The sequence below is a fragment of the Malaclemys terrapin genome, chromosome 23, assembly GCF_027887155.1.
Source record: "Malaclemys terrapin pileata isolate rMalTer1 chromosome 23, rMalTer1.hap1, whole genome shotgun sequence".
NCBI lineage: Eukaryota > Metazoa > Chordata > Testudines > Emydidae > Malaclemys > Malaclemys terrapin.
In genome coordinates, this window is record NC_071527.1 from 2,370,693 (window position 1) to 2,486,759 (window position 116,067).

Consider the following 116,067-nt stretch of genomic DNA (forward strand, 5'->3'; position numbering starts at 1 on the left):
TCCCCGAACAATTCTCTGGCACTGCTGCCCCAGGCCGAGCCTGGGGATTACAGCCGGTAATCCCCTCCCCTGCCCCCTGCTCCTGCCAATCGTGGCTCCTTTCCGCTGCCCCCTGGGAGGAGCTGGGGCTCTGGGCTGAGCCCGCGGGGCAGCAGGACCCCCCTCTGCCCCCCGTTTCATGGTGGGGGATCCCTTCCCTCGGCTATCTCTGCCCCCTCCCCTGGCACAAACCACGGCCAAGGTGCTGGGTCCAGCACAGTGGGAGGAAGGGGAGACGCGGGTGCGAATGGCAGGCGGGGCCCAGAGCTGAGCTGGGGGTCACAGCTCCTCCCCCAGGGTCCCACAGGGGACGCTGCCCATGCCCGCTCCCTAGCTCGGGGGCTTGTCTTGGGCCCCAGCCCTCTAAGACAGGCTGGGGCAGGGGCAGGAGATCTCAGCGTGCCCAGAGCAGCTGCTGCGTGGGCCCCGATCCCTGGGGGGAAAGGGGCTAGCCCACGACTCAAGTTTTGCCCGCACGGCCTCACCCCGTGGGTCCCCACCCTCAGCCGCAGGGGAAAGAAGCTGCCCTGTTTAACAGGGGAAACTGAGGCATGGGGTGGGCATAGCCCCACCGAGGGTGTGGAACTGGGGGGGAGCTGGTTTGGGTGACACCCAGGGCCCCCCCATGGATTTATGCTCCAGGGCAGTGGAGCCAGACTCGCTCCCTGTGGGAGGGTGGGGGTGTGAAGGGGACATTGCATCCCCCCATCTCCCCACCACGTGCCAGGCCTGGACACCCCTCTTCCCTGCACCCCCCAAAGCTGCTTGGCCTGGCCCCTCCCTTCTTCCCCCCTCCCCCCCGCTTGGCCTGGTTCATGGAGCTGTGCCGTGAGCCCCGACCCCTGCTGGGCACCCAGCCAGGTCGGCTCGTTAATAATAATCTACGGAGAAACCCACTTCATGGGACTGGGGGGGGACATAGCTCGCCGGTGTCCGCGGGCCTCAAGCCAACCCTTAATCAAGCTGTGACGGGGGACCTGCCACCTGGACTTTTCCATCAACCCCTGCTTAGCCGGCAGGCCTGGGCCCAGGGCCAGAGCCGGGCAGCCCCCGCCTGGCCCAGGCGCTTCCATTTACTCAGGGTAATTTCCACGTGCTAATTAACCCACCCAGCTCCTCGGGGGCGGAGGGAGCACACGAAGATGCAGCCACCTCTGGGGTGGGCCACAGCAGCTGCTTAGACATTGCTGCACCCAGCCCTGGCTAACTGAAGCTGGCAACGCTTCATAGCAGCGGAGGAGAGGCAGCAAATCGTCGGCTGAATTGAAACTCGGGGGGAGAGGGCACCTCCCAAAAGCCCCCCCCCCAAACATTACTGGCCACAAGGAGCCCGCACACAGGGGTTTATCTGAATTCTGGCACCGCCCCTAGGCATGGGGGGAGGGGTCAGAGGCGAGAGCGTCCCCCCCCTCCCAGCTCCACGTTGGGGTCACAGCCACCCCAGCACTGTAGCCTGCAGCTCCCTGTGCATCACCCAGCCATGTATGGTGCCCTCTGCCCAGCTCTCAGCCCATGACCAACAGAGCAGCCCCGCCCTTTGGGGGGGGCTAGGGAGGCACTGTGGCCTAGTGCTGAGAGTGGAGCCCGGAGACCTGGGCTCTATTCCCGTGCTGGGGTGGGGCTAGCAGCTGGCTGGGGGAGGCAACCTCAGGGGACCTGGGTTCCAGTAGCCCTGGGGTCTAGTATGGGGCGGGGATGGGGAGGCTGGGACTCAGGACTCCTGGGTCCCCAGCCCAGCGCTGCAGCTGGGGCCCGGTGCCTTTTGAGCAGAGGAAAGGGCCTTGCCAGGTGCCCACGGGGCCCAGCCCTCAACTCCACCATCCCCTGCGTTCATGCACCTCCAAGCCCCCCGTGCTTGGGGGCGGGGGAGATTTCCTCTGACGGGGGGGGCACCGTGCCGGGGCCCTGGCCTGGCTCCCCCTTGAGCTCGCCTCTAAGAAAAGCCCTGGAGCTGGAGGGGGGCGGGGGGGGAGCTGTCACTTCTGACAATGAATGATGCTCCCATTTGTGGCCCCCCCGTTCCAACCCCCCCCCCCCCCCGCCCTTATGGAGCACTGCTCCAGCCTGACGTCACCCCAGGCTATTTAAGCCGGGCCGGGCAGGGCCAGCCCCAGGCTGGGACTTCACCACAGCCCCGCAGCCTCGTCTGCCAGCCCCACTCGCCCGGGCACGTGCCGCCGGGCCCAGCCGCCATGCCCCCCAAGAAGGAGCTGCCCGTGAAGAAGCCGGTGGCCGCGCCGGCCAAACCGGCCCCCAAACCGGCCGTAGCCAAGCCGGCTGCTGCAGCTGCTAAGCCCAAAGCCCCAGAACCGGCCCCGGCCCCGGCCCCGGCCCCGGCCCCGGCCCCGGAGAAACCCAAGGAGCCGCCGATTGACCTCTCTAAAGTGGTGGTATGTGGGGGCTGTGCAATGGAGGGCAGAGAGAGCAGTGTGGGGGGGTGCATGGGGCCAGGACTGCGGCTGGGGGGCATCCCCCACCCCCATGTGGCAGCAACACCGCAAGGTTTAAAGCTGCCATGCGAGTGGCCAGGGAGCCCGGTGGCCGGACGGCACAGAGACGTGGACAGACAAGGGGCCCCAGTGCCCCCGGCCTGCCCCGCCCCACTGCACCCAGTTTGCCACGGGCAGGCCAGATAAGAAAATGCCCTCCCCCAGACCAACCCCCCTCCCCCGCTTCCTTGTGGCCCAAATACTGACCAGCCCCAGCGCCTGCATTTGCAGGGAGTGGGGTGGGCCCCCCACAAACACCTAGTGTGCCCCCCCTGAAAGGGGCATGAGCTGGCCTCCAGAGGAGTCGTGGGGGGCAGAGGGATCCCCCAGGGACACAGCAGCTACCCCGCCCCCAGGGGGGAAGGGCCAGTATTAGCCCCTTTACAGATGGGGAAACTGAGGACTTGCCCAATATAAGTCAGTGGCAGAGCTGGGGACCCCCCCCCCCCGATCTAACCACTTCCCCGCCCCCAGCGCTGTCCCTCCAAGGGGTGCTCAGCAGTGGGGCTGAGGTGGGAAGTCAATGGAGCAGGGGACTGTAGTTGGGGGACTTGCTTCATCTAACTGGGGCCGATCTAAGCAGCCAGAGACCAGCTCCTGGGTTCTAGCCATGGGGCCAGGAAGGGAGGGGGGAATCTGGTGGGTTGGAGCAGGGGGGCTGGGAGCCAGGACGCCTGGGTTCTCTCCCTGGCTCTGGGAGGGGAGTGGGGGCTGGTGGGTTGGAGCAGGGGGGCTGGGAGCCAGGACGCCTGGGTTCTATCCCTAGCTTGTTACTAGCTCTCTCTCCTACAATGGCCAGAGACTCCACTCAGGAAGGGGGGGGGGGGGCTGTTAGACAGTCACAGCTGGGGGGGGGCGAGCTCAGGTCATTGGGGCAGATAAATTTAGGCGGTGAGCAGGACCCTGTTATTTTAATGACAGGCTGGAATGGGGGTGGGGGCGAGCGCTTGGCATGGGCCTGCATTCCCAGGCAGCCGGCTCGGGGACAGGTGGCTGCGGCCGGGGGATTAGCACCCGCGTCTCCAGCCCCAGCGCTGGGCACCGCTTTGCCAGGCTGCGCTACAGGGGTTGAGTTGCGGCGGGGGGTGGGGGGCCCAACCGGGCGCGCCTCTGTGCGGGGGGGGGGGGGGGGCAGAATGCAGGAAATTCCTGCGGCAGTGAGGTAGGGCCCCGATAAAGAGTGTGACCGGGGAGGGGGCGATCAGCCCTTATATGAACTCAGCTGCATGCGTGTCCCAGAGCCCCCTGCTGGGTGAGTCTGGGGCGGGCAAAACTGCCCCCCACCCCACAGCCAGGGCCCCTGCCCTGCGCCCCACAGCGCCCCCTGCTGGCAGAGCCTGGGGCAGTCAAAACTGGGCCGCCCCCCACAGACAGGGCCCCCGCCCTGCGCCCCACAGCGCCCCCTGCTGGCAGAGCCTGGGGCAGTCAAAACTGGGCCGCCCCCCACAGACAGGGCCCCCGCCCTGCGCCCCACAGCGCCCCCTGCTGGCAGAGACTGGGGCAGTCAAAACAGGGCCGCCCCCCCACAGACAGGGCCCCCGCCCTGTGCCCCACAGCGCCCCCTGCTGGCAGAGACTGGGGCTGGTGAAACTGCCTCCCCCCACACACAGCCGGGGCCCCTGCCCTGCGCCCCACAGCGCCCCCTGCTGGCAGAGCCCGGGGCTGGTGAAACTGCCCCCCCCCCCACAGCCAGGGCCCCCTCCCTGCTCCCCACAGCGCCCCCTGCTGGCAGAGCCCGGGGCTGGTGAAACTGCCCCCCCCACAGCCAGGGCCCCCGTCCTGCACCCCACAGTGCCCCCTGCTGGCAGAGCCCAGGGCTGGTGAAACTGGGCCTCCCCCTCCACAGCCAAGGCCCCCTCCCTGCACCCCACAGCGCCCCCTGCTGGCAGAGACGGGGCTGGTGAAACTGCCCCCCCCCACAGCCAGGGCCCCCTCCCTGCACCCCACAGCGCCCTCTGCTGGCCGAGGCCTGGGCGGGAGCCGACTCAGCCCTCACCTTATATTGAGCAAAACTCACAGGCCCTTTCACCGCAACCGAGGCAGCTTCCTCTTTGCACCCAGGTTTCAGGTCCTGTAAGGCACCCCCGCCCCCCCTTCGCCTCCAACTGAGCTCAGCCCCCAGGGCTCCCTGCCCCCCAACTCCATGGGAGACAGATGCAAAGGGGGGGCTCTCAGCAGCCCCCCACCCCCCACTCGCCCCAGGCAGGTATAAATTCAGGCCAGTTGGCTGCTGCTTTCTCTCCCCCCCCCCCCCACAACAAAATGTCTGCCAGCCCCACAGAGCCTGAGGTCAGACCGGTGAGGACCAAGGCTCCCCCGCGAGGCGTTTAGTGGGGTCGGGCTGGAGGGGCCCCTGGGGGCCGAGCTTGGCCCCTGGAGCAGAGAGCTGGGGGGTGACACCCCACTGCACCCCCAGGCTTGTCGGCACAGTAACAGACTTTGTGCAGCTCCCCCCATCTCTGTTAATGTCCCTGTTTCTGTCACTTCCTCTTTGCAGATTGAGTTTAGCAAGGACCAGCTGGAGGGTAAGTTGATGGGCCTTGTGTCTGTGTAGCTGGGGGGCGAGGGGGGCGTCGCTCTTCCGCCAGCCTTCACCCAGCGCTGGCCCCGCTAAATCCAGCTCCTTCCCCCACTTACACGGTTCCTGCCTTGGGCCTCTGTCCCCAAGAAGCGCTTGTCAGTTCCTAACCCATCCCCGGGGGGCAGAAACCCTGGTTAGGTGGCATCTTCCATTACCCGGCCTGCCATGGGGCATGGCTGGGCCCCCAACCTCTGCCCAGGGGGATCTCTCAATGTGGAGGTCTCGGATTAAGATACAAGCACCTGGCTGGCAGCTCCTGGTCTCTGAACGAGCCGGGCTCCTCCTGAAACTCATCCCAACACGATTCCGGCAGGGAGGCGGAGGAGCTGGGATTAGAACTCCTGGCCTCTAGCTCCAAGACCACCGTCCTGGCCAGGTGAGCTAAAGGATCTGTCCCTCAACTTGCAGCAGTAGCCGGTCTCTGCCACTTGTGGGCGCCCTGTCGCATACAAACCAAGGCAGCAGGTTTTGGTGCCCTCATGTGGTTAAGAGAGATCCCACCGCGACTCCGGGTGAGGTGTTAACCCCCATGTCCAGCGTCACAATTGTGCATTAATTCAGCTAACCCCCCCCCCCCGGTTTCAATCCAACGCAGGCGTGGGTGCTTCACTTCCTGTCCTAAACCGTCCTGTGGTGTTGCTAAGCAACTGCCAGGTTCCACCCCAGAGGTGGCTGCATTTCAGTGGTGCGTGAGCTGAATCGGCAGTGGCCAGGTTCCACCCCAGAGGTGGCTGTGTCTCAGCGATGCGCCCTGTGTGTAATCTCAGATTTCGATGGGATCTGGGGGCGATACAAGCGTGAGCAGCACGTCACGCCCAGGGCGGGATGCTGCCCCTTGGGACGGGGATGGGGGTCTCTGGAGCTCTGTCTCTGGTTCCTGCTGGGGTTGGTGATCTCTGGGTTTTGCTGGATGCTGGCAGGAAGGGCGGTCCGGACGGGGCTGGGCCCCCCTCCCTGGCATGAAGCAGGTGGGTTAGACTGGCAGAGGATGTCCGGTTCCAGCCCCTCTGACCTGCTCTGCTCCCCGCCCCAGATTACAAGGAGGCTTTCCAGCTCTTCGACCGGGTCGGGGACGGCAAGATTCAGCTAAGCCAGTGCGGGGATGTGCTGCGGGCCCTGGGCCAGAACCCCACCAACGCCGAGGTCATGAAGGTGCTGGGCCACCCCAAGCCCGATGGTGAGCGAGCGGCCTCAGCAGCTGCGGGGCCGGGGTGGAGGGTGGGATGTGGCTCGGGCGCTATCAGCCTGTGGCCAAAGCCCCAGCTGCTGGAGTCACGTGACATTGCAGCCCCAGCTTGCACTGTGAAAAGGGAAGAATCTGGAATCCAGTGGAACGGCGTCTGCCTGAGTCTGCAGAGAGCCTGAAACAGTTGCTCCAAAGGGAGAAAGGAATTGCCCCACGCGTCTCGGAGGGGTGTTACTTCCAGCCCCCCCTGCTGTGGGGGTCTACCACCAGCCCCACCCTAGCTGTGGATTGTTTGTGTGGTGGGAGTGGGTCTGGACCCCTAGCCTTTCAGAGACCCCCTTACTAGGGTTAGCAATGGGGGTCCTCCTTTGGGATTTGGTTGGGCTATGTGATGGGGGGGCATCAGGGGCCCCATGCGGTGCCAGGGGGGCCAGACTACCCTCCCCCAGCCACATGGGGGGGCTGCATGGCTGGGCCCCGGGGTCTTGGCCTGGCCTCAGTTTCCCCCTCCCGCGGCAGAGCTGCACTCCAGGCGGGTGGAGTTCGAGCAGTTCCTGCCCATGCTGCAGACCATCGCCAAGAACAAGGACCAGGGCACCTTCGAGGACTACGTGGAGGGGCTGCGGGTCTTTGACAAGGAGGGGAACGGCACCGTCATGGGGGCCGAGCTGCGCCATGTGCTCTCCACGCTGGGTGAGCGCCACCTGCTGCTGGCAGAGGCCCCCCCCCCACAGGGCAGCCCCCGAGACAGGGGCCCCCGAGGCTGACGAGGCTCAGCAAGTCTGGGGCAGGGACCCACGGGTACGGTGCCAGGTCAGGGGCGCCCCACCCCGGTGTCCTGCCCGGCGCCAAGCACTGGCTGTGCTGAGGGTCAGCGTCCCTGCCGGGCTGGGCAAGGCCTGTGGGCAGGGACGGGGCAGGGGGCAGCTTGCTCTGCGGCTACCCAGGCTGGGCCCTTTCGGGGGTGGGCATGGCTGTTGGTCAGGCACTGGGCAGGACCCCCCCGGGGTGGGGTCCCCCCAGGGGCAGGCACTGGGGGGGGGCAGGACAGGGCCCGTCAGGGCTGTCGGTCTGGCACTGGGTGGGGGGGCAGGGCCCCCCAGAGTGAGCATCGGGCCGGGGGGAGGGAATGGAATCCCCCGGGGCTGTCGGTCTGGTACCGGGCAAGGCCAGCCCCCCCCAGGCTGTTGGACGGGCACCAGGCAGCGTCAGGCGGGCACCGGGCAGGAACAGGCCCCCCTGGGGATGTTGGTCTGGCACCAGATGGGGGGGGCAGGGCTCCCCAGAGTGATCGGGGGGGAAACAGGGCCCCCCCAGGGCTGTGGGTCTGGCACCCAGCAGGGACAGGGACCGGCCCCCCCGGGCTGTTGGGTGGGCACCAGGCCGGGGGGGAACATCTCCCCAGCACTAACGCGCTGCCCCCTCCGGCTGCAGGCGAGAAGCTGACGGAGGAGGAGGTGGACGCCCTTCTGTCCGGGCACGAGGACTCCAACGGCTGCATCAACTACGAAGGTGAGAGCCTGGAGTCGGGGACCCTCCAGCCGCAGGGCTGGGAAAGGGGGGGGGGTTCCCAAGGGAGGGGCCATCCAGGTGCCTCTGGGGGACCAGTTCCACTGCCTAAAGCCTCTCTCCTCCCCCCACAGCCTTCGTCAAGCACATCCTGTCTGGCTGAGCGGGTGCCGTCGGGTAGGTGCCCCCCCCGGGGACTTTACTTTTCGGACTCTGTTTTGGGGGGTGGCCGCTCCTTTCTCCCCTCGGACCCGGGTGGACCGTCTCTGTGCCCGGCGGATAATCTCTAATGTGTGTGTGTCAAATCCCTCTGCCCTGGAAGAGGCTTGTGTTTTCGGGGTGCTGCCACCACCCCCAGCACCTCCCAGCAGCCGACCTCCGAGGGCAGGAGCCTGAGCCCCGTTCTGCAGAGGGGGAAACTGAGGCACAGGGACTTGCTCCGCTGCCAGCTGAGGTCCAATGCCATCAGACGGGCACAAGTCATTCACCTTCTCCCCCCGCTCCTCTCTGCAGCGCTGCGTCCCTCACGGGGAACCAAGCCCGTCCCAGCCTGAGCGAACCAAACACCTGTTGGGGGGCCCTGGGGGCTCTGGCCAGGGCACTGGCATGGATGGGCCCCATGCAAAGGGGGCAGCGTGGCTTTGCTTTCATCGCTCGGGATAGGGCATCAGAACGCCTGGGCCCTACGCCCAGCTCTGCCCTGGCCTCAGGCAAGGCCTTCCCTGTGCCTCGGTTTCCCCACCCGTGAACATACTCGCCTTGCAGGGCTGCTGAGAGCTCTAACTCCCCGAAACCATCCCGACTCCAAGCGCCTCTGCTAGGCCAGCGTCGAGCGGGCACAGCCGGTGCCCTGAGTCACAGCCGCCGGCCCAGCCGTGCCGGGAGCGCGATTCCCTCCAGCCTCTGCTCCAGGGGACAGAGATTCAGAACAAACCTGAGCTCCAGGCCTGGAACCTTCTCTCCCCACCATGGGATCCCAGCTCCCCAACCTGGAGCCTGCCTCCAAAGGCCACGCGGCATTTCACTGTCTCCTCTTCTCTCCCCAGGCCGGGCAGGATGCGCCGAAGCAACTAATGCCTCCTCAGCCCATTGCTCTATGGGGGGGGCCTGTTCCCTGCCCTCTTTATCTCTCTCTCTAACCCGCCCCCCACCACCCAGCAGCTGCTGCGAAGGACTTCTACCACTGCCCAAGGAGAGCCCAAGACCTCAGGACACCAGCGGCTGGGGATCCAGCCAGGGGGGGATGCAGGCTCCCCCGAGAGCAGCGGCCCAGCCCAGGGGTGCCCACCCAGCCGAGCCGCGGTCCCGATCCTGGGCGGGAAGGGACCCGATCCTCCTTGCGTTTGGACAATAAAAGCCCTTTGTTTGCAGAACCTTCTGGCCCCTTGGATCTTGGCCACAGGGGCCGTGTCAGCATCCCTGGCTCTTTCTCGAGACCCTGGGCACCGGGCGACGGGGGCTGGGCTTGGGTTGCGAGTGCTGCATCCGCTTTCACTGAGGGACTGGGAGGTGGAAGAGCCAAGCACAGGCTGGAAAAGGCCCAGGGGCTGGCCCTGCAGGGCCCCGGGGGTGTCCTTGCGCCCGGCCCAATGCAGAAAGCAAGAGTTGGGAAATCAACCCTGTTCCCCCCTCGAAGGCTCAGCTACGGGGCAGGACGGAGGCAGGAGCCACCCGCGCCAGCCAAGGCGTGAATTGCAAGCGAGACAATTTATAGCAGGCGTTATGCCATGGCAGGGTACGGTCACGCTGGGTGCTGGCAGAACACGCTGGGTAGACAAGATGCTCTCGGGTGCCCACAGCCAGGGCATGGCAGGAGGGCCCCGGAGGATTTCAGGGAATACAGCTGCCATTTCCTGTTTGTTAGGGGGTGAAAGGTTGGGACTGGCGCAGCGGGGATCTGCCCCAGCAGCCAACCCGCCTGCCCCGCGCCCCGCAGCGACCCCTGCTGGGGGTGAGAATTCCTACCCATCTCGGGCTGTTTCCCCGCACTCAGACTTCACTGGGCCTTCGCGGCCCAGCGCGGTGGGGCAGGTTTCCGGCGGGCAGCAGAGAACTCCAGACGCAGCACAGGGCCCCGGAGAGCAGCTGGCTGTGGGGTGGTGCTTCGGCCGAGGGGCCCATAGCTCAAGAGGGGAGTAAATCAAGGTGACCCGACCCAGTCCTGGCATGGGATCCCGCCCTCACCTGTCCGGCTGGGTTAATTCTCAGGGGGCCGGGAGGGAGGTTTGTGCCCCCGGCATCGTCTCGCTGCTCAGCAGGTGGGTGGGGTGGGGGGAGACGGGCTGGCCCAGGCACCCCGGGCGTTACTGATGCCGTGTTTGCAGCGTGGGGGCTCCTGGCTCTTCCTCCATGTCACCCGCTTTATAGATGCGGAGACGAGGCCGGTGGGACAGGGACGGTGTCGACTGCGGGTGTGGGGGGGTGTCGCCCACTGAGACGTGAGAGCCTGCGGGGTTCGCAATCTCCGGCTGGGAGAACGAGTGCTGTTAAAACGCCCAGGAACGCACTGCCCGTTCCCAGCCCCTGCAGACGGGTTCTCAGTCTGTGGAATGAAACCCTCCCCATGCACCCCAACCCCCGCTGGGACCCCCCTGCTCCCCCAACCCCCGCTGGGACCCCCCTGCTCCCCATGCGCCCCCAACCCCCGCTGGGAAGCCCCTGCTCCCCCAACCCCCGCTGGGACCCCCTGCTCTCCATGTGCCCCCAACCCCCGCTGGGACCCCCCTGCTCCCCCAACCCCCGCTGGGACCCCCTGCTCTCCATGTGCCCCCAACCCCCACTGGGACCCCCTGCTCCCCATGCACCCCCAACCCCCGCTGGGATCCCCTGCTCCCCGTGTGCTCCAACCCCTGCTGGGACCCCCCTGTTCCCCATGTGCCCCCAACCCCCATTGGGACCCCCCTGCTCCCCATGCACCCCAACCCCCGCTGGGACCCCCCTGCTCCCCCAACCCCCGCTGGGACCCCCCCCTGCTCCCCATGTGCCCCCAACCCCCACTGGGACCCCCCCCTGCTCCCCATGTGCCCCCAACCCCCGCTGGGACCCCCCCTGCTCCCCATGCACCCCAACCCCCGCTGGGACCCCCTGCTCCCCAACCCCCGCTGGGACCCCCCCCTGCTCCCCATGCGCCCCCAACCCCCGCTGGGACCCCCCCCTGCTCCCCATGTGCCCCCAACCCCCGCTGGGACCCCCCCTGCTCCCCATGCGCCCCCAACCCCCGCTGGGACCCCCCCTGCTCCCCATGCACCCCAACCCCCGCTGGGACCCCCCCTGCTCCCCATGCACCCCAACCCCCGCTGGGACCCCCCTGCTCCCCAACCCCCGCTGGGACCCCCCCTGCTCCCCCAACCCCCGCTGGGACCCCCCTGCTCCCCATGCGCCCCCAACCCCCGCTGGGACCCCCCTGCTCCCCAACCCCCGCTGGGACCCCCCTGCTCCCCATGCACCCCAACCCCCGCTGGGACCCCCCTGCTCCCCCAACCCCCGCTGGGACCCCCCTGCTCCCCATGCGCCCCCAACCCCCGCTGGGACCCCCCTGCTCCCCCAACCCCCGCTGGGACCCCCCTGCTCCCCATGCACCCCAACCCCCGCTGGGACCCCCCCTGCTCCCCAACCCCCGCTGGGACCCCCCTGCTCCCCATGCACCCCAACCCCCGCTGGGACCCCCCCTGCTCCCCATGCGCCCCCAACCCCCGCTGGGACCCCCCTGCTCCTCCAACCCCCGCTGGGACCCCCCTGCTCCCCATGCGCCCCCAACCCCCGCTGGGACCCCCCCTGCTCCCCAACCCCCGCTGGGACCCCCCTGCTCCCCATGCACCCCAACCCCCGCTGGGACCCCCCTGCTCCCCCAACCCCCGCTGGGACCCCCCTGCTCTCCATGTGCCCCCAACCCCCGCTGGGACCCCCCTGCTCCCCATGCGCCCCCAACCCCCGCTGGGACCCCCTGCTCCCCCAACCCCCGCTGGGACCCCCCTGCTCCCCATGTGCCCCCAACCCCCGCTGGGACCCCCCTGCTCTCCAACCCCCGCTGGGACCCCCCTGCTCCCCAAACCCCCGCTGGGACCCCCCCTGCTCCCCATGAGCCCCCAACCCCCGCTGGGACCCCCTGCTCCCCATGCACCCCAACCCCCGCTGGGACCCCCCTGCTCCCCAACCCCCGCTGGGACCCCCCTGCTCCCCATGCACCCCAACCCCCGCTGGGACCCCCCTGCTCCTCCAACCCCCACTGGGACCCCCCTGCTCCCCAAACCCCCGCTGGGACCCCCCTGCTCCTCCAACCCCCGCTGGGACCCCCCTGCTCCCCATGCACCCCAACCCCCCGCTGGGACCCCCCTGCTCCCCCAACCCCCGCTGGGACCCCCCCTGCTCCCCATGCACCCCAACCCCCGCTGGGACCCCCTGCTCCCCAACCCCCGCTGGGACCCCCTGCTCCCCAACCCCCGCTGGGACCCCCCCCTGCTCCCCATGTGCCCCCAACCCCCACTGGGACCCCCCCTGCTCCCCATGTGCCCCCAACCCCCGCTGGGACCCCCCCTGCTCCCCATGCACCCCAACCCCCGCTGGACCCCCTGCTCCCCAACCCCCGCTGGGACCCCCCCCTGCTCCCCATGCGCCCCCAACCCCCGCTGGGACCCCCCCCCTGCTCCCCATGTGCCCCCAACCCCCGCTGGGACCCCCCCTGCTCCCCATGCGCCCCCAACCCCCGCTGGGACCCCCCCCTGCTCCCCATGCACCCCAACCCCCGCTGGGACCCCCTGCTCCCCAACCCCCGCTGGGACCCCCCCCCTGCTCCCCATGCACCCCAACCCCCGCTGGGACCCCCTGCTCCCCAACCCCCGCTGGACCCCTGCCCCCCCTGCTCCCCAATCCCCGCTGGGACCCCCCTGCTCCCCATGCGCCCCCAACCCCCGCTGGGACCCCCCTGCTCCCCAACCCCCGCTGGGACCCCCCTGCTCCCCATGCACCCCAACCCCCGCTGGGACCCCCCTGCTCCCCCAACCCCCGCTGGACCCCCCCTGCTCCCCATGCGCCCCCAACCCCCGCTGGGACCCCCCTGCTCCCCATGCACCCCAACCCCCGCTGGGACCCCCCTGCTCCCCAACCCCCGCTGGGACCCCCCCTGCTCCCCATGCACCCCAACCCCCGCTGGGACCCCCCTGCTCCTCCAACCCCCGCTGGGACCCCCCTGCTCCCCATGCGCCCCCAACCCCCGCTGGGACCCCCCTGCTCCTCCAACCCCCGCTGGGACCCCCCTGCTCCCCATGCGCCCCCAACCCCCGCTGGGACCCCCCTGCTCCCCAACCCCCGCTGTGACCCCCCTGCTCCCCATGCACCCCAACCCCGCTGGGACCCCCCCTGCTCCCCCAACCCCCGCTGGGACCCCCCTGCTCTCCATGTGCCCCCAACCCCCGCTGGGACCCCCCTGCTCCCCATGCGCCCCCAACCCCCGCTGGGACCCTCTGCTCCCCCAACCCCCGCTGGGACCCCCCTGCTCCCCATGCGCCCCCAACCCCCGCTGGGACCCCCCTGCTCCTCCAACCCCCGCTGGGACCCCCCTGCTCCCCAAACCCCCCGCTGGGACCCCCCCTGCTCCCCATGCGCCCCCCAACCCCCGCTGGGACCCCCCTGCTCCCCATGCACCCCAACCCCCGCTGGGACCCCCCTGCTCCCCAACCCCCGCTGGGACCCCCCTGCTCCCCATGCGCCCCCAACCCCCGCTGGGACCCCCCCCTGCTCCCCAACCCCCGCTGGGACCCCCCTGCTCCCCATGCACCCCAACCCCCGCTGGGACCCCCCCTGCTCCCCCAACCCCCGCTGGGACCCCCCTGCTCTCCATGTGCCCCCAACCCCCGCTGGGACCCCCCTGCTCCCCATGCGCCCCCAACCCCCGCTGGGACCCTCTGCTCCCCCAACCCCCGCTGGGACCCCCCTGCTCCCCATGCGCCCCCAACCCCCGCTGGGACCCCCCTTCAACCCCCGCTGGGACCCCCCCTGCTCCCCATGCGCCCCCAACCCCCGCTGGGACCCCCCCTGCTCCCCATGCGCCCCAACCCCCGCTGGGACCCCCCTGCTCCCCCCAACCCCCGCTGGGACCCCCCCCTGCTCCCCAACCCCCGCTGGGACCCCCCCTGCTCCCCATGCGCCCCCAACCCCCGCTGGGACCCCCCTGCTCCCCCAACCCCCGCTGGGACCCCCCTGCTCCCCATGCGCCCCCCAACCCCCGCTGGGACCCCCCTGCTCCCCCAACCCCCCGCTGGGACCCCCCTGCTCCCCATGCGCCCCCAACCCCGCTGGGACCCTCTGCTCCCCCAACCCCCGCTGGGACCCCCCTGCTCCCCCAACCCCCGCTGGGACCCCCCTGCTCCCCATGCACCCCAACCCCCGCTGGGACCCCCCCTGCTCCCCAACCCCCGCTGTGACCCCCCCTGCTCCCCATGCACCCCCAACCCCCGCTGGGACCCCCCCCTGCTCCCCCAACCCCCGCTGGGACCCCCCCTGCTCTCCATGTGCCCCCAACCCCCGCTGGGACCCCCCTGCTCCCCATGCGCCCCCAACCCCCGCTGGGACCCTCTGCTCCCCCAACCCCCGCTGGGACCCCCCCTGCTCCCCCATGCGCCCCCAACCCCCGCTGGGACCCCCCTGCTCCTCCAACCCCCGCTGGGACCCCCCTGCTCCCCATGCGCCCCCAACCCCCGCTGGGACCCCCCTGCTCCCCCATGCACCCCAACCCCCGCTGGGACCCCCCTGCTCCCCAACCCCCGCTGGGACCCCCCCTGCTCCCCAAACCCCCGCTGGGACCCCCCCTGCTCCCCATGCGCCCCCCAACCCCCGCTGGGACCCCCCTGCTCCCCAACCCCCGCTGGGACCCCCCCTGCTCCCCATGCACCCCCAACCCCCGCTGGGACCCCCCCTGCTCCCCCAACCCCCGCTGGGACCCCCCCTGCTCTCCATGTGCCCCCAACCCCCGCTGGGACCCCCCCTGCTCCCCATGCGCCCCCAACCCCCGCTGGGACCCTCTGCTCCCCCAACCCCCGCTGGGACCCCCCTGCTCCCCATGCGCCCCCAACCCCCGCTGGGACCCCCGACCCCCTGCTCCCCCAACCCCCGCTGGGACCCCCCTGCTCCTCCAACCCCCGCTGGGACCCCCCCTGCTCCCCATGCGCCCCCAACCCCCGCTGGGACCCCCCTGCTCCCCATGCACCCCAACCCCCGCTGGGACCCCCCTGCTCCCCCAACCCCCGCTGGGACCCCCCTGCTCCCCATGCTCCCCAACCCCCGCTGGGACCCCCCCTGCTCCCCCCAACCCCCGCTGGGACCCCCCCTGCTCCCCATGCGCCCCAACCCCCGCTGGGACCCCCCTGCTCCTCCAACCCCCGCTGGGACCCCCCTGCTCCCCATGCGCCCCAACCCCCGCTGGGACCCCCCCTGCTCCCCCAACCCCCGCTGGGACCCCCCTGCTCCCCATGCGCCCCCAACCCCCGCTGGGACCCCCCTGCTCCCCCAACCCCCGCTGGGACCCCCCTGCTCCCCATGCGCCCCCAACCCCCGCTGGGACCCCCTGCTCCCCCAACCCCGCTGGGACCCCCTGCTCCCCCAACCCCCGCTGGGACCCCCCGGCTCCATCTCCATGACTATCTATAGGCAAAGCCGGGCTGGCTGCGAGCGACTCAGCCCCGCCCCTTCGCGGGACCCTCATGAATAACGCATCATCTAATTAGCATAACGAGTGACGCAGCCAATGGCGCCCGGATGCCGGGGCGGTGACGTCAGAGCCAGTAGAAAGGGGCTGGCGGAGGCGAGTCCGCGCAGGGGCCATTGCAGGGACCGAGCGGCTGCAGCCATGGTGGGGCGAGCTCCGGGCGGGGGGGGCTGGAAAGGGGGCGAGCTCCGGGCGGGGGGGGCTGGAAAGGGGGCGAGCTCGGGGCGGTGCACGGGGCCGGTGCCTGGGGGCGAGCTCGGGGCGGTGCACGGGGCTGGAGGGGGGCACGGGTAGATTCCAGCCGCCCGAAGCCAGGGACATTCCCGGGGCCTGACTCCACCCCCCCCCCCCCCGAGAGGGAGCCCGGTGACAGCGCTTGTGGGGGTGCGGAGCTCGCGGGGAAGGGGGGGCCGGGCAGCCCCGCTGACGGCGCCCCCTCACCCCTGTGCTTGCCTTGCAGTGCGATTTCTCCGAGGATCAGACGGCCGGTAAGTGCCCGCCCCCCTTGCGCGACCTCCGCCCTTGCGCGCTATTTTCATTTCGGGGGCGAATCCCTTGCGCGTCCCGCCGCCGCGGATGCACTTACCGCTTCTCTCCCTCCCTTGTAGACCTTCCTCCTCCTCTGTCCCTAGCCTCCACTCTCCTCCTGTAGCCTCTTTCTAGCCGGCCGGTAAGTGGGGCGGGGCCTGGGTCTGCTCCCCCCTCCCCAGTAACACCGGGCCCCTCGCTTCTGGGGCGCGGGGGGGGGAATCTCTCCGGGCTACCTTCGGCTCTTGCTGCTGTGGGGTCCCTGGGCCCCCCTAACCTGGGTCTGGGGGTGGCTCACCCCCCCCCCCCGCGCATGGCTCACTTAGGAGCCGTTCCGGCGGGACCCGCCCAGCCCGCGAGCCTCCCTGCCGCGTTCCCCCAGCCAGGCCGGATGGGCGGTAGGGCTGGTTTTAGGGGCGCTGCGCGGCCCCCCTCGCTTGTGGGTGGGGGGGGGGCGGGGTGTGGCAGGCTGCGGGCAGGGTGTGATTGCACAGGGGAAAATGGCTGCAGAGCTCCGCGCTCTGCGCAAGTTGTGGCAAACTCCCAGCTGAGCCGGCTCCCGCCCTGGGTGCCCCCCAGCCCCCGCCGCTTGGGGGGGGGCACACCCGGAGCGGGGGGGCACACCCGGAGCGGGGGGGGGGGGGCTGCCCCGCGGGTCGCGGCTGGAATGTTGTGTGTTGGAGGCGCAGCGCAATCCCTGCGCGCTGCCTTGCGCTGACTTCCTTATATGGGCACAAAACCCCGGCTGAGCGCAGGCTGCGCCTCCCTGCGCGGGGAGTGGCGGGCGGGGGACAGCCGTTCCTGGCAGGGCTCGGCCAGCCCGGGAGTGGGGGGAATGTGGGTCTCTGCGAACCCACCGGCCAGACCCTCGCTGGGTCCCTTTGCTGGTGTTTGCTTTAGCTAAAGCAGGAAGTGAGCCCGGACTCCTGGGTTCTTTCCCTGGCTCTGGCAGGGGAGTGGGGTCTATGGGGTCAGAGCCTGGCGGGGCTGGGAGCCAGGACTCCTGGGTTCTTTCCCTGGCTCTGGGAGGGGAGTGGGGTCTATGGGGTCAGAGCCTGGCGGGGCTGGGAGCCAGGACTCCTGGGTTCTTTCCCTGGCTCTGGGAGGGGAGTGGGTTATGCCTCTGTTCCATTCCCATCTCTGCAGCTGGCTCTGGGCCCGGGTTCTCCTGTCACCTCTGTAAACCCTGCCTTGCTCCCATGAGGCCGGCGGTGGCTGTAACGCCTGTGGAGGGGCTGGGACAGAGGTGTCCCTACGGCTGCTGCCCCTGGTCAAGTCCCTGATACGAAGCCCACCGGGGCTGGCCCGTGGGGCCTTGCTGTGAGCCGATCCCCGCCAGGGTGAAGCCGGCCCTGGGACTGAGAGGCTAGCCGGGGTGGATCCGCCCCCCGGCTCAGCCGCGCGCCTGTGGGTTTTGCCCCTGAGATGGGGCTGGTGCAGAGAGACCAAGCGACTCGTCCCTGTGAATGTGGGGCCGAGCCGGGAATCGGAGCCGTATCCCTGAGGCCAGGCGGCCCGTCGAGCGCAGGCGGCTGCGGCAGGCAGGAGACTGGACGTCTGGGGCCCGATCCAGTGCGGGGAATCCTGGCCGACACTGTTGGGACCCCCGATGGGGGGATTATCGAGGGCTCTTGTCTCTTATTGTGTTGAAGTGCCTGCTTTCCTATGGGCCCCCAGCTGCCCCTAGGCCCCCCCCAGTGCAGGGGGCTTGAACCTGGGGGGGGCTTGGGCTGAGGCTGCTGCTGCCCCTGGCGTGTGCTCATGGGGGTGTAGTTTGGCTGGAGCCGGCTGGGTACCAGGCAGATCAGGGCTGGCCAAGGGGGGTTTGTTGTTTGAGGGGTGCAGGGCCCCCGCAGATGGGATCAGCACCTGGAGCCACAGTGACACCCTCCCCCTCTCCCCCCCCCAGAGTTCAAGGAGGCTTTCCAGCTCTTCGACCGAACCGGGGATGGCAAGATCTTGTACAGCCAGTGCGGGGACGTGATGAGGGCCCTGGGCCAGAACCCCACCAACGCCGAGGTCATGAAGGTGCTGGGGAACCCCAAGAGCGATGGTGAGCGACGGGCAGCAACCCCAGCGCCGGGGGGCAAACGGGCTGTGGGCCTCACCCGTCTCCCGCATCCCTGAGCTAGCGGTGGGTGGGAACGGGCCGTCTTCTCCCCGCCCCATTGGCTGGAGGGAGCCTATGGCACAATGGGGCTCAGACTGGCTTAAACTCGGGGGCTGGGGGGAGCTGCAGGGAGGCCCCCCCCCGCCTCTCTGGGGCTGGCTCTGTTGCTCAGAACGAGGAGGTTGATCTTGGGTCTGGGCCTTGGTTTTGTCCCAATGTAGAATGAGAGTTTTTTTCCAAATCTCAAATTTCTCACCCAACTTTATGGTCAACGCGGCACCCACCTGCGCTGAGCCCTGTGCCCCTGCACCACTTTCCCCCTTGCTCCCATGAGGCCGGCGGTGGCTGTAACGCCTGTGGAGGGGCTGGGACAGAGGTGTCCCTACGGTCAAGTCCCTGATACGAAGCCCACCGGGGCTGGCCCGTGGGGCCTTGCAGTGAGCCGATCCCCGGCCAGGGTGAAGCCGGCCCTGGGACTGAGAGGCGCTAACCCCTCAAATCCCTGCAGACTGTCTGGTGCCTCGGGCGCCTGCCCCATCTCTGGGGGCCTGGAGCCGGGAGGCACCGTGCTCGCTGGGTCCTGGCTCAGGAGGGATTTGATGCTGTGTTGGGTGAGCCGTCCCCTGGGCGTTGTGCCTGGCCTGGCAGGCGGCTGCCCAGAGAGCTGGTCTCAGCTGCGCCCCCTTATCTCGCCAGAGATGAACATGAAGACGCTGAGTTTTGAGCAGTTCCTGCCCATGATGCAGACCATCGCCAAGAACAAGGACCAGGGCTGCTTCGAGGACTACGTGGAGGGCCTGCGGGTCTTCGACAAGGAGGGGAACGGCACCGTCATGGGGGCTGAGATTCGCCACGTCCTCGTAACCCTGGGTGAGGGGGCTGCTGCGGCTGGGGGAGGAGGGTAGCTGAAGGCCTCTGGCTCGGTCTCCCCCGGGGATGTCTGGGTCAGGGAGAAGTGTCCTCGTGGCTAGCCAGTTGGCACCATTGCTCTGGGGGGCTTGAGCCCCGCACCTGAGATAGGATCTCCCCACCCCCCCGCCGTCTTCCTGCTTTGTCTCCGATTGATTTGTCCATCTGAATGATTGAGGAAACCCCTCTGGGTTTGCATGGGGAGGCAGGAAGCCGATTCTGTTCTCACTGCCACCCCATAAATTGGGGATCCAAACCCCACCTCAAGAATGGCGCCTCCCCCATGGCGAAGGGGTGTCGTTCCACTGCAGCGCAAAGCAGGTTGAACGGTGGGAACAGAACCCAGGAGTCCTGGCACCCGGCCCCCTGCTCCAGTCGTCGCTTGGCGGATGCGGGGCAGCGACAAGGAGGACGGCCCGTGTGTCTGGTCAGGGAGGGTCATGGAGGGGGCCTGTAGTGAAATCCCATCTGCCCCATGCAGGGGAGAAGATGACGGAGGAAGAGGTGGAGATCCTGGTGGCTGGGCACGAAGACAGCAACGGCTGCATTAACTACGAAGGTGAGGGCTCGGGGCGGGCAGCGGTGTCTTGGGATCAGCAGCCCCGGGTTTATCTCCAGAGGTCGCTTAACCCTGTAGCACTGGGTGGCTTTGGCTCTCCTGCCGTGCTGGGGGGAGGTGGGGAGGAGATTCCAACCTGGGGTGGGGCGGCGAGTTGTCTGTCCCACGGCCAGGATTTGTTTTGGGACTAGCCCAGCGCCTCTGGCTCATTCCCCCCCCCCCCCCCCCAACTAAGGACGCTGCAGCCCCTCGGGGTGTCTCCCACCCAAGGAACGAAGAGCCGGATCGTTGGGGGCTGTACTTGGAAACACCAGCCCCTGACTGTGCCCCTGGGGGCGACGCCAGCTCCCCTCCCCGGGGCGCAGATGCTGGGCCCGGCGGGTTGGGAGCTGGAGGCAGCCGGGTGCCGGCATGTCCCCGGGGACCCCCTTGCACTTTTTGGCTCCGTGTGTCCGGTGCGTTTGCTTGATGTTGTCTGTTCCTTCCAACAGCGTTTGTGAGGCACATCTTGTCAGGGTGAAGCCGAGCGGGGTACGCCTCTTCCTGACCCCCTTCACTTACCTCCCTCTGCCCCCCCTTTCCTTTTTGTTTTAAAGGAAGTCTGGTTTGTGCTCCCCATCCAGCGTACCCCCCCTCGGCATGTCTCTGCATGTAGCTGACTCTCTCTAGTGGGGGCGAGGGGGAGGAGAAGGCGGCTCTGCTGGGGCCGTGCACCAATTTTAAAGCAAGACTGTGTCACCTGCGTGGGGGCGGGCGGGGGGGAAGTGGGGTGGGGCAGGTTCAGATGCAGCCTGGGCTGCTTGTGTCCTGTCCGGGGGGTGCTGCGTGCGCCTCTATCCCAGGGGGGCGGCCGCACCCACGGCTGAGCCTGGGCCCGCTGGGCGGAAGGTGAGGATCTTCGCTTCCAGGGACGAGTGCTGGCCGCTGCCTGGGCCCGTGGGCCGTAGGTTAACCCGACAGTCTTTCTTTAGGGAGCGGTGTAGTGGCTGCCTGCCTGGCCCCTTCTCTCTGTGCGATCCTCCTCGAATGGCCCGGCCCCCGCTGGCCCTTCTCTGCTGTAGATAAAGCCAAGCTCTCTCCTCGCGCGGGGCAGGAAGCCGCACGGCTTGTAGGCCCCCGGTGCTTGGCAGTAGCAGTAGAAACCGTGCTGCCCTCTTTCTCCCTCCCCCCCCCGCCCCTTCTGCCATTGCGGGTTCGAGTGCTACTCTCGGAGGACGGGCTGCTGCGGAGGGAAGAAAGCGTCCTGGGGCCAGGGGCTGTGGGGTGAAGGGTAGGGCCTGGCATGCAGTTGGGGGATGTGGGCTTCCCAGCCAGGAGTGCGAGAACGGAGCCCATGCTGCAGGCAGACCCAGTTATTACCATCTTTAGAGTAAGGGGCCTGAGCATGGTCCCTGGGCTGGGAGGCTGGGAGGCCGTACAGCTCTGGAGGGCTGGGGGCCAGGGCTCTTTATGGGGGGGGGGGGGGTGTTAAAGGTAGGCACTAGAGCACAGTTGCTGAACACTCTCCTTAGTGGACTTTTTCCCCCTATTGCAAACCCTGGCAGAACCTGCCCGGAAGCCCCAAGCCCTGGTCGGCTTAGCCCCGAGGACCCTTTCTCCCCCAGCTACCAAGGCGCCTCTCCCGCTGTGGGGCAGCCGCCCGGTCTCATGCACACCCTTCTCTCCACAGAGCTGGTCCGGATGGTGTTGAGCGGATGAAGAGTCCAGCAGATCTCCTCTCTTCCCCACCCCACCCCCCCGAGGCCTTGGCTCGCGGCCGGGCGCTCAGGTTTATTCTGTTCTGTGCCTTTTCTGCACCCTCTGTAAACTTTTCCTGCCTGTGTGGACCACAAGGAGACTTCCCGTGCTGCAGGGGTCTGTCCCAGGGGTGCTCCTGGGTGCTGGGGGGGGGAGGAAGAGTGATCCCTGTTTTCTTTCTGGGGTTCCCCCCACCCCCTTCTAACCCCTGTAGCTGGGCGAAGTTGTTTCTCCTTCCAGCAGCTTTCACTTAATAAACGGTTTGAAAAGTGGTGGCTCTTGGGCCTGTTTGGAAAGTGGGGGGTGAACACAGCGCCTGGATGGGGGGGGGGGGAGAAAGGAGCCAGAGACGGGTTATGGGAAAACGCAGCTGGCTGTTACGTGCCGAGGTGGTCCAGGCCAGAAGCTCACAGCCCGGGATGCCCGCAGGTGCAACTTCTGGAGGTGGGATAGTGTGAATCTCCTCCTGGGGCCAGGGCTCTATTCCCCTGCCCCAGACCGACGGGCACCTTCTACCTTTGGCAGCTGGACCTGGTCTCTAGAGGGATGGGGTGTGCCAGCCCCGCCCCTTCCATGGGGAATGACAGCGCAGCAGGGGCTAGAGACCCCCGTGTGCTCTGAGCAGGAGGCCGTGGCCTGAAGGACCAAGGGGGGTGCTGGGGGGAAGGAGTAGGGGCTGGGGCTGGGTGGAGGTGGCGAGGACACCCCTGGACCCTGCCTCTAGTAAGATTGGCTCTTAGAGCCCTTTACAATGGTGTGGGGAAACTGAGGCACAAAGGGGGGGGGTTCCCAGCAGGTCAGTAGCAGAGGTGGGACAAGCAGGGGGCTGCTGAGTGGCAGGGGTGGGTTCTGCCCTCCAGGTCCCACATAGGTGCGTAAAAGAGCTGGGGTGGCCATTACCCCCAATCCCACCCCTGCCTGGCACAGGAATCCTGCCACACCCCAAACCCGCTGGCTGGCGATGGAATTAAAATGGCTGGTGTCCGCTGATGAGGGGCAGGGCTGAGCGTGACCCACAGCTGGGGGGGAGGTAGTTACCTGGCTCCAGTGACCTGCTGCACATGGGGGGCAGGCACACACTGCCCCTGGCAGGCAGCGAGGGAGGCTATTAAATAGGGGGCTGAGGGGGGAGGCACTCCCACCCCCAAAAATAATCCTGCCGCTCGCCAGGCTGCTGCAGTGCCGTGGGGCTCCTGCCCCCCTTCGGTGTGTGTCACTGCTCTGCACTGTACCACTATCCGCTTGTCCGCACCGGCACCACGGGGGGGACACTATTACCCCCCCCCTCGGCATCTTACAACAGGGAAACTGAGGCACGGGCACAAAGCACCTTGCCCAGCTGCTGGCCCCAATCAGCCCCCGGCTGCCACACCTTAGCCCAGGCCTGCCGCTCTGACTCTTCCCAGCGGTGTCTATTTTTAGCCTGGCCGTCGTTGGGAGCGTCCCAGCCGCCAGGTCCTTACATGGAAGGAAACGCACATTCCCAGCATCCTGCCCCCACAGCAGGGTGGGGGCTGCAGCCCCTCATAAAGCCAACAGTGCCACGTGCCCCCAGGGCTGCCCCGGGTTAACGCGTGGGGCAGAGGCTGAGGGAGGAACTGAAGCAGGAAGCCGGCCACTCTCTCGGCAGCCCTGCGGGCTCAGAGCCACCTGGGTCTGGCCCTGCCTGGCACACGCCCGGTCTGGGCCCACCTCAGCCACAGGCTGCGCCCCAGGGAGCTGCTGCTCGTTGGTACTCGGGAGCAGCGCCCGCCCCGCAGCAGGGGTCCTGCCCAGGCTGCCCACGGGTACGAATGCCTTCGAGCACCGGGGGGGCACCGCGTTGGCTTCCAGCAGGACGAGCATCCCCCACCCCTGTAACGCCCAGCTGGGCCTTCCTGGAGCCTCCACCTCCCTGGGACCACTCGGCCCAGGACCAGGCTCCCTCTCCCCCGCCTCCCAGACATGTGAGTCTGGGCGCTTGAAGCGGCCCCATGGGAGACGGGCTCACCGGGGCTCATGGGTAGCCCTGGAGCCCCTGTCCTCAAATGCACCTGGCCCCTCCTTCAGAGCTCCAGCCCCCATCCCACACGCCCTGTCATATCCCCCCCCACCCCGCCAGGCAGAGGGAGGTGAGAAATGCCCTGTAGGGCTCCTCCCGTTAAACCAGCACGTGGCCTGGTCGGCGAGAGGCGCTGTCTCCCCTGCCCCCCGTCCAGGGCACCCCCAGCCCTGTTTGCTTCCCAGCCCAAGGTGAGAAGTGCCTGTCTGGCTCCCGCGTCTGCCAAGCCAGAGAACGACCTGCAGCCCCCAACTCCTGGGGAGCTTTTTGAGGACCCCTCCCACCTCCAGGGAAAACCGCCAAGCACCAGTGAGTGCAGCCTGGCCCCCAACAAGCCAGTCCCACGGGCAGTGCCCCTCCCTGTTCACCACAGCACCTCCTCGCTAGCTGCACTGTGTCTGACTTCCGCTTGCCGCCTGTGGGCCTTGCTCTGCCAGCTGGAACGGCACCCGCTGCTGTCCAGCCCTGGGCCCCGGGGCTCCTTGCAGACTGGGATTCACGCACCTCTTGCCCTTCTCTTAGCCAAACCAGATCAACCTGCTTCAGCCTCCCCCAGACGCCATTTCCCAGCCCGCAGCTCTGTTCTGCCCTCCCCTTCTACACTCCAGCAGCGTCGTCCTCCTCGGGCGAGGAGCTGGCGGGGCAGCCGGTACCACTGGCCAAACGTGCCCAGCGAGGCCTAGGACGGCTCGGTGCCCCTGCCGTCCAGCACCTAGTGCCCCCTGCGCCACTCCCACAGCCAGTGCCAAAGTGAGAGGGGACATGGCCATGGAAACCCCCCCCCACGGCCACACTGAGAGCCTGGAGCCCCCCCCACTGCACCGAGGGGGGAGCCTGGCCAACGTGAGCCCCATGCCCTTAGCAAGGGATGCCCAGGGCCAGCAGGGTACACGGCCCTTGTACCAGGGAGGGGAGAGAGGCTCAGATCTTGGCCTTCGCTTTATCTGTGGCTTTGCAGAGCCTCGGGGAAGCTCTAAAATACAAGCCGGCGCCTAAACCCAGCACTTAGGGGTCGCAGTGACAGAGAGCGAACAGCAGGGGGAGCACTGACTTTTTTTTCCAGTGGGTCACAGCTCAGAATCAGCGGGGTAGCTGTGTTCGTCTGTATCCACCAAAGCGACGAGAAGTCCGGCGGCACCTTAAACGCTAACAGATTTATTTGGGCATAAGCTTCCATGGGTAAAAACCCCGTGCTTGAGCTTTGTGACTTTGTCCTCACCCACAACCATTTCAGATTTGGGACAATGGTCCCCGCACGGCCCCACAGTATGCCAACATTGTTATGGCTGACTTAGAACAACGCTTCCTCAGCTCTCGTCCCCTAGTGCCCCTCTATCAGGCATTCTTAAAACTACAATACCCACCTGGGGAAGTGAGGAAACAGACTGACAGAGCAAGACGGTATCCAGAAGTCACCTACCCCAGAACAGGCCCAACAAGGAAAACAACAGAACACCACTGGCCCCAGCTAAAACCTCTCCAGCACATCATCAACGATCTACAACCTATCCTGGAAAATGATCCCTCACTCTCACAGACCTTGGGAGGCAGGCCAGTCCTCGCTTACAGACAGCCCCCCAATCTGAAGCAAATACTCACCAGCAACTACACACCACACCACAGAAACACCAACCCAGGAACCAATCCCTGTAACAAACCCCGGTGCCAACTCTGTCCCCATATCTACTCTAGCGATACCATCAGAGGACCCAACCACATCAGCCACACCATCAGGGGCTCATTCACCTGCACGTCTACTAACGTGATATAGGCCATCCTGTGCCAGCAATGCCCCTCTGCCATGTACATTGGCCAAACCGGACAGTCCCTCCGCAAAAGAATAAATGGACACAAATTGGACATCAGGAATGGCAACATCCAAAAGCCAGTAGGAGAACACTTCAATCTCCCTGGACATTCTAGAACAGATTTAAAAGTAGCCATCCTTCAACAAAACAACTTCAGAAACAGACTTCAGAGAGAAACTGCAGAGCTACAATTCATTTGCAAATTTAACACCATCAATTCGGGCTTGAATAGGGACTGGGAGTGGCTGGCTCACTACAAGGGCAACTCACCCTCTCCTGGAATTGACACCTCCTCATCAGTTATTGGCAGTGGACCACATCCACCCTGACTGAATTGGCCTTGTCGACACTGGTTCTCCACTTGTAAGGTAACTCCCCTCTCTTCATGTGCCAGTATATTTATGCCTGTATCTGTAATTTTCACTTCATGCATCTGAAGAAGTGGGTTTTTTAACCCACGAAAGCTTATTCCCAAATAAATCTGTTAGTCTTTAAGATGCCACCGGACTCCTCGTTGTCTCTGTCAGCTCCGTGGCAGAGGGCAGACCTCTCCCAGTCCTCCCCTGATTGTTACGCTGGTTTAGGTCACCGAGACACCTCGAGTCCATAGAACTAGGATCCCCTGGGATAAAAGGCTCAGGAAGAATTATCAACAAAGAAGTCACCACGGTAGGAAGGTCACTGAGCACAAGTGGGTCCCATGACCTCCAACTCCAGGGGCACTGTCCCCTGCAGTCACGTTTGCTTTGGGAAAGGGGGTGGGAGCCTGGAGGCTGAATCCTGCTTTCCGCACGCCCAACAAACGGGGACACCATGAGCCACATGCCCCAAAGGGACACTGCAGGGAGGGGACAGCGGACTCCATCCCTCCCTCCCCGTCCCGGGCAGACAGATCCCCCACACGGTGCCGCTTCTTCCCACCCCGGGGAACTTGGAATTTTTATTTTATTTTTATTATTAAAAAAAAAAAAGAGAGAGAAGACACGAGAGCTTTAAATGCCCAGGAACCAGGTAAATTCAGAGCCTTCTATAAATAGCCGTCACCTCCGCCCCAACAGGCCTCTCAGCGCTGTCAGAGGTGGTTCTCAGCGCCTTTAAATAAAAGTCTCAGGACGATCGGATACAAAAAAAGCCCGGGGGTGGCAGCGAGGGGGCAGGACAGACAGACACAGCGGGACTGAGGGCTGAACACGTCGATTCCTTTTTAACCCCGTGATCAACGTGTTTTTTGAAACCAATGAAATCCCCACCCCCCTCCCGCATCCCAACCAATCCCAGGCAGGTTTTACAGGTTGCGAAGGTTTTTGTCCTGTCGGGTGACATCTCCGGGCGGTGGGCGGAGCAGCCTCACTGCGTGGGCGGGACCGGGGTGGCTGTGCTGGGTGCGATGGGGTCCGTCTGCAGAGGGGGGCCCTGGTCTGCGGGAGAGAATTGACAGGTTGCAGCGCCCCAACTCTGGATAGCAGAAGGGGAAGGGGGGGGGCGCAGCGGCCCTCCAGCCTGCATCCGGCGCATGTCACAAGGAGGGGATGGAGGTGAATAGCGAGGGATCCTCACCTCCCTTGCCAGCCAGCAGAACAGGTAGGGGCAGGCGGGCACAGAACTGGGCAGTGGCTTCCCCGCCCACAGCGCCCCCCGACCCTGCCCTGCAGAGGGAGCCACCGAACGGCCAAGGCCCGAGCCCAGCCAGGGGCAGACAGCGGCATCTACGAGGCCCCCCTGCCCTGCTGCGGAATCTCACCTGGTGCCAGGGCGGCGTTTGGAAGGAGACTGCCCTGCATGGCTGCCACAATGGCCGGGCTTTGGGCCGCGGCCGAGGCCGAGGCCAGTCCCGAGACAGGAGGCAAGGCGGGCGCGGCGAGCGGCGGTCCGTTGGTCGTCAGCATGCTAGGGTGCATCGCGCTAGACACGGTGACGGGCAGGTTAGGTGGGGCCAGGGCGCCCCCGGCCAGCATGCCGCACGGGAGATTACCATGCATTGGATGAGCGGGTGTGTTAGCGGGGAGGTTAATACTGATGGAGTCTGCTACGTTACTAGCCATGCTAAATGGGATGGATGGAGGCATTCCGAAAGGCAGAGCCGCCGGGAGATTACCGGGCACGCCGGGGTGAGAGCTCACTCCAACCGTCCCGGGGAGCATCTGAGAGGAGGGCTGCTGGCCGGGGAACGGAGGCTGGGCTGGAGAAAGAGAGAAACCAGCGACAGGGTTACACGTGGCAGCGCAGTCCTGGCCCTTTACAATCCTCCTCTGTGGCTGGACCCGGCCCCGCAAGGCAGACTCATCGTCAATCCCTCTTGCTGGGAGGCGGGGTGGGCGGGCGGCTTAGGGGCAGCAGGGAGTGTCTGCCATCTCCTGGCACCCCCAAGCCTCAGGGGTAACATCCTGTACCCACGTAGGCACCACTGCTCTATGGTTGGGATATAGGGGTTCTCAAACTTCACTGCACCGCCACCCCCTTCTGACAACAAACATTACTGCATGACCCCAGGACGGGGGACCAAAGGCTCGGGACAGGGGGGTGCAAAGCCCGAGCCCAACCACATCGGCCTGGGGGGGGGGAGGGGGGAACCACCTCCAAAGCCCAAGGGCTTCAGCCCCAGGCAGGGGGCCTGTAATCTGAGTCCCGATACCAGGGCTTCAGCCCTGGGCCCCAGCATGTCAAAATCAACCCTGGCGACCCCATTAAAATAGGGTCCCGCCCCACAGTTTGAGAACCACGGTGATATTTCATACAAAGGATGCCTTGTAAGGTATCCCATGAAAAATCAGGACTTGCTGAATCTCCTTGTTCCGTCGGAGGAAGAACATCCCCATTGCACAGGGAGTTATGAGATTTTGCTCCCTTCTTGTTGCTGTGGGTCTGGGAGACGCCCACAGCTGGTTCCCCAGTGGCAACAAGGCAGGTGGCCCACACCCAGATGGGTGTTAAGTGACCATCAGCAGCCACTGATGAGCAAAGGATTGGAAACAGATTTACAAATTTAACAGGGCGGATAAAAATCAATGATTTAAAAAAAAATCATATTTTTTTATTTAAATTGGATTTTGTTGATAAAATGCTTTTTGAGGGAAAAACCTGTCTAAAGATAGTTTTAATTAGGATACATTCTAGCTCAAAGATAGCACATCATGGAATAGGGATTCTAAATTCTAATTCTATAGTATGAGACAATATATTCATATAATGAATAAGAAAAGTTTTGTAAATGAGTCCCAACAGTTCATGGATTAGGGACCCGATCTTACGGGGCTTCAGGGGCTTCTGTATAGATTGAGGTTAATCTTTCGATCTACCCAATGGGACTCAGTGCTTAGTCTAGAAGATACCATCAGAGATGCTTAGTTTTGCAGTTCTCAAACTGTGGATTTGTGTCTCCAGAGGCAACATGCTTGTTAACAGCAAAAATGTTTTAAAATAAATAAATAATTATAGAGGTGAGAAATGGCAGACCTCAACTTTATTGTCCCTCTGCAAATTTGTGTACACAGAGTCAATCCCTTACCTCTCTAAAAGTGCAAAGTTTCAAAAAAGTTCAATGACTAGAAGATTGTTGGGGGTGGAATAGATCTGGACAAGGAGAAGAAGTCTGGAGATAAATGTGAGAAGCGAGGGACATATGCTTGTTTTGTTAAAATATTATATGTTTGCTGTTGAAGAAAAAAAAATCCAGAATTCTTAACGTTGTTGTTTTAGTTAAATAAAACAATTTCAATATCTGTCTGGTGATGTTCTTCTAATCCAGCATGGCAAGAAAACCATCCAATTATTAATGATTAACCTGATGAATTGGAGATTGTTCACCTCCCAGTGACTTCATAAATATCTGCTTCAATTACCTTTGGTAAATGAAATAACCAAACAATCATTCATTTCCTGATACAGCTGTAAAACTAACCTGAAAAGTTTTCAAAATAAATCACTGTTTAAAAATGGATAGTGTGCACCTTCTAAAAATGAAAGCTACGTCTAGCTTTGAGTTGCGAAGAATATGTATTAAGGTTATAACAACCAGCAAGAATGCACTTTTATTAAATCGGGTCTTCCTGACTAGTGATTTAAATCATGATTTAAATCAATTTGGTTTAAATCAAATCCACCCTGCAATTTAACAATAGACAACTGCTCAAGCGCCACACAATAGGGACCGTGCCATTATCTGCTGCAGCCAGGCACCTCATGACACCTGATGCTTGACTCCGTTTCCGAGCCAGTATCTTTCCAGCATGTGAACTGAGTGTATAAAAGAAGGGACCGTGGCATTGTGAGTTCACCTCCCTCCTCCCCCCCTACGCTGAAGGCAACGAGAACGGATGAGAGGGACCCTGAATCAGACAGTCAAAGGGGACACGGTGGTCCCACAGGCCAGCTTGTACCCCGGTTTCTGGATGGCTGGCGGGAGGCACTTACTGTGAGGGCCGGCAGGGGTCTGTCCCTGCTGAGCTGGTACTGTGTGCGGAGCCCCCGGCGCGGCCGGCACCGCCTGGCCGATCTGTTCCGTTTGAACCAGGCTGGGCTGGGGCACCAGGCTGGCCGTGGTCGGTGCCCCTGGGGCCTGGGCCATGGGCATGGAGTGGGCGGCTGGCGCTAAGGGAGCCCCGGAGGACGGGATGGGCTGGGAGCCGGGCGGGAGGGGCGGAGGCTGCTGCTGCTGCTGCTGGTGCATCTGCTGGAAGTGCTGCTGCCGGGCGCGCATCTCGGCGTATTTGAGCTGCTCCATGTGGAAGGCCTGTCGGTCTGCCAGGAGCTGCTGCCTCTGGTACTCCAGCTGCAGAGAGGGCACCCGCCGGTCACTCGGGCCAGGCTCATGTGGCACTGCCCCTGGACAGCCTCCCCGGCTACCCCCCTTGGCTGCATGCCCTGTATGGGTCCTTCTGTCATCGGCACCTCCCCCTTTACTCTGCCCAATCCAGGCTCCAAGCTCTCCCCAGCCCCCCACTTCCATGATCACTAGCCCCAGATTGGATCAGGCTGGCCGAGGCCTACACCCCAGACTCCGGAGTCACTTTGGCCATCACTAGGGCATAGGCAGAGGCTTGTACTGCAGTTGACAGGGTCAGATCCCTTCCCCAAGTCCCATCTGCTAGGACCTCCACTAAAAGTCCCTTCAACACGGATTCCTTCTTCACTTCCTAACCTGCAGTCTCATGCCACGCTGATGTGTGATTGGTTAAACAGCTGTCATGCCCCACCACAGAGGTGGCTGCATCTCAGCAGTGGGTGAGTGATCCTACACAAACAGTTATGCCCACCCCAGAGGTAGCTGCATCTCAGCAGTGGGTGAGTGATCCTACACATACAGCTATGCCCCACCCCAGAGGTGGCTGCATCTCAGCGCTAGGTGAAGCTAGTTCTGTGTGGGGTGGAGGGAGAAGCGATCCCAGGGTCGCACTCACTGCCTCGCGCTCCCGGTCCATGATGGTCTCCAGCTCCTCAAAGTGTCGCAGCTTGATCTCCAGCTTCTTCATCTGGGTCTCCACCAGCAGGGCCACCAGGGACTTGATCTTGCGCTCCTCCACTGCGGCCAGGTGCTGCACGGGGCGGAGCAGGGGAAGGACGGGGCGGGTTAGGGCTCTGGCACCACACAGCTCAGAACCTCCACTAGGGCAGCAGAGGAACGACCATGGGGCATTTCCAAGCCAGGGACAGGAAGGGAGGAAGCCACCGTGGCGGGGGGAGTCTGGGTGCTTTCTTGGTGCTCATCCGCCCCCCAGGATTCAAAGGGGGAGCAACTGGTTAAAGCAGGGTGGGCTGGGAGCCAGGACTCCTGGGTTCTCTCCCTGGCTCTGGGAGGGGAATGGGACCTGGTGGTTAGAGCAGGGGGGGCTGGGAGCCAGGACTCCTGGGTTCTCTCCCGGCTCTGGGAGGGGAGTGGGGGCTGGTGGTTATAGAAATGGGGTCCCGCTCAGCCTAGGTAGTTCCCGTCTCCAAGCCAATCCCTCCAGCTCAGCCCTGGCCATGGGGCGCTGGGATCAGAGCAGGGGCTTGGCTGCTCCAGGCTCCTCACCTTGGCCTTCACGGCAGCAGCAGCCAGGGCAGCGGCGGCCGCGGTGGACAGGTTCCCTTCACCAATGTCTCGCTCCACCTTGGTCTTCCTCTCACCTTCTGCCTCGGCCAGGTCCTTGGGCACCTCCTCCTGGCCGTCCTTCGGCTCCTTCTCCTTCTCGGCTGGAGGCCAGGGGAGAGAGACGGGTGGGGAATGAGGGCTGGGTGCTGCTGCCATTGCCCCCCCGGGTGAATGGGGCTGGGCCCGCTGGGGGGCGGGGAAGGGAAAAGTAGGTTTGGCCCTGGGGAAAATCAGGGAAGGGGCTGGCACCGCTGAGATGGGGGGAGGAAAGGGGGAAAACCCGCCTCACTGCCACAGCGGCCACATGCGAACTCCCCTCCCCCCGCTCTGCCAGTGCCCCTCAATCCCGACTCACAGCCCCCTCCCCCGGTCCTCCAGCACTGGCCTCTCCTGAGGTGAGGCTACTGGCTCGGCAGAACCCCCCCGGCGCTGGCGCGTTCGCCTCCTGCTCTCCCCGGCTGTGCGGCGCTCACCCATGCTGTCACCATCACCCTTCTCCGACTCCTTCTCGCTGTCCCCCTCTTTGCCTTTCTCCTCCTCTTTCTTGGGCGCTTCGCCCAGCTTCTCCTTCGCTTCCTCCTCCGCGCCTCCTTCCCGGGGCTCCTGGGAAAAAGAGTCCTCCGATCTGCCCCGCTGGAACGAGAGCTCCCCCTGCCCCAGCCCTCCTGGGTGCAGCCGCCCCCCGGCCAGACAGGACCAGCCCTGTACGGAGAGGCCACTGGGAATGAAGGGGTGCGGGGATCTGTTCCCCCGGTGATTCACTCTGCCCCGTCCCACACTCCCCCCAGCTCCATGCCCCCCAGGGCTCCCCCCAAAGGTGCAGGATGGGGTCATGCTTCTCCTCCCCTCCCTCTGTACCTTCAGCTCCTTCTTCTCGTCCGCCGGCTGAGGGTCGACCCGCGTCTCGTCAGCGCCGCTCTCCTCTGGGGTGTGGGGGGCGGACAGAGATGGCCAGGTCAGAGCGTGAACGCAGGGCTCCCCCCACCCCCCAGCAATGACAGTCACAACGATGGAGGGGGGAGGATGCGCTAAAGGGCACAGGGCCGCTGGGGGTGATGGCGCACAGCTCCAGGCTGCATGGACTGAGACCCAGCCAACTCATTTCACAGAGGCTGCCCCGCACCCCACAGCAGCTGGGCTCACGCCGGGGCTAAAACCAGCAGCGCAGACTCCACTCGGGCTCCCCAAACCCAGCGAGGGGACGGGGCTCACAGACCAAGCTCCGGCCGTGTGGGAACGTCGCCACTGCTGCTTGGAGCCCCGGAGCGCAAGCTGGAGTCAGGCGACTTGCTGACACAGACGGGGATGCTTCCAGCCACTCCCCCTCCTGGGCCAAGCTCACTGAGAGGGAAAAGGCCCCGTGCCAGCCAGTCCCCCATCCCGGGGGCAGATTGGAGCTGGCGCACCCTAGAGGGGAAAAGCCCCATGTCCCCATCCCCCGTGCCAACCAGTCTCCCGTCCCGGGGGCAGATTGGAGCTGGCGCCCCCTAGAGGGGAAAGGCCCCATGTCTCCATCCCCCGTGCCAGCCAGTCCCCCGTCCCGGGGGCAGATTGGAGCTGGCGCCCCCTAAGGGGGAAAAGCCCCATGGCCGGATCCTGACCCCGCCACTGGGTCCCGCTGGGGTTCTCGCGTGCACATGGGAGGGAGGCGGTGGTGACGACGGGGTCCCTTACCCTGAGCCAGCCGATTGAGGGTGAGCTCCAGACCGGAGGCCAGGCCAGGTCTGGTCTCCTGTGGCTCCTCCCCTCTTCGCTCATTACCCTTCCTACTCGCCGCGCCCGGAGCAGCGTCCGACGGAGGCGAGATGGCGGGCGCCTCACGGGCCAAGGCGCGGAAGGAGCCTCGCTCGCCCCCCTCACCTATTCTCTCCGGCTCGTCGGACGTGGTCCCCGCGATCCCGCTGCTCTCCAGCCCAAAGGCTGGGTCGGCCTTGCCCGTAACCTTGGCCGCTTCCTCCACCTTGCGGACGTGAGCTTCCACCAGCGCCGTGGGCACCTCCTCCTTCATCTTGGAGAACTCCTCTGCCGAGCACAGCCCCGGGTCAGATCACTGGAGCGGGATGGGCACTGGGGTCCGGGGAGGGGACGGGCAAAGGAGGATGTGCCCTGCCCGGTGGGCCGGGTGCCAGGATAATGGAATGGACATTCCCCCTGGCCCACCAGCGTCTCCTTGGGACTGGGACTGGGACAGCGTCTGCAGCACCGCCAGGAGCAGGAGACTGGGAAACTTGGGGGCAGGGCACAGCTCTGCTGGGCGCAGGCTGGTAAGCCCGCCAGGCCTGGGTCCGAGAGGGTGGCTCCAAGACTCTCACGTGATCAGACTGCCCGGGACTGGGTCATGTCGCCTGGCTAAGCGGGCCAGGCACTGGGGTTCTGAGCGGGGACGGGGCGTTACCGAGAGCGGACTTGGCCGCCGCGGAGGCCACGCGGGGGTCCACGACGGATGCCAGGAAGGCCACGGTGCTCATGACGGGGTTGCCCGACTGGCTGAAGGGGATGGGCTGGTAGGCCAGGGGCCCGAGCGACGCCTCCGAGTCCTCCAGGTAGGGGTCCTCGATGGGCAAGCGCAGGAAGTGGAGGATACACTCGTCCTGCGTGCGGCTGCCCACGTGCTCCGACACCTTATTCCAGTCGTCCTTGTACATCTCCAGGGCCTGCGGGGGGAGGGGGAGACAGGGAGCCAGAGGGGTGGCTGGGCTGGCGCCAGCCTAGCACTGTGGGGACCCCGCGAGAGCCCTCCCCTCTCACCTCCAGCAGCAGCAGCGTCTCCTGCTCCGTCCACTCCCGAGTGGCGCTGGCGGCGGCTTTGCTCTGCGGGGAGAGGAGATGGCGGGGGTGAGAGCGGGCGACGGTAGCGCGACGCCAGGCCCCGGGGGGGGGGGGGGGGGGCAGGAAGCCGCCCGCTGCCCGTGCCTACCTTGGAAGGGACGTTCTTTTTGGTGTACATGTCCGTGCGCAGGCCGAAGTTCTGCAGGTCCGTCGGCTTCTCCTTGCCCTTGTCGGGGAAGCTGAGCATCTGTTGGGAGGCCGAGGTCTGCTGCGGAGAGAGGAGGGGGCGGTGAGCCACTGCTGGCCCCCGACTCTCGCCTGGTGGCTGACTCCCGACGGCTCAGCCCATGGGCCCAGGCTCCCTGCCTCTGCCCCGTACTGCTGCTGCTCCCGGGGTCGGGGGCTCTGATCGAGGTTCCAGCTCTAGGCACTGGAAGATTTTGTCACAATCCCACCCCAGCAGCAGCCCAATGCTTTGGAGAGAGAGGCAAATATCCCCCGCCCATTTCCCCTGCTGGGCTGTCCAGGGGCAGAAATCCCTTCCTGACCCACTATCAGCTCAGCCCCTGAAGCCTGATGACCCCCCCTCCCCACCACCGTTAGCCTTCCGCTGAACTCCGCAGCCTCCTGCGGCGGGGAGTTCCACAGCTCTCCAGGACACAGCGAGGAATCCACACGCCTCCTGCCAGCTCCCCCACGGGGCCACTCGCCTTCTCCCCCCAGAGCAGGCTGCAGAGATGATTCCCGGGAGCCCACCTACCAGCTCGGGCTTCGCTTTCACCGCCTCCGGGACTAGGTCTTCGATTTCTTTGCTCTTGCGGCCGGCCTTTGCGTCGCTGTCGCTCTGGCGACCCTGAGGGGCCAGACAAGGTCGCGGTGAGCGCGCCCGCTCCCCAGCTCAGACAGGGACGGAGGGGCGAAGCGTATCCCACAGATCAACGCTCTCCTGCCCCAATGGGAGGCGCTCCCGCCCACGCGCAGAGGGGCCGGCCGGCTGCAGGCCCTGAGCAGAGCAAAGCAGCAGAACCAGACATGACGGGGTCAGCGCACGGGGCTCCCCGACCCCGGGGTGGGGGGGGCGGAAGGGATGAGCCGCCCCCCGCCAACAGGGGGAGAGATTCCAGGGGCAGGGTGCCCAGACCCCCCTGGCCGGGCTGATTTCACCCCGTTCGTTTTCTCGCCCCTACCTGGGGCGTCTTGGGCTGCAGCGGCACCAGTCCCGAAGGGGTGTCGGCCAGGACATGGAAATGCGATGTAGGGGGAGGTCCCATGGGGGTTGGCCGGCTCTCTGCGTCCACCTGGTAGTTGATCAGCCCCCACTGCTCCAGGAAGGCGTGGACCCTGCAGAGAGCAGCGGGTTAGACCCAGACCCACGGATCAGCCCCATGGCTGCGTTGTGCTGGTGGGAGAGACGGCCGTCTCGGAAGCCCGACTTCATCCAGGCCTCTCTTCACTGTGTGGCGGGGGCTGGGCCAGGCGGTCAGCCCTGGAGACCAGAGCTCGATCCGGGGCCAGCTCGCTACCCCCACCCCCACACCTCAGCCCTGGTGCGTGCTAGTCCCCACCCCGGTCTGGCGGTCGCTCTGCTGCCCAACCCACCGCATGATGGCGCAGACGTCCCCAGCCAGGTTCCGGCGGCAGGCGGTGGAGGTCAGGTACTCCTGGGGGTTCAGCCGGTAGGTGTCGATCATGAAGTTGCGATAAGCCAGGTATCTGGGGAGAGGGGAAGGTTAGCACAAGCTAACAGCATCGCTCTGCATTCAGAACCCATAGGGCTCAGTAACAGATTTCACACTGGCGGGGAGGGGGGTCTCAAACTCACACGCTTGGTCAGCATCACTATCCCCCCCACTCAACAGAGGGGGAAACTGAGGCACAAAGGCAAAGTGACTCAACCAAGGTCACTCCGTGAGTTAGTGACAAAGACTAGAACCCAGGAGTCCTGGCTCCCAGTCCTTCCCCCCGAGTAACAAACAGAACCCAGGAGTCCTGGCTCCTTAGCCCCACCCCCCACAGCTCTAACCAAGAGCCGGGAACAGAAGCAAGTCCCAGTTCTCTCCCCACAGCCGGCTGGTAAGTTTCACGCCGGCTGCACAGCTCAGATGCCTGGCGAGCGCCAGGGCCTGCGGCTTTCACAGGGCTCGGGGGGTCCCAGCCTGCAATGCTCCGTCCGGTGCCAGCACACTCAGCCCCTCGCTCCCACAGCCCTGGCCTGGGGCTACTCCCCTCTTCCCGCAATAGACCATCCCTCAGCATTGCTCTCTGGCAGCGCCACGCACAAAGCACCGGCGCGGGGGAGCTAACGGATGGGGCGAGGGGGAGCAGCCTTACATTTCGGGGGTCTTGGATTTGTTCTTGCCGTTGAAGAATTCGGGCAGGGCTCTGCGCTCGATGGCGTGGACGCTGCGGGAGAAGCACAGAGCGGGGGCGTTAGAGCCGCGTGTCTCGGAACAGGGGGTGGCGGGGCCCTCCCATGCCTAGGGCATGGGGGGGCCCCGGTACCTGGTACCCCCTCCCCCGGTACCTGTTGTAGTCGAACCAGGCGGCGTAGCTGGGGATGATAATATGGTGAGTCTGCTCCGTCACATTGTCCTCGTGCAGGTCCGGGTTCTTGGCCTGCTCCCCTTTGTTCCCCGCACTGTTTTCCTCCTCATCCTGGAATCAGACAGCCGCAGGTGGGCGGGCGGAGGGCGCCCCACATGCTTGCCCCCACCCTGCCGCCCGGGCAGCAACTCCACCAGGGCTAGCCCAGCGTGGTCCTCGGGCTCCGGGAGCGGAGCTCTCGCCTAGCAGGGCACCGGCAAAGGGACTTCGGAGACTCAGCCGAACCAGGCTCTCGCTCGGAGAGTCACAGAGCCTTGTGGGGTGCCTTGCGACCCAGGTGCCCCAGCAGGGACCCGGAGAGCCCCCAGTGCCACCGCTGGGGCGCAGGCAGATCCAGCATCGTCGCCTGGGGGCGAGGGGTGTTTCGAAGGGGGAGCAGGAGGCTGTTCCCAGGACAGGGGCTGGGGTGTTTGAAAACGGAGGAGGGGACGGGTGCTACAGCGTATGCCAGGGCCAAGCGTGGCCGGGATGGAGGAGGGCAGAAGGGGGCAGCAGAGAGGGTGAAGCTGCTGCCCCTGCCCGTCAGTCTCACCTTGCCGGCAGTCTCCATGCTCTCATCCTCCTGCTCGTCTGGAAGGGAAGGGCAGACAGAACAGCGATCAGGGGAGCCCGGGCCAAGCGGGGGAAAGAAACGTACCCACCCTGGACCACGGCCTCCCTCCTACGGCGCCCGGCTGGGGACAGACACAGCCAGGCCGCGGCATGGAGCTCATTCTGCCTGCCTCCACCGCCGGGGAAAATTAACCCCTCGGGGCAGGGAACGAGACAAGCCCAAAAGCGCCTGGGAGCGTCCCTCCGTGCTCACCGCAGGGCGTCTGCCAGGGGCTTCAGACGGAAGTGGCCCATCTCTAGCCGGGGCCCTGTCTCCTTGCTAATAAAGGTGAGGATGCTCGGGGGGTCCTTACCCAGGTCGGTCATGGTGCCCCCCTTCACGGGTGCAGACTCCGAGTCCTTCTTGGTGTTCACTGTCCCAGGGAGAAGGGGAAAAGCTTTATTGGGAGGCTCCAATCTTGGAGAGACACTCTGCTCACCCTCCCCAGCTCAGCAACTCGCCCTGGGCCCAGCCAGAAAACACTCCTGGCTAGTCCAGCCTCAGACTCTGCCAGCAGGGGGCACTACACAGCGTGACACAGGAGCCCTGGCTGTAGGTCCCAGCTATTCCAGCCTCAGCCAGCAGGGGGCACTGTGGGGCGCGGGGTGGGAATGGGGGCTGTGTGGGGCGCTCCCATTTATTCCAGTCCCATCCTCCCCCAAAGAGGGCACTGTAAGGGGCGAGGCAGGAGCACGTGCTGTGTGGGGATGCTCCCAGCCTCTCCCCCCAGGGTCGCTGTCGGTCTCCGTGCGGGGCCGATGCCCAGACCTGTTTTGGGCAGCGTGACCTCCTCCACATTGGGGACGGGGGAGGGCTCGTCCATGTCCTTCGTCAGGTCCTCCTGTTCCTCCTCGCGGTGCCCGCGCTTGGACTTGGTGTACGGGGTCGACGGGCTGCAGAGAACGAGAAACCCAACATGCCCCGTTGCTGACGGCTGCAGCGGGCACCGGATGGCCTGTTGGGGCGCACACGCTCCAAGCTCACCAGCCCCGGGGCAGGCGCTGCCAGGGCCCCTTTGCCGGCAGGGCCAGGAGCAAGGACGGCCCCAGCTCCAGATACGAGGACACTGGCCACGCACCCAGTCCCGCCCCGGCAGAATCCCCAAGGGGGGGCCGGCGCCGGCCTCACCCTTTCTTGGCGTTCTTCTTCTTGGCCTCTGGGGTCGGGGACGGCGAGGGTGAGCGCTTTCTCTTTTTGTAGTTCCCACCCTTCTTGTCGCGCCGGTCCGAGTCGGGGCTGTTCACCTGGGGAGGCAGAGAAGCTCATCCGCATGCCGCTCGGGCCAGAGGGTGGCCTGACTCCAGCTACCCTTCCCCCACCCATTTATTTGCCCTGGCTTGGCTTTGCAAGGGGGGACCACACCCCAGGGCCCCCAATGGCTGACAAAGCCTAGCACGTGCAGGCAGCGGCTGCCTCCCTCCCACAGGTGGAGAAACCGAGGCACAGACTGGAGTGATTCATAGATTCCAAGGCCAGAAGGGATCACTGTGATCATCTAGTGCCTTATTTCCAGCCTGAACTGGCTACTGCCCCTTCCAGCCATCGGAACGCGTGAGCCCTCTCTCTGCTCGACCAACGAGCCCGTTATCCAACAGTTCCTCCCCACGCAGGTACGTACAGACCAGGAGCAAGTCACCTCTGAACCGTCTCTTTGCTAAGCTGAATAGATGGAGCTCCTTGGGTCTCTCACTACAAGGCAGGTTTTCTAACCCTTTAAACCATTCCCGCGGCTCTTCTCAGAGCCCTCCACAATTTTGGCAACATCCTTCTAGAATGGTGGACCCCAGAACTGGACACGGGATTCCAGCAGCGGCCACACCAGTGCCAGATACAGAGGGAAAAGAACTTCTCCGTCCCTACTCGAGATCCCATTCACGCATCCCAGGATCGCATCACCCCTTTTGGCCCCTTGACTGGGAGCTCACGTTCAGCTGATTATCCACCACGACCCTCCCAAATCTCTTTTTCAGAGTCACTGGTTCCCAGGAGAGAACCCCCAGCCGGTAAGCAGGGCCGGCACTCTTTGTACAGTAACTCCTCATTTAACCTTGTCCCACTTAACGTTGTTTCAATGTTATATCCCTGCTCAATTAGGGAACATGCTCGTTTAAAGTTGTGCAATGCTCCCTTAGAACGTCGTTTGGCTGCCTGCTTGTAAGATTCTGTGGAAGAGCAGTGACTTTACAAGGGAGCATTGCACAAGTTCCGCTTCTCCGCCTCCTCCCACCCCTCCCGGCGCTTCCCGCTTAGGACTTTCTGGGAGGAAGGGGCAGGAGCGGGGATGCGCTGTGTCTCTGCTCCTCCCCCTCCCTCCCAGAAAGTCCTAAGCACCGCCAAACAGCTGTTTAGCGGCGCTTAGGTCTTTGGGGGGGAGGGATGTGGCGTGCTCTGGGGAGGAGGTGGAGTGGGGGTGGGAAGAGGCGGGCCTGGAGTGGCGCGGGGACGGGAAGAGGCGGGCCTGGAGTGGCGCGGGGACGGGAAGAGGCGGGCCTGGAGCATTCCTGGCAAAATCCGAGCCTGTCCTCCGGGAAAGCTGCCGCTGCTGGTGCAAAGGTGCTTCCTAGCGTCCTTGCCTGCAGTGGGTTGTGCCTGTGTGGGGTAAGCCAGGGGCACTTCCCAACCACAGAACAGTACAGTACTGTACAATATACGGTATAATGCCTTTTGTCTGCCCCAAAAACATTTCCTTGGAACCTAACCCCCTGCATTTACATTACATCTTATGGGACAATTGGATTCGTTTAACGTTGTTTAACTTAAAGTTGCATTTTTCAGGAACAGAACTACAACATTAAGTGAGGAGTTACTGTACTTACATTCAGGCCTGGTAGAGCATATACTGGGGAGATGTCCAAATCTACATACTGACTCAGTGACAGGAACAGAACCCAGGAGTCCTGACACCCAGTTGTCTACTCTTTCCAATAGAGCAGTGGTTCTCAACCAGGGTACGTGTACCCCTGGGGGTACGAGAGGTCTTCCAGGGGGGACGGCAACTCATCTAGATATTTGCCTTGTTTTACAACAGGCGACAGAAAAAGCCCTAGCGACGTCAGAACAAGCTACAGTTCCATACAGACAATGAGTTGTTTAGACTGCTCTGTATACTGCACACTGAAATGTCAGTACAAGATTTACATTCCAGTCGATTTATTTTAGAAGTATATGGCGTTGTTCAGTAACAGTGCGGCTGACACACTTTTGTAGTTTTTTGTCTGATTTTGTAAGCAAGTCGTCTTTAAGGGAGGCGAAACTGCAAGACAAATCAGACTCTGAAAGGGGGACAGTCGACTGAAAAGGTTGAGAGCCACTGCACCAGCCCCCTCTCCCCTCCCAGAGCTGGGAACAGAAACCAGCTAGAATCTTACTTCGTCAGTGAGCGTTTTGGCGGAGATTTTCTTCCTACGGGAGACGGGGCTCTTCTCATCGGTCACCTCGTAGTCTTCTTCATTCATCCACTCGTTGAAGGTGTCCGTGTCGAGGATCCATTTGGCGTGGACCTGCAGGGGCAGAAAGGGCCCAGTTCTGGGGGGCACCGAATGGTGCCATGGGGAAGCTTGGTGGAGATCCCATGCATTCGGGGGATGGGGCGATTAAGACATCCCGAATCGACTGCACATGAATTGGGGGAGTGTTAACGAGGTTCCATCAGGAGGCCAAGGCAGAGCAAGCAGCCCGAACACGCTAAGAGCACAGGTGTGTGCAGGAATCTGCTGATGTCAACAGTGAGAACTCAGAGCCCCCTGAGGCCAGCCCCGAGCCAGCCCCAGCTCCGTTTACACAAGTCCCAGCCCAGGGAGCCCCGTTACCTTCCGGGGCTTCTCCGGGGTGGGCGCGTCCTCGACAGAAGCTTCGATTTCACTCGCGGGGATCCAGGTGTCGTAGCTGTGGGGGAGGAACACAGGGAGTGCGGGGGAGGCTGCGTGTCACCCCCAACCCACGCACATCCCTTGGCAGGCCTGGCCCAAGCGCTGGAGGGGTTCACAGGCAGCTCCCCACGCTGCCCCCCAGCACGATGGCGCAGGGCAGCTGATCAGCACCTCGGGGGGCTCCCGTGGCCGACCGCAGGGGCGAGGAAGAGGGCCACACAAAGATTGAAGGGCTTGAAATGAACGGGCGAACCCAGTTCTGCATCCTGGGGCTGCAGCCAGGCTGACGGGGTTTCTTGAAGGTGGACCCAGCGCCTCAAGGCCTGGGGCCCGCTCCCCTTCGTCTCCCACTCACCTGTCCGGGAAGTAGCCCCAGTGCAGAAGGACCTGCTTGTCTCTCTTCATGACAGGTCGAACCCATTCTTCTATGAGAGACACAGAGGGGAGTGAGTGGCAGGGTGAGACACAGAGGGACCTCTGGGGTCCCAGGGGCAGCCCGGGGGCGCAGCTTCGGCTCCATAATCAACACCTCCTGGATGCTACCAACTCCTGTATAATCATTCTAAGACTTCAGTCTTCTCTCGTTCACCTAGACACACCTGCCCGTCAGCCCACAGCAGCCACCTTCCCCACCACCGCCAGCTCCGGACAGCGGTGCCAGGCACTCTTTAGGACAGGAAGTGAAAAGCAGGGTCCTGTAGCCAATGGAAAGTGCCGGGGCAATTCACGGAGGCAGAACTGAATCGCCCAGCCAGACCCTACACCTCGGCTCCTCAGGGACCAGGCGTGCTCAGCCCGCGTCTGTTGTCTCCTCCGGGAGATGGTGTCTCGAGCAGCACGGACCCCTTGGCACCCCGCTAGGGCACTTCGTTCAGTGCCAACACTGAGGGGAGAGAGCTGCCATTAAAGAACCATCTGCTCCCACTCACCGGATCAGCCCAGCTACTCTTCCCTTGCGAGCACAAGCTACTGGCTTCGCGGTTCACCAGCCCTTTTCCTGCAGGTCTCTAGGTCGTTCCCTGTCCCGTAGGGGCCGTTCCCCGCATGCAGCCTGGCAGTGGGTCCAACCCTGCTTTGTGCCCCAGAGTTAGGCAGCTGCCCCCTGCAGACGGAGCCCCTCCAACCCGGAATGCAGGTTCACACTCAGTTATCGGTGCTAGCCTCTGACACCCACACGGCCCGAGCCAGGCCCCAAAGAAGCCAATGGGAGCCGGATTAGACCCAGACTCCCCCAGCCTGGTCACAGAGCGCACGTGCTGCCGCCTCACCCTCCTCCAGGTTGCCGGGGACCGGGCAGACAACATGGGAGGCGTTGTTCCGATCCTCGGTGACCGTCCCCTGCAAGGAGATCAAAGGAGCGTGTCAGAGGCACGGGGAAACGGCGGAAGCTGGGCCTGGCACCCTGGAGCCGGGAGACGCCCATCCCCGGGCGGACGAGGCAGGCGCGCCCACGACATGCCAGCTGGCATGGAACTAACCCCACAGGCTCCCACCTACCTGGTGCCGCTTGATAATGTCCTTTAGCTTGCCCAGCAGCTTGGGTTCGATCTCCTGGTGCAGAAAGATGTTAGGCCGGGCCAGGCAGTTGTTCTGCAGGAGGAAGAGGGAAGCGGAGCAGTGAGGGCCAGGCGGGGCTGGGGGACAAGGAGCAACTCGAATGGAGGGGAGGGGGGCGACCAGGCCGGTTACCTGCACCAAGGATTTCTCGATGGTCATGAACATCTCCACGTTGCGATCCATCCGCGAAGGGTTCTGGAAATCGAAACGCCGCCTTATTGGAAGAAAAGAGCGACTCTCATGAAAGCCACAGCTCACGCCTCCTGGATCAGCCACCCTTCCAACCCTGCCTTGGCCCAGAGCGACGACACCCTACCTGGATGCAACACCTGAGCCCAAGCCACGTGGCGGTGCCATGGGAGGGCTCTTCGCTCCCTGGAAGGGGGCAGGGCACTGCCCGCTGGCTGCGGGTGCTGGATCCACAGGGGCCCTTGTCTGCGAGCATGGCCTGGCCCCTGCTTCCTGTGGGTGGGCACTGGACTGGGTCCTATCGCACCCAGCCCACTGCTAGGGGCCGGCCAGCCAAACCACCCCCTCCGTGGAGACTCGTTCATTCTGTCAGATGCCGGGGGGGCACCATGCATCACGGCTCGTTACTGAATCCCCTCCCCAAATCCATACCCCCCGCCAGGATCGGCGCTTGGAGCCAAGAGCTGCACCCCCTCCCATAGACCCCGTCCAGGCTGGTTTGAACCCCAGGTTCACAAGAACAAAGTCTGGCCCCTCTATGGCCCTTGAAGGTCCACAATGCAGGTCTGCGAGCCATGGGCAGCACTGCCCCCAGCAAAGTGCATCTGCTGGTGTGCGGGGAGCCTGGGGGGGGACCTGCCCGCCCCACACCCCGAGCGAGCCGGGAGACAAGCGGGAAGGGAAGAGGACAGCTCACCATCCTTGGTCGCTCTTGAATTTATAGGCTGCAGCGAGGATGTGGCACAGGGATCCTCCTGCTTTGAAATCCAAGAAGCATTTTATCTGCAATAGAAGGACAGGGGAGGACGGGAGAGAGGCTGAGCCGATGGAGAAGATGGCGGCCGGCTGGCGAGGGGTTAAAGGGCACAAGCTATCTCTCTCGGAGCCACAGGTGGCACTTCCGAGGCCCGCTGACAATCCAGCCCCCATCCCAGCACCTCCTGCTGGGTAACAGGAAAGGCAGCACCTCCCTGGGACCTGCCCCATCACCACCCCGTGTGGTCTCTTGCCCAGGCCACTCCCCTCTGGGTGTGCGAGCGGATGGGTTGCTCCGTTAAGGGCCGTCCCTCTCTGCCCAGTACGGCTCAGCCGGATTGCGGCACTCACCGGCAGCTTGGTGAGCGGGGCGTTGCTGACATGTTTGCCGAAAACCTCCTCCTGGAACTGCAGCAGCTGCACCACCAGGCTGGAAAGGGACTTGTTGGTGGGAGGCTCTGCCTGGATGTACTGTGGGAAGAGCAAGAGAGGACGGCGCGGGGCTGTAACACGCTGCGCTCGAGGGCGATTTCAACAACAGAACGGGACCCAAGAGTCCTGGCTGGCCTGGACAAACAGGCTGTTCCCTTAGAAGGAGGTGGATCAGCAGCAGAGGACTTGACCGTGAGCCCGGCAAAACTGTGCCCGGTGCTCGGGTTGTCTCTGTCCTTTCTCGCAGCTGGCAGCCTGCATTCCTATGTTATTTGCCTACAGACCCTAGATTGCCCCATCGAAATAGACAAAGGCGAGAAGGGAAACCGAGGCCCCGAGGGGGAAAGTGACTTGCCCAAGGTCCCACAGCTGGTCAGTGGCAGAGCTAGGACTAGAGGGTAGGTCTCCCGAGTCTCACCCACCAGGCACATGAGAACCGATCTCCCTCAGCCCATTAACGTGCGGGGCAGCCGCTCCCGCATTGGCAATGAACAGCTCTTGGGAACACTGGCCCTGCCAGAGCGGGCCAGTCCCGCCAGTATCCCCTCTCCAGCAGCGGTCAGTACAAAGCGCTCCAGAAAACAGATGAGAGAGACTTTTTGCGGCCAGCCATGGAATACGGCCCATGGGGGATGTTTTCTCCCAGCCCCTGCCAGTCCAAGGCTGGTTATCCTTGAAGTAGGAAGGTTTGTGGCCCCTTTTGTCCTACTAATAGAGCTGTGGACACGCTCAATAGCCAGAGAAACAGGACAAGCTTTTGGCCTCCACGAGACCTTGTGGCGTGGAGTTCCCCAGGCTAATCCTGCCTTGTGAGCCAAATTATTTCCTTCCATCGCTTTCAAATGCGTTGCTTTTGTTTCACTGGATGACCCCCCCTCCCCCCGCTCTTGTCCAAACACGAGAGGGAGGAGAGAGGCATCCACTCGACCTTGTCTAGCCCATTCGTCACGTCATTCGTCTACCACATCCCGGCACAAGGACGAACCACTCCATTCTTTCCACTCTCTCGCGGCCTGTGCTCTGCCTAGGTTTACAGGTACCAGATGCGCTGGGTTTTGCAGGGCTGCCAACATCTCAGTTTGGCACCTAAATACCCTTGAGGACCTGGGCCGTAATCCCTATATTGGACTGGTCTACCATCCTTCTAGTCCTGTATCCTATCTCAAGCCCTGACCAGCAGCAGCTTCCTTTGATTCAGTTTGGACAAACACAAGGCCCTAGGGAGAAGAGGTGTGTCCTATGAAACCCTCACCGCTGGTCCCCGGGCCCCCCAGCAGGTGGGGAGAACCTGAGGGGGGCGCTCGCTGTGATCTGTCCTCTCCTTGGAGGTGACTTTTGTTAGCCTGTGCACATTTCTGTTTTTAACGCAGGCAGCAGTGGGCGCATGGTCCCCGTGTCTGTACGGGAACCCAGACTCCCAAGAAAGAAACAAGCCGATCATATTGGCCCTTCCATCTTCAAAGCACTCTGCAAAGGTCGTTCCCTGACGACGACGCAGGACAGCGGACAGGAATTGGCTTCTGCCCCTGGCCTGAGGAATGGCCTTTTCTTCACCTTTCCCTGGGCCTCTTTCTCCTCCCACTCTGCCTGTGACGACTGTAAGCTCCTCGGGACAGCGACGGTCTCTCGCCACGTGTCTGTCCCGCACCCAGCCCGACGGTGCCCTGATGTCGTTTGAGTTCCCCCAGCAATAATCCAGACCAATACCCTGCGTTTGTCTCAAACTCTGGGGTGACCCAAAGCCCCCATGGGGTGGTAGCGATTGGGACAAGCCCGAGGAGACGGGCATTCACCCAAGTGGCATCCTCCACAAGCCAGGAGAGGAGAGACGCTATCATGCAGCCATATTCATTGCAGCTCAGAGGATGGAGCTTTTAGCGGAAGGTAGCTAGGGAGGGGAGCAGCGAAGGACATAGGAATGGCCACGCTGGGGCAGACCAATGGTCTATCCAGCCCAGTCTCCTCTCTTTGACAGCGGCGGGTGCCAGGTGCTTGAGGGAATGAATAGAACAGGGCAATTAGCCAGTGATCCTGTCGGCCTGTGGGGGTGGGAAAAGGCAAATTCCCAGGGAGCGGGTGAGGGTCAGGTCACAGCCTGTCACTCCAGACCCAGGAGCTGTCTGGTGACTCAGCCACTGGCTACACTCAGAAGGTCAAAGGTAACAGCCTGGGAACCACAGCCCCATGCTCTTTGCATGACAGCGGTGGGACGGGACACAGGTGGGGCCGGCAGGACCCAGCCCACGGGCCCTACGCTGAGACAGCAGGGCAGGTGGCTGATGTATCATAACACGAACGCTGCCCCTACAAAGAGAAGGCTCCTCGCAGCTCCTGGGCAGAGGAACTGGTGGTTTCATCAGGGAAGAGCCATCCCAAGCCATAGGGGGCCTGTTCTCTCGGTAACTTTCGCTCCATTTTCAGCTTCTCGGAAGACAGGCTGGCCTTTGTCTTGGGTGAAAGATGGGGACGGATCCGAGGGGAGACGGGACGTCATCAGCTGCTGGGCAGGGTCCCCCCTCGGAGGGAAGGGACAAGGTTGACAGCCAGAGTGAATGAAAGAGCATCTATTGTGCCCCTAAGAGCAGGGGATGGGGCAGGAGGTTTAGGGGGACCTGGAGCCCCTTCCCAGGACAGCTGCGGTTGGGTGGGGAGCAAACCCCTTTCAGGAAGAGAATGGGCTGTGTGCAAAGCAGATCGGCCCCCAAGCGCTTACAAGGCCTTTGCTGAGCTGGGGGGTGGGGTGGGGTGGGGAGTGGAGGGGGATTAAACTGAGAAGCTGGGATGGGGGTAGGTGGTGGGGGTGGGGGGACTGGAAGGGAATTAAGGGTGATGGAGGAAGGAGGGGGAGGGGTCAGTGGGGCTGAAGGGGGTGAACGAGGGGGAGGCAGGGCCAGGAAGGGGGGACCCAAGCCCTGGGAAGGGGGCTGCAATGGATGAGGGGGGAAGGGACCGAATGGGGGAACAGAGGGGGCAGGAAGGGGTGACTGGAGCCTTGGAGATTATCGGGGCCCAGGACGGATTCCATGGGATCCGTGGGGCTGACAGCTGTCAGTAGGGAGGACAGGTGTCGGTGGGGTCCAGGGGTCAGCGAGAGGTGGGCACTGAGTGGGGTTCACTGCGGGGATGACAGCTGTCAGTGGGATTGGGGGGTCAGTGGGGGATGGGGAGGGGGGAGCTGAGGGGGTGCAGGGGCCAAGGACTGGGGCAGGGGGTGCCAGTGGGGCTGTGGGCGGAGAGGGGGCGGCTTTGAGGGGAATGTCAGTGGGGGCTGGGGGGGCTATGGGGGGGGCTGTCAGGGGGGCAGTGGGTGGGGCCCCAGGGGATGCGGGGGGGGGGAGATGGGGGCGGGGTTGGGTGTCAATGGCGGGGGGGGCCCCGAGCTGAGCCGGGGGGGGCCGGGGATGGGAGGGCGCGGGGGAGACCCGGCGGGGGGAGCCGAGCCGGGGATGTGGGGCCGGGGCGCGGGGGCAGGGGCCGGGAATGGGGGGCCGGCGGCGGGCGGGCGGGGGGGGGCCGAGCCGGGGATGGGGCAGGGGCCTGGCCGGGGGGGTCCGGGGGGGGCGGTACCTTCTTGTAGTTCTTGCCCAGCCAGAGCCGCGCGCTGTCGAACTGGCTGACGGTGTCCGCGGCCTCGTAGTACTTGACGTTGGGGCCGCCGTCCTTCTTCCGCACCGCCATCTTCCCGCGCGCCGCGCCCCCTGCCGGCCGCCGGGCGCCATCTTCCCGCGCCTCGCGCCCCCTGCCGGCCGCCGGGCGCCATGTTCCCGCGCGCCGCGCCCCCTGCCGGCCGCCGCCCGCCATCTTCCCGCGCCTCGCGCCCCCTGCCGGCCGCCGGGCGCCATCTTCCCGCGCCTCGCGCCCCCTGCCGGCCGCCGCCCGCCATCTTCCCGCGCCTCGCGCCCCCTGCCGGCCGCCGGGCGCCATCTTCCCGCGCCTCGCGCCCCCTGCCGGCCGCCGCCCTGTGGGGGGTGGGGGGAATCGGGGGGGCTGGAGTGTAGGGGGAGCTATGGGGCACGGGGCTATGTGAGGCCCGGGGCTATGTGGGGTCCAGGAGGCAGAGGGGGCTATGGGGCACGGGGGGGGATGTGGGGCCCAAGAGGGACCGTGGGGGGGGCAGAGGGGCCCCGGGGGGAGGCCCTGCGGGCGGGGGGGGAATCCCGGAGGTCCGGGGGTGTATGGGGGGGCTATGGGGCACGGGGGGCATGTGGGGCCCAGGGGATGGGAGAGGCTGTGGGGGGGGCAGAGGGGGCTATGGGGCATGGGGCTATGTGGGGCCCAGGAGGGGCCGTGGGGGCGGGCAGAGGGGCCCGGCGGGGTGGTCCCGCGGGCGGGGGGGGGAATCCCGGGGGTGTAGGGGGAGCTATGGGGCCCGGGGGGGGCAGAGGGGCCCGGGGGGGGAATCCCGGGGGTGTAGGGGGAGCTATGGGGCCCGGGGGGGGCAGAGGAATCCCGGGGGTGTAGGGGGAGCTATGGGGCCCGGGGGGGGCAGAGGGGCCCGAGGGGGAGGAATCCCGGGGGTGTAGGGGGAGCTATGGGGCCCGGGGGGGCAGAGGGGCCCGGGGGGGGAATCCCGGGGCTGTAGGGGGGAGCTATGGGGCCCGGGGGGGGCAGAGGGGCCCGGGGGGGGGAATCCCGGGGGTGTAGGGGGAGCTATGGGGCCCGGGGGGGGCAGAGGGGCCCGAGGGGGAGGAATCCCGGGGGTGTAGGGGGAGCTATGGGGCCCGGGGGGGGCAGAGGGGCCCGAGGGGGAGGAATCCCGGGGGTGTAGGGGGAGCTATGGGGCCCGGGGGGGGCAGAGGGGCCCGGGGGGGAATCCCGGGGCTGTAGGGGGGAGCTATGGGGCCCGGGGGGGGCAGAGGGGCCCGGGGGGGAATCCCGGGGCTGTAGGGGGGAGCTATGGGGCCCGGGGGGGGCAGAGGGGCCCGGGGGGGAATCCCGGGGCTGTAGGGGGGAGCTATGGGGCCCGGGGTGGGAATCCCGGGGGTGTAGGGGGAGCTATGGGGCCCGGGGGGGGCAGAGGGGCCCGGGGGGGAATCCCGGGGGTGTAGGGGGAGCTATGGGGCCCGGGGGGGCAGAGGGGCCCGGGGGGGGGAATCCCGGGGGTGTAGGGGGAGCTATGGGGCCCGGGGGGGGCAGAGGGGCCCGGGGGGGAATCCCGGGGGTGTAGGGGGAGCTATGGGGCCCGGGGGGGGGCGGGCAGAGGGGCCCGCGGGGGAGGCCCTGGGGGGAATCCCGGGGGTGTATGGGGGGGCTGTGGGGACCGGGGGGGGCAGAGGGGCCCGGGGGGGGAATCCCGGGGGTGTAGGGGGAGCTATGGGGCCCGGGGGGGGGGCAGAGGGGCCCGGGGGGGAATCCCGGGGCTGTAGGGGGGAGCTATGGGGCCCGGGGGGGGCAGAGGGGCCCGGGGGGGGGAATCCCGGGGGTGTAGGGGGAGCTATGGGGCCCGGGGGGGGCAGAGGGGCCCGGGGGGGGGAATCCCGGGGGTGTAGGGGGAGCTATGGGGCCCGGGGGGGGCAGAGGGGCCCGGGGGGGGGAATCCTGGAGGTGTAGGGGGAGCTATGGGGCCCGGGGGGGGCAGAGGGGCCGGGGGTGGAATCCCGGGGGTGTAGGGGGAGCTATGGGGCCCGGGGGGGGCAGAGGGGCCCGGGGGGTGGAATCCCGGGGGTGTAGGGGGAGCTATGGGGCCCGGGGGGGGGAATCCCGGGGGTGTAGGGGGAGCTATGGGGCCCGGGGGGGGCAGAGGGGCCCGGGGGGGAATCCCGGGGGTGTAGGGGGAGCTATGGGGCCCGGGGGGGGGAATCCCGGGGGTGTAGGGGGAGCTATGGGGCCCGGGGGGGGCAGAGGGGCCCGAGGGGGAGGAATCCCGGGGGTGTAGGGGGAGCTATGGGGCCCGGGGGGGGCAGAGGGGCCCGGGGGGGGAATCCCGGGGGTGTAGGGGGAGCTATGGGGCCCGGGGGGGGCAGAGGGGCCCGAGGGGGAGGAATCCCGGGGGTGTAGGGGGAGCTATGGGGCCCGGGGGGGGCAGAGGGGCCCGGGGGGGGAATCCCGGGGGTGTAGGGGGAGCTATGGGGCCCGGGGGGGGCAGAGGGGCCCGGGGGGGGGAATCCCGGGGGTGTAGGGGGAGCTATGGGGCCCGGGGGGGGCAGAGGGGCCCGAGGGGGAGGAATCCCGGGGGTGTAGGGGGAGCTATGGGGCCCGGGGGGGGGCAGAGGGGCCCGGGGGGGGGAATCCCGGGGGTGTAGGGGGAGCTATGGGGCCCGGGGGGGCAGAGGGGCCCGGGGGGGGGAATCCCGGGGGTGTAGGGGGAGCTATGGGGCCCGGGGGGGGCAGAGGGGCCCGGGGGGGAATCCCGGGGCTGTAGGGGGGAGCTATGGGGCCCGGGGGGGGCAGAGGGGCCCGGGGGGTGGAATCCTGGGGGTGTAGGGGGAGCTATGGGGCCCGGGGGGGGCAGAGGGGCCCGGGGGGGAATCCCGGGGCTGTAGGGGGGAGCTATGGGGCCCGGGGGGGGCAGAGGGGCCCGGGGGGGAATCCCGGGGCTGTAGGGGGGAGCTATGGGGCCCGGGGTGGGAATCCCGGGGGTGTAGGGGGGAGCTATGGGGCCCGGGGGGGCAGAGGGGCCCGGGGGGGGGAATCCCGGGGGTGTAGGGGGAGCTATGGGGCCCGGGGGGGGCAGAGGGGCCCGGGGGGGAATCCCGGGGGTGTAGGGGGAGCTATGGGGCCCGGGGGGGGGCGGGCAGAGGGGCCCGCGGGGGAGGCCCTGGGGGGAATCCCGGGGGTGTATGGGGGGGCTGTGGGGACCGGGGGGGGCAGAGGGGCCCGGGGGGGGAATCCCGGGGGTGTAGGGGGAGCTATGGGGCCCGGGGGGGGCAGAGGGGCCCGAGGGGGAGGAATCCCGGGGGTGTAGGGGGAGCTATGGGGCCCGGGGGGGGGGCAGAGGGGCCCGGGGGGGAATCCCGGGGCTGTAGGGGGGAGCTATGGGGCCCGGGGGGGGCAGAGGGGCCCGGGGGGGGGAATCCCGGGGGTGTAGGGGGAGCTATGGGGCCCGGGGGGGGCAGAGGGGCCCGGGGGGGGGAATCCCGGGGGTGTAGGGGGAGCTATGGGGCCCGGGGGGGAGCTATGGGGCCCGGGGTGGGAATCCCGGGGGTGTAGGGGGGAGCTATGGGGCCCGGGGGGGCAGAGGGGCCCGGGGGGGGGAATCCCGGGGGTGTAGGGGGAGCTATGGGGCCCGGGGGGGGCAGAGGGGCCCGGGGGGGAATCCCGGGGGTGTAGGGGGAGCTATGGGGCCCGGGGGGGGGCGGGCAGAGGGGCCCGCGGGGGAGGCCCTGGGGGGAATCCCGGGGGTGTATGGGGGGGCTGTGGGGACCGGGGGGGGCAGAGGGGCCCGGGGGGGGAATCCCGGGGGTGTAGGGGGAGCTATGGGGCCCGGGGGGGGCAGAGGGGCCCGAGGGGGAGGAATCCCGGGGGTGTAGGGGGAGCTATGGGGCCCGGGGGGGGGGCAGAGGGGCCCGGGGGGAATCCCGGGGCTGTAGGGGGGAGCTATGGGGCCCGGGGGGGGCAGAGGGGCCCGGGGGGGGGAATCCCGGGGGTGTAGGGGGAGCTATGGGGCCCGGGGGGGGCAGAGGGGCCCGGGGGGGGGAATCCCGGGGGTGTAGGGGGAGCTATGGGGCCCGGGGGGGGCAGAGGGGCCCGGGGGGGGGAATCCTGGAGGTGTAGGGGGAGCTATGGGGCCCGGGGGGGGCAGAGGGGCCGGGGGTGGAATCCCGGGGGTGTAGGGGGAGCTATGGGGCCCGGGGGGGGCAGAGGGGCCCGGGGGGTGGAATCCCGGGGGTGTAGGGGGAGCTATGGGGCCCGGGGGGGGAATCCCGGGGGTGTAGGGGGAGCTATGGGGCCCGGGGGGGGCAGAGGGGCCGGGGGGGGAATCCCGGGGGTGTAGGGGGAGCTATGGGGCCCGGGGGGGGGCAGAGGGGCCCGGGGGGGGGAATCCCGGGGGTGTAGGGGGAGCTATGGGGCCCGGGGGGGGCAGAGGGGCCCGGGGGGGGGAATCCCGGGGGTGTAGGGGGAGCTATGGGGCCCGGGAGGGGCAGAGGGGCCTGGGGGGAATCCCGGGGGTGTAGGGGGAGCTATGGGGCCCGGGGGGGGCAGAGGAATCCCGGGGGTGTAGGGGGAGCTATGGGGCCCGGGGGGGGCAGAGGGGCCCGAGGGGGAGGAATCCCGGGGGTGTAGGGGGAGCTATGGGGCCCGGGGGGGGCAGAGGGGCCCGGGGGGGGAATCCCGGGGGTGTAGGGGGAGCTATGGGGCCCGGGGGGGGCAGAGGGGCCCGGGGGGGGAATCCCGGGGGTGTAGGGGGAGCTATGGGGCCCGGGGGGGGAATCCCGGGGGTGCTGGGGGTGGGCTCAGCCGCTCCCCCCGCCGGCCCGGCCTGTCTAGGCGGCGCTCGGCGCAGCCCCGGCCGGGTGTCACGGTGGCCGAGTGGTTAAGGCGTTGGACTCGAAATCCAATGGGGTTTCCCCGCACAGGTTCGAATCCTGTTCGTGACGGCGCCGCGCTTTTGTGGGCGGGGGGGGCCTGAGCGTTCACCCCCCTTTTAATAAACCCCCTTTCCAGCGAGGAGGGGGCTGGGAGCGACAGCTGCACCCGAACACACCGGCAGCGCTGCAAATGGTGGGGGGGGAGGGGAGGAGCTGTCTGCATTTACTGGGAGATGGGTGGGCTGGAAACCTGGGGGGGGGGCACATGTACACGGGGGGGCTGTGGAGTTGGGGGTCACATCTGAACTAGGGGATCCCAGAGCTGGGTGGGAGGCTGCAGAGCTGGGTGGGGGGCACATCTGGATTCGGGGGCACATCTGGATGGGGGGGTCCCAGAGAAGGGCAGGGATACATCTGGATGTGTAGGGGTGAGGTGATCTGGGGTTGCAGAACTGGTCCTGGGGGGTGCACAGCTGTACTATTTGCTGGGGTGGGGGACACATGCCGTTTTTTGAGTGGGGGGGCAGTTGCAGAACTGGCTTGGGGGGGTCATATCTTGATTTGCTCAGTGTAGTGCAGGGGGGCGGGAGATCTCTGAATGTGGGGGGGGTGCTAGAATGCTGTATATGCTTTGCGGGGGGGGCAGGGGCTGGCAAAATGTGGGGCTCCCCTGCAGTGGGGAAGCAATCCCCTCTTTGCAGGGGAGGGCAATCCCCTCTTTGCGGGGGGGGAGCAATCCCCCAGAGCAGCTCGGTTCTCGCGCCTGTTACTAACGGTGGGGGGGGCTCTGTTCTCCAGTCTCAGCGCATGGCAGAGCCGGGGCTGCCCCCCACCAAACGGGAGCGGGGCCCATTGCAGCCTGTGCCGAGCCCACCCTGACCATTGACCAAACCCAGAACAGCTTCAGCCCCGGGTCTAAAGCGACCATCTCGCTTTGCTCCTTGCTCCAGGCCCTGCTTGCAGGCGGCACCGCTGGCAGGAGATCAACCAGGCCGGCGGGTTTCATTGGCACAAATAAAATCCCTTCCTCACCCCCCCAACAAACTCATCTCGTGAAAATGATGGTGAAAGAGCAGCAAAGGGAGGCCAGGACGCCCTGCCAGCGGCCCACTTCCGCGCCTTTTGAAGCCTGTGCGTAAGGACCGGGCTGGCTCGGTGGCTCTGAACTTTGCACTTCACGCTGGGGCGAGCGATGGTTCGTTTTGGCTGACTCTGATCAGCGTCACCCCTTTCCTGGCCCCACGGCAGGGCCAAGCAGCGTCGCGAAGGCATTCACAAGAAAAGCCCCCCCAGCTTGCTGGCAGGAGGAGAAGCATTCGAGATCGGCTGTGGCCTATGTTTTAGGTCCATCCTGGGCCCGAGTGGGTCAAGTCATTTTCTGACCCGACCCCAAACCTGCGTTGCCCGCAGGAGGGGGCACGCAGCCCCATGGCCAGGAACGGGAGAGCCCAGCCGACCTGAGCTGGTGGTTTTCCCAGGCCTGACACTGGTCAGTGGGTCCCGGCGGGTCACAGGGCTTTGGGGAAGGATCCAGCGGGGGCAATGCTACTTACTGGGTTTGTGGATTGCTGCCTGGGGCCTTTCCCCGGCCTGGGGGCTGTTTTCGATCTAGCCCAGAGCCATCTCCCTCCCCCATTCTGGGGTCTGTGCCATCTTCCGCGGCTAGGCCGTTCTGGAAGTGCAGCGGGGCAGCAAACCTCAGCTAATGGCAAGAAATCTTGGTTCTCCCCCGGCTGGTTCCAGCCATTATCGTTTGTCCTGTGCTTAGAGGGGCAGCACGCTGGGGCCTGGGCCGTCGTTCTGTTGTGTTTGTCCAGCGCCTAGCGCGGGGGTCCTGGTCCGTGACAGGGACTCCCAGGTGCTACTGAAACACAAATCATTAAGGGTCTTTCAGCAGTGGGCAGGAGCCCACCACGTCGCCGGCCCCGTGCCGTGCCGACACAGAACACAAAGACAACAACTGGGAAGAAATGGTCCCATTCTAGCCTCACTGGCAGCCAGAAACATGAACCTGGAGCTCCCGCAGCCCCATCCTGGCCTTTAGCTCAGTCACCAGCCTGTCCTCCCAGAGCGTGGGGGTTCTGGAACGGGAGTCGAGTCTGAACTGGCTGGGCACGGGAGGAGCCACCCGACGCACACCCCCAAAGCGGCCTCCTTCCGGTCCCGTTTAAAACCCGCTTTGCCAGGATGCCTAGGAAACCTTGACCCTGGGCAGGCATCTGCTGGGCCCTCGCCCAGCGGTTCCCTGTGCTGCCCCGACCGTCTGCGTCCAGCCGACGGCGCTTGTCTGATGCTTAGCTCGTTAGCCCGGTTTTTGTGCAGCACCTAGCGCAGCGGGGTCTGGGTCCATAACGAGGGCTGTAGTCATGCCCAGGACAGGTTTAGCTTTCCCCTCGCCGTGGCTGATTCAGCACTTAAACTCCCGCTGAATTTTAAGCACATGCGTAGTCCCATTCTCTGGTGCCACCCAGACCCGCCTCCTGTCTCCAGCCACGGCCAGCACCAGATACCAGGGGAAGAGGCAGAAAAAAATCCGCCCAGACGCAGACATAGGGGAACGCTGGTCTGCTCTGAACCCCTACCGGAGATTGGCTGAAATCCTGAAGCATGAATTGGGCAAACCTCCCTCCACCCGCGGAGATGCTGAGGTTAGTGGGCCTTTCCCCTGCAGCCGAGATCTTGCGCCTGCTGCGGGGGGCCTTGCGGGTAGAGCCCTGGCTTCACGGCCAAGCTTGAGCAAAGACGCCCGTGGGGCTAGCTGCTTATAGGCAGTTTCCCAAGTGCTCGGACCCACAGCCGGCGGCCGCCTTTCAGCCCTGGCACCCAGCACCTGGACTCGTGGGAAGGTCTGGCCCTTCATCGCTCCAGGGATCAGCTTCCCCATCCGTAAAATGTGAGTAATTCCCCCTCCCTCCTCCCTATCCCCCACTCTGGCCTGTCTGCCGCAGCGTGAGCTCGCCAGGCCAGGCCAGGCCAGGCCGGGCCCCTTCCTACGTGGACGTGGGGCGCCTGGCCCAACGGGGCCCTGATTGCAGGCGGGACTGAAAAAGGAGGACGCAGCAGGGCTGTGCGCTCTGGCCTGAGCCTGCCACAGCGCGTGGGCATGAGAAGGCGCCCGGGAGACCCGTGGGGTATTTAAATCCTGTCCCAGGCCAATGAGATGAAACCAGCCGGGCACAGGGCTCCTGGGCGTGGAGCAGGGCACCCGCTGCCCGACGTCGCCGCCTCGTTCACAGCTGTCCAGCTCAGGCTGGCCATGCGTCACCGGGCCCCACAGCAAACTGGGGGCGGCGGCCTGGCAGCAGAGGGCCCCCTAAGGCAGCCCAACGGGGCAAGGGGCCAGTTGCACTTGGCTGGGGGGTGGGATGTCGGGTGGAGCAGCTGCTCTGCCTCACTCATTGACTGGGGCTGCGAGACGCTACCAGGAGCTGCCCCGGAGCCCAGTGTGCCAGGTGCTGTACAGCCCAGAACATGGACCCCGCCCCTGCCCCCCCAAGAGCTGACAAACCCCCACTTTGGATTCTCCACCCAACCAAGTTCAAGCAGCATTGGGGGGGGGGGGAGGAGTTAAATGACACGATTGCAGGGTGGGGATCCCGGCGGCCATAGGGGCTTGACTCTCCGCCCAGTCGCCACGACCCGGTCCCCGGGGCCACAGCTCTGACCCAGTTCAGCGTCACGGGCTGCAGGCCCACGCCTCACCCCACCGTGCCCCTCACCGCCGCCCCGCCTGCCCCTTGAGCCCAGGGAGAATCTCCGGGGAGCAGCAGAGGGTCGCAGGGTTTATTCCCCCCAGGAGGGGGCAGTGGAAGACATCAGCCAAGGGTCTGGGCCAAGGTGGGGGCTGGCAGTTGGTGGGGGAAAACCTGCCTGCCCGTGCTGGGGGGGGGTGGGGGGGCGGCTCCCTGCCCTGCCCTGCCCACTTCTAAGAACTCTCAGCAGCCCCTGGAGTTGGGCACCCAACCTGCCCCATGGCTCCTAGCACAAGCTTCACCGGATGGTCCCCTCCCTGCCCCCCGGACAAATTCAAACCGAGGGAAATAAAGCCGAGTCCGAGCTAGGCGCAAATTGGTGCCAGCGTCCAGGGAGATTGTCATTCCTGCATAGCCCAGCGTCGGAGCCAGCCCACGTCTGGTTCAGCCTCACACCTCTGAGCCTCCGAGGATTTCCCTGCTTGGGCTGAGAGATGCGGCTCCTCCTGGAGGGCGGGCGGCCTGCTGGGGCCAGGTGAGCCAACAGTTGTGTGGGCACCGCAGCAGCACGGGTAAGCTCTAGGAAGGGATCGGGGCCCCAGAGCTTAATGGTGGGGGCTCAAGGATGATTTTTTTACATCCATAACTGATACAGCACATCCAGAGGGGCCGGGGCTCCGAGCGGCCGGGCCCAGAGGGGCTAGGGCACAAATTAAGCACTGCCCCCACCCCCCATAACAAAGCCAGGCCCTACACCCGGGAGCCAACAGCCTGGGATGAGACAAGAGGTGGATTCAGCCATGGGGCACGTGGCAATTAGCACTCCCTGCCCCCCAGCCCCATGAGCAGACAGCAAAGGGGGGTGAGGGTGGGATGGGGGTACATCACAACAGAGGCTAGAAGCCCCGACAGCCATCAGAGATGCAAGGTGCTGTACCTACCCCTTAGCACGCCCCTGCCCCAGGCCGCTTGCCAGACACAGCAACCAGGCCCCAGGGTGGGAGGGGAAACAGAGGCACAGAGAGCATCAGCAAGGTGCCCAGGGTCACAGAGCAGCAGCAGAGCCCGGTCTCTTGAAGCTAGATTCGGCCTCGCCTTTCTTCTGGAGCTAGAAGATGGGAAGGAAACGCACCCGCTGCCCCTGCTCGCCGGGGCACCCTGCCAGGCCCCAGTGGATCATTAGCAGAGATCAAAACGGGGAGAACGTGGACGCCCACAAGCGGTGCAAGAAGGGGGAGCCATGGGGGTCGCCAGTTCCCCTTGTAACCATAAAATGCCAGCAGCTCTCCACGGAAGGCACATGGTGACCCGCTGGCCTGGCTGACGGCCAATTACACCCAGGCTGTGCGCGCATCACGGTGACTGCGGGTAGATTTGGATTGGTAAGAGCGGGTCCCTCAGTTTCCGAGCACACAAAACCCCCAAACCAGTTCACACAGCAGCAAAGCGAGGAACCCGCTGCTTGAGAAGGTAGCCGGGTGATTTCTAAGGGGGTTTAGGCGTGATATTCCGAAGCTTTTTGAACCTCCTTCAATCATTAGGTCCTGACCTCTCCCTGCTGTCAGTTCCCAACAAATTCCAACATCTTGGACACAGATTCAGTCATAGAACGGCCCTGGGAAGGAACCAGGTTCCCAGAGGCTGCATCACCCATGAAAGGGGACAGACGGGGGGTGAAGGGAGTTTGTATTTGACCCCCCCCATCTTTTTGGGGTGGGAAGCCTGTAAGGGCTCCTGATTTGCGGAGAGGTTGTGTTAAACACGCCGGCTGTTTGCCCCCGAGCCCCTGCAGCTGCGGGGAGCCGCCTGCAAGGGAGGGGGGAACAAGTTTTATTCAGACTATTTCAAAATGCTGCTTTTGCCAACACCTGTTGGACTCAGAAGCCCGTCAAACACTTGGAGAAAGGGGGGGGGGGGCTGGTCAAAGATTCCCCCCTCCCTCCAGAAAAGGGCTCCCAAATCCACCTCCAGCAAACCATTCATCAGAGCCAGGCCCTCAGCCTTCCTGATACTTGAGGTTTAAGAATAAGTGGGAGAATTCACACCCAGGCTTTCCTGAAGTATAAGCAAAAGGTCCAGTCCCAGCCCGCCATGCCCCGTCCCCTCCTCCCCCACTCTAGGACACTCCTGCTGCTAACTTTGCAATGGCCGGAGCAGTGTAGTCTCCAACCCAACCCGGAGAAGGGCTGGCAGCCAGGGGCTCCTGCCGGATTTTTCCTCCCCACTGTCAAACACTTTCACTGCCTGCACGAATGAGGGCATTTAAAGTATCCTTACTGGCCTCTGAATTAGCACTGCTGGGCTGATTGGCTCTGAGGTAGAATTACCCCCATTGTTTCAGGCTCTCTGCAAACCCAGGCGGCGACTGGCGGCACTTCCAGGCACCGGCTCAAAGTTCTCTTGGCAAACATCTAGGGACTTTAAAAAAAAAAAAAAAAATTGGGCAGGGTGAACTGAGCCCCCCCGATTTGACCCGTCCCGGTCCGCTGGTGGGGGTGCACGCCCCGCTCTGGGAAATGCTAGGAGTGGGTAAAGACAGCAGAGCCGCTTCTCTCCAACAATAAAGATTGGCAGCTTACCCGCCGAGCCAGAGCTGAGAGAAGCCGGGCCTAGGAGACCCCAGGGCGTGCAGCAGCCCTGTCACAACACCCCTGGGGCCAGAGCCCAAACCCGGGGCAGGAGAGCTGAGGGGACCATTCACTGGTGAAGCGGACAGATTACAGAGAAGCCAGTTTCGTGACTAACCCGAGCTCAGGTCTGGCAGGACCAGGGACTCCGTGAGCACAACAGGCTGATGTTCTCTTCCCCAAATACACTCGCCTCTGCCGCCCACAACGCCGTGTGCTGGCACGAGGTGGTGGGGGACATCTCGCGGAGTCCATCATAATTTCGAGCCATCGGCAAGCTTGCCCCAGCCCCTTCCATACAGCGTTAACCTCCTGGCTTATCCGACGGGAACCGCCCAGGGCTTTGCCAGCTACCGCGGTGGCCCTGCTGCAGCCGGGCGTGAGTGGCCTGGTTGGAGCGGCAGCAGAATTTCGGTTGGCAGAGCACAGCCCAGCTGTCCCCGCATCAGCGTCTTGCAAAACCGCAACGAAGCGCCAGGCTCGTCAAGCGCTCAGGCTGGAACGCAGCCCTGCCAGCAACCCGGAGTCTGCTCCGACCCAGCCTCAGCGACTTGACCATCTTTACCACTCCGTGCAGGCGTTGGCCAGGCCCACCCTGTTACGCTCCCCCTGCACCCCAGGGTATTTTCTGGGATTCTCTCTCACGCTGGGAGAGCTCCAGCCGCGGTGCACAGCAGTTACCGGTTTTTAGTCAGCAGCCGAACAAGGGACTTGCATAGAGAACTAGCTCTTTGGCTCATTGATATGGGGCATTCCCAGCGGTAGAGAGGACATAGCAAGGTGCGAACTGCAGGCAGTGGGCAAGGAAAGGTCACGGAAAAGCAGAAGCGGTTTTTGCAGTGTGTCCATGCAGGAGAGAGCGCCCAGGGAGCGGAATGAAGGATTGGAGAGTCAAGAAAAGGCAGTTTATTAGTGCAGTCGACACAATGAAACAGCGCACACAAGACACAACCAGCAACTTTTATGGACCAGCAAAGACACCATTGCAAGTCTAGTCTGATTTCCGAGCGCCCGGTTCCTCCAGTGGAAAGGAGACGGAAGCCATCTCTGGAAGCAAAGGCCCAGTGGAGGAGGGGGAATCAGTTTTTAAAACAAGTCCAGCTAGACAGATGCAGTTACCAGGTTGGATTTAGCAGCTTTTTCTAATTCCTGAGCATAAGGGTCTGGGTTGGACAGAGCTCCCACCCAATAATTCCCCTTCCACACACCTCATCATCGAGACATGAATTCAAATACAACCCGCTCCATACCTCAAACTGATCTGACTTCTGAAGAACGCGCCAGGCGCTTGTAACGTAGGATACGAGACACACGGAAAACTCTGACGTTACCCAACAAAGAGGGGAAAGCCAACCATGTCCTGAAACAGAGAACTAGCTGGATTTCCTCAATACTGCATTAAAACAAAACCAAACCAAGCTGCACAAGCAAATTTGCCAGTTGAAAGAGAAAAAAAATGCAGGAAGAGAAGGACCCTAAAAGCTCCACCCAGGCGGGCCGGGCGGTAAAGGTGAATGCCAAACTGAAATCCTGCGGCAGTTTACAGAGCCTCTGAAGCAGGATGCAAAGGTTTCCCTGGATGTCCACCGAAGAGTGGCGGGAAATTGGGAACAGTATCTGGACAGTGTGTAACAAAACCCACCGCCGGGGCTCAAGCGATAGTTCTCAGGCAGCATCTCCCTGGGAGTCCTGCCCGTGGTGGAGCTCCGGGACCCGAAGAAAAGGGGACAGACCCTTTGAGACAGGCAGCTGGGCGAGGGGCATCCTCCTCCGCTTAGAGCGCCAGGAAGCACGTTTGGCTCCCTCCGCCACCGTCTGCAGTCTGGGCCGACGCAAGCGGATTCAGCTCCTGGAAGAAGCTCTCGCTAGTGTCATACGGCCGGGCAGAACTAGGCCGATCAGTGTGAGGCGTGATGGGAAATGTAGTTCTTACAGAGCCTACGTCTGGGCAGCCTCCCATTTCAGCAATGGAGGTGGTCTGCGGGGTCACCACCCACTGGACAGCTGCTGCCCCGAAGATGGGCTCCAAGAACCCTCCCTTTTGCAGGGCTGCTCTGCCAGCTGGGGCAGAGGGGGGGGTGTCGTACGGAGATCAGACTCCTTTCCATGGGCGGAGGCAGCTCCGCTATCGCCCGACTGAGTGGGAACCCAGGGGAGCTGCTTGGTTGTGGAGCAGTTAACTGGGAATTCAAACTCTTATGTCACCTATTTGCAGCTTCCGGCTAGCAGCTGGGGAGGGCTCAAGCTATTCAGAGGGCCAAAGAGATGCAAGCAGTCTCCCAAAGGATGGTAGTGTCAAGGTCTGGATTAGAGCAATCAGAACCTCTTATTTATTGACAATTCACTCCCTGTCCCACACGCAGCCACCCTGGGCACAAAACAACCAGCTAAAGAGGAAACAAAGTCTCCAGGTAAGACAAAGACCGAAAGAAAGGAACAAAAACCAAAAATCCACCCCCCTCCCCCCAAAAAATCCCACAAATGCAAATAAATTAAATTCCCAACAAGTAAACTTAATTGGGCCTGGCAGCATTTCTGGCCACTGTATTTAAAAAATAAAATAAAGGGAAAATACAAACAAACAAGGCAAAAAAAAGTACAAAAAAAAACAAACCACAATCACAAGTGTCTGAAAAAAAATACATAAAGCTCTTTGTTGACCGTTCAACGCACACACAGACAGGACAGCTGAATCTAGGTTCCGGGCAAGACTGGCAGGCAGAGAGGCTGTCCACATTACAGGCTCCTGGAGTCCGTTGCCTCCCTCGGGTGTCCGAGCCACCAGAGCGTCCGGTCGGCTCCGAGCGGGAGGGAGAAAGGAAGGAGGCGAAAGGGCCGTCCAATGAGAGTTTAGTTCCACTTCAAATTCCCCCTTGAAGTCTGGTTTCTCCCCAGAGCAGCACAAGGCCACACGGCCAAGTTCCAGAGCGCGGTTGCTGTTTGGCTGCAAAACGCCGTTATGGTGAAATCACGCCTCGTTTGTGGGGAGCGGTTATTTGGCATCGCTCGTGTCTGCAGCTTAGCCCCCCGGCCAAACCGTAGGCATGTCTGAGCAGGGTCCCACCTCCCACCAAAGACTGCAAAGCGAGACCTGCCTTTGTGGTCCCGCTTTGCAGCCTGCAGGCGTGAGCCCGGCTGGAGAGCTGTGGCTTTCACACAGGTGCCTCAGAGGGAGGAAAGAAACCGGGAGTGGGGGGAATAAAGCTTCGGCACAGACGTGAACACCGTGTGGTCGGGTCACCCCAGGGCAGCACCATGCCGAGATCCGCTGGCCCCTTTGGTTTGGACTGCGCCAAGACGTCAGGACAATGGCAGAGGTGTCAGCAGTCAGGCCCGCTCCAAAGCCCACAGCGGTTTCGAGGGGCTGTGTGCTTTTCAAAGCCAGTTAGAAGCCACACGGACACCGGACTGGGAGGTGGATCTGCTGCAGGAGGCAAACCGCATTTTGCATATGATGCTGGGTGACTGCCCAGCGCTACAAGGGAGTGTTTGCCAGAGGCCTTTAATCACTCTTTAAATTACGAGCCACACGCTTGGAGGAATAATGCCCTGATATAATGCTGTGACTGACGGGGGCGGGGGGGGGAAGATGTCAGCGGTTTTAGACAAGTTAGTTATTTTTTTTCAAGCACAAAATGTTTCTCTCTCTTTAAAAGTCTTTAGATCTCCTCCACTCCGTGTGCAAATATCATCACCAGCCCCGGCTCGAGCACCATGTCCTCCCCCATGTGCTGGTTCTCGCAGGCCATCACCACCACGGCCTGCTTGCCGGGGATGCGCTTGGCCACGTAGTTCTCATAATAGCGCCGGTTCATCTGGCGGGTTTCCAGGGTGGCCAGGCCCTGCGGCCAGTTCCGCTCATGGGCGTTCTCGATCAGCTCGTTGATGATGGACGTGGGGCACCCGCTTTCCATCAGTGAGCGCTTGATGACCGCCTGGAGGACGGCGTCCGGTGTGGAGATCATCCCGCCCCATCGCGTCACCCGGGCAGGCTGCAAGGAGTTCACCCACCTGTAAGACACCAAGACACCATGAGTAAAATACAGGGGCACCCAAGAGACAGCAAGTCCTAACAGGCAGGCAGGGACTGCTCTGCCAGAGAACGAGACAGGCAAGACGGCCACATGAAGGACTGTCAGTGGTTCTGCCGGGTCTACAGAATATAGAGCCAGCTTATAATGGTCTCCGAAAGGGCAGCGCCAAATAACTCAGGTGCCCCCTCTGGGCGAAATTGGGATGGATCCAGAAAACTCACCAGGTTTCCTTCGTAAAACCTAGTGAGAACGGATGTTAGAGCCAGCCGCTCCCTCGGGGCCGCTGGGGTTGCGCCCTCTTCTGGTGGAGAGAAGGGATGAGGCCGGGAGGAGACCGATGCAGTTAGAGATGATGCCCATGACAGAAAATCTGCCAGACTCAAGTAGCTAAAAGCAATGCTGGAGGGACATCGGGCTACCCCACAACTTCCTCGTACTAACGGCTTCAGAGGCTGAAGTCTGTCAATACAGAGCCCTTTGCCCCACGTCCCTTTTCTCCTCCTTTCTCCTTAACTCACGGTACGTTGCTCCTGAAGTCAGAAGCCTCTGAGTTCTTCTTGACCTTAATCACGGCCCCCTCCCTCACCCCCTCCTATCGAAATCCTTTGCCAGGCCGTAACTGCAATGTGGCGATGACTGAAAGTCCTCTCTCTGGTCCTCCCTACGTGAGCCAGCCAAACATGCTCTGAAGGTCTTGCTCCAGAAAGTGGGGCCCCATTCTTGGCTTCCCAGCTACCTCCACAGCTACCCAAGATGGCCTTCAAAGTTCTTCATGGGCTTGCTTCCCTCCAGCCTCTCAGCTCCACCAACTACGACCATTTAGCGTCTTGTCCCTGCCCAGGACAACGTTGAGCTCCGACTGCAGCAGATGCAGCGGGGAGAGAAGCTGACATTTTCCAGCTTTCCAGGCACCTGAGGACGCTTCCATGCACCAGAACTCCAGTGAATCCCCGTGTCTGAGAACCCCGGAGTAAAGCCTCTCCCTGTTCTTTCGATGCCGTTTGATTAACTCCGGTGGAATTCGGTTTTCCTGAGCCGGGCTGAAACGACCCTTCCACCAGTTCCCATCTGTGCCAGTAGGGTGCAAGGATCAGCTCCGAAGCCATTTCTTCCCGCCCCGTTTTCCGGCAGCTCACTGGTTTCAAACTGGCTGCAGGTATAGAATTTTACAGCTGGTGGGACCCGTAACGTTAACAGGGCTGAGTCGCCCGACTTCGTTCTCTCTCGCAATGGCCTTAGCAACGTCCTGCTTGCTTTAAGATTATGGGTTTTCTTGTGGCTCCCTTAGCTCGGGCCTTAATCTGCTGGGGGGATTTAATGACCGTTCCCAAATCTCGCCAGCTGAGCCGACGCCCCAGTCCCCTGTGTCTGCCTCCCGAACACCTACTCACCCATTGTTACTGGGATCGTGCATTAGCAGCGGCACTTACTCTAGGATTTCATTGTATTCAATGGTCTCTTCCAGGTTCTGCAGGTTGGGGTTGACGCTGCGGATGGCTCGCATGTAGGCCTTCAGCAGCTGGATGTCCCGTTTCTGCAAGAGGCAGGGCAAATGGAGAGATGTCTGCAACAGGCGGGAGGCCCTCACACGCACAGACCGGCCCTGCCCCCTTCTCGCAGGGATCTAGGGCTGGAAGGGTTTATGTTCAGCCCCACACGGGACGGCAGCGGGGGACCTGGCCGTCTCTCTAACCCTCCAGTGGTGGAAGCAGAGTTTTTAAAAATTAACCCTTCGCTATTTTTCCTGCTCACTCTCTGCTTCCCAGCGGGGCTGCTTGGGGATCCTCAGAGCCCATGAAACAGACTGAGGTCAGAGTGCCTGGAGCACGAGCCGTCCTCCCCTGCGTCCGAACCTTGTGAGATCAGAGCACAGAGCGTGACGCTCCCACTGGGCGGGGGGGACTGCATGGGACAAGGATTCCGATGCAGGACAACAGCCTGGGGCTGGGAGAGGAAGCTCCCACTCAAACAGACCCTGCACATAACGAAGGGAATGCTACAACGTAGTATCCTACCAAGCCGCCTTTGGCTTTTAACCAGCAGATTCATGTGTCCCGTATTTGTGCCAGGGAAGAGTCCACCCACCAAGAGAAGCCGTTAGCCTAGAAGGCCAGAGCGAACCAGAACCCCATCCCTGGACACCCACGTGAAAGCAGGTACCTGCTCGGCTAGCTGATGCTTGTGCTCCGCTGAAGTCTTCTCCAGCTCAGCAATTCTCGTCTGCTGTTGCTGCACCACCGACCTTAAGTGCTTGATGCAGTTGTGAGTCGGCAGCTCGTCTTTGGGCATTTCCAAGCTGCAGGGGGAGAGAGAACGGACGGCGGGGGAGACAGAGCAGGCCAGGGTTCGGGATTAGCGAGGAGCGGCAGCACCCACCCGGCTCCCACGACGAACTCAGAAGTTTGGGGGACTCGCAGCGAGAGGTAAGAGTAGCCCCAATTCTAATTAACCACAGACGTTTGGGATGGGCTCTTAAGCTGATCTAACCATTAGGGATCAGGATGAGATCGGAGGAGGGGGGGTCCCACATCTGCCCACTGCAGGGTTCTTTCACTCTCCTCTGAATGTCTGGTGCTGGCCACCGCTGGAGACAAGGCCCTGGAGTAGCTGGACCCGACTCACCTCCAGGTCAGCCGGGATCACTAGCCCCACCTGACTGGCCAGCCAGTGGTCTGAGCACAGCTCATGCATCATAATACCCTGCCAACAGCTGGGCTGCCTGGGCGGCGGCCTCACAGAGACACCAAGGTTGGAGACCGGACGCCCTGCTCCAGCCGACCCGGGGGAAGTGGGTGTGGGTAGGAGGCGCTGCTCCTGCTACGCCTTGTTCCGTGGATAAGAGCTTCCATGTCTCACTGACTTCGGTTCCTAACTGCCACCTGGACCGAAGGAACGTCTCCCCCGGTCTCCAGGCCTGGAAATCCAGGGCACATAAAGCGAAGTTGGAAGGAGAGCAAGACACCAGCTGCCAGCGGGCTCAGAGGCTGAGCTGTGACTTGCCCCTGTGCAGCACCGCTGGCATTTACCCAGCCCTGTGCACAGATCGGCCTTCTCCCCAGCTCTGTCGCTGCCTCGCGGGAGGGTACAACTCCTGGCCTCACCCCCAGGAGCAGGGCCCCCCCCTTCTCTCCGCTCCCCTTCAGCCCCAGGAAACAATCCGGAAAGAACAATCCTCACCCGCATCCTTGCTCGCACGTCACCGGCCGCTTTGGATTATGCTCACAGTCATTGAGGTGAGACATCAGGTTGTCGAGTCGCACGACCGCCGTGCAGCCAAAAACCGCGTTGTCGCAGGTGATCTGCAGCTTGGAGAGCATGTTCCGCATGATCCGGGGCACGGGGCGGAGGTGGGCCACAGTGACTACGCTGCGGTCCACGGGGCAGGTCTGCTGCTGGGAGAACCACTGGGTGATGCAGGCATTGCAGAAGGCGTGTTCACAATGAGGAGCCTGCAGAGGGAACGAAACGCAGGACACAGTGACTCCCCCCGACCCCCAGCCTCATGCTCATCCTGCAAAGCCCAGGGCAGATGGGCAAAGCCAGCACCTTTCACCTGGCCTGCAAAAATAGCTCATCCCGCCTCTCACCCCCCCCATCCATACCCAGTGCTGGCAAAGCCCCGAACACAGCACGAGGGCGTCACGCATTCCTCTGCCCTCCCCACTAGATGCTGCTGCCTCTTTAAACGCAGGGTTGACGGGCCACGAAGGGTTGGCATGCTAAACGGACCCTTTTCCGGAGCAGATTTGAATGGTACTTCACTGTATTTACCCAGCTGGGCATTACAAGGACTGCAGCAGGAAGGCGAAGGCTGCGACTGGGCTGAAGTTACAGTTATAAAAGTGTTACGTTTAAGGGCGAGCAACACATCAGCTCTTCCTCAGCGATCCGGCCGATCTCCTTTCGGAAAGCAGAACTCCAGAGCTACAAGTCCACACAGGGGTGGGTCAGACACTCAAGGGTTAAACCTGTCCAAAAGCTGCAAGACACTGGGCGCGGGGGGAGGGGGGAAGAGTCCAGCAAGCCCTGAAGTACCAGTGGGCAGAACGCTTGGGGCCCATTTGACAGCATCGTTAGTAACATTTCCATAAGTGCCCTTCAGTGACAGCTCTAGAACCGTTAGACGCCCCGACCCTCTGGCCTCGCCACCTTGGAACCGAAGGCAGCTAGAAGACAACAGAGCGAGTGCAGGGTAGAACCGACTACTTTCCACCACGGTCTCATGGGGCTCGCCAGGGCGGCCCAGGGCAGGAGGAAGGGGCGGTTTGCCCCCGAATCGAGTGGTTTTGTGGGCTCGCAGCCCCACGCAGGTTTGGCCTGGCCCCCCCAGGGAGGGGAGCTGGCCCCAGCCCCTCTCCCCTCAGTAGTAGTTTTTGGGGGAAAGGGGGGAAGGGGTTCCAGATTTTACTCTGGGTGGCCTGGTGGCTTTGGCTCTCCTTCACGATCTATTTGCTCTGTCGGTCTTCACACCCGCCTAGGTCACTGCCCCCTTCCCGAGTCCCTGCTCTCGCCCTGGGTCAACACCGGGTCTCGCTGCAGCGCGCGAGAACCAACTCTCCGCAGCCAGCGCCCCCCCCGCTGAAATATTTCCCATCAACTCTGCTAACTCCTCCCACCACCGGGAAATAGACGGACACGAGCCAGAGCAGAACCCAAAGCGCACTGGGGAGTCGGCTCCCGGCACGCAGTACCGGAACGTTTGGTTGCCAGGGTTGGAGCCGTTACCAGGGAGCCCCTGTTCCAGGGCGACACCGGGCTGACCAGGATCCCGTTTACACACTCGTGTTGCTAGGAGCTTTCCAGGAGGGCTTCTCCAACCACAGCAAACCGATTTCTTTCCCCCCTGGAAATGGCGCTAGCCAAGTTGTGCCGTACTGCGCTCCTCCTCCAAGCATACGAACGGCCCCTTGCCAGCCAGGGCAAGGACGCGAACACGGAGGTGCCAGATAACACGACTGGGACGCTCCCTGAGCGGCAGGGCACGACAAGTCCAGATTCCTGAATTGACTCTGTGCAGTGCAGACTTGCTGGGTGGCCTTGGACAAGACGGTTCATTTCGGTGCCATAAGGCGTCCCCAGCTGTAGAGCCGGTCTAGTGCTGTACTTGGCCACCACACGAGAGGGGTCCGAAAGATTAGAAGTCTCGTCTTCAGGACGGATTGAGAAATCACAGGGCCCACTGACGTCCACGGGAGCGGCAGGCGGCTCAGGGCTCTTGGAAAGGAAATCGGGGCCAAGCTGGATAAAGTTCTGATTGTTAAAAACGGCTTTTATGTTGAACGTTTACCAAATTCCAATCCAGTTTTAACGTGTTGCTAGTTCTTTACTTTCTCCCCATTGCGCAGTCTGAAATTGCTAACGCGGAGGTGTGAATTAGGGTCAGAATTGTTACCTGACTTTCAGATTTCACCTCCATTTATTTTCTGCCAAGAATTTCACATTTTTAGGCCCCTCTCTGCAGCAAGAGACCATTCTGGAGCTTCATAAACATCCTGACTTCAAGGCCACCACAAACTCAGGCACAGATACGCGAACAGCTGGTGCTGTGTCTGCAACAACAGCATCTTCCCACAGATCAAAACTTCCACATGCCAAGAAAGGTGAATGCTTCTGCTAGACTACGCTCCTCCACCAGGGAATGCAGCTTGAAGTCAATGGGACTTGAACGCTTATGTCACTTCGGTGCCTAAATACCTTTAAACATCTGGCCTTTACGCTTTGAAAATCTCACCCTTTGGACGTTAACTTCAGGCTATTTTTGAACATTTTGCTGTGTATGAACATTCATAACAACGTCAAGAATATATTGACAGGTTAAATAACTTTTCACTGTTAACACTGAAAATCGTTTTGAAGGGACAGACGTCATGCCATTAAGGGAACAGTTGTTAACAGTTTTTGCATCTGTTGCTACAAACACTCAGGCACACAATGTTTGCAGGGTCAGAGACTCACATTTCCAGTATTTTGTTGTTTTGCTTGTAGTAGTTTTGTAAAATTCAATAGCCTCCTAGTTCTGACATTTAAAATCCAGCCTTTATAATTTAGTTCATTATAAAGCGTTACGCTAAACGTACAATGGGTGCACGTTTTTAAGTTAGCATCAACCGGATTTAAATCACCACGTTTTATTTTAAATTGGTAATTTACGTCAGTGGTTTAAACTTGCCTGGATTTACATCACTCCAGCCCATCGAGAAACCCACTAACTCGTGTTCGGAGTGCTTCTGAGCAAATGGAAGTTGTTAGCAGTGCAACGTTTACTGCCTTACCACGTGGTTATCCCCTGTATCCTCTCGTCCTTCCTCTCAATTGCACAACACCAATTTGGAGAAAAATGCAGTGACTGTCTGTCACTGATGCAAGATCTGTCGAGAACACACGACACCACCCTCCCACGGTCACAGTAAATTGTTTACTAGTGAGGCGAGCTTCAGATTTCATTTTTGCCGAGCACAGACAGCTTAGCAAGCCACAAAACACTTCAGCCAGCAAAGCGTCGTGCTTTACACTTTGCCCACCACTTACTGGCACCGCAGTCACTGTGGACCACGAGTCCCAGCTGAACGTCCCCATGTGGCTCAACTTTCCATTAGCCGCACTGCAGTGCGTTTGTTCGCGGCAAAGTTGTGTGTTACTGTCACTCACGCTCTAACGGGCCTTGTAAAATAAATCGTTCCATCACTCAAGTTGCTCAGAGCAGGCCCCAGCCGTGCAGTTCTTTGCCCGAGTCCCTGCGATCCCTCAGACCCTACGGTGGTTATCTGGCAATTTCAGGAATTTTTTCACCAGCCCCACAAATGCTCAAGGGGGGTCACAGAGCAAACCCTAAATCCTCTTGTGTCCCTGCACGGGTGACAATGCAAATAAAGGGCAGGGAAAGAATCCACTTCCGAAAGGGAACAGCACGTCTGCCACAGTCGGGCGTAAGGACACGGGGACCTCAGGAAGGGCCTGGGGTCTGAAAATCTTTGTGCACAGGGGCTGTGTGATAACACACCGTCAGTACTGCCGGGATCCTGCTTACGCACAGCCTGACTCTGAACCGGCTTTAACAAGCTGGGGAATGGGTAGCGCCCCCCCACCTGTACGAGACAGCTGCTAAGAGCTCTAATGAAATCTATCCCAGCCCTGGGGACAAGTCTCAGCCTTCGTGCCCACAGTTAGACCACCCCCGCGAACACTAAAGCTCTTCCCAGTCGGGATTTCCCGCGGCGCATGTTACGCAAGGAGCAGGGCAGTCAGGGTCACAGTATTCCCAGCCTCCCTCCTTGAATGATTCCCCCTTCCCGGACCCAGCAATCTTCTCCAAACGCAGAGCGACAGCTTGCAGCAAGAGCAGGTCTGTAAATATCACCTCTGCTGGGTCTCGGGCTCCACACAGTAACGGCAGCCCCCAGCGCGCCACCCGCCGGACCGAACCCAGAGCAGCCCACCCGCTGGACCGCTCTGTCCACTGGTGAGCAATGCAGCTTCACCGGCATTTCAGAGGAACGCTCCCAAGACGGGCGGGGGAGCCAAAAATCACCGCTACCCACAGCTAAAGGCTGAAAGAGGCGCTCCAGCTGATTAGACTACCTATTGCTTCTGCTGCCGGCCTGGCTCGGTGCGAGCGACTCCCGCGTCTGGATTGCGCGCGTGTGTGGGGGTGGTGGGAGAAGACAGCTCTGAACATACTGAGCTATTAACAACATGCCAAAGGATCGCAATGTTCACAATTTGGATCCCCTCCGCTTTCCTGGGTTGAACACTTGCTCCTAACAGGTGGCAGGCAGGCGGGCAGGGGGAGAGGAAAATCAGGAAGCCCGAAATCTTGCTGCTGCTAGAAAAGAATGGGCGTCAGATACCCTCCAGGAACGGCAATTCCCCAGATGTCGTGGGTCCCACTGGAGACGCACAAGCACCTCACGCATGCGAGGTCAGAGTTGTTTTTTAACAGGAGCGTCGCTCGGGGCAGCGCATGCACCCGGACCTCCTCGTGCGCCCATAGCCAGGCAGAAAGGAGAAAAGTCCCTCACGATTCAAAGCCCCGAGTGCTAAGGGCACTGAAGAGTCAGGGTGGAGGGCAGGTGATGGGATCCACACGGGCTCCAGCATCTCCAAGAGCCACAGTTCCTGCCAGGAACGTAAATGTTCTCTCCCCTCTTCGAGTATGGGTCAGTCTGGAGCCCATGCTAGGTGCCTGGTGGGCCGTATCCTCCTGGGACAGCGGGGGGGAGAGTTTCAGCTGCATCAGTCAAACAGGGAGTGGAGCCCGGCTCTCCCCAATGGATCATCACACCTGGCAGCCAGGTCAAGGCAGAATGTTTAATGAACGTTGGTGGCTGCTCCACGCGGCTGCCTGGCAGCCTTCAGGCTGGCACGTTCCCAAAGCAGGCGGCAGATGGTGCCTGTGCCCCGGGGGAGCACGCTTCAAAGTGCGGAGGGAGAGACCTGCCAGCCTGCTGATAGTAAGTGGAAATACAAGGAGATCCACTCAGCGAGTCTCTGCGCAGGATACGCCCCGAAGAGCTGGGGGAAAGGCGATCAGCTCAGTCCTGTGGAGGCATTCGAGCAAGGACCGGGAGCACGCAGCTTCTCTTCCGCTGGCACGGAGCAAGCCTTCGGGAAGAAGGCTGGTTTGGTGACCAGTTGGTTCAGGGGGAGTTCTGAGAAGCCGGGGTGAACCCGAGCCCTAAGAACACACTGCATGCAAAAACGCCCGGAGAAGCCATCAAATGCCAACGCACACGTCAGCTCCGGAGCATCTGGTAGGTCTCAGACACCTGCGGAGGTCGGGCAGTCGCATTTTAAAAGCGATGCTTGAAATAGCTGGTATGGTCATATACTAGCAGCTTCCAGCAGATTCCCACCAGTACTTGTTAGATCCCAGCAATTTACCCCTGGCTTGGCGGATTTTGGCAGCGATCTGAAGGGTCGGAGCTGGACGTGGACCATAAATGGCTCTTTTCACACACACAGGGCTGGGCATTTAACATCCACTCGCCCTCACTAGAGCGGAGATAAACCAAAGTCCGGAATCTCCCCCGGAAACCTCTCCGAGCATGAGAGCGGAAAGGAACTGGCCACTGCTCTTTTCAGCACCTACCTGCACCGGCTCCTCCAGGACTCCGCTGCAGATGGGGCATATAAGGTCTTCGTCCACATCCCCCTGAAAGCGGGCTACATCATACCCCATTGCTCATCACCGTCGCCAGAACCCTGGAAAGAGAGAAGGCAGGAGATCAGGGGCAGGCAGAGAACGGCAGGGATCACACCCGAGGAAAGCCGGGCAGACTCTGAAGGCAGAGCCTGATTTGGGAGTTTAAAGTCCCTCTTTGCAATGCTGAGAGTTGGAAACAGACCTGAGCCTGCAGCATGCTAAGCCAGGGGCTCGCAGACCCGCTCCAAGCCCTTACACAACAGGGTGTGGTGCAGTGTTCTCAGCCCCACTTCCATGCACTGAATCGCTCCTCAGTTCTGCTCTCCTGCTAGCACCAACTGCACACTTCCCTCCCCCCCCAGGCATTACTCATCCCTCGGCACTTGCCGTTTGCCTATCTTACCGCTTTTGTGCTCGCGACAGAAGGATGTGTGACAAGGCAGAGGGGGTGCCGAGCGCCCAGGACACGATGGACACTTAGAGGGAACATTGGCCCACTGGAGCAAGCACCAGACATGCTCAAACCACTGGGAGTCTAGCTCCGGGCTCTGCCACTGACACAGGGTGATCTTGGGCAAGTCACTTTGCCTCTCTCTGCCTCTGTAGGCTCTGTCAGTCCCTGGGTAGGTCTCTGAACCGTGCCTGGCACAATGAGCCGGCAAACTCAGGCGGGGTCTCGAGACTAGCACGGTGCCACTGCAGCACACGCCCCTGGGCCACTGCCGGCTACAGGAACTGCGTCTGGAAATCCTCACAGCGAGACCCCGGCTGGGTACCTTTCTGAATGGGATGTCTGCGGTCGCAGGGGACTGGCCCGGACGACCCAGGAGGGACCCTTCCAGGCCTGACCCTAGCCCTAATTTCCCAGGTTTGCTCCCCCACAGAACTGCATCCTGATCATCCTCTGCAACGCACGGATTCCCTTTGTCCCCTTCCATTCCCTTTTTCCACCAGCGGGCTCCCACGCAGGGCACAAGAGACACGACAGCAACCAGCACTCAGGGAGCCGTGTCTCCATCACTGGTTAAAGTGCAGCTTCTCCTCTGGCAAGCCGCCTCAGCAGGGAGCATGCCACCCCCTGTCTGTGGTTCGCTGCTCCCTGTGCCCAGAAGAGCCGGGTGGAGATGGGGATTCAGTTCACCCAGGAGCCCTGCATCGTGTGGGGTACAGGAATATCACAGCCCACTGGCAGTGCAAGTTATTCCCACGGTCCTACAGCTCTTCTGCTCCTAAGCCAGGATTTGAGAAATGGATCCATTGATCCCAGTCCTGTAAAACTCCAGGTGCTGCTCTAATTCCAGGCGTCTCAATGAGTCACTTACGCATCCTCAAGGCACAGCACTGTTAGAGCCGCACGGAATTCACCAGGGCCGGGCTTTTCTACACATGCCAGGTGTGCGGGAACATTAGAGGAAGGCTGTGGAGATGATGTAGCATGATCACAACCAACATCAAAATGTTTCAGAGGCGGGACTGGCCTGAGTCACGTGACACCATCCACCCCTCAGGGGAACCCGCTCTACTTAGCCGCTAAGCTCTTCACATCAGGGCCTGGGGTGTCAGCATAGTGCCCAGGGAGGTGGGGCCCTGACCTCGTTTGGGTCTGTAGTTACTATCACAGTACACATAGGTAAAGAGCCAGGAGTACCCAGGTACCTCATGAAGTTCCTGCATTTACCCGCAACCTTCTACAAGCCCCTACACTGGGACCAAGGTCCTTTCCCGGGCCTCGCCGACGGATCCCACGGGAAGCTGGTAACCCCACTCACATCTCCAGGGTATCGGAGCTGCCGGCAATGATGGGCTAAAAGATCTCCCCCATTTCTTACGGGGGAGCTTCCTAGACTAAAAGTTGCTATGGAGGAGACATAAGGCTCCTAACCCTTGAACTAGGAAGTCAGCACATGGCCTGCGATTGGAGCTGCTCCTCTCTCCGCTCCATAAGCCAACCAGTAAGGGGGGGGGTGATTATGACATCAAAAAGGTAAGCCAGCCAGTCGCCACCTACCCCGTCACTCATTTGAAAGCTATCATCCTATTGGTGCAAATACCCCCAAAACTCTTAACAGCGTTAAACGCATTTGAGTTTTGTCCCAGTCCCTGAACTAACGCATCACAATCCAGTCGCCTGGCGTCCGTTCACTCAGCAACTAGCGATGGCCCAGGAATGCTAGGTCAGCCCCAGAGACAGTCTGGGATAGCAACGGAGGTCGCAGCTCCCCCAAAAGCCAAACAGAGCCCTGGAAAGCAAAGCTGCCCATCTTTGTGTCTGCAGTAACACCAAGAGTACAAAGAAGATCTCTGTGGTAACCATGGTGCGTTTTCCAAGCAAGACAGCGCTCCACCCCACCCCCCAGGAAAAGTCAAGTACGGAGAGAGAGGTTTCCATTAACAGAAGGGAGATTAACATCTTTTTAAGGGTTTTAACCAGAAAACATTTGACATGTTGCATGGAGGTATAGTGTGGAAATGAACCGTGGACAAGGCATACGTTCACGTGTCTTTGCCACAGCACGTCTCCCCTCTGGATCCCAGTGAACTAAGCCTTCTGCCGGGTTAAAATTGCTTTGGGACTATCTACGGACAGATTTCCTGTGTGTCCCCTCAATATCCACTGGCTCGGAGGGCCCACTCAACTATGGAGATACGATGCAGACCCCCGAGTCACTTGAAGGCCAGAGGACAAAGCTCTCCACACGTCTTCTGTCCCACCCAATTCATTTTCCCCACTTTCATAACAGCAGTTCTAGGGTTTCACACCAGCCTTGTGCAGCTGCCCACCAAGAAACGCCAGGCGAGATTTCCGCACTAGATCCATGCACCATTAAAGGTGCACGCTGAACACTCACACGAGAAACGTTTGCTAGGATGGACGCGTCATTTCTCTGTCTCAGCGCTTCAGAGCGCACTTCCTATCCTTTACTTGTGATCTGTATGAGCCAACATGGGGCTTTAAAAGGCAGTTACGTGCCCGGATTACATTCAATATGGACAACATGCAAACGAGGAACAGGGCTTTAGAAAGAACAGAAAGCAGGAGGACTGAGCAGCGAAGTGTATTGCGAGTCTGAGCGGCGCAAAATCATTCTGGCTGGGAAAAAAAACAAAATCCATCTAGTCTCCAGATGTCTGGGGTCCAAAATAACCGTGTTCTGTATGGCTAGAGTCTATAACCAATGGCTTGAGCAACATGGCAACAGGGAACATTCAGAGTTGTCCATTAGTTGGCTGATTGAGTATCAGAACCAGACCCCAGGCATTGAATATGTAAAATTCTACCCGAAAAAACCTGGGGGACGCTGCAGGACAGCCTTGCTCTGGAGTGACTGTTTAAGTACGGAGCATCGGTTTCTACACGTTACCACTCTGGGTTTTTATAAACAGTCTTAATTTGCTAGATCCTTGCACAGCAGGGATAGCAGCAGCACACAACAGCCAGTAACTGTAGAGTAAATAGAACTTCGGTCAAAGCAGTATCAAGTCCAAGCGAAGATCAGAGAGGTAGAAGAGAACCATTTGGGTCCATTCCCTGCAAAGCCGAGAGACACACCCCTGCCTTTGAAAGCCCCCAGTCTAATTCCCCTTTAGCGGCTTTGAAAATCCCAGCTGTGACGCTCGAGTATAGACCCTTATGCAGAGAGAAGAGACACTAGACATGCGGTGCCCCGATGAAGGCCTTCGACGGCTTGTTTTACAGCCAGAGGGGAGAGACGATGGATGGGATGAAACAGAAAACCTAAAAAAGGCCTAACTCAAGTCCTGGTCTGCTATGAGCTGGAAGTGAAGCAATTTAGCTCACTAACGACTGCAGGCTACAAACACGCTTTGGGCTAAACGCAGAACATGCAAAGTCACGGCAGCTCCTTCTTTAGAAGCCACCTGAGGTCGAGCTCAGCATCCTCCTCGTGTGGGAAATAACCCTCCCAAATGGGAAATGCAAAGCGGGGTGGGGAAAGCAAAGACCCGGTGAGCCCTGAGTTAAACCCCTCACGTAGCGGCTCCAGCAGGCCGAGGACAACAGAACTTCGCTAACGGCACAAGACCACACGCTAGCTGATACCTCGACTTTGGGACCTGTCAAGTCGAATCTGGTGAGGAAGTTATTCCCCCCGTCCCCTGTGACGGCAGATACATGCAGCTGGTGGATTTACTGAGTCAGTTTCAGATGCAAGAGACGAGTTGATAATGGGAGCCAGAACTTGTTGGACCAATCTCCTAAATCAAACTTAATTACGGCCTGTGCTGGACGTCTCGGATTTCCAGCTTTGCCTAGGTTCCCAGAAAACAGACACCCTCTTTTCATTACAGCCAATACGAGGTCTGCCAACAGCACTGCAGCTGGGTGAGCCTGGCGGAAACCTCTTCGGTAAGCAATGTTATTTGTATAATCTTCCCAATTTCAGAAGCCCTGGGGGCCAGAAAAGTAACTTGAAACCAAAGGGAAAACAAGGCGGCCACAAGAGGGAGTGTCTCTTGTAGTTAAAGCCCAGGACAGGGGCCAGAACTCCAGGGCTCTATTCCCAGCTCTACCACTGACTCACCTTGTGATCTTGGGCAGGACCCTTGTGCCTCGGTTTCCCCATCTTTAAAGTATGTACGATACATGAGCATCTCTGGGGGGGATTCTGAAGTGTTCAGAGCTCTCTGAGAGCTTCCAACGAAAGGCGAAAGCAAGGACGTGGCAGTACTGTACTCCTGCATCTGCGTGTGATCCCTGTAACTTCAACCAGCTGGAGGAAGCACAGTCTAGTGGTCAGACCGGGAATGGTCAGAAAAGGGGAGTCCAGAGTTCTCTTCCTAAGAGGCAAAGAAAAGTAACAGGCATTCGACACGTGGAGAAGCACTGGGGCAGCTGCTTAAGCTAGTCCAGGACCAAGACAGATGAATTCTGAGGGAATCACCCAGCTGGTGCTTAGAGGGGGTCGTTTACAGGCGTTGCAACGCTAGAAACAGTCCCCCGGGAGCCTCTGCTGCAGTCTTCTCTTTATCTACTAGGGGGAGAGCCAGTTTGCGGAGGGGGCGGCCCCAGCCACGGCTCTGGACTGATAAGCAGATTGTTTAGGAGAAGATGGGAGAGACCGATAGTGACTGAATCGAAGGCCTTGTGAACACTTAAGTTTTGCAGCTTTGGATCCAGGCCAGCAGAAGCCCCGGTGCACACAGTCATACCAGCAGAGCAGTGCGGCCGAGCTCGAGGAACTATCCCGCACCAGTATAACGACACCTACGCTAAGAGTTCCACTGGCAAAGCCAGGTCAGTAAACACAAAACAATTCCCCATTGTCATAGTTACACTGGTAAAACATGAAGCGCAGACCAAGCGTGAGAGAAGAAATGAGTTGCTTAGCCATGGACGGAGCCCAAGTGCTCCAGCCTGCCACGAGTTTCTGACATGCAACATTTCTGCTCCTCTAACCCCACTGTCTTCACGTCACCTGGCTGCTCTGGGCACAAAGTCTCATCCGCCACAGCTTCCTCTCTGCCGCCTTGCTTCACCTCATCCCAGCCGAGTGGAAACCACCCAGTGGCATCGGTACAGCCGAGAGAGAGGATGACCCCACGGCTCTGGGGCGGGGCTCCAACAACGACCTTTCGCTCTCCCAGTGCGCCTCTCCAGCACAAAGCAGACACGGCTGCTCACCGACAGCAGCGTGACCCGTTCTGAAGCGGACGATTAACGGCAGCGACATTGAAGCAGAACGTAAAGCAGCTAGAACGCCATCTGCATGACCTAGCTGGCCAGCGACCTCGTTTGAGCAGTGCAATGCAGGGGACAGAAACCGGATGTGAGCTGAGGTTGTCTCGACAGACAGCGCGGCGAGGTGGTGGAAGGACACACTCCGACAGCACAAAGTTTCCCATGAGCTGGAAACCACAGGCACTTGCCACCTCTCTGCTCAGATGAAAATCTGAAACCCTTCCGCGACGAAGGGGAGAGAGAATTTATTATGCAAAAACGCACCTCGGCGCCCATGTGAGAGGCACGAACATCAAGGGGTAAACGATCAAAGCAAGACTGAGTTTTGGCCCCACGTCTCCCACGGCGGTTGTGCAGCTGAACTGCTCTGCAGAGAGGAGACGGTTACTCCGGCCTCGCGTGGAAGGTGGACAACAGCATGTTCTGGAGGGACTAAAACGAAAGCCTGAGGGTTCTAAGGCGTGTGGTTCTAAGGCGTGCACGCACCCCGGGGACACGGTGCTCCCACCTACAGCTTCCTCCTGAGTGAGGCTATTTTGATTCTTTTGGGGATTTTATTAAGTCTCCTACCTGGGCAGCGGATGGGGCCTGTTTTGTTGGTAGCTGGAGCCTTTATTCATGTGCCAGATTTTCCAGGTCAATCGGTTACTGTTTCCAGTGTAGCGTTACCCTTAGCGGCTGTAGGTGCTTAATGTGGCTTCCACCACACGGAGAATGTGGGTTTGACAGTCAGACCTGGGAATGCAGAGTTGTGTTTTTAAGAGGCCAAAGCTCGTACTAAGACAGTTTTGTTGAGGAGTTTTGTCTGATCTACACTTAGCCAGGGTGGATGTGGGGGACGAAGCACTGACAGACTCAATTACTTAGCAGAGATGGGGGCTGAGGCCTTGACTTCACTGCTGAAAAGGTGCATTTTTTACCAGTGGGTAACTAACGTTTGAGAGCTACCCTAAGGGGGAACACCCAGCGAAGAGAAGGCACTTTCGTTTTACTGAGGTGAACAGCGCGAGGGCAGGGCCAGGCAGAGGTCAGCACTATGCCCAACCTAGCTGACCTGAAGTGCCTTCTCTTCACAGTGTTTTACCCCAGAATAGCTCACACATATTACCCTGAGGCTAAAAAACCCACCTGTTAGTTTTAGCAATGAAGACAAAGCCTAGTTAACTCCACTGCAAGAGGTAAAGAAAGATCAGAGACAGGAACACAACTTCGACAAAACCTGGGATATGCAGGATTGTTCTAGCCCTGTTCTTTCAGTCCCCATCTCTGCTAAGGAACGGAGTTCTTTCAAAAAAGACCTAGATAAGTTTATGGAGGATAGGTCCATCAATGGCTATTAGCCAGGGATGGTGTCCCTAGCCTCTGTTTGCCAGAGCTAGGAATGGGCAACAGGGGATGGATCCCTTGATGATTTCCTGCTCTGTTCATACTCGCTGGGACATCTGGCATTGGCCACTGTTGGAGGACAGGACACTGGGCTAGATGGACCTTTGGTCTGACCCAATCTAGCTGTTCTTATGTTCGTCCCAGGATCTTAGAGAGACATGGTGGGTGAGGTAGTATCTTTGATTGGACCAACTTCTGTTGGCATGAGACACAAGCTTTTGAGCTTGCACAGAGCTCTTCTGCAAGTCTGGCTGCTCTAATAAGAGACATGACCTCACCCACCCTGTCTCACTAAAACCTGGGATGAAATCTGTGCCACAACCAAGGATAATTTGGGGTACTTTATTTCCTTGCTTCTTATGACCTGGAGTGGCCAAACAAAACTAAAGTCTGGGCTTGAAAGCAGCCAACAGTGAAGAATGCCACCTGGCCGGTAGAGCTGGTAAAGACACTTATTTCCATGCCAGTAACGGACAGGAGAGGGACAAATTTTTGACTGAAATTCAGAGGGTTTAAGAAATTATATCCTTGAAACTTTGCAAGAGTCTTTTTTTTTATAAAGTAAGATTTTCCCACTAATTTGCCCCAGTGATTTAGAGAGAAAGACAGCAACAGCACAAGGCTCTTCACTGATTAACCTTCCTGTGGCCCAAGACAACTGTCCCTTTGACTGCTCCAACGCTAGCGTGACTAGGAACAGAGCTGTTCAACCATAAGCTTCAACTCAGAGGCAGCAGTTGTCTTTTCAGAGCAAGAAATTGAACAGAAACTCAAATGTGCACTGAGTTGAGTGGTTATCAAAGAACTCACCCACGCAGCATTAGTACAAAATGCCTTTGATTGCACTCGTCTGCATCCAGGAAGTCCGCTAGCAATTTCAAACAATGTGCGCTCCACTCAGAGGGAAAATTCAGGAATGAAAAGGTTTAACTCAGTAACAGCATTTGTAGTTTTATACATGTGGTTAGCCAGCAATTCTCTATAGAGCCCAACACTGCGATATTTAGGCGCTGATGCATTCACGCCAATATGTGCACCCCACGTGTGACAGTAACGTGGCTCGTGGCAATAATCATTCGGGAAGGCATTCAAACCATAACCCACCAGATCGATCTCATTTGACATCAGTTACAGGAGGATTATGGGAACTGTAGTTTAAATTATTTAAAGAAAACTGTAGATTCTTATTACTCTTCTCACTAATCCCTAGTGAGCCACCACCATCACCAGCAGTTGTTGCCCTAACATACTTGCTTTGAAGCACTGGTGAGGAATTAATCCCACCTCTGAATTTGTTCGTTTACATCAGACTAGGAAACCATTCGATCAGGTTTCTGTTGATCAGCGCCATCCCTCCCACATGCATGAGGAAACCTTGTAGTTTGAGGCACCAACTCCACTATTAAAACCCTCGTTCTAAGTCAGTTTACCCCCATCCGACAAAGACTTCCTAAATTAAACGACCCCCAGCAGTAATGTGCAGCAAATACTGTGCACTGAACTCTCTGCAGAAGACCCCAAGGTGCACTCTGCAGCAAATCGTGACAAGGAATTAGCTGCTCCGGAAATTATTCTGGGGACGTCCCATGACCTGCGTCACGCAGGAAGTCAGACTAGATGACCACAACGATTTCTTCTGGCCTTGAAATCTAAGTCCTCGACAGCCACTGCGAGAACTTTTCATCTAACCAAGTGAACACAAGGCCGAGAGCCAGGAATGCACCAGTTCTGAATCTGCTATTGACTCACTGCAGAGTCCTGGGCAAGTCACTTCACCACTCGACAGCTCAGCTTTCCGATCGGTAAGGTGACTTCTCGCAGGCGTGACGTGAGGATCGGAAGATGGGTCTGCACTGCAGAGAGTTACCCCTGTACCCATGTTAGCCTAGCCCCGACGTGAGCAGCCACACCGCGAAGCAATAGTAGAATACTGTGTCCTCACTGGGTCTCTGTAGCCTAGTAACTTGAGCCACTCTGATCCTTTCCCAGGGAACTGTGAAAGAACTTGTCTGTCCTTCTGGGCGTGTATGGGGAATTGTGGGAAGGCACTGGAGGACTCTCAGCACTCAAGGATTCAGACTGCAAAGTGGGCAGGTTACCAGCCTGAGCGATAGCCTCCACCCACAGCCAGCCCGCTAGCCGGGGTCGAAGGCACCACTGAACTCGGGGGGAAGGGGGTTAAGGGCAATGCCCCAGTAAGAGCCCAGGGTAACTCTCCAGTGAAGACATACCCTGAGTCTTTACACAGCACTTTAGGGACCTAAAACATGAGGCATGCTAGCATGACACGATCCATGTATTATTCATCCATTCGCAGCACAGTACAAGAGTATACAAGGGTAGCCCCTGCCCAGAAGAGCTTGCAATCGAAAGGCCTTAGCAATGGCTTTAATGGGAGTTGGACGGGGTCCTAAAGAACAGGGGAGACTGGGAATAGAGTTCGCCACCAAAATAAGTTACATAAAGGTTAAAGCAAAAACACTTTGACAAGCCTCCTCCAGGAGGTTGGAAGCAACACCCAGTCACGCAAAGCCTCAGACCGTGAAGCAGAGACGTGAAAGCACAATCCGTGCAGCTTCCCAGAAAATCTAACTTAGAGGTGTGTTGATTGCGGAGCTGCTACAGAACGGGGAAGAAGCGCCCCGCCCACCTGCGAGGGGGGAAATGTTCGGACTTCTCTAGAGAGGGATTCTCACTGAAATGAACACACAATTGAATGAGGCACTTATACAAACCCATTCTTGAAAGCAGACACCCTCCATTGTTTAAAAATCCGCTTCCATTATACCCACTTCTTAGACCAATTGAAACCAAAGAGCCACAGGACACAATGAAGTATGTATCAATAGCATTGTTAAAGGCAAAAATGCATTTGCAAATACCAGTGGTTTCTCTTATTTAGGGCTTTTCATCCTTAAATCTCAAAGCGCTTTCAGAAGGTGGTCAGTATCATGAGAAAACTAGAGTTAAAGATCAGGTATGCGACTATTTAGGATGGTATATGAAAGATTTAAGGCACCCAAAGGTACTTACCCATAAAGCATTTCTGCTCGAGTGGGAAAATATGCTTAATCAGGATGTTTGAACACACAGACCAGACATGCTGCCTCCTGTGAATGACAGCGATCGTGATCTGTGCATTTCTGCAGCCCGAGCACATTACTGGTTACTTCCTGAGAAAAAGCACCACTTCATTATTTTCCAAAACACCGTGCTCCCAAAACCGGCCTTCATCACACCCAAGTGAATGAACGTTTCTGACATGAACCCGGACGCCAGCCTCGATGGCTTATGCAGTGGCTTTTGTTAAAACACAGATTCAGTGCTGGTGATTGACTGAGAGTCCCGTGGACTCCAGTTTTCCATGCTGGAGGGACAGTGGCCAGGAATGTGCTTCTGGCATGCCCCGGAGCCCCACCTCCAGAGTCTGGAGAAGAGTTCAGTCTCCGTGTCCCATTTAACTCTTTGGCCTCTCTGATGCCGCTTCCAGTTATGGGCCGATTAGCGGCAAGTGTGTTTGCGAGGCGCACAGCTGTCTCCAGAGTGCTGACCCAAGAGACACACTCATGTTACGTGGGGGCACTGATCAATTGCAGGAGGGTTAAAGATCTGTGCTGAAATTGAATTGGGGCCTTTAACCTCTGGGTCACTAGGTCCCATTATACACTGCCCAAGCCCCCCCAGCCCCCCTGGCATGTACGGCTTTCCAGGCTAGGAAGTGCTCATTTAACAACCAGTAATCCCTGTGGCTGGCGGAGAAATGCAGCGGGGCACAGAAGGCAGCCCTCGGCACGTCTACCAGCAGAGGCGAAGAGCGTAAGGAGATGTCAGATTGCAGGATCATTGGGGCAGGAACCTCGCGTAGTAGCTCTGTGAAATCCCCAGGCGTTCATTTCTAGCGCACACGGGCCGTGATCAGAATCAAGGCCCCTTTGTGCTGGGTCTAGACAAACATACACCGCTCCTGCCACAAAGAGCTGACACACAATGCACCGTTGGAGAACAGGGAAAGCCATCAGAGCCAGGAATTAAGTCAATGAATGTTTTGACAAGAACTTCAGCGGGAAATCAGGTCTCATACCATTAGATAATCAGAAGGCATCATTTCCCCAGCACAGCTAGCAATGTTAAAAATGCCCCTTCCATTACCGCAGAGCCATTCAGCTTTCACAACGTGAGAGAGACACCAAGAGCCGCATTAGAAACACTTACGTAACAGCACAGTTGGCCACGTGCTGATAGAAAGCCGATTTTTTACAAATAAAGTTAAACAAGTTCAAGATTCTTCCCCCCTTATCGCTCCAAGACAGCAAAATTATTAGTAGCTACCAAATTAGAGCCGGCAAAGTGGAATTTAAATACACACAGAGTTACAAAGAAACCCTCAAATGGCTCATTGCTTCTTATTCAACATTGGATAAAATAGCTTTTCAAAAATACGGTCTCCTTGCCGATAGTCAGTCCCTAGCCACAAAGGAAATATTAATGGTGTAGTTTCTAGCAGGTGCTAGACACAGTATTCCAGAATAACAATACTAACACCAAATTTTATTTTGCTTTTTCACCTGGTCAATTGCAGGAACTGACATACTGCCAGAAACAATGGTGAAAGTCTCAACCAAACCATTCTGGAGACACAGAAAACATGGGCCATTTCTCACTGGGAAGATGCAAAGGTCCAGACTTCAGTTCAGTGAAGTTTTTCAGGCTTATGATCAGATAAACATTTCAGTGGCCACTGCAGATTCACTCAGGAATATCAGGGCTGCACCTGAGGGGAGTGACATTGGCTAGGCCACCATACAGAAAACCTATCACAAGAAAAGGGAACCCAGCAGGTTTTGCCTCTTAGACAATATCCTAAGCATTGGGATGACCGTGAAATATTTCATCTACGTACTGGTGAACAAATCTGTCTTTACAGCATAAAATTGCTAAAGGCTCTATTCAATGAGAAATATTGATTGTTTTCTGCTTTGAAGAAGCCTAGACAAGCTGGTGGAAGTTGACTGTGCACCAAGCGGATTGATTTAGTGCGAACGCTCACATGCACTACGCAGCCCAACTAACCTTAACATTTTTTATATTTTTAAATAATGGCCTCCAGTCATCACTCCTACCAGCTGGAGGCCTTTCCAGATTCCAACACGAGTTTCATTGTTAGGATTTTTTAAAATAAATTATGCATTTTACTGCATGTTATGTCGAATCTTCCTCCTTAGAAAGGCATCAGGTAATTTTACGGGGATGTTTTAATTCTCAAATTCTAGACTATCACAGGAAAGGAAAGCGCCCTGGAAAGCAAGCAGAAACAGCTGGGGGTGGGTGGGTGGGTGAGTATTTTTTTTAAAACCCAATCAGAACCCTAAGGTCAACCATTCAAATGAGTCTTTAAAGGAACACAACTTGGATTTTTCAAATAATTTACCACCCTCCCGCTCAAATCCAGTTTCTGACAGAGCCACCTTGAGATAGTTATGCCCTGGAATTGGATAATGGGCTTGCTGTCCCCTGTGGCTGTTTATATGGAAAGGGCTTTGTTCTGTGTTTGCACAGTGCCCGGCGCAGTGGGGCCCTGACCCCTAGGCAGTACCCTAACCCAAACAATAACCATTTCACCACCGGAGAAACTGACTATACAGAAAAAACACTGAATGGGACAATACTTTGTGCAATTGACAGTGCCTTGTGTAAGGGCTGGGTTCTGCATCGGGGTCTGGGCAGACAGACCCTCATGCTGAGCTCCAGTGAAATCAGAGGGGCTGATCATGGCCACAGGGGGCTGGCCCATAAGATTCCCAATGCAGGATCAGAGCTTGTACCTGCATCTCTTGTTACTGGAGCAGATACAAAATTTTTTTGACAAGTGCGATCTCAATTCAATTATAGCCCTTTAGCTTGTACAGAAAGGGGGGGGGGGGATTATCCTCCCCCCCCACCCCCACACACTGTTCTTTACAAATAAAGCTGTTGATTTGGTTCTGAACACTCCTGTGTCTGAATCTCTTAATTAAACGCTTGTGCTGCTCGAGATCTGGAAGAAGATTTGAACTGAAGTATTTACCTTCTGTGGCAGAATTGCTCCTGAAATGACAAAGACACAAGGGTGGGTTTTGATTGCTCTTTTTAAGCAGCTGCTCCCAGCGGCCCATCTTTTCCCTTCCTCCTCGTTCTGATTAAAACGTCATTCTTCCCGGTGACCAAGACCTGTTGCCACAGGAATAGTCAGGAGGTCACAAATGGGCTTGATCTATGAATAGGAACAAGGAGAACAAAATGAGTAATGTAAACAGAAATATGGCAAGGTGTGCGGCTCCCCGCCCCCTCCACACACCCGCCCTGCACTCCTGGGATCACATGGAAGACGGCCTAACCTTTTCTATCCAGGAACTCCTGTTCCACTGACCACATGCCTCCAGCCACGTGCCTCCCTCCCGCCCCACCAGATACACCCACATTTCTTAAAAGCCACTCGCTGCAAAGCATTTGTAACATTTTTATAACCTGCCTAAGGAGGCTGCACACCCTGTGCTGCTGATACAACCAGGACCAGCACAGTCTGAGCCTTTTCAGCCAATGATATTCCTCCTTTGAACAAGAACAGATACAAATCCTCTTTAAGGACAAGAAACTGAAGCATGTGAGCTATCTGGAAAAATACCGCTTTGTGCCCAGGGCCTTTTGTTACATCTTGTTCTCCATGCAGCTAGAAGGCTGCCTGCTACATCATTTCAGTAGCAAAATATTTGCTTCCGGTCTGGATGCTACCGTGTGTTTTAGGGAACAGACATTCAGTTGGGTGTTTAGCCATATGTTGGGTACAGGGGAGTTTATCATTTAAAGGGCTCTCCCAGCGGTGTAATAAAACCTCCTCTGCGAGGGCAATGGCTCCCAGCGCTGTACCACTATCTACCCTGGCACTTTACTGCACTAAGGGGGGTGTTTTTTCACACCCCTGAGCGAAGAAAGTTTCAGCGCTGTAAGTGGCCGTGTAGACAAAGCCTAAGAAGTTTTCAGTGTGACTGATGCTCGGTAGGGACATAACCCAATTTCAGGCAACAAAGAATTTTCAGATCAGGAACGTTCTGTCCTGGAATGATTTCACACAACAGAAAGGGAAGCACTGGGAGACGGCGTATACTCCCCTAGAGGTACATGCAGAACTAGTCAAATATAGTTCTTCAAACCACCACCGAACAGGACACCCTAGTGATGTCCCCGTGACATTTACGCAGCAATGAACTGGGAACCATCACACCTTGTATTTTTTGTAAGTCTAGCACCCAAAATTCACTATCAGAATACGAAGCGCATTTGTCACTACTGTACTGCATTAAGTAATTTCACATTTATCACTGAAACTATATAAAACCCCATTCCACTTCAGTCCCCACTCCCCCGACCCTTCCTCAAATGCCTGCGCAAACAACTGAGCTCTGAAAGACAACGGATTCAGACAGCACTTAGAAAACCACAATGTGCTAAATGTTCCCTTTTATCAGTGTAGTGTATATAGAATTCATATATAGACACTGTATATATTTGACCAGCTCCCTCACCTCACCTCTCGTCTCTGTATGCTGCCGTGTTCTAGACTGTGCTTTCCTATGGGGGTATGGAAAAAAGGGGCCCCGATTCTGCCTGAATTAAAATAGCCCCCAGAGGCTACAAATTTCAATAATTCACCATAACAGCAACAATTCCCTGCCCAATTAAACAGTAACCGTGGTAACCTATTAGGAGAGCATTTATGATGCAACACAGGGAGGCAGAACCTCCCTATTCCCCAAACCACAGTGATTTCGCCCCATTTTCTCAACAATTTAGCAGCAACCCAAGCAACTCCGACTCCACCAGCCTGGGCCAGGTTGATGCAGACCAGCCCCCCTCCGCCACCGACCCCCACCAGACCCCCCCACAGACCCCATCCTACCAACCCCAGCCCCCCTCCCCCACAGACCCCCACCAGACCCCCCCACAGACCCCATCCTACCAACCCCAGCCCCCCTCCCCCACAGACACCCCCACAGACCCCATCCTACCAACCCCAGCCCCCCTCCCCCACAGACCCCATCCTACCAACCCCAGCCCCCCTCCCCCACAGACCCCATCCTACCAACCCCAGCCCCCCTCCCCCACAGACCCCCCCACAGACCCCATCCTACCAACCCCCAGCCCCTCCCCCACAGACCCCCCCCCCCGCACGTACCGCGCCGAGCCCCGGCTCCTCGGGCTGCTCCGGGACCCTGCAGGGCTCAGAGGCGGCCGCAGCCTCCCCGGCCCCCGCCCGGCCCCGGCGCTGCTACGCAACCCCCCGCCCCGCCGGAAACACGGGGGCGCCCCGCCCGGATGCGACGCTCCAGCCACCCGCGGGGGGAGGGGGACGCGGACTCTATGGTCGCCGGCCGCTCTACCCCGCCGCAGGGGGGTGAGGGACTCTATGGTCGGCGGGCGCGCCGCTCCGGGCTCAAAAGCGGGAGGGGCGGGGCTTTGGGGAGGGGGCGGGGCTTCCCTCCATGCTGGTTGGGGGGGATGGGGTGGGTGCGTCCGTCCGTGTGTCTGTCTGTCTGTCTGTCTGTCCCTGCCCCTGCCCCCAAGTCCTCCCTGTGTCTGTCTGTCCCTGCCCCCCCCAGTCCTCCCTGTGTCTGTCTGTCCCTGCCCATGTGTCTGTCTGTCCCTGCCCCCCCAGTCCTCCCTGTGTCTGTCTGTCCCTGCCCCCCCCAGTCCTCCCTGTGTCTGTCTGTCCCTGTCCATGTGTCTGTCTGTCCCTACCCCCCCCACTCCTCCCTGTGTCTGTCTGTCCCTGCCCATGTGTCTGTCTGTCCCTGCCCCCCCAGTCCTCCCTGTGTCTGTCTGTCCCTGCCCCCCCCAGTCCTCCCTGTGTCTGTCTGTCCCTGTCCATGTGTCTGTCTGTCCCTGCCCCCCCCACTCCTCCCTGTGTCTGTCTGTCCCTGCCCATGTGTCTGTCTGTCCCTGCCCCCCCCCACTCCTCCCTGTGTCTGTCTGTGCCTGCCCATGTGTCTGTCTGTCCCTGCCCCCCCAGTCCTCCCTGTGTCTGTCTGTGCCTGCCCATGTGTCTGTCTGTCCCTGCCCCCCCAGTCCTCCCTGTGTCTGTCTGTGCCTGCCCATGTGTCTGTCTGTCCCTGCCCCCCCAGTCCTCCCTGTGTCTGTCTGTCCCTGCCCCCCCAGTCCTCCCTGTCTCTGTCTGTCCCTGCCCATGTGTCTGTCTGTCCCTGCCCCTCCAGTCCTCCCTGTGTCTGTCTGTCCCTGCCCCCATCCTCCCTGTGTCTGTCTGTCCCTGCCCCCCCCCGTGTCTGTCTGTCCCTGCCCTCCCGTCCTCCCTGTGTCTGTCCATCCCTGCCCCCCCCCGTGTCTGTCTGTCCCTGCCCTTAGTCCCCCTATGTCTGTCTGTCCCTGTGTAATTCTGTTCCTGACCCCGTGTCAGTCTTTCTCTCCGTGTTGGACTGTCCCTGCACCTCAGTCTGTCTGGCCCGGATCCCGCCCCTCTGTCTGCCAAGTGAACAGCAAAGGCCGTGTGGCCTCCCCCTCCTTTACCCGATGGAAATGATTCTGCAGGCTGGAGCTGCTCCTGGCCTGTGAGGTCCCTGGAGAAGGGGCCTTTCCTTCCCTCTGTAAACCAGCTTGGGCCTGCTGCGCGTGGCAAATGTTAAAAACCATCAGTATTTATGATGAACCTCTCCTATAGTCCACACGTGCCTCTCCCAGGCCTGGCCGTTCTGTGCTGGAACGCATGGACCACCTGTGGCATGCATGGTCCATGCCACCACCGCACGCATGACACATGTGCCCACACATGTGTCTCACCCTCAGAGGCTGGTCCAATCAAAGCTATTACCTCAACCCCCCTTTCTCTCCGACGGGCCGTCACAGCATGGATGGATACCCGCTTGGGGACTGTTCTACACCCCCTGGTACAACGGGCCCTGGGCCATGACTAGGTGCTACGTAAGATGCCTCCTGAACAGGAATAACAATGCACGGTTCGCCATGCTGCCAGGCTGCGACCCACACATGTCTAGCCGCAGCGTCACGGTAACAGACCGTGTGTGATTCACGCACTGGGTGTGTATGGCCCAGGCGTAGCAGGGGAGTCAATCTAGACTCCACTGCTCCGAGTACAGTATACCTAGGAAAGGTTCCCATCTCCCCCCACTGGGAAATTTCACACACGTGCAGGGGACGTCGCTGTCCCTTTAATTCCTCAATTTCCCCCCCCCCCCCGCAATGCAATTGGCTGGAGCTGGAGAACGTTCAGACATGTCGAAGAGCGTCCTGCGGCTGTGATTGGCTACTCAGAACGCCGCTGGATACTTCCTGGAATGTCTGCAACCCAACGTTCCATCAGGTCAGTTTTACAGGGGAAGGGGGGGGACCTCCTGATCTCCCCCCCACACACCCATTAGCCCCTTTCTGCAGCATCTTAGGAGCTTTGGTCAGGGGGCCTGAGCCCCCTTGCAGGTGGTGCATTGCAGGGCAGGGGGCATGCATGGTGCAGGATACGTGCACCACCCCAGCAATTTTCAGTCCCCAAACCATGTCTCCTTTCCCTCCCCTCCTCTGCAAGAATTTCCACCAACACGTGAGCGAACTGATCCTCCAAGGTGAACGAGCCTCAACTCCTCCACCCCCGGAGAAAAGCACTTTGCTTGCACTAGGGAGAATGGCGATGGGGTTGCAATTTATACAAAAGGAGAAACAGGCATTTTCCTGGCGGGGGTGGTGTGAAATCAGGGCTGTGATCTGTGCAAAGATAAAATGCATTTTCCCGGCCCAGGTGGTTTTTCAGGGTCTGTATTTTATTTGAATTAGCCTGTATCCGCTTTGCAAGTTGGACACAAATGTGCAGGATGGTGACTTTTGCAAAAGAGCAAGATGAAATACTGTGGGTCGCAATCAGGGTTGCAATCCATGCACGCAGGAATGGGTTTTTCTTGCCACCGTCTGACTCATGGCCACAACTTGTGCAAAAAGAAAGGGATGCAATTTTATTGTAGGGGGTCTAGACTCAGAGATAGAAATTTGAGCAGAAAGGAAAAACAGATGCACTTTTCTTGCAAGAATCTTCAATTGCGGTTGCCATTTTGTATTTTCTTTCGTTTGGGGATAAATTAACAGCAGGATGTTTCATTCGTCCTACAGGGCATTCCCCTATTGGCTAACCTTGGGAGGGACCTGTGCCAATTCAACCCCTGATCCTGCACATTTCTCCATGTCCCTGCATTTGCTCCACCTTGGCTGCAAGAGCCAGCACCTGCCTTTCCATTCTGGGTGCTGACTCTCGCTTTCTTTTCAAATGTGGTTATAGTCTTTTATTATTATTTGCAGAGATAACGTAGTGGAAGCCAGACGCCGCTCAATATGACGACTGAAACCTTTGTAAAGGACATTAAACCCGGCTTGAAAAACCTGAACCTTATTTTTATTGTACTGGAAACAGGTGGGTATTAATGATGTGCGAGATATATATGAAATATCTTACTGCAGTGGTTCTCAACCAGGGTCCGTGTGCCCCTGGGGGTAGCAGAGGTCTTCCAGGGGGTACATCAGCTCATCTAGGTATTTGCCTAGCTTTACATCAGGCTACAGAAAAAGCACTAACGAAGTCAGGACAAACTACAATTTCATCAATGACTTTTTATACTGTTCTATATACCATACACTGAAATGTCAGTACAATATTTATATGCCAATTGATGTATTTTATAATGATATGGTATAAATGAGAAAGTCGGTCATTTTTCAATAATAGTGTGGCTGTGACATTGCTGTATTTTTATGTCTGATTTTGTAAGCAAGTCGTTTTTGAAGTGAGGTGAAACTTGGGGGTAGGCAAGACAGATCCGACTCCTGAAAGGGGGACGGCGTTCGTCTGGAAAGGTTGAGAGCCACTGTCTTGCTGAAATTCCATGTAACGGTTGTAGTCGGTTCTCAAACAATATTTGTGACTGGATTTCACCCCGTCCCCGGCTGCTTTGTGATGTGAGTGTCCATTTCTGAGACACCATCATTGACGTAGGGTGAGTGCACGGGCTTACGTTCGCTGCCGTGACGCGGCTCGGCGTTGTAGGCTCGGGACCTTAGACTGAATTCTTTGAGGCCGGGACCACCGTTGTGGTCTGTGTCTGTACAAGGCCTTGTCTAGCCCAAAGGGGCTCCTCGGTGTTACCACAGAGATGTCCCGCGAACTGGACGGTTTGCTCCCCCCTGCAGGTCGGGTGACCAAGACAAAGGACGGCCACGAGGTGCGGACGTGCAAAGTGGCCGACAAAACCGGCAGCATCAACATCTCGGTGTGGGACGACGTAGGGAACCTCATTCAGCCGGGAGACATCATCCGATTGACCAAAGGGTAGGCGAGACCCTGCTGGGGGAGGGGGGAACCACGGGACCCGCTGCTCGCCCAGCCCGTCAGCCTCAGGCCCCCCAGGGCTCCTGAGACGAGCTCATTCACCATTTGATAGACCATGCTGCGGGCTCACCTGAGCGCCCCACATCTGGGACGGCGACACCTGCCCTTCCAGGGGGAGGAGAATGGGTCAGGCTGCTCCTCTCCCTGGCCCCCATTCTCAGCGCCGGTCCCCTTCCTCTGCTGAGGGAGATACAAGCCAGAGCAAACAGGCCTGCGTCTGCCTGCTCAGAGCTACGCACGAGCTCAGGTCGTCTCTAGGCTCCAAATTTCCTAACTTTCTAGGCAGGCTGCAAAAGTGTGTGTGTGGGGGGGGGAGAAGGCCCAGGGCAGTGGCTGAATTCCTGCTGACGACTTTAACGCCGAGAGTGCATCATAATGGATGTATGGTGGGGTCAGGGCACCTTGGGTAGGAGACTTTATTAGTTTAAATATAGAGATACAATTAAAAAAAAATCCAGTTAAGTCCTTGGAAAAGATCCTTCCCGCACACACACACAGTTAATCTCAGAGTAGCAATAGGACGCTAGCTCTCTATCCCTGGACATGGGGGTGGGGGGAAGTTACCATAAGCGGGTAGGACTGATCTCAATGGATTCATCATGTCGGTTTAACTTAGAAACGATGTCAAGGCAGGATTTTACTGTCCCTGTATCCCGAGGAGAAATCCTTGTCCTTCTAAGTGGCTGGATCTTCCCCCCGCCGCCCCCAGCCTAGCTAGCGCTGCACCCGGAAACTGCGACTGCTTTTGTGGGAGCCGCTTGAAAGAATAATTAGGGCGCCCCCTGGTGGCGCTGCCAAAGCAGCACACAGTGCTGCTGGGGGGGGGGGGGGGAGGAGGTTCTTCTCTCCTTCTATAGGGAGTTGTGGGAAGCAGCGTGTAAGTCAGAGCGGCCTCAGGGCTGCTCTAAATTACATCGGGGGTGTCCCTGGCCAGCCCCAGAGCATTGGGAGCACAAAGGTGCCTCCCTCAAGTGCAGGTTCAGGGGAAGTGAGAATTGGGGCCCATAGCTCTGCACCCAGTCCCGGGTGCGATTTCTGGCCTGCAGCCGCTGGGGCAGCCCCGTGCAGTTCACCCCAGATCTCGGCATTCCTCTTGCTTTCAGCTACGCGTCCATTTTCAAAGGCTGCCTGACCCTCTACACGGGCCGCGGAGGAGACCTGCAGAAAATCGGAGAGTAAGGAAGGCCTGTTGGCTTCACTGCGGGAGCCCTGGGGACGTCGCTCACTGGAACCTGGCTTCTTAGAGGCTGGGGAGGGGAGAAGTGTGGGGCAGCCCCAAAGCTGGAGCGATTTGCCCCCGGGGCTGACCATGTGGGTGTCTCCTCAGGAGTGGTGTTTAGAGCATGGTGGGGGCAGGGAGCCAGGAGTCCTGGGTTCCCCTCCCAGCCCCGGGAGGGGGCCTGACCTGGTGGGTAGAGCAGGGGAGACTGGATACCTGGGGACTGTATTCCCAGCATAGTTTGCATCAAGATCTTGGCCTGAGACAGTCCAGGACGCTCCCCGCTGGAGAGTCGGGGCATCCCCACTCCCGGGATAAGGCTGAGTGCGAGGGGAGGAAGGGGTTGGCTGGTGGCCTCGCTGACCTGCCATTTCCCTCCCTAGGTTCTGCATGATTTACTCCGAGGTCCCGAACTTTAGCGAACCCAACCCGGAGTACGTGACCCAGCAGTCCCAGACCAAAGCCGTGAGTCCCAGTGGGGGGGGGGGGCAGAGGGCTGGGGGGGTCCATCAAGCGGGATAATCGGATCTGCTCACCTGCGGATGCCCACGGGGCCAAGGGGCACCGGAGTGTCGCTGGAATCTCCCCCGTCTCTGCTCCTGCTGGGATGGGACGGGGGTGGGGGTGGATTTGTGTACGTCGCAGACGCACGGCTAGGTTGGCTGCTGCCCAGAAGCGGACGCATCTCTGTCCCGCGGGCGACTGGGGAAATGTGCCAGGATCCTGCGAGATCCGGGATCACAAGTTCTCATTTCCGTTTCCTTCAGGCCCAGAACGACAACGCGACCCCTGCTGCTTCCCAGACCACCCCGGGCCCCGCCGCTTCGTCCCCAGGTAAGGGACCCCCCCCAGCTCTGCAGGCCGTATGTCCCCCCATCCCTGAGCAAGGCGGGTGGGACGTGGCCCTGCCTCGGAGCCATTCAGCACTAGCCACTTGGGGGCATTCACAGCTCCAGCCAATTCTCCAGTCCAGTCATCCGGGGAGGGGAGTCTAGCAGGTTAGAGCAGTGGGGGCTGGGAGCCAGGACTCCTGGGTTCTATCCCCAGTTCTGGGTGGGCACTGGGGTGTAGTGATTAGAGCAGCGGGGGCTGGGAGCCAGGACTCCTGGGTTCTATCCCCAGCTCGGGGAGGGGAGTGGCATGTAGTGGTTAGAGCAGCGGGGGCTGGGAGCCAGGACTCCTGGGTTCTATCCCCAGCTCGGGGAGGGGAGTGGCATGTAGTGGTTAGAGCAGCGGGGGCTGGGAGCCAGGACTCCTGGGTTCTCTGCCCAGCACTGCCTTGGCTTCGCTGTTCATTTCCCGGTGGAATCTGTCGCTTTTGTTTTTAGCTGCCGAGAGCCAGAACGGCAACGGGCTGAGCGCCCCAGGCCCTGGCGCCCCCCTCCACCCGCCAAACGTCCCGTCCCACCCCACCAGCGGCCGGATCACCAGGAGCCAGCCGAATCACCAGGGCGCGGGCTCGGCTGGGTCCAGCTCGTCCTCCAGCCCCATCAGCAACGGCAAAGAGACCCGGCGAAGCAGCAAGAGATAACACCGTGGGGTTGGGCCCCCCCCCCAGCTCTGTGCCGGCTCGCCCCAGGCCCCACTGCCCAGGCAGGAGGGCGGATGAGGAGCGGGGGAGAGACCGTGGCCGGCTGACGCTCCAGGCTAGATCAGAGACAGTGAAACCAAGAGCGTTTTCGTCGCCGCAGTCGCGACCGTTTTAACCGGGACTGTGGCGTTCTCCTGAGCAGAGACAGGGAGGGGGCGCCCCCCCCCCCATTGGAAACCAGCCCTTTATCTTCACGGAGCCACAGCCAACAGCCCTGCCCCTGCCGACATCCCCACGTGCCCCTCTGGGGGCAGTGCCAGCCCCCCACCTCCCCACATCTCACTGGATTTTGTTCCTTTGGCGGCTTTTTTACAAATATCCTGAAACTTTTTAGCAAACTTTAAAAAGCCGATTTCACCAGGTGGGGTCAGTGGCCAGGGGGCATAGGACGGGAGGGGGCAGCAATGGGCCCCCCCCCCCCCCTTGCCCCTGGGAGGGGCCCGTTTGGGTCGTGGTGTCTCAGCGGAGGGTACCTAAGACTGAGCTTGGAGCCAACTCTCCTCCGTCCCCGGGGCCAGCCCCAGCTCAGGGAACCTCGGGGCACACACAGCGGAAGGGGGGGGCGCTGGCTCCAGCCCAGGTCGGCCGTGATCCCCGCCTGGGCCCCCTGCATGGAACGAGTCTCAGCCGGGTTCCTAGGAGACAAATGTCTCCATCACCACGAGCGCCCCCCGCAGCTGGCAGCCCGGAGCTGGTGGGGGCAGCTCCCGGGACGGGCTGCCCCGGGGCAGGGACTAGACGGAGGATTTGGGCTCCCCCGAATCGCTGCGCAGGGAAGGGCTGTCACGTCTGCCCACCCGGGGAGGGATCAGGCCTGGGGCTGACCTCGGAGCCGTTCTCCCTCCCCCCAAGCCCGATGCTCCCAGGCCCCCCACCCCCTTTTATTCTGTTTTAACCCCCCAACTCCCTTTTCTTGTCTCACCCGAGCGGAGTCGCTGGCCTGCCCGGGCCTGCGCTGGAATAAAGACCGTGCCGCCCTCCCCCTCCGCCTGCCGTGTGCTCGCTTGCGCCCGGGGGACCCTTTGTACCAGTCACACCGGGCGTCAGCCCCCGGGTCCGGCACCAGAGCAGCTTGTCATGGCTGAGCTCAACCCCCCCCATTCCCAAGCCCCGTAACGAACCCCAGCCCCGTATGCTGGCGGCAGCATGGCCCCACTGGGCGTTATACTAGATCGAAGGGGCTGCCGTTATACAGCTCCTGCCTGAGTCACACTGAGCATTAGACGGAAAAATCTCTCCCCTGGGCGGGACGAGCCCGTCCCCAGGGCACCGTTGCCCCTGCCGCTCAGCGAGCCCCAAGGGGGCACGAACTGCGAGGGGGCTGCACTGGGCTGCAGGCGACCCCAGCTCTGTCCCTGACTTGCGGGGTGACCCCGGGCTGGATCCGGACCCACGAGCCCGGCCCCTGCTCCTGCCAAGAAAAGACCGTGCCCAGGGTGGGTGCAGGGCTGTACCTCGGCCAGCTCCCTGCAGGCAGATGGGGCAGGAAACCTACAGGGACTCGCCCCTTTAGTCTCCTCCCCAGCCCTCCCTTCAGGCCCCAGCCAGGCCTCCTTGGGTGGGGGGGGGAAAGGGGCTGGGCTTCGGGGAGACCTGCCTGACCCTTGCCCCTCAGGTACTGGAGCAGCCAGATTTTGTGCAGCGAAGGGCAGGGACTGAGACGCTGCGCCAGGTAAGTGCATTTCCTTTCCCCGCTTCTGGGGGGCCAGATCCCCCATGGGAGGGTGGGGGAGCCCCAGTACTGGCAAAGATTCTCCCAGACAAGAATCAGCCCCCTCCAAGGCTGTCCTCCCCGCCCCCAAAGTAAACCGAAGGGGCTGGACCCGGCCCCGCTGGCCCTGGCCCTGGGGCAGAGTTGGAAGCTGGTGTTTTTGGACCGGGGGAGGTGTCTGGTGCCCGCCCTGGCCAGACGCAGCCCCCCGGGTGGGTCTTCAAAGGGCACTGGGGCGGTTTCCCAGAGGCTCTTCCTGGCGTGTTTGCCTGGTGTCCTGGCTGGCGAGGCAGAAACCTCACGGCACAAAGTCAGTGCTGAGGGTGGCGGCAGGGCGCCCCCAGGGTACGCAGCACTGTTTGTGCAGCGCCTGGTGCGCTCAGGCCCAGCTCTACCCTGCTACAGCTAATAAGTGCACCAACTCGGCAGGTCCCAGATGTGTCCTCAAGCTCTCGAGGGGCAGATCTAGCAGGTTGGTAAGACCAGGGGGTGGATGGGAAGTGGCTGGGGTAGGACTCCCGTGGGAGCGTCTAAGCGAGGACCCATTCCTGGGGCTGGTAGTGGGGAGGGTTCCTGGCGGCCCATCGAGCACGTGAGGCGACAGAGCAGCGCCAGTTCTCCCGCTAATCGGGGCAATTCCCAAAGACCCAGCGCCCGGAGTCACGTGAAAACGAGACAGGCATTTCTAGGATTTTAACCCCGTGACACCCAGGTGTCCATCATCTGCCAGGCCGGGGTCAACCCGCACTGGGGCTACTGGAGAGATTTCCAGGCTGGCAGGAATTGATGGGGGGGCAGCCATGGGACCTGCCCTAGATATTGTGCACACGGCCAAGTGGATTTACCTTGGGCCCGGACTCTTTAGAGATGGGGGGCAGCACGGGGGGGGGCACAGGCGGGAGAAGGATTTGAGATTCCCAGTCACCAGCTCTGTCATGTGGTGGCCTACACCAGCCCTGCCCCCCACTTGGCCCAGCTCAGCGCCTCTCCCTTGAGTCCTCCCACTGGAGGGGCAATAAAGTGGGGGGAGGGAGACGTTTCAGCAGCAGCCTGCGCCTCCCCCCGCCCCGGGCTTTTCTGACTCTGGGGCCCGGAGCCTCCGGCCGGTGTGGCCCCAGCTCAGTTCTTGCCCCGCAGGGCCCAGCCCACAGCGGCTGCCTGGTTTGGCACAGGGTTGGCCTGGTAGGCGGGTTGGAGGACCAGGTGCTGACTTCATGTCTGAGTTATCACCCAGGTGAATCATTAACACCTCACAATAAAGTACCTGGGCTTGCAAAACTGCCTGTCAAGGACACATGCTCCCCACCCTTCTCCAGGGACTTGGGGGGGCCTTCCCCAGGATGGGACCTTCTCCCCCCTCCTCCCCCCCCCGAAGCCCCATCCCATCATGCCTCAGTCTGTATCATCATCGTGGGGCTCTGATGCGCCGAATGGACCTGCTGCAGAAATGCAGCTACCTCTGGGGCGGAGCGTGGCAACTCTAGGGAAGGGAAGGGGAACTGAGTGTCTGGTGGGAGCTGGGAACGGGCCAGCCACGGGCCAGGGGTATTTTAATAATCCCGAGCCACTCAGACCTCCCGAAAGACGTGTCCTCCAGCAGCCCCGCGCCCCCAGCACGCTGGGTGGGACGGGAACCCCAGTGACTCATTAGCATCAGACCCTGAAGCCAGATTTCTCCCAGGGTGTGTGTGGGGGGGGTCTTATGTGCCCCTGCTTAGCCTGCAAGACAGGATCTGCAGCGCAGGGGGGCTCAGGCCCAGTCATCATGGGGGGGATTTGACACCCCAGTCATTAGCTTTGTAACCTTGCTCAGACTGGATAGTGGGCGGGGGGCCAAATCTGGGATCCCTGGGCGGCTCCTGGACTGTCCAGCAGCCTGGAGAGAGACGTCCGGGCAGGTGAAACTGGGGACGCTTTGCCCCCCCGGGACCCAGCTGGGCCAAAGAGCCGCAGGCTGATGGCCCATCTCCTCCTCCCAGCCAGCGGCAGCCCCCCCGCCCCTCCCCGCAGCGGCCCGCGGGCCAGACGTGGCTTCCTGGGCCGGGAGTTCCAAGGCCGCCAAGCAGGAGAAGTTGCACCTTCACCTCCTGGCACCGCAGCCGATCGCTCCACGCCCCCGCGTGAGGCCGATGACCAGAACCGAGACCGGCAGCCGGTGCCCGCTGCTACCAAAGTGAGTGCAAGACGCCCTGTCCCGGGCCGTTCCGGTCAGTTCCCTCCTGACCCCGGAGAGCGGCCGTCGCACACGGTTAGTTTTGTAGCACTCGCCGCGGTGTCCAGCGCTGGCTGGCCTCGTTCTCCCCCGGGGAATGTTCAGCCCGGGGGGGGGGGGGGGGCTCCCTGCTCTGGCAGCGGCGAGAGACCCCGGCCCTTTGCGCTAGGCACTGCACACCTTGAACAAAGAGAGAACGCAGGGCTGGGGGAAGCCCTGGGGAACGAGGTGACAATCACAGTGTCCACATCTCCGAGGGTGGATTTCTGGGTCTGTTCGTACTGCCCTAGCGCAAAGGGGTCTCAGGCAGGACACACATAATACAGCGGTGAGTTCCACAGGCCTGGCGCTGGGTTCCCTTCGTGCCCCGGGGGCAAGGGGCAGCTCCCTGTCTCAGCTGCACACGGCAGCGGGGCCAGCTTGTGAGTCCCAGTGCTGGGGTGTGTGTGTGTGTCAGAGGGACTGAACGTACGTGTTCACACAAGTGTGAGGGGACACGCAGAGCCGGGCCCCTTAATCCAGGCGCTCTGACCCGGTGTCTAACTCAATCAGCGCAGGCTCCTCACGCCCGCTTCAAATCCCAGCCCAGCTCCCTGCCCGTTGCCTCCGGCTGGCCAGTCCTTGCTGCGAGCCGGGTGAGGGACGAGCCTGCGCCGCTAACCAGTTGCATTACCCCACGACTGCGCCTGCTTCACCGCGGGACAGACACGGCTGGGGAGGAACAGGCAGCAACAGGTGGGTTTTGACTGAGGCTGTTACCAGGGCTGATTCCCCCGTTCCCTGCACACTGGCTCTGCTGTTCAGAGACGCCCCTGGGATCCTCATCTTGGAGGGAGCTGCTCTCTGCCTCAGTTTCCCCACCTGGAATCCTGGGCTCACTCTCAGCTGCCTTCGCTGGGTGGGGTTGAAAAGACTCAGGCCTTGTCCACACGAGGGAGTTTTAACTCTCCCGGGCCAGCTGCTGGTCTCTCGTTGGGGGGTGTAACACACGGTACTTGTGCAAGGCCCCTTTACACGGGTACAACCACTTCTGCACGACAGCTTCCCCCGGTGGGACACTTCTAACCCCAGGCCTTATTTCTCCAACCACAGCCCAGCCACAGGGGAGAGCGAGTCGCAAAGTGCGGGAGGGGAAACTGAGGCATGGAACGAGGGCAGGACCTGCCTGCTGTCACCCAGCAGGCCAGAGCCCCACTCCCCTGGGTCCCGGGCTCACTGCCTCAGGCAGACCAGGCGTCGGCAGAGTAGAGCGTTGACTGTCCGGCTCCCACCGTCTCTCTCCCTGCGGCCCCTCCCAGCCCCCCAGGACAAAGCAGTTCCGAGCGGCGGTGGCTGGAGCCGGGCGTTATTTGGCTGTATATTTAACGGGGGGGGGGCACCTGATTTACTGTTTCTTTGGCTTGATTTGGTCCCTGTTCCCCATTAGAACGCCCAGCCCCCCCAGGACAGGGGAGACCCCTTCCCCCTTTGCACCACTGGAGAAAACCTGTTCCTCTGACACCACAGGGCAGCCGGGAATGGGACCCAGGAGTCCGAGCTGGTAGCCGCCAGCTCCCTCCAGAGGTTCTGCCAGAGCCTGGCGTATTGAGGTCCCGCCTGAGGCCTGGGCTGTACAAACTGGGGCCCAGGGGGGGCCACCGGCCGGGTGCTGCCCAGAGCCGTGCGGTAGAACAGGGCACAGGGGAGAGGCTCATTCACCCCCCTCAGCTCTGCCCGCCCCCCATGCCAACAGATCTCCCACTAGGGGGTGCCCCAGGCAGCGCACCTGGCCAGGTGCGACCCCAGCTGACAGCCCCTCCCTGTCCCGCTCGGCGCCAGGCTCCCCCCGCGATGGACCGGAGGAAGCCGCGGCTGCTGCTGGCCGGACTCTGGGTCGCTGCCCTCCTGCTGCCGGGAGAGTGCCACCCGCCCCCCCGCCTGCCCGCCTCGGCGCCGGCCCCGCTGGAGGACGCGGAGCAGGAGCAGGGCTACTACCTTCAGCAGCTCTTCGGGCTGTACGGGGAGAACGGCACCTTGTCCTTCCACGGCCTCACCCGCCTGCTGCAGAGCCTGGGCCTAGGCCAGGTGCAGGTGGTGGAGATGGAGCACGAGGCGCTGGGCCACGGGCACGTCAGCCACCTGGACATCCTGGAGGTGCAGGACAACAAGCACCGGCACTCGCACTCGGCCCTGGAGCACGCCGGGGCGGAGCCGCCCAGCCTGGGCCCCGAGGTGCAGAGACAGAACGGCACCTCCAGGTACCCGCCGCTGCCCCTCACTCCCGACCCGCAGCCCCTGCTAGCCCAGCCCTGGGCTCCCCCCAGCTCTGCCGGTGCCCCTCACTCCCGACCCACAGCCCCTGCCAGCCCAGCCCTGGGCTCCCCACCCCCAGCTCTGCTGGTGCCCCCCACTCCCGACCCGCAGCCCCTGCTAGCCCAGCCCTGGGCTCCCCCCCACAGCCCTGCCGGTGCCCCTCACTCCCGACCCGCAGCCCCTGCTAGCCCAGCCCTGGGCTCCCCCCCACAGCCCTGCCGGTGCCCCTCACTCCCGACCCGCAGCCCCTGCTAGCCCAGCCCTGGGATCCCCCCCACAGCTCTGCCGGTGCCCCCCACTCCCGACCCACAGCCCCCTGCTAGCCCAGCCCTAGGCTCCCCCCCCAGCCCTGCTGGTGCCCCTCACTCCCGACCCGCAGCCCCCTGCTAGCCCAGCCCTGGGCTCCCCCCCCCCCCCCCCCCAGCCCTGCCGGTGCCCCTCACTCCCGACCCGCAGCCCCTGCTAGCCCAGCCCTGGGCTCCCCCACAGCCCTGCCGGTGCCCCTCACTCCCGACCCGCAGCCCCTGCTAGCCCAGCCCTGGGTTCCCCCCAGCTCTGCCGGTGCCCCTCACTCCCGACCCGCAGCCCCTGCTAGCCCAGCCCTGGGATTCCCCCCCACAGCTCTGCTGGTGCCCCTCACTCCCGACCTGCAGCCCCTGCTAGCCCTGGGTTCCCCCCAGCTCTGCCGGTGCCCCCCAATCCCAACCCACAGCCCTGGGCTCCCCCCGACCCACAGCCGCTCAATATTCTAGTCCTGCCGCTGCCCATCAGTCCCAGTCATCCCCTCCCGGCCCCGGGCTGCAGCTGGAACTGGGAATTCGTTTTTGTTCATTTCTTTCAGGCCGGGATCCCCTGGAAGGAACCAGCCAGAGACCGTCCGGCTGCACCAGGCTGACCCGATGCCTACCCTCCCGCCCTCGGACACAGAAGGGCCCAGCGCCACCTGCCCCCCAGGGCACCTTGGGAGCAGAAGAGACCCTGTCCAGCCCCCCCCAACCCCGCCCCGCCTGACCCTGCTGGAGCGGGTGCTGGCCCTGGACCACTCCGTTGCCAACCACCTGCACGAGGATGTGAGGGGGGGCTGCACTGCGGTTCTCAGACCCTCTCGGGTCTAAAGGGGAGGGGCTCTGAAGGGGGGGCCAGACATCCTCAGCCAGAGGGGTGGGTGTCTCAGTGCTGACCAGCCTGGCTCTAACCCCATGCCCCGCAGCGCTGGGAACGGAACCCAGGCGTCCTGGCCCCACAGGCCTCTGCTACTCACTAGACAGCCCCTGCGTCCTAGCAATTTGGGGCTTGGGAGGGCAGGTGGTTACACCCCTTCCCCAGGTGGCCTCGCTAACCCCCATTGTCCCCCTCCCCAAAGTGTCTCAACGTGACGCAGCTGCTGGTGAACTTCGGGCTGAATGCCGGCTCCCAGATCACGCCCGAGCAGTTTACGCTGCTGTGCCCGGCCCTGCTCTACCAGATCGACAGCCGGGTCTGCATCCGGCACCACGACCAGCTGACACCAGAGCCCCTGGGGGGGGCGCTGTGGCCAGGTAACACCCTCCCCTCGGCCAGGGCCTTGGGAAGGGGCAGCCACCCCGATGGGGAAACCGAGGCACAGAGCGGGGAGAGGACAGGCACTGGAAGCCTCTCCTTGTGCCAAGGGATTTGCCAAACCCCCAGGGTGTCGGGGGGGGGGGGGATAGAGCCCAGGCCCCCCCACTTGCCTCACCCTGCTTCCTCTTGCAGTTCTAGGCTGGGGCTTCCTGGCCATCACGCTCATCAGCCTGCCCTCGGCGCTGGCCCTCCTGCTGGTGCCTTTCCTCGGCCGCGACTTCGGCCGCCTCCTGCTGGCCTTCCTGGTGGCGCTGGCCGTGGGGACACTGTGCGGGGACGCCCTCCTTCACCTGTGGCCGCACGTACGTACAGGCTCGCCGGGCTCCCCAGCACCCCCTGACCCCCGCCGGGCCCCCCAGCCGGGCAGGCCCGAGCTGGAAAGCCTGGGACCGGGGAAGCACCCATGGGAGGCGGCGGGAGACGAGGTCGTCTGTGGCTCCATCGAGCAGAGCGTCTGCCATTGCAGACAGGGAGCCCATCACACCCCCAGCCCCCACCCGGGCATCCTCTCGGCCCCCCTGCCTATCCCAGCTTGGCACCTGGGCCAGCGTCCCGAACCACCAGCCATCCGCCCCCCCCATTGAATCCCCCCGATTTCTCCCTGCCCCCCGGCTCTGGGAGCCCCCGAGAGGGACCCCCGGGCTCCCCTCCCTCCTCCTGCGTTTAGCCCAAGGAGGCACCAGGAGACCCCGCGGGAGCAGCAGGACTCGGTGCTGAAGGGACTGTCGGTCCTGGGGGGCATTTACGTCTTGTTCCTCATCGAACACCTCCTGGGCACGCTGAAGCAGAGACGGAGCCGACTGGTAAGAGCTCGTGGGTCGTCCCGGCTGGCCGGGAGCCCGCCTAGGGCAGGGGGCTGGAGGGAGGGTGGGACAGCAGGGGGTGCCCTTCCCGTCAGTGCCCTGGGGCAATGCTGGGGGCACCGTGCTGCCAGCTTCCGGATGGGCCCCGATGCCGCGGGGGGCTGCAGAGCTGATGAGAGCAGGAGCATTGGCAACCGGTGTCCTGGCCCAGGCCCCTGCCAGGGTCAGCACCTGCTGGGGGGGTGAGGGGGTGGCCCTGCCTGTCCGGGGCAGTTACGTGGTGATGGCACATTCTGGGTCCTGCTACTGCTGCGTCCCTGTTCCCTGGGCCCGTCCCAGCATCCGGTCCGTCCACCACCACGTCCTGGCTCCCTGAGCCCGTCCCGGCATCCGGTCCGTCCACCACCACGTCCCGGCTCCCTGGGCCCGTCCCGGCATCCGGTCCATCCACCACCACGTCCCGGCTCTCTGGGCCCGTCCAGCACCACGTCCTGGCTCCCTGGGCCCGTCCCGGCGTCCGGTCCGTCCACCACCACGTCCCAGCTCTCTGGGCCCGTCCAGCACCACGTCCCGGCTCCCTGGGCCCATCCCGGCATCGGGTCCATCCAGCACCGTGGCCCACAAGCGCCTGGTTTGTGCCCGTCTAGGATAACGCGGGTGGGGCCCAGCCCAGGTGTCTCCCACACCAGCAGGCGCGATGCCCCGAGGCCAGCCGGGCCCTGGCCCGCCGGGCAGCTTTCAGCTCTCGCCGTTGCTTTCCCGCCCTCAGAGCCGCGCCGCAGGAAGGAGCCCAGCTCTGGATGCAGACGGAAACCGCAGCTTGACCCTGCGGGCATCGGCGCCTTCCCCAGGTGAGCCTGGAGCTGTCGCTCGCTCCTGCCCCCTGCACGGAGGCTGGAGAAGCCAGAAGCTGCCCCCGCCCCCAGCCAGTGCCCCTGTCCCGCTCCCCACAGCGCCCCCTGCTGGGAGAGGCCAGCACAGAGGCAGCTGTCTGGCCGCCCGACCTCTCCAGTCCGGCACTTCCCTGCAGCCTGGTCCCCAGCCCCAGCCACCGTTCCCCCCGCCGGCTCGGGGCTGCTACCAGCCTGCGGCTGCTCTTCCAAAGGCGCAGAAGCCGAATCGCAGCGTCTGACGGCCCCGGGGCCGCGCAGCGACAGCCCCGGCCGGGGAGAGGAGGGGACGAGGCAGCCAGCGCCGAGCGCGGAACGGACAGACGGAGGAGCTGAGCCACCATGGACACTCGCACGGCCCGGCGGCCGGCAGTGCCGACATCGTCTGGATGGTCATCCTGGGGGACGGGATACACAACCTGACGGATGGGCTGGCCATCGGTAAGGGGGCGGCGGCAGGAGCCACCCCAGGGCTGGGGCACCGGCTTCCTGGTACCAATCGGCTTCTCGTTCCCGCAGGGGCTGCGTTTTCTGAGGGCATCTCCAGCGGCTTGAGCACCACGGTCGCCGTCTTCTGCCATGAACTGCCCCATGAGCTCGGTAAGTCCCCTAGCAGCGCGGCATGGTGGGCACCGCCCCCCTCAGCCACGCCAGCTGCCTGGCTCTCATCTGCCGCTTCCCTCGCTCTGGCAGGCGACCTGGCCATGTTGCTGCAGGCGGGCCTGCCCGTCAAGAGAGTGCTTCTCTCCAACCTCGTGTCGGCCTTCCTGGCGTACCTGGCATGGCGGTGGGCACGGTGGTCAGCCAGGGCGCCTCGCCAATCACCCCCTGGATCTTCTCCATCACAGCGGGCATCTTTCTCTATGTGGCGCTGGTGGACATGGTAAGGGGGGGCTGGCTCCAGTACTGCTTCGCCAGGCGGGTGCTGGTCCTGGGTGCCGTCTGCAGCTCGGCTGGGTTCGCGGCAGATCCCGTGCTGATGAGGTCGCCCGCCGGGCACCGCGCCGCCCCCCTCGCCTCGTGTCTCGTATGGCGATCGGCAGCTCTTTGGCGTGGGGGGTGGTTTTGGCTCTGGGTTTGCCCAGCCCCTGGCACCGCAGGGTCCTGTCCCACGCCTGCGGCTCTGGGGACCGCCAATCATCCCCGAAGAACGAGTGTAGGGCCGGCGCCGGGTTTGAGAGAGAAAAATCTCCAGGTGGGAAAGCTCTGAACTGGGTTTGCTACATCCGGAGAACAGCTCCCCCCAGTGTAACCCTAATGCCACCCCCATTGCCTGCATGAAGGGCCCGCCCTGCCTTGAATGGGCCGCTTTAGGCTTCCCGGGCAGCACAGGCTTCTCAACTGGCTAGCCAGAGGGCAGGCCGAGCGAGTCAGCGCCTGGCACGGGCCCGCCCAGGGCTCTGGGGTTATCCCCCTCCCCATGTCGGCGGAGCTGTTGGCTCACAGGTTTCTGGTTTCCCCTGCAGCTGCCCGAGATGCTGTGGCGAAGCTCCGGCGGGAACAGGAAGGGCCCGTGACGTATTTCGCCCTCCAGAACCTGGGCTTTCTCCTGGGGGCGGCTATCATGCTGTGCATCGCCCTCTTCGAAGGGCAGATGAGCTTCCGTGTGGATCTGTAACACGGGGGTGGCCACACGGCTCGCCGAACTCGGACGGGACGGGGCGAGGTTCCGGGCACCCCCTGCCCCATGGCTGCTTCGCAGAGAACTAGGACCCCGGACTCTCTTCCTGCTGACGGCTGGTGCGTGACACCCAGGGCAGCCCCCCCACTATCTGTTTGCTCCACATCCCCCGGGGGCAAGCGTGGGTCGTACTTGGGGGGGCCCGGAGCTGACTGGTGCGGAAGAGGGGCAGCGTTTTGCTGTTCAGTTCAGGGAGGAGAGCGTGTGGCCAGCACAATCCCCTACCCCCCTTTCCGTGAGAACACTGCCGTTCAGTCTCAGCGTCTGCCCGACATTTCGGTATGTCACGTGCACGAGGCCAGGCTGGCCCCCGAGCGAGTCTCGGCGTTTCGGAGAGGGAAACGCAGCCGATCCGTGGGCGATTTTGGGGCGGAGTGCAGGAGACGTCGCTAAAGGGGGGAGCGCCAGAGTCCGATGGGAGCCAACAGCCCCACGCAGAGGGTGCGTTCATCGCCGGGAGGAGACGTTCATCTGGGGAGCGGACACGGGAACTCTTACCTTCACCACCGTCCAGAGACAAGCGGCAGCGCTCCTTCCGCTCCACCGCCCGGGATAGAGCCTCCGAAGTCCGCTGGGCAGCTAACCGGTTTAACCGAACTGAACAAAAAGAATCCACCCCACCCCCCCCGCGCCTGCCCACTGAAGCTATGGTTCTGCAGGGTGCTGCGACTTACCAGACCAGTTTCCCCACCTAGCCTCTGCCAACAGCTTCTGTAAGGACCAAATCCAGTTTAATTGACTGGGGGGTCAGGAAACCAGAATTCCGTTCCCAGCTCTGCCACTGACTTTCCTGAGTGAACCTGGACAACTCGCCCCGCCCCGTGCCTCAGTTTCCCCCATCTGTAAAACAGACATGGTGATTCTGCCCTGCTTTGAGATCTGATCTACGGCTGAAAAGCGCTGCAGGAGAGCCCCCCGCTCCCCCCCGGCGCTAACCCCCAGGGCTGGGCGGTGGGAAAGGAGGACGGGCGAGGAAGTAGAAGCAATAGCATTTTAATAAACATAATTGATTCAAAGCCACAATATGAAGAACAGGACTTGGTTGCAGCATACATTGTATAAAATAGATCAAGTCTGAATGCTTTTATTTTGAGTTCCCCCCCCCCCCCCGGTGCCCCCCCCAACTGATGCAGGATTTCTCAAAATACACACATGGAACATCTCCGACAAAAAGGGAACGTGGGGAGTGGGCAAGGCAAAGGGGTGGCATTCACGCTGCGGGGGTGGATGGCTTCTTGGGGGGTTTCCTTATTCAATTGCACAGCCCCACGAGGGGGTTTAACAGCTTTGGGTTTCCCTTGACAAACAGGATTTTGTATTTGTTTAAATTTCCTCCACAGAGACAAGTGCTTGGTTGGTCAGGACTTGATGTTGGCGCCCCCCCCGGGTGCCGGGTTGTACGGGAGGGGAGAGAAACCAGCGTGGCCCAAATCTTGCCAAGCCAGGCACCTGCAGCCTCTCGCCCCTGGGGGGGGGGGGGTCTAGGAGAGGGTTTCACACCTTTTTTTCCTTTTTAAATGTTAATTGCACATCAAAACTCTGCTGTATTTCATGCCGCGTCCCCGCAGGGTCCCATACACCTCTGCCGGTAAAGCAGTCGTCCCGATACTCCACCCACCCACCCGTCAACCGGCAGGGCAATTTTTGTGCTTTAAACCAGCGGAGGAAGGAAGAATGAACTGGTTCAGGGGGCTGGGGAGGGGGGAGATACAGTTGAAGTCTCTTCCAAAGATTGGTCCAGGACTTGCCCATATACCTGCCCTCTGCTGATATTGCGGGGGGGGGGGGGGGGGGGGGGGGGGGGTGTTTCACAGAGCGCTCCCGTGGGAATACTCTAGCATCTCAGACATCTCTAGTTCACGCACGCGCCTCTCCCCTACCTGCTGAATTAAAAGGCATTCAATTAAGTGCCCCTGCACCATGACCCTCCAATTAAGGCCCCCATCTATTAGGAACAACACCTCCACCACACGCTGGGTTTTGCTCGGCAGGTTCCAGGTCAGTGCCTGAAGGGGAAAATTCCAGGGAACAAAAAGCCCCTTTTATTTCAAAAACCAAAACCAAACCCCAGCAGCTGTTAAACACTATGAGCAGAGGCCAGCGCCGGTGGGGGTCAGTGCTTTCCAGGAAGGGGAACGTGACGCAGGGGGGCTGTGGCGAAGGAGAACGTTCTCAGTGGAAGTTTTCCCAGCAGCTCTTTTCTGGATCGGCCCTGCCCCCAGCAACGCAGCCAGCTGCTTGGGATGTCAGCCCTAGGATCCGGGGGTGGGATTTCAGAGACAAGAAAGCATTCTACACGTCCGTGAGCCATTCTGTTTATTGCAAGAGGTAGGTGTGAACAGTGCAGTGAAGTCTAAAATTAAACAGCTTTTTTGTATTTCCAACCATCTCAAACACACAACACACCAACGTGGGTCCCCCCCCCGATGACATAAAATTCACACACGATGCAGCCACCTCCCCGCCACACGCCCCAAACCCCTCCGCAGTGACCGACCGGGTCCCCACTTGCTAACTTCTAGTGCCAATCCAGTTCAGTCAGGTCCCAAATGGGACCTGACTTAACGGAACATGCTGGGGGAGGGGGGGAGAGAAATACATCCCAAGCATCTGCCCTACAGCTCACGCACGCTGGGGACACCTGGTTAAAGTGCACGCCCTCAGGCCCGCACCAGCTTCTGGGGGCCAGGTAGGGAGCCCCTCCTGGTACTCTCAATTTGTGAGGCGTAAGCCCCCCCGCACAATGACTAACCCTCTCCTTAGAGCTCCCCCAAATGGATCTTCCAGCTGGGCTGGCCAGCGCTCTGGCATCTGTGCAGCCAGAAATGGAAACCACAGGAACACCAGTGTGAAAGAAGCTAGGAAAACGCCCCCAAAGCCTGAGCACTGAGCCCCCGCAAACCCCACGGCAGCCAACAAGCCACGAAACTGCTGCTAGAAATCACAGGCTGCTTTCAGTCTATTGCCAATAGGTCCCATGGGTGTTGGCTCCCCGGGCCTCCTTCAGACCGCAGAGGGGAACTTAGCGTCTGAGGTGACACCCCCTGCCCGTAAAGGCAACGAGCCCGTGTGACGCTGCTGGGGCCCAGCGTCCTCTGCAACACCACAAAGCCACACCGATCTACCGACCTGGGGTGAGACGCCTGCTTCTGCCTCATCCACACACCGCCGCGGGACCCCCCTGGCACCCTCGTCTCCCGCACGCAGCACTTAGGGGTCAAGGCGGCAGCAAGTCCATTTCAGTCAGTGCCGTCTTTGTCCCCGCTGGGGGCTGGATCCGCCACTTGCCCTCGAGGTGAATTTGCTCCCTGAAGACCAGAACCACCATGGGTCTGGAACACGGATCTTCAAACAGGCCGAAAGATCACCAGTCGGCGAACCAGCTACCAACCCGCTGCCCGGGAGCGCGACTTGCTGACTTCGGGGCCAGGACAGGAGCAGAGGCAAAGGAAGTCAAGGGGTATAAGGATGAGTTCTCTCCCAGCTGCACTAAGCCAATCCAAGCCAGGATGTGTTAAAAGCACCATCCTCCATGTTACACTGAGCCCTAAAGGCAGAAAATCGGTCGACGCAGGATGCACCTCTCCTGTTAAGGCAACCACGGTAGCTATCAGCCGACGCTGCCTGTGGGCAAAGTTTGGGGGGAAAAATCCCCCTGCTGCCCATATTAATCAAATTGTATTGACTAGAAACTCACTGAAGCGCGGGTCTAAACATCCACGGACAACAACTGCCGGGGAAGGGGAGAGGAATGAGAAATGGTTCCAGGGAGTTTCAAGTCAAAACCACATGCCGCGATTCTCGTCTCTAGGGCGTGAGGTGTGTTGGCAGAGAGAGAGGGGCCTGGGGAGCGCAGGAGAGCCACCCCCCCCGGGCGATGGCTAGGCAGCATCACACGTCATGCATCTCACACCACACAGCACGTTCTAGGAAACAGACGCACAAGACGCGTTTGTTACAGGACATAAAGAACACACTAACCACGGTACATGCTGTCACACACCACACGGGTATTGTCGGGGGATGTCCGGAGAGAGATGTGTATTGTATTCATCTTGGACACACCAATGCAAGTGCAAACTAGAGGGTTTCAGCGCGCCCTGAAGGGGATAAGAGACAGTGGACTCCAGCAGCCAAGGCTCAGTGAATTGGGACTGAAATTATCTGCGTTCTACAGCGAACGTTACCGTTCTGACGGCAATTCCAACAGGCAGGGGCTTCCTTCCCAGCCCGTCTTCCTCTCCACCCAAATTCCCAGCCAGCACCTGCACTTTCAGAGAGAACTTTTGTGAATCCCCTACTGCTGCCCAAAGTAGCGCGCGGAACGAAGAACCTGCAAGATTCAGCCGACGGCTATTGCTTTAGCGAGAGAGACGTTGGAGGCGACAGTTCCGGCAGACTGCCCCCTCCCGCCCCAGTTTGGCACATCTGTGACAAACAGAACATAAGGAAATAAAGTTACTCCCATTTCTCCTCCTCCCCCCCCCATCTCCTCTCCTGTTTTCAGGAGTAACTACTGCAACCAAACTTGGAGAATTCCTTAAAAATCCAGTTCCTAACAGGCCTGCAAGAGAGCAGCTACGGTGCAGAGCAGGGAAAGGGGCTGGCCGGAGGGTCATTTAACCAATACTGACACTACAAGGCAAGATTTTTGGGTTGGGGGAGAGACGGGACAGAGAAATACACAGAGATTGTCAAGACGGAACTGGTCCAAAAGCAGAAATTCTGAAGGTAGGTCGCTAGAGATCAACAAACCCAATGGGAGACGGGGTGTAATTCATTTTTCCTAAGCAGACAGACAACGAGCGTAAACTTTACAACTCTCCTCTCCACACAGGTGCACAAGAAAGAAAAGGACAATGAAGAACTAACCGCCTGAATTAAAGAGAGGTCCTGAAAGTGCTTTGATTTGGAATCTTACTTTATATCTAAGCAAGTTACTGGCAAGATGTGCATTGGGCAAGATTCCAATCTTCCAGCAGATGGATTGGAGAATCCAGGGCATTCGGTTTCTCTTGCTAAATAGCAAAGTTGGAGCCTCGTAAACAAAAAACACCCCTCAACTCTCTGCCCTTTCCCGAGTCATACAACGAAGCCTGGTGTCAAAACCAATGCTAGCCGTGTTCGAGGTTTCCCAGGCAAGTTTACAGGAACTGTTTTGCAGAGTGGTGTTAATCTTGCCGGAGGTAACTCACAGCAGCATGATTCTCTGACAAAATCCCCTTAACTGCAGGCATATCAGGGAAACGGTACCGTTAACAAGGAGCGTTTGAAGGGACAGTGCGGACTACAAATCTAGTCAATTTCAAACCAAAAATGTCAAGTAGTTTCATGTCCCACAGCTGCCCCTGAGCTCCCCTGGCAGGTTTTGTGGTTTGACCACCATATTTTCTCTCTTTAAAGAATACTTTTCTCTCCTCCGCACAAACAGAAGAAACTGACCGGAACCAAAGAGAGAAATATATTCTTCTTCTGATCTGCCTTATACTCATCATGGGTGAAATTGACTTAAGCAGCACAAAGACTTCCTACTGATGTTCGGCAAAGGGTGAAACGCTCGGGAACAAAGCAAGCAAAGAAAGCGGTTTAAAGACAGAAGCGTGCTTTTGAAGTGGGTGCTGCCCCTCTGAACACTGGGTCGATCCAATGTGGACACCTCTCCCATCTATTTGCTAAGCAGGTCTTTTTGAGAGAGGAATTTAGTGGCATGGGTACTGTTAGGTACAGACGTCTCTAAGAGAGCATGCAGCCTGGCAGGAATCAAGATTCCTGCTACATATTGCTGGCTTTCGTCTTTGATTTTGAAATACCTCCTTAAAGAAGGAAGCAGGAGAAAGCTGTGGGAGCCCTAAGGCCAAAAATAAAATAGAAACTTGACAAATCTGTAGGGATGAGACAAAGCCTAAACTCCAGAACAGATCTGGCAAGCAGAAGTTTCCCTAGCATGCTGAGTGGAGGGCGGATGGAGAAGGTGCTGATCCGACAGAGCGGGAAGCTAAGCTGATGCAGGACAGAGACAGCACTTGACATCCTTCCCGGACAGAGGAGCCTTTTCATTTTTGGTTTTAAGGGAGGAGGATACAGACTTAAAAAAAAAAAAAAAAAATCCAAACCCAAATCAAAAACATTGTCAGAGGAGGGGAGACAGAAGCTGGCACGTAGCTATTTTCAGTGCAATTTTCAATCCTGTAGTTACACGATACGACGATTCTAGTGAGGGACTCCAACAAGCCGCTACAGACGCCTGACGCGCTATGCTCCAGGTAAGCCCATCTGCACAAGGTGGCTCGCCGATGGCAGCGACGGCCCTGCGTTCTGGTGCGAGCTGCCAATGCTGCACTGAATAAGGTGGCAAAACTGCCAAGTACTCATTGGCTTGGCCACTTAATGCAGGGCTGCTCTGGGTTTCACTGCCCAGGTTTGACTCGATGCACCGCCTTGGATGGCAAAGCAGCGTGTCCTGAAAGCATGGCACGACTACAGCCCACATACACTACTGCAGCCCCTCCGCCCCCCAAAAGCAGTGTGGGGGAGAAGGGGCCCTTCGGGTTGGGGGCTACGGACCTTCTCAGCGACATTTGCTCCTCACAGGCATCCCAAGGCTGTAGGTTGGTTTTGGTTTTTTGCAGCATCTAAATTCAGATGCAATCATGTCGCAAAGCCAGCGGTGCTGCCGATCTCTTAGCAAAGCACCCCAAATCCCCAATGTTAAAGAGCCCTGTTTCCTCAAGCCAACGACTCGGGGGAGCTGAGAGGCAATGCTAGGACCCCAAAGGGGTGAACTCTGATCAGGCTGCAAAATCTGTTCCTTCGATCTCATGTGTGTGTGTGAGGATCCCACTATTCAACCCAACCTGCCAGAAACCCTTTTAAATCCAGGTGGGGTTTTTGGTCTATCTTTGGTGCCTGCTTTTGTTTGTGGGAGGCTAAAAGAGAAGGAAAATCATTGTAGATTTCCACTCTCCATTTTTCCATATACCCTCCAAATCCTTCCACCTCCACGGAGGGGAAGGGCTTCCCTCCACATCTACCCCCTTTACCATCCCCGCCCCCTTTACCACCCTCCTCTATTTATTTGAAATCTACAGTGGACTATGGGGGCCTGAGACGGGTTCTGTCCCCTCTATCGAATGAAGACCGACCTGGTTGTTCCCTACTCTCGCCCGTGCTGCAAGGCATATGGTGGCAAAAAGGTTTTGCAGTTTCTAGATCCCTGGAGCGGTCGGGCTGCCTGACGCGGTTTAAAGAAAAGCCCCTTGTGGCAAGCCGGGGCTAGCAGCTTAACGTCGCCTGCTGCCTCCGAACTGCAGAAAGAAACAATGAGAGGGATGCGAGGGAGAATCCTACAGAACAAGGAGGGGGCAAGTCGGCAGATTCAAATGCCGGCAGGGCCCTATTTGGGGCCCGCTGCGCTTCGGGCCATGGTTCTCCGCAAAAAGCCGACTCCCCCCCACCCCCCCGGTCCACACCCCCAGGGAATTGACAGTTCCAAGCAACTTCCAAACACTCACCCCCCCTGCCCCCAGCAAAAAACTAAAAATGAAAACAGCAGCCGTTTTGGTTAGTACCTTCAAGTAGATCAACAAGAAAAAGCCTTTTTGAAATCAAGACAGATTTCGAAGCAGAAATCCGGTTCCATGAAAATGCTCTCTTGCCCACCAGAACCGCAATGCTCGCGTGGGGACTGGGTGAGGGGCAGTTCCAAGGTACCCAGACCCTCCCCCCCCCCCCCCCCCCCCGAATATTGGCTAAGGCTCCCAGTGTCACCCCAGAGGGATGCTCAAACTGAAGAACTGGCCGTGTTGATTTATTTTTTTTGGTCATCTCCTAACATTCCTTGCGTGCATCACCGTAGCTCACGTATTGCTTTTATGGGACGCTTCTCTTCTCCCGAACAAGCCGGATTTCACAGTAGTGCAAATTCAGACACAGGACGCAAAAGGCAAAACTACCAAAACTTCTACAGTGGTTTGGGGCCCGTGGCTAACTCCCTTCTCCACTGCTGTGGGTCGTGCCTCTGGTGAGAGGGAGAGATGGGTGTGGGGATTACGTGGGAGTTTTCTCCAGCATGTTGCCCCAGTGACAGGGCTTGAAAATCCAAAAGCCAGTGGTGTATCCAGAGACTCCGTGTGGCAAAGAAATGGAGCCAGGGATGGCACGGCTGAGCATGGTGCCTGAGAACCCCCCCGGCACCCAGGAGATGCAGCTGTTTCCCCTCTGCAACTTTCAATGGAAGAGAGAAAAATGGTCACATTTTTCTCGGGTCCCACAGTGCAAGAGCCAGAGAAGGGCTGGGGTGGTTTCTGGCCCCATTCCGTTCTAAGGGAGACGTTCAACCCAGCTCCTAAGGAATATCTGCTCTCGACACCCCATCTGGCTTACTTTCCTGGCCGCCTGGACCTCTCCTCTGAAGGGTCTGTGTCCCAGGAGCAAAGGCAGCAGAACACAACAGCCACTCTCTTGGGAAGGGGAGAGGAGACATCTTTGCCTGGGAAGGTAAACTGGATTTAAAGGTACCTCTCCTTTGCAAGCAGCCCAAGAAACCTCTTGTTCTCTCCCACTTTAAGCAGCTTCACTCTCTTGGCAGAATTTTTGCTACCTTGGCTCAATAAACCCCTGCCAGAGATTTCATCCTTGCGCTAGAATAGTCATGTAGCACCTCACAGGAAGAGAAAGGGGCCCTGGGCACGAGAAGACAAGACACACGACAGCCCACCCCTTTACAGTCTCTGGACGAGTACCGGGCCTCTGCCAACCCTCACTAACCACACACAGACGGCCTACGCAGGCAAGGTGCCAGGAAAGCCCCCCCATCCACCGAACAGGGATCCCAGAAACACTGTAGCCCCACAGAGACCGAGTGCGGAGCACCGCAGAAACTGCAATTTGGATCTATCTGTGAAGAACTAGTTGTGTCCTCTGTTCTTTGAGAGCACAGTTTGGCAGGACAGCAGTTCCTCCTGCTCCTGTCTTTGCCCATATAACAGAGAGAGCGTTACAGTTTGGTTCTGATCAAGTGCTTTCTAAATGCCCAGCACAGGTGAAATTGCATACTGATTCTTAAACCCACTGTGCCCCCTGAGGCAGGTCTCCATGCATTTGCTTTATTTGTTTCAAGCTGATGAACAATAGTTAAGATTGGATTTAGTAAGGCTATTTTCCTCCCCCCTTTCTCCTTTGCATCGGAAGTGAACTGAAAAAGACGCCCACGCGCCCGCACACACACACATGCGCTGGAAAACCAAGACCCACACGAGGAAGAGTTGTTTATACCTGACTGGTGATGAGGTCTGAGCTATCTTAGTCAAAGAAATGCTTTATGTGCATAATATACAGAGGTGCAGCATTTACAAACAGGATTTTGTAAAGACACTGAGCTTGCTACAGATGCCTTAAAAGTCCTTAAAGGTGTATTCCCCCAACCCGCCCGCCCCCTTCGGATTCTAGTTTCTTTGTTTCACATTGTATCTTTAAGGACTTTAAGTCTGACTAAATATTCATGATCCAAATGGAGCCATCCTCTAAATTTCAAAGAGTTCCTTTCCTCCTGGTTGTCTCCCCCTCTTGCTTCAGATGAAAAGTTTCACATCATTCCCCCCTCTCCCCCTGCCCCACCCCCCAAAAAAACAAAAAAAACCACGTGTCCAGTTTTTACTCTCCGGCTGGCGGTTTCAGATTTTCAATACACCCCCAGCCAGGAGAAGAGGTTCAAACGGCTTTTTGCAGCCGCAAAGCCCCGAACCCAAATGGTCCACGTTTTCACGCCCGTGATCTCAAATGGAGGGTTGGGTTTTTCCTTTGGTTTCTTATTGAAGGCAAAGGTGAGAGCACAGCTTACAGTGTGAATGGGACAGAAAAGACCTTTGACATTCACAACTGGGGGCGTGTGGGGGGGGGATCACACAAATTCCGCGCCCCCTTTCTGGTCCCTGTGGCATGGAGCCTTTTGGTGAGGAGGAAACACTCCTCCTAATTAGGGTTGAAGTGCAAGAGGAAATCTTGAGATGGAAGTTGACCCTTTTTATTTTATTTTTTTGATGGGGTGGGACAAGAGATTGGGGAGATCTCAATGCTGTTCCCCACCCCTGCTGCTCCCACCTAACCAAAAAAAAAAAAAGATGGTTGATTTTTATTTTTGTTTTACTAATACTTATAATCTGATACGCTCAGAAAAACAACAAAGGTCCGTTGTCCGGACAGAAGTCACGTAAGCGCTGGGAACGCCCTGGGAAATAAAGCTTACTTGTTCCCCTTTGGAGCCGTGTTTCTGTTCTTAGTGCTATTTGACTATCTTCCGAGCTCAGCGGCTGGGATGTGCAGATCTGGGACCGACCACCCACTTGTCCTTGTAGGACAAGGGGGAGAAAACAAAATCCAGAGAAGCCTCTAATCTGCTGTGACTTGGGAACCAAAACAAAAGTGACAATGGTATCATCATCCTCAGGTTATTTTTGAATTCATGGAAGTGCCCATCGAGAATAAAGCCAATTCCTAGCTTCCCAGGACTGCCCTGGTCCAGGACATTACATTCAGTGTTTGTCAGAAGTTATATGGCTCAG

The 116,067-nt window shown here is 60.8% G+C and overlaps 7 protein-coding genes and 1 non-coding gene across 15 annotated transcripts; 5 read left to right on the forward strand and 3 right to left on the reverse strand.

Moving 5' to 3' along the window:
* The first annotated feature begins 2,161 nt into the window (after window positions 1–2,161).
* On the forward strand, window positions 2,162–9,177 carry LOC128828018 (myosin light polypeptide 6-like). Its single transcript, XM_054012313.1, has 7 exons — window positions 2,162–2,429; window positions 5,026–5,053; window positions 6,143–6,286; window positions 6,815–6,988; window positions 7,730–7,807; window positions 7,939–7,981; window positions 8,851–9,177. Exons 1-6 carry the CDS (start codon window positions 2,232–2,234, stop codon window positions 7,965–7,967), a joined length of 651 nt encoding a protein of 216 aa, XP_053868288.1. The 5' UTR covers window positions 2,162–2,231; the 3' UTR covers window positions 7,968–7,981; window positions 8,851–9,177.
* Window positions 9,178–15,542: 6,365 nt separating this feature from the next.
* Window positions 15,543–21,618, forward strand: MYL6 (myosin light chain 6). 2 transcript variants are annotated; one of them, XM_054012317.1, is made up of 7 exons: window positions 15,565–15,647; window positions 15,964–15,991; window positions 17,941–18,084; window positions 18,838–19,011; window positions 19,532–19,609; window positions 20,101–20,140; window positions 21,279–21,618. In XM_054012317.1, exons 1-6 carry the CDS (start codon window positions 15,645–15,647, stop codon window positions 20,127–20,129), a joined length of 456 nt encoding a protein of 151 aa, XP_053868292.1. In that variant the 5' UTR covers window positions 15,565–15,644; the 3' UTR covers window positions 20,130–20,140; window positions 21,279–21,618. The 2 variants fall into 2 exon arrangements, with proteins under 2 accessions (XP_053868291.1, XP_053868292.1); XM_054012316.1 differs by lacking the exon at window positions 20,101–20,140 and having other exon boundaries at window positions 15,543–15,647.
* A 4,482-nt stretch (window positions 21,619–26,100) lies between these two features.
* SMARCC2 (SWI/SNF related, matrix associated, actin dependent regulator of chromatin subfamily c member 2) lies at window positions 26,101–47,743 on the reverse strand. 6 transcript variants are annotated; one of them, XM_054012272.1, is made up of 29 exons: window positions 47,598–47,743; window positions 43,950–44,069; window positions 43,540–43,625; window positions 42,786–42,867; window positions 42,594–42,686; window positions 42,365–42,434; window positions 41,452–41,521; window positions 41,037–41,112; window positions 40,596–40,727; window positions 38,356–38,471; window positions 37,996–38,120; window positions 37,541–37,600; window positions 37,168–37,205; window positions 36,556–36,686; window positions 36,363–36,434; window positions 35,631–35,744; window positions 35,219–35,372; window positions 34,792–34,884; window positions 34,180–34,296; window positions 34,011–34,073; window positions 33,658–33,916; window positions 33,123–33,284; window positions 32,121–32,185; window positions 31,736–31,865; window positions 31,203–31,363; window positions 30,592–30,726; window positions 29,606–29,963; window positions 26,937–27,374; window positions 26,101–26,613 (listed from the first exon to the last, which is right to left on the reverse strand). In XM_054012272.1, exons 1-29 carry the CDS (start codon window positions 47,706–47,708, stop codon window positions 26,543–26,545), a joined length of 3,702 nt encoding a protein of 1,233 aa, XP_053868247.1. In that variant the 5' UTR covers window positions 47,709–47,743; the 3' UTR covers window positions 26,101–26,542. The 6 variants fall into 6 exon arrangements, with proteins under 6 accessions (XP_053868247.1, XP_053868245.1, XP_053868246.1 ...); XM_054012270.1 differs by having other exon boundaries at window positions 32,937–33,284; XM_054012271.1 differs by having other exon boundaries at window positions 34,180–34,299.
* Window positions 47,744–48,094: 351 nt separating this feature from the next.
* LOC128828434 (E3 ubiquitin-protein ligase NRDP1-like) lies at window positions 48,095–85,488 on the reverse strand. The gene is made up of 10 exons (XM_054013126.1): window positions 85,452–85,488; window positions 83,798–83,826; window positions 81,177–81,259; window positions 72,025–72,052; window positions 66,701–66,775; window positions 66,029–66,300; window positions 65,012–65,147; window positions 64,282–64,385; window positions 62,513–62,828; window positions 48,095–48,190 (listed from the first exon to the last, which is right to left on the reverse strand). The coding sequence occupies exons 1-10, from the start codon at window positions 85,486–85,488 to the stop codon at window positions 48,095–48,097; spliced, it is 1,176 nt and encodes a 391-aa protein (XP_053869101.1).
* On the forward strand, window positions 52,486–52,567 carry TRNAS-CGA (transfer RNA serine (anticodon CGA)). Its single transcript has one exon. It is a non-coding gene; the product is annotated as a tRNA-Ser (tRNA).
* Window positions 59,709–87,380, reverse strand: RNF41 (ring finger protein 41). 2 transcript variants are annotated; one of them, XM_054012306.1, is made up of 8 exons: window positions 87,287–87,380; window positions 85,142–85,327; window positions 76,535–76,790; window positions 71,940–72,052; window positions 66,029–66,300; window positions 65,012–65,147; window positions 64,282–64,385; window positions 59,709–62,828 (listed from the first exon to the last, which is right to left on the reverse strand). In XM_054012306.1, the coding sequence occupies exons 4-8, from the start codon at window positions 72,027–72,029 to the stop codon at window positions 62,477–62,479; spliced, it is 954 nt and encodes a 317-aa protein (XP_053868281.1). In that variant the 5' UTR covers window positions 72,030–72,052; window positions 76,535–76,790; window positions 85,142–85,327; window positions 87,287–87,380; the 3' UTR covers window positions 59,709–62,476. The 2 variants fall into 2 exon arrangements, with proteins under 2 accessions (XP_053868281.1, XP_053868280.1); XM_054012305.1 differs by lacking the exon at window positions 76,535–76,790.
* A 2,000-nt stretch (window positions 87,381–89,380) lies between these two features.
* Window positions 89,381–95,299, forward strand: NABP2 (nucleic acid binding protein 2). Its single transcript, XM_054012315.1, has 7 exons — window positions 89,381–89,443; window positions 90,424–90,535; window positions 91,309–91,447; window positions 92,611–92,682; window positions 93,110–93,191; window positions 93,494–93,560; window positions 94,055–95,299. Exons 2-7 carry the CDS (start codon window positions 90,457–90,459, stop codon window positions 94,255–94,257), a joined length of 642 nt encoding a protein of 213 aa, XP_053868290.1. The 5' UTR covers window positions 89,381–89,443; window positions 90,424–90,456; the 3' UTR covers window positions 94,258–95,299.
* A 628-nt stretch (window positions 95,300–95,927) lies between these two features.
* SLC39A5 (solute carrier family 39 member 5) lies at window positions 95,928–107,298 on the forward strand. Its single transcript, XM_054013127.1, is given in 17 exon segments — window positions 95,928–95,989; window positions 96,458–96,500; window positions 98,008–98,276; window positions 98,825–98,975; window positions 100,059–100,477; window positions 101,374–101,602; window positions 101,896–102,070; window positions 102,267–102,669; window positions 102,802–102,937; window positions 103,707–103,788; window positions 104,043–104,162; window positions 104,164–104,268; window positions 104,347–104,427; window positions 104,521–104,601; window positions 104,604–104,710; window positions 105,294–105,333; window positions 105,336–107,298. Coding segments are annotated over 13 exon segments (2,076 nt in total). The 5' UTR covers window positions 95,928–95,989; window positions 96,458–96,500; window positions 98,008–98,276; window positions 98,825–98,975; window positions 100,059–100,070; the 3' UTR covers window positions 105,446–107,298.
* The last annotated feature ends 8,769 nt before the right edge of the window (window positions 107,299–116,067 follow it).

Excerpts from the sequence above, each read along its gene's own strand:
- LOC128828018 (XM_054012313.1), top strand. The coding sequence starts at position 2,232 with ATGCCCCCCAAGAAGGAGCTGCCCGTGAAGAAGCCGGTGGCCGCGCCG. Across the intron at positions 6,287-6,814 it reads GGGCCACCCCAAGCCCGATG|AGCTGCACTCCAGGCGGGTG; the intron begins GTGAGCGAGCGG and ends CTCCCGCGGCAG. Across the intron at positions 7,808-7,938 it reads CGGCTGCATCAACTACGAAG|CCTTCGTCAAGCACATCCTG; the intron begins GTGAGAGCCTGG and ends CTCCCCCCACAG.
- MYL6 (XM_054012316.1), top strand. The coding sequence starts at position 15,543 with ATGGCGCCCGGATGCCGGGGCGGTGACGTCAGAGCCAGTAGAAAGGGG. Across the intron at positions 15,992-17,940 it reads CTCCGAGGATCAGACGGCCG|AGTTCAAGGAGGCTTTCCAG; the intron begins GTAAGTGCCCGC and ends TCCCCCCCCCAG. Across the intron at positions 19,012-19,531 it reads CCACGTCCTCGTAACCCTGG|GGGAGAAGATGACGGAGGAA; the intron begins GTGAGGGGGCTG and ends TGCCCCATGCAG.
- SMARCC2 (XM_054012269.1), bottom strand. The coding sequence starts at position 47,708 with ATGGCGGTGCGGAAGAAGGACGGCGGCCCCAACGTCAAGTACTACGAG. Across the intron at positions 44,070-47,597 it reads TGGGCAAGAACTACAAGAAG|TACATCCAGGCAGAGCCTCC; the intron begins GTACCGCCCCCC and ends CTCTTCCCACAG. Across the intron at positions 33,285-33,657 it reads GGCGGCCAAGTCCGCTCTCG|AGGAGTTCTCCAAGATGAAG; the intron begins GTAACGCCCCGT and ends TGTGCTCGGCAG.
- RNF41 (XM_054012305.1), bottom strand. The coding sequence starts at position 72,029 with ATGGGGTATGATGTAGCCCGCTTTCAGGGGGATGTGGACGAAGACCTT. Across the intron at positions 66,301-71,939 it reads TCCTGGAGGAGCCGGTGCAG|GCTCCTCATTGTGAACACGC; the intron begins GTAGGTGCTGAA and ends TTCCCTCTGCAG. Across the intron at positions 65,148-66,028 it reads ACGTGCGAGCAAGGATGCGG|CTTGGAAATGCCCAAAGACG; the intron begins GTGAGGATTGTT and ends CTCCCCCTGCAG.
- LOC128828434 (XM_054013126.1), bottom strand. The coding sequence starts at position 85,488 with ATGTGGTCAGTGGAACAGGAGTTCCTGGATAGAAAAG. Across the intron at positions 81,260-83,797 it reads AGTGGCCACTGAAATGTTTA|TTAACCCCCTTCCCCCCGAG; the intron begins TCTGATCATAAG and ends GGGGCATTGCCC. Across the intron at positions 72,053-81,176 it reads GGAGGCTATCGCTCAGGCTG|GGTTCTGGCGACGGTGATGA; the intron begins GTAACCTGCCCA and ends CTCTCTTTCCAG.
- NABP2 (XM_054012315.1), top strand. The coding sequence starts at position 90,457 with ATGACGACTGAAACCTTTGTAAAGGACATTAAACCCGGCTTGAAAAAC. Across the intron at positions 92,683-93,109 it reads GACCTGCAGAAAATCGGAGA|GTTCTGCATGATTTACTCCG; the intron begins GTAAGGAAGGCC and ends TTCCCTCCCTAG. Across the intron at positions 93,192-93,493 it reads AGCAGTCCCAGACCAAAGCC|GCCCAGAACGACAACGCGAC; the intron begins GTGAGTCCCAGT and ends CGTTTCCTTCAG.